At 46.4% G+C, this 144,179-nt stretch overlaps 1 protein-coding gene across 1 annotated transcript; it reads left to right on the forward strand.

The window, feature by feature from the left end:
• Positions 1-26,939: 26,939 nt before the first annotated feature.
• Positions 26,940-85,741, forward strand: LOC137367031 (sialic acid-binding Ig-like lectin 15). The gene is made up of 5 exons (XM_068028527.1): positions 26,940-27,090; positions 65,403-65,795; positions 67,108-67,458; positions 81,227-81,326; positions 84,690-85,741. Exons 1-5 carry the CDS (start codon positions 26,940-26,942, stop codon positions 84,703-84,705), a joined length of 1,011 nt encoding a protein of 336 aa, XP_067884628.1. The 3' UTR covers positions 84,706-85,741.
• The last annotated feature ends 58,438 nt before the right edge of the window (positions 85,742-144,179 follow it).

Below are 144,179 nucleotides of genomic sequence, written 5' to 3' on the forward strand. Positions count from 1 at the left end.
GCGCAGGCTTGGAGGGCCGAATAGCCTGTTCCTGTGCTGTACTGTTCTTTTTTTTTAGAGATACAGCACTGAAACAGGCCCTTCGGCCCACCGAGTCTGTGCCGACCATCAACCACCCATTTTATACTAATGCTACACTAATCCCATATTCCTACCACATCCCCACCTGTCCCTATATTTCCCTACCACCTACCTATACTAGGGGCAATTTATAATGGCCAATTTACCTACCAACCTGCAAGTCTTTTGGCTGTGGGAGGAAACCGGAGCACCCGGAGAAAACCCACGCAGACACAGGGAGAACTTGCAAACTCCACACAGGCAGTACCCAGAATTGAACCCAGGTCGCTGGAGCTGTGAGGCTGCGGTGCTAACCACTGTGCCACTGTGCCGCCGCTCTTTGTACCCTTGAGAAGGTGGTGGTGGGTCATGTGGGTTCTCTTGTTGAATCACTGCAGGCTGTGTGGTGATGGTCCTCCCACAATGCTGTCAGGGTAGGAGTTTGAGGAGTTTGACCCAGAGACAATGAAGGAACAACGTTTGGATGGAGTGTGACTTAGAGGAGAACGTGGAAGTGATGGTGTTTCCATGTACCTCCTGCCCTGGTTCTTCTAGCTCGTGGCTTTGGAAGGTGCTGCTGAAGAAGCTTTGGTGAGTTGTCCATTCGATATTACACGTTGTAGCTACAATTTGCCAGTGATGGAGGGAGTGAATGTTTAACGAATGTAATTGAGATAAATTTATATCCCATCAGGTCAGTATTTGATAGGACTGTGTAGAAGGAGCGCTACTCTCTATCGAACCCGTGCAGTACCTGCTGTGATGTTTGATGGGACAGAGTACAGGAAGCTAGCTGTTCCGTGCAGTGCTAGCGACGGATGTGGGTTAATCGTCATCCCCACACCCAATCTCCCCATGAATTAATTTAAAGTTTGCTGGACATTCTGATAACAATACTGAAAGCTAATGCAGCATGTTTCATTCTCACGTGATGCTGTGGTTTGCGCCTCTTGTTTGCCAACAGTTATATCAATGCCACACCTCTGCTGTAAGGCCTATCTGGAACCTCTGTTGCTGCGTTTCTTGGAAAGCCTACCCAAACTGATCTTCAACATTGTCTAGAAAGAACTGTTCTGGGAAGATCCCAGTGACAGCTGTCTGGATGCATTTGGGACTCCAAAACAAAGGACATCTTTCCATATCTTCTCTTTTTTTAATTCATTCATTGGATGTGGTGTCAAGCTTCCTGAGTGTTGTTGGAGCTGCACTCATCCAGGCAAATGGAGAGTATTCCATCACACTCCTGACTTGTGCCTTGTAGTTGGTGGACAAGCTTTGGGGAGTCAGGAGGATTCCGAGCCTCTGATCTGCTCTTTTAGCCATGGTAGTTATATGGCCACTCCTGTTCAGTTTCTGGTCAATGATAACCCCAGATTGTTGATAGTGCGGGATTCAGCAATCGTAATGCCATTGAATGTCAACGGGAGATGTTGGAGGTCTCTCTTTTTGGAGATTGTAATTGCCTGGCGTTTGTGTGGTGGGAATGTTACTTGCCACTTATCAGCCCAAGCTTGGATATTGTCCAGGTTTTGCTGCATTTCTACACAGACTGCTTCAGTATCCGAGGAATCGCGAATGGTGCTGAACATTGTGCATTCATCAGCAAGCATCCCAACTTCTGACCTTATGACTGAAGGAAGGTCATTGATGAAGCTGCTGAAGGTGGTTGGGCCTAGGACATTACCCTGCAGAACACATGCAGTGCTGTCCTGGGACTGAGATGCTTGACCTCCAACAACCGCAACCATCTTCCTTTGTGCTCGGTAGGACTCCAGCTAGTGGAGAGTTCTCCCTCTGATTCCCATTGACCTCAGTTTTGCTAGGGCTCCTTGATGCCATACCTGGTCAAATGCTGCCTTGATGTCAAGAGCAGTCACTCTCACCTCACCTCTGTAGTTCAGCTCTTTTGCCCATTTTTGAACCAAAAGGTCAGGAACTGAGTGACTCTGGCAGAACCTAAACTGAGCATCAGTGAGCAGGTTATTGCGAAACAAGTGCCAATTGATAACACTGTCGACGACACCTTCCATTACTTTACTGATGATTAAGAGTAGACTGATAGGGTGGTAATTAGCCGGGTTGGATTTGTCCTGATTTTCCTGTACAGGACATATCTGGGAAATTTTCCACATTGCAGGGTCGATGCCAGTGTTGAAGCTGTACTGGAACAGTTTGGCTCGGGGCACGGCAAGTTCTGGAGCACAGGTCTTCAGTACTTTTGCCAGAATGTTGTCAGGTCCCGTAGCCTTTGCAGTATCCAGTGCCTTCAGTTGTTACTTGATATCACCTGGAGTGAATCAAATTGGCTGAAGACTGGCACCTATGATGCTGGGGACCTCAGGAAAAGGCTGAGATGTCTTTAGACTTATCTTTTGCACTGATGTGTTGGGCTCCCCCATCATTGAGGATGGGATATTTGTGGAGCTACCTCCTCCACTTAGTTGTTTAATTGTCTGCCACCATTATTCACGACTTGATGTGGCAGGACTGCAGAGCTTAGATCTGTTCTGTTGGTTGTGGGATTGCCTAGCTCTGTCTATCACATGCTGCTTACACTGTTTGGCACACGTAGTCCTGTAGTCCTGTGTTGTAGCTTCACCAGGTTGACACCTCATTTTGAGGTATGCCTGGCTCTCCACTCTACTTTGAACTTGCTATATGTGCATGCTAACTTTCTGCATTCCTTGTGCAAGTACATCCAAGTCTCTCTGAACATCAACATTTCAAAATTTCTCACCTTTAACAAAATATTCTGCATTTCAGTTCTTACTACCAAAGTGAATAACCTCACCCTTCCCCACTTTGTACTCCATCTGCCACCTTGTTGCCCACTCACTTTACCTGTCCATATCTCTTTGCGGCCTCATCCTCACAGCTTGCATTGCCAGCTAGCTTTGTACCATCACCAAACTTAGATACATTGCTCTCAGTCTCGTAATCTAAGTCATTAATATAAATTGTAAATAGCTGAGGCCCTAGCACTGATCCTTTTGGCACTCCACTAGTTACAGTCTGCCAACTTGAAACTGCCCTGTTGATCCCTGCTCTCTGCTTTCTGTCTGTTAACCAATCATCTGCCATGCTAATATTACCCCCAACTCCATGCAGCTTTATCTCATGTATTAGCTCTTTGTGTGGCAACTTATTGAATGCCTTTTGGAAATACAAGAATACTACACCTACCATCTAACCCCGATAATCTTCGATTCCCTTGCCTAACAAGAATCTATCTACCCCCGCCTTAAACTTATTCAATGACCCTGCCTCTACCACCTTCTGAGGCAGAGAGTTCCAAAGTCGCACAACCCTCAGAGAAAATATTTCTCCTCATCTCTGTCCTAAAAGGGTGACTCCTAAATTTAAAACAGTTCCCCCCTAGTTCTGGACACAAGAGGAAACATCCTTTCTACACCCACCTTGTCAAGATCATTCTGGATCTTATATACTTCAATCACGTCTCCCCTCACTCTTCTAAACTCCATTGAAAACAAGCCCAGTCTGTCCAACCTTTCCTCATAAGACAACCTACTCATTCCAGATATCTATTTTGTAAATCTCCTCTGAACCACCTCCAACGCATTCACATCCTTCCTTAAATAAGGAGACCAAAACTGCATACAGTTTTCTCGATATGGTCTCACCAATGCCCTGTGTAACTGAAGCGTAACATCCTTACTTTTATTTTCAATTTCTCTCGTAATAAAGGATAGCATTTCATTAGCCTTCTTTATTACTTGCTGTACCTGTGTACTAACGTTTTGTGATTCATGCACGAGAATACTGTCAGGCAAACCCCACCTGCCCCTCCACCCTCACCTGCCAAGACTGAGGCACACATTATTCTGCCACATGAACATTAAAACTTAAAATTGCAAGCTCCTGACTGGAAAGACATTTGCACGATAACAGATAGTGTTGGAACAAGAGACAAAGGACCATGCCCTGACCCATTCAACCAACAATGGACTTTTGATTACCAGATGTTGATGGTGAGGGGAGCTCGCATTCCAGGTGCTAAGATAGCAGAATCCACAAATGCAGAAGTGGTCAGACCAGTTTTAGTCACATGATTAGCTGGCTGTTGAAATTTGAACTTCCAACAAAGGATTTGAACTCTGAAGGCTGTTAGCTCCTGGACTAAAAAGACATGTCTGCCTGTCCATCTCCTTCCCATGGAACTGAATCTTGTGAAAACATGTGAACCACAAACTTTTCTTCTCTTTTCTGCCCCTATCTGCATGTGTATGTCGCATGTGCATGCTAGCCTGGGCGCATCGTATATCCATAGGCGTGAACTTTATTAGAGATTAAGTAAGTTTAATAAATTTCACTTTTCTTCTTTAAGCCAAAGAAAGCCTGTTTGTGCTCATTTCTTTGCCTTATAATTGGAAAGCTGTGAACAAGGATTCACAAAAAGGGAGCTCAAAACAGAGTGTGTTTAAAATTCAACCCTGTTACAATAAGACCAGGTGAAGATAGTAACAGACCTCTAGACATCTTTCTCACCTGGTCGTAACAGAAATTGGGTGCTAGCATCAGGAATTTTACCCACAGACGAACGAGTGAAATTGGAAGTGAGAAGCCAAATTTTTCCCAATCAAAACGAGCAAAGATCAATACAGGTTTTCTTGTGATTGTGTGCTATTGAATATTAACATGTCTGCAACTGAAGTGAGTAGCTCTCCAAGCCAGGGTAAAGTAATTTGCGATAGGTTAAAAGCACTGTCTATGAAGGAGTTGAGGAAAATGGCCGAGCAGTGTGGAATCACAGTAGGTGGCAAGGATAGGAAGCCTGAACTCCTAAGGCTAGTGGCCCACCATTTTTCTCTCGAATTAGGAGATGCAGAAGCAGTGTTAGAAACAGAATCTGACAGGGTATTGTTTGCAAAGATACAATTGTTTAGTTTAGTTTAGAGATACAGCACTGAAACAGGCCCTTCGGCCCACCGAGTCTGTGCCGACCATCAACGACCCATTTAAACTAATCCTATTCCTACCACATCCTCACCTGTCCCTATGCTTCCCTACCACCTACCTATACTGGGTAGCAAACTGGCAAGCAATTTATAATGGCCAATTTACCTATCAACCTGCAAGTCTTTGGCATGTGGGAGGAAACCGGAGCACCCGGAGGAAACCCACGCAGACACAGGGAGAACTTGCAAACTCCACACAGGCAGTACCCAGAATTGAACCCGGGTCACTGGAGCTGTGAGGCTGCGGTGCTAACCACTGCACCACTAACCACTGCGCCACTGTGCCGCCCTTGGACCAGAGGAGACTTGAATTTGAGGAAAGGGAGAGAAAGAAAGAGAGAGCCTTTCAGAAGGAATGTGAAGAAATAGAGAGAGAGGCAAGAGAGAAAGAAAGACAGGAGAAGAAATGAGGAAGAGAGAGAGAGAGAGCGAGAGAGAAAGAATATTCCGGAAAGAATCCGAAGAAAGAGAGTTGAAGCGGCTTGAGTGATGGAGTAACCCCAGTGAAAGAATGGCCAATATGGAGGAGCATATTTCAGGGCTGGGTACAGGATTGCTAAAACGCATTCAGTTAATTCCACAATTCAATGAGGAAGATGTGGAAGTATTTTTTGTGTCGTTTGAGAAACTGGCAAGTGAACTAAAATGGCCATCTGAGACCTGGTCTCTCTTATCGCAAAGCAAACTAACTGGAAAAGCCCATGAGGTTTATTCCTTGTTGCCAGATGAGAGTTCATTAAATTATGAAGTGACCAAAAATGCTATCCTCTGGTCATATGAATTAGTACCCGAAGCCTTTCGCCAAAAGTTTAGAACCCTCAAAAAGCAAGCCAATCAAACTTATCTGGAGTTTGAAAGAAGCAAGCAGCTGGCTTTTGACCAATGGCTGAGTTCTTTAAAAATCCAGCTCAGCTATGAGACTCTCAGAGAAGTAATCCAGTTAGAGGAATTTAAAAACTCTCTCCCATTCTCAATAAAGACCCATGTAGAGGAGCAGTGGGTTCAGAGAGCCCGGCAAGCGGCCGTTCTGACCGATGAGTTTGCTTTAATTTATAAGTCGGTTTCCCAGGGAGAACCTTTCTTAATCACCCCCACAAATCCGAAAAGGACAAAGGGTGGGAAGGTGATAGAAGCCCAGACAGTCCTGGGAGAGAAAGGAAAGCAGGAGACACAGGGGGCCCTCCTCCAGCAAAAAAGGAAGGTGCAGTGAGCAAGAGTGAGACCCGAAGATCTGTGTGCTTCCATTGTAATAAAGCAGGGCATTTAAACGCTGACTGCTGGAAACTAAAGGGGAAACCGGGAGGGTTAATCAGGGCACATCCACTCAATGACCTGATGCAAAGCACAGCAGAACAAGCTGTGGCTTTTACGAAAGACCAACCCCCGCATAAGACAGCAGTTTGACTGGCCAAAACTCCACAAAGAGGTGGTGGAGTACTGCAAGAATTGCCACATGTTCCAGGTTGAGGGGAAACCCCAAGCTACAGTGAAACCTGCAGCCCTAAATCCTGTACTGGTGTTAGGAGGACCCACCAGCAGAGGGCTGGTGAACTGTAAGGGACCCCAAATGAGAACAAAAGGAGGCAGGAAGGCACACGGCTGGCAAAAGTTTAGAAAGAGAAAGGGAAAAAGTGACCAACAGGGCAGGTTAAAGGAAGTCCAGGAAGAATCCTGGATGAAAACCTCTGCTGTCTGGTCAACCAACCCCGATAAATGTGAATGACTAGACCCCACAACCTCCTATGTAAATGTAGATTCCAGAAGCACCCCACCAGCACTGCTAACAGCATTTACAGGAACCTGTAGAGACCAAAAGACCTCTAGGGGGCACAGAAACCGTGAGGGTGATGCCTCATCTCGTCGAAGTGACACAGGCGAGTGCAGTTAAGTCTGCAGAAATACCTGCAGGTAGGAGTGTCCCCAGAGAACAAAGGAGAGAGTAACAAAGGCTCCTCCCCCACAGTCAGAGGAAAAGGGAACCACCCATCCCCTGAAGTCAAAAGTCTTTGCAAGACTCAGATAATTCAGGATTGACCCGCCCACAACTAACTCTCCTGAGAAAAAAAGGGGGAAATTAAAACAGCCCTGGCATCCAGTAAAGACCATTTTTATTAGTCATAGAGTCTTACAGCATAGAAACAGGCTCTTAGGCCCACCGCGTCCATGCCGACCATAATGCCTATCTATACTAATCCCACCTGCCTGCATTAATTCCATATCACTCTATGCCTCGCTCATTCAAGTACCTGTCCAGATGCCTCTTAAATGTCGCTACTGTTCCTGCCTCCACCACCTCCTCAGGCAGCTCATTCCAGATACCCACTATTCTTTGTGTGAAATATTTACCCCTTTGATCCCCTTTAAACCTCCTCCCTCTCACCTTAAATCTATGCCCTCCAGTTGTCAGTCACCCCTACCATGGGAAACAGACTCTGGCTATCTACCCTATCTATGCCTCTCATAATTTTATATACCTCTATCATGTTCCCTCTCAGCCTCCTTCGCTCCAGGGAAAACAGACACAGCCTGTCCAATCTCTCTTTATAATTCAAGCCCTCCAAACTTGGCAACATCTTTGTGAATCTTTTCTGCACCCTCTCTAGCTGAATCACATCTTTCCTGTAGTGCGGCGACCAGAACTGCACACAGTACTCCAAATGCGGCCTAACCAACGTTATGTACAACTGTAACATGACGTCCCAACTCTTGTACTCAATGCCTCGGCCGATGAAGGCAAGCATGCCATACGCCTTCTTCACCACCCTGTCTACCTGTGTTGCCACTTTCAGGGAACTATGTACTTGCACCCCAAGGTCTCTCTGCTCAACAACACTCCTCAGGGCCCTGCCATTCACTGTATATGTCCTGCCCTGGTTTAACTTCCCAAAATACATCACTTCACACTTGTCTGCATTAAATTCCATTTGCCACTCCCTTGCCCTCTTTCCCAGTTGGTCTATATCCTGTTGTAACCTTAGACAACCTTCTTCACTGTCCACTACTCACCAATTTTGGTGTCATCTGCAAACTTACTAATCATGCCCCCTACATTCACATCCAAATCATTAATATATATGACAAACAACAGAGGGCCCCGCACCGATCCTTGCGGCACACCACTGGTCATCGGCCTCCAATGTGAAAAACAACCCTCCACTACCACCCTCTGCCTCCTATCACTAAGCCAATTTTGTATCCAATTTGCTAGCTCACCCTGGATCCCATGCGGGACCTTGTCAAAGGCCTTGCTAAAGTCCATGTGGATAACGTCCATCGCCCTGCCCTCGTCAATCCTCTTGGTCACCTCCTTGAAAAACTCAATCAAATTCGTGAGACATGATTTCCCACACACAAAGCCATGCTGACTATCCCTAATCAGACCATGCCTTTCCAGATGCATATAAATCCTGTCTCTCAGAATCCCTTCCAATAACTTTCCCACCACTGATGTAAGGCTCACCGGCCTGTAGTTCCCTGGTTTATCCCTGCTGCCCTTCTTAAATAAAGGCACAACATTAGCTATCCTAATAGCCTAATTAACTATCCTAATTGACTATCCTATTAACTATAGGCTTTAAGAAGGGATATGAATGAGAGAAATGCATGGTTTTTCTTTCTGTATCTTATATTTCTCTCAAACCCTGCCATTTTTGTTCAAATCACACTTCATTCCCCTGGATGTGGAGGTGTCAGGCAAGCCCACCCACCACCTCCCCCACCCCCCCCCCCCCACCCCCACCCCATCCTCCCCGCCCACCTGCAAGAATGAGGAAAATTAATTCTGCCACATGAACATTGATTTTAAACTATTGCTGGTGAATCAAGTGCAGGGGGCAGCGTACCATCCTGGAATCACGTCTGCGACTACAGAAACGCCTGTTTGTTCCCCTAACTATAGAATCCCCAGTTGCTATTGCTTTTCTGATCTTCCTCCCCACCCCTGTACAGATGAGCCACCCTTTGGGCCATGGTCTTGGTACTGGCTGTACTTCCCCGATGGACCATTGGCCTCACCAGTATTCGGAACTGGACACTGGTTGGAGATCAAGATGCTCTCAGCAGATTCGTGCAATACCTGCTGCATCCTCCTTGTCCATCTGGCTGTTGCCCAATCGTTGCTACCTTCTCTCTCCTAAGCTGTGGGGCGACTGCATCCAGAAACGTGCTTTCCTCAAAACTCACAGTCTAGCAAAACAGCACGCTGACGGGAGCTGCTTTTCCAGCTCTGAAATTCAGAGCTCGAGCTCCTCCAGCTGATGACCCTTGCTGCACATGTGATTGTCCAGGACAGGAGAAGAGTCCTGCAGTTCCCACATGGAACAGGATGAGCATTTCATGGGACTGAGGTGCACTACCATGTCTTTCTTTATTGTACTATTAACTAACTTATCAGAAATAAATATAAGACCAAAAGAAATAGTCACCAGCTACTCACTGATCAGCTTATTCTCTTATGCTGATGTTGCTTTAGGTTTTTTGTAACTCGCTCCCAGACACTCACTCTCCCCAGAGTGGGAGCATTATATATTTGGGCAGTGGCTGAACCCGAGACACTACACATGTAGTGTCTCCCACCCGCCCTCCTCCTCTAACCAAAAAAAAAGGACTCTGGTGTGTTGATAAGGTAAGCTTTTTTATTTCTTCTGTATTGTGTGATTGGTTAAAAATCTACTTTCTTTTTTTGATTTATCTATTAATTGGTTATTTGAAAAAGACCATAGCAGAGAAGTATCAGAAAGTATTTAACTCATAAATTTATATAAAGTAATAAAGTAATTAACTAAGTAGAAATGGCTGGGCAGGTGATGTGCTGTAGCTGTATGATGTGGGAGCTGGCTGTCCCCATTGTGAACGGCAGGGACCACATCTGCAGCAAGTGTTGGTTGCTGGAAGAACTCCGGCTCAGAGTTGATGATCTGGAATCTGAGCTTCAAACACTACGGCACATCCGGGAGGGGGAGAGTTACCTGGACGTTTTGTTTCAGGAGGCAGTCACACCTGGTAGATTAAGTAATTCAAATTCAGTTAGTGATCAGGGACAACAGGGTGTGATTGCAAGTGAGGCAGGTAGGGGGATCCTGAGTTCAGGAGTGGAGGAGCCTCAGCCTTTGACCTTATCCAACAGGTACGAGATACTTGCTCCCTGTCTGGATGAGGAAAAGGGCTGCGGGGAGGATGAGCCAACTGACCATGGCACCATGGTGCAGAAGGCCATTCAAGAGGGGGGAGCAAAAAGACAAGTGGTAGTTTTTGGAGATTCTATAATTAGGGGGATAGATAGTATCCTTTGCAAGCCGGATCGGGAGTCCCGCATGGTGTGTTGCCTGCCCGGTGCCAGGGTGCAGGACATCTCTGACCGGCTTGAAAGGATATTGGAGCGGGAGGGGGAGGATCCAGTTGTTGTGGTCCACATTGGGACTAACAACATAGGCAAGGCTAGGATGGAGGACCTGTTTGGGGATTATAAAGCACTAGGAGCGAAATTAAGGAACAGGTCCTCGAGGGTCATAATTTCCGGATTACTGCCCGAGCCACGTGCAAATTGGCTTAGGGATAAGAATACTAGGGAAGTAAACAGGTGGCTAAGGGAGTGGTGTGGGAAAGAGGGGTTCCATTTCATGGGGCATTGGCATCAGTTTTGGAACCGGGGGGGATCTGTACCGATGGGACGGTCTCCACTTGAACTGATCTGGAACCAGTGTTCTAGTGAAACGGATAAATAGGGTGGTCTCTAGGACTTTAAACTAGTGACTCAGGGGGCAGGGAAAGGGAAAACGACAGGGAGTATGATGGTAAATAAAAAGGTAAGCAGCAGGTTAACGTGTGCAGGAGGGTTTAAGTTCAAGGCAGACTATGAAAGAAGCAGAAAGGAAGGATAACTCAGGAGTTATTATTAGAGATGTTGGAAATCATGAGGGTAAGAAAGCTAGCATAAAGGCACTTTACCTGAATGCTCGTAGCATTCGTAACAAGGTTGATGAGTTAACGGCACAAATCATCACGAATAAATATGATTTGGTAGCCATTACGGAGACATGGTTACAGGTTGGTCACGACTGGGAGTTAAATATCCAGGCGTACCAGACTATTCGGAAGGACAGACAGGAAGGTAAGGGAGGTGGTGTAGCTCTGATATTCAAGGACGACATCAGGGCAGTGCTGAGAGATGATATAGGTTCTATGGAGAATGAGGTTGAATCAATTTGGGTGGAAATTAGAAACTCTAAGAAGAAAAAGTCATTGATAGGCGTAGTCTATAGGCCACCAAATAATATCACATTGGGGCGGGCAATAAACAAAGAAATAACTAATGCCTGTAAAAATGGTACGGCAATTATCATGGGGGATTTTAATCTACATGTAGATTGGTCGAACCAGCTCAGTCAGGGTAGCCTTGAGGAGGAATTCGTTGAGTGTATCCGTGATAGTTTTCTTGAACAGTATGTAATGGAACCGACGAGGGAGCAAGCTATCCTAGATCTAGTCCTGTGTGATGAGACAGGAATAATTAATGACCTCATAGTTAGGGATCCTCTTGGAAGGAGTGATCACAGTATGGTTGAATTTAGAATACAAATGGAGAGTGTGAAGATAAAATCCAATACCAGGGTCCTGCGCTTGAACAAGGGGGACTACAATAGAATGAGGGAGGACTTGGCTAAAGTAGACTGGAAACAAAGATTTTATGGTGGGACAGTTGACGAGCAGTGGAGGACTTTCAAAGCAATTTTTCAAAGTGCTCAGCTAAAGTATATTCCAGTGAAAAGGAAGGACTGGAAGAAAAGGGGTAATATGCCATGGGTGTCTAAGGAAATAAGGGAGGCTATCAAATTGAAAGAGAAGGCATACAAAGTGGCCAAAAGCAGCTTGAAACTAGAAGATTGGGAAAACTTTAAAGGTCAACAGAAAGCCACAAAAAGAGCTATAAAGAAAAGTAAGATAGAACATGAGAAAAAACTAGCACAGAATATAAAGACAGATAGCAAAAGTTTCTATAAATATATAAAACGAAAAAGAGTGGCTAAAGTAAACGTTGGTCCTTTAGAGGATGAGAAGGGGAATTTAGTTATGGGATATGATGAAATGGCCGAGGCATTAAACAGGTATTTTGTATCGGTCTTCACAGTGGAGGACATTAATAACATGCCAGTAATTGACAAAGAGACGAACGTAGGTGAGGACCTGGAAACAATCATTATTACGGAAGAGGTAGTGTTGGGCCAGCTAATGGAGCTAAGGATTGATAAGTCTCCTGGCCCTAATGGAATGTCCCAGCTGATTGGAAAACAGCAGATGTGACGCCACTGTTTAAAAAGGGAGGTAGACAAAAGATGGGGAATTATAGACCGGTTAGCTTAACCTCTGCAGTGGGGAAGATGCTTGAGTCTATTATCAAGGAAGAAATAGCAGGGCATCTCGATAGAAATTGTCCCGTTGGGCAGACGCAGCATGGGTTCATGAAGGGCAGGTCATGCTTGACAAATCTTTTGGAATTCTATGATGACATTACGAGCAAGGTGGACAATGGGGACCCAGTGGATGTGGTGTACCTAGATTTCCAAAAGGCCTTAGACAAGGTGCCGCACAAGAGGCTGCTGCATAAGATAATGATGCATGGCGTCAGGGGTAAAGTATTAGCATGGATAGAGGATTGGTTGACTAACAGGAAGCAGAGAGTGGGGATAAATGAGTGCTATTCTGGTTGGCAATCAGTCACTAGTGGTGTGCCTCAGGGATCGGTGTTGGGACCGCAATTATTTACAATTTATATAGATGATTTGGAGTTGGGGACCACGTGTAGGGTGTCAAAGTTTGCAGATGACACTAAGATGAGTGGCAGAGCAAAGTATGCAGATGACTGTGAAACTTTGCAGAGGAACATAGATACATTGAGTGAGTGGGCAAAGGTCTGGCAGACGGAATACAATGTTAATAAATGTGAAGTCATTCATTTCGGTAGGAGTAACAGTAAAAACGATTATTACTTGAATGGTAAAAAGTTGCAGCATGCTACTATGCAGAGGGACCTGGGTGTCCTTGTGCATGAATCGCAGAAGGTTGGTCTGCAGGTACAGCAAGTAATTAGGAAGGCAAATGGAATTTTGTCCTTCATTGCTAAAGGGATTGAGTTTAAAAGCAGAGAGGTTATGTTGCAGCTGTATAAGGTACTGGTGAGGCCGCACCTGGAGTACTGTGTGCAGTTTTGGTCTCCTTACTTGAGAAAGGATATACTGGCACTGGAGAGGGTGCAGAGGAGGTTCACTAGGTTGATTCCAGAGTTGAGGGGGTTGGCTTATGAGGAGAGACTGAGTAGATTGGGATTATATTCATTGGAATTCAGAAGAATGAGGGGGGATCTTACAGAAACATATAAAATCATGAAGGGAATAGATAAGATACAAGTAGAGAGGATGTTTCCACTGGCAGGTGAAGCTAGGACAAGAGGGCATAGCCTCAAGATTAGAGGGAGCAGATTTAGGACTGAATTAAGAAGGAACTTCTTCACCCAGAGGGTTGCTAATCTGTGGAATTCCTTGCCCAGTGAAGTAGTTGACGCTTCTCCAGTAAACGTTTTTAAAGCTAAGGTAAATATCTTTTTGAACAATAAAGGAATTAAGGGATACGGTGGGAGCGCGGGTAAGTGGATCTGAGTCCACGAAAAGATCAGCCATGATCTTATTGAATCGCGGAGCAGGCTTAAGTGGCCGGACGGCCTACTCCTGCTCCTAGTTCTGATGATCTTATGATCTTATTACTCTGTATCTTGCCCGTTTTTTTCATCTCTATTTTTATAATATGGCCTTTTTGCCCCAGGACCCTTTTATATATTTTATGTCGAGGTGGCCTTTATTTTTCTGGCCCCCTTTATATACATTTTATAAAAATAACTTTATTAAAAAAAGATAAATAAAACAAAACTCAAATTAAAATGCCATTCTCGGCATCAATTATGCACTCCAGCCCCGACAGTGCTCACCGGTCGTGGAAGGCCTCAAGCGTACCGGCGGACGCCGCATGCTCCTTCTCCGGGGACAACTGGGCACGAACGTAACTGCGGAAGAGGGGCAGGCAATCAGGGAGGACGGACCCCCCGATGACCCGCAGCCTGGAAATGTGAATTGCCACCTTGGCCAGGCCCAGGAGCAGACCAATGAGGAGATCCTCCTCCCGGCCCACGCCCCTCCGCATCGGGTGCCCAAAGATCAGGAGCGTGGGGCTGAAGTGCAACCAAAACCTGAGGAGCAGCCCCTTCAAATACTCAAACAGGGGCTGCAACCTCGCACACTCCATATACACGTGGAAAACGGACTCATCCGGACCGCAGAATTTACAGGCGGCCTGGGAGTCCGTGAACCTACTTAAAAGTCTATAGCACGGGACTGCCCTGTGCAACACCCTCCACCCGAGGCCCCCAATGTAAAGGAGGATTCCCGCATAGAGAGACCTCCATCGGGGTTTCCCCTTGCTGCCAGATGGCAACACGGACTGCCAGGGCGTGTCTGACCAGCTGATGAGGGCGAGGAAGTGGAGAGTGAGCAGGAGCAGCCCGCACAGGAAACCCCTCCCCCCCAATTGGAATGACCCGGAGGGCATTTCCGATGAGCAGTTCCGGCCAAGCCCCCTCGTCACCCGCAGTGAGGGGCGTCCTGGGGGCTTCAGCTACTTATTCGGCCGTCGGTCCATCCCTGGGGCCGGCCCACCAGACAGCCAGTTTTTAAGCAGGCGGAGATCGCCCCTCTTCGGCAGCAGGACGATGACCACCCTGCGCCACGAGACGGGCATCTCCCCGGTCGCCAGGCTTTCCCCCAGGACCTGCGCGTAATCATCCCTCAGGATGTCCCAGAATGCCCTGAGGAACTCCACGGTCAGCCCGTCCAGCCCTGGGAATTTGCCCCTCGAGAGCTGGTGGAGGGCGCCAGTCAGCTCCGCCAACGTGAGCGGAGCCTCCAATCCTTTGGCGCCCTCCGGGCTGACCTGCGGCTGGTCCTCCCACAAAACTCTGCGCGCGTCCTCGCTGGACGGATCCGGAGAGAACAACACACTGTAATAAGTACGGACCAGGAGGTCCATTCCCTCTGGATCTGTGACGGAGGATCCGTTGTCAGCCAGCAGCTCAGCGAGCTGCTTACGGACATCCCGCCATTTTTCCAGCGAGTAGAAGAAGGGTGAGGCGTTGTCCAAATCTTCCAGGATCTGGATCCTCGACCTCACGTATGCGCCTCGGGACCCTATGTGCTGCAGGTCCTCAGCGCGCCCTTCTCTTTGTACGCCTACCACAGGGCCAGGTCCGCGACGGCATGACCGAGGCGGGACTCCAAGTCGAGCACCTCCCTCTCTAGGTGCCTGATCTCGGCTTCCCGCCTCTTGGTCGACCCCTTCGCGTACTCCTGACTGAAGACGCGGATGTGAGTCTTGCCCACATCCCACCATAGCCTCAAGGAGGGGAAGCCCCCCTGCTTCCTTCTCCAGTCAGCCCAGAATCGACGGAATGAGTCCCGGAATCGCTCATCTTCCAGCAGCCGGTTGTTAAAGTGCCAGTACGCGGACCCCGTGTGAGGAGCGGAATGAACTCTGCCCACACCAGGTGGTGGTCCAAGCACTGCACCAGCTGCATGGAGGCTGCCGAGACGCGGGAGACGAGCGCCTGCAAAAAGTAGAGGCAGCCGATTCGGGACCCTCCTCCTCCAGACCTCCAGGTGAAGGCGCTGGAGTTGGGATGGAGATTCCGCCAGACGTCCACCAAGTTAAGGGAGCTGATCAGTTCCCTCAACTTCTCCACCGACGCTTCGCCGCGCTGGGGACCGCAGCGATCCTCCACCTCGAGGGTGCAGATAAAATCCCCCCCAAGGATGATGCACTTGCCGCTATCGATGGAGCTCAAGAGAGCGGACACTTCTTCAAAGAAGCGTGTGGGTTTCCTGCAGAAAATTCACCGCATATCTCCCTTCCCTGAGGACTGAGAGATTGTGAAATCTGCGGTGAGACCCCCTGCTGCCCTTGATGTTGAGGCTGGCTATGGTTATCTTCATGTCAAAGGTACTTAAAACCCGTCACCAACACCTCACTGTGAGGAGGGAACGGAAGTTCACCTGGCCCTCCACTCCCCCAGCAACCCATCGAGGAATGCATTAAAACGGCACCTCTCAACCAGTTTCGTGCCCTCACCCTTGCCCGCTTTCTTGAGGGCGGCATGGACAGACTGGATGATCAGCTCCAGACTCGACCAACGGCCGAGGGCCAGCTGAACTTTATCGCGGCAACCCCTGCAAGCCGCGAGGAAATCCCGGAGTTCCGCCGTGGGGATGAGAGGAGACTCGGTGGGAGGCACGAGGGACTCTACCACCTCACTGGCAATGGAATCAAGGTTGTCCTCCATGCCCCAAACCGAGTCCCCATCCTCCTCCTGGTTGTCACTGCCAGCGGTCGACACACCCACCACACACTGTGGGCGGACGTCCCGGCCGCGCCAGCTGGTCCCGCCTCCGTCACGATCCCACCCACAGGATCGATGGCGGAGGAGTCCCCTCTGGGTTCTAAGATGGAACTGGAGCCTGTGGGCACCAGCGGTTCAGGACCCTGCTCCACCTCCGTCCCCAGGCCAATGAGCAGTCCAGGGGAGACGGAAGTTCCCGACTCCGGAAATCCAGCCGGTGCTGAGACCGGAGGTGAAGAGAGGAGGCCATCTCCCGCTCCGCCAGCACCCACAGGCCCAGCAGATGGGGCAGCATTTTCAGTTATAACCAGGTCTGGTGTCTCCTGGTTGTCAGTGGATTCTGGCTGGGAGGGCCGACCCTTTGGGGACTCGCCCTCCCCTCCACGCAGGCCACCGGACCCAGTGGCAGAACGGGAGGCTTCTCCAGAAGCGTCCCCAGACTCCCCCACCACAAGTAGGGCTTCAATTGCTCCCACAGGAGGGGCTGCATGTAGCGGGGCCTCCCCCTCCCCTCCATCCTGAAGAATAGGGAGCTCCTACCCAGACTTTGCAGTCTTGATGTTGGTGGTGGTAGGGGGAACCTGGGGACCCGAAACAGGAGACAGCTCCCCTCCAACAGATGGGCCCTGCACCTCAGGGCCCTGTGTTACCTCTGTGGAGGGGTGCCTTCTCCTCTTTTTCCCACTGGGGCACAGAGGCTCAGAGACCTCCATGTCATCAGAGGCCTCCGCCTCCGCACCCTTTTTTTTTTAGTTACTCTGGGCCTGAGCCCAGCCTTGGGACAGGTGGATTCCCTGGGAGCGGGCCTTGGGCTGAGCCCAGACTCAGATTGTGTCACGGCGTCCAGGGAATGAGCCTCTCAGTGTTTACTTTTCCTCCACGCCTTCCTTCCACTCGGACGGGCACTCCCCTCCCCGCCGGAGGCTGTGAAAACCACAGCCTCCGGAACCGACTAAGCGGTGTCTGTTGGATGTGTGGGGTGAGTGGGAGGAGGTGCAGTGTCGCCACCCTGGGCCGCCGAAGTGGAACTGGCGGCCGGGAGGTTGGGGCAGTTCTTATGAACATGCCCCACCCCCTTGCAGACGTGGCACCACACCCCGTCTAAGGTCCAAAAGACGTGGTAGACCGTCCCTGGAACTCCACACTGAAGTGGTCCTCCAAGACCTCCTCCCACGCCAGCTGCATAAATAGCTGGCGGCGGAAGGAGTAGACATGTCGGAGGCTGTGCTCCCGAAGACTAAGCCGGACTGGGGTGATCCCCAACCTCACCTCCCCCAGATGGTGCAGGTGGGGAAGGAGGAGCTCACTGGGAATAAAGGGCGGCACATTTGATAACATTATCCGCTGCGCAGTGGCCCCTAGAGGGTTCACCGGCAGGAAAGTCCAACCCACAGTGAGCCCTTTATTCAGGGCCAGGGGCACGGCCCGCTCGGTCTTCAGGAAGAACACAGCCTGCCCGTACATTTTTGAGGCTGCCACAATGGCTGAGGGGCCGACAACCTCGGCCATTGCCTTTACGCAGGCCTCTATAGACATTGGGGTGGGGATAGCTCTTTACCCCATGGCTCGAAGTAATGAATTTAAAAGGTGACGGGGTCACACGGGCGGCCACAGAGGCTACAGCCGCATAGGTATGAGAAGGCCCCGCCACCAGTGATGATGGGCTTGCCATGGTTCAAGAGCCAAACCCATCCCCAAATTGCAGGCAAACAAGCAAAAACAAAGAAACCAACTAGTAGGTTTGGGGAGAGGCTGAGGGAATACAGGAAAGGGGAAAGACAGGTTGCAAGCGATGACTTTGTTTTTTTTTTCTCCTTGAAGGGTGGTACTCAGAGCACTGTAAACACTCCTGGTCTTCCGGTTTTCTGGTTGTGGGAGGGGTCTTTTCCTGGGTCAGCCGAAAGCTGCCCAGGCACTAGTTAGATCCTTCTGTCTCTATAGCCAGGCAGCTTCAGCTGACTCAGGCTGGGCAATTAGGGTGGGGAGGGAGCTTCCTTGTGTATTCAGTGCAATGGCACAGATCCCTGCAGAATTGTACAGCCCCCACCCCTTGTTGTTCCGGCCTCTTCCACCTCCCACAACAGTCCAAATGAATTAAAGCCTGGTGCTCGACACCCACCTCGAAATACAGCCTTATTGCCAAAGTCTTTCCTCCTCTGCAGCAAAAGTTGTTCAAAATTTTGCAGTTCAGTCCTCAGCTCTCCCTCTACAACAGCACCTCCAGCAACTGACTGCAGCACTATCAGCTGCACCTCGTTGATGCACTCAGCACCTCCAACTGGTTAGCAGCTAACCCCGTTTTTTTTTTTCTTTTTTTTTTAGCTGCAAGACGGAGGAGTCGCTGGAGGAGGTGGAGGGTGAGAGACGCTGCCCGGAGGGGTCGGGATGGGTCGGGCGGCCCGGGATCCGGGGTAGGGAGTCACAGGGGGCGGGGGGAAGGGGATTAATGCCCCCCAACTCTTTCTGCCGCCCTCCTTTTCCCCCATTTTTTTCCCATGCGGATTCCCTATGTAAACAGGTCACGCTGCAGTTCCAGCTTACGGCCACTGGCGGCGCTGCAGTTTGAGGCCTGGATTTTTAAAAACCCACAGCCTGGGCTGAGGGGCGGCTTCAGTCTGGGAAATGCAGACCTGGTGCTGTCCCGGGCTGTATGATAGAGAATCCAGGGAGCTTTACTCTGTATCTAACCCCCGTGCTGTACCTGTCCTGGGGAGTGTTTGATGTGGACAGTGTGGAGGGAGCTTGACTCTGTATCTAACCCCCGTTTTTTTTTTTTTTCTTTTTTTTTTATATTTTATGTCGAGGGGGCCTTTATTCCTCAGGCCCCCTTTATATACACACTTATATTTTTAAAATAACTTTATTAAAACCAGATAAATAAACAAAAAAACTCAAATTAAAATGCCATTCTCGGCGTCGACGATGCACTCCAGTCCCTGCGGTGCCCACCGGTCGCGGAAGGCCTCAAGCGTACCGGCGGACACCGCATGCTCCTTTTCCAGGGACACCCAGGCGCGAACGTAACCGTGGAAGATGGGCAGGCAAACGGGGAGGACGGACCCCCCGACGGCCCGCAACCTGGACCTGTGAATTGCCACCTTGGCCAGGCCCAGGAGCAGACCGACGAGGAGATCCTCCTCCCGGCCCAAGCCCCTCCGCACCGGGTGCCCAAAGATCAGGAGCGTGGGACTGAAGTGCAGCCAGAATTTGAGGAGCAGCCCCTTCAGATACTCAAATAGGGGCTGCAACCTCGCACACTCCATATAAATGTGGAACACGGACTCGTCCAGGCCGCAGAAAGTACAGCTGGCCTGGGAGTCCGTGAACCTACTTAAAAGCCTATTGCACGGGACTGCTCTGTGCAGCACCCTCCACCCCAGGTCCCCGATGTAAAGGGGGAAGACTCCCGCGTCGAGAGACCTCCATCGGGGTTTCCCCTCGCCGCCAGATGGCAACGCGGACCGCCAGGGCGTGTCCGGCCGGCTGACGAGGGCGAGGAAGTGGAGAGTGTGCAGGAGCAGCCCGTACAGGAAACCCCTCCGCGCCGATTGGAATGGCACGGAGGGCATTTCCTAGAGGCGGCTCGGGTTGTGCGGGACCGGCTCCCGAGGAGGGTTTCGGGGCCTGGGTCCGATGAGCAGTTCCGGCCGAGCGGGGGTCAGCTCGGCCGGGATCGCTCCGCACTCCCGAGCCCCCTCGCCATCCGCAGTGAGGGGCGTCCCGGGGGTTTCGGCTACTCCTCCGCCCGCCGGACCGTCCCCGGAGTCGGCCGCCCGGACAGCCGAGGCGCTCTCCTCCGCCGGCGGGGGAGCGCCCTGACTGGAGGCGACCATGTTCCAGACTCGGAAAAGATCCCGGTAAAAGACAGGCAACTCCCTCAGAGAGGCGCGGCTAACGGACTCCACCGGGAGCTGCGTGTCGTCTTGAAGGCAGTGACACTGGCGGAAAAAATACGTCGCCAGCGCACACCATCTGGGAGGACGCTCGACGTACAGGTATCTCTGCAGGGTCCGAAGGCGGAGAGTCGCAGCCTGGGTGCGGACGCACACCAGCGACTGACCGCCCTCCTCGATCGGGAGACTCAGGACCGCGGCAGAGACCCAGTGTTTCCTCTTGCCCCAGAAGAAATCGACGAGTTTCTACTGGATCTTGGTGGCAAATACAGGGGGCGGGGCCAAAGTGACCAACCGGTACCACAGCATGGAGGCCATCAGTTGGTTTATGACCAACGCTCGGCCCCTGTAGGAAAGCACTCGGAGCAGTCCTGTCCAGCGCCCCAGCCGAGCAGTGACTTTCGCCTCCAACTCCTGCCAGTTTGCCGGCCAGGCTTCCTCAGCGGGGCTAAGGTGGACTCCCAGATAGAGGAGGTGCGTGGTGCTCCACGCAAAAGGTGTCATCTCCTCCGGCAGGGAGTCCACCCGCCACTGACCAACCAGGAGTCCGGAACATTTCTCCCAATTGATCCTCGCGGAGGACGCGGCAGAAAAGGTCTGCTGGCAGTCGCGCATCCTCCGCAAGTCAACGGGATCTGTGATTGCGAGGAGCACGTCGTCGGCGTAAGCCGAGAGGACGACCCGCATGGCCGGCTCGCGCAGAGCCAATCCCGTCAACCTCCTGCGAAGCAGGCACAGGAAGGGCTCCACGCAGATGGTATACAATTGGCCGGACATGGGGCACCCCTGACGCACTCCTCTCCCAAATCGAAGGGGCGCCGTCAAGGACCCGTTAACTTTGACTGGACACTCTGCGGCGGCGTATAAAAGTCGGACCCGGGCCACGAAATGCGGCCCGAGTCCGAAAGCGCGCAGAGTCCCGAAAAGGTAATCGTGATCCACCCTGTCGAACGCCTTCTCCTGATCGAGGGAGAGAAAGGCGACCGACTGACCAGTCCTCTGGGAAAGATGGATCAGGTCCCGGACCAGGTGGATGTTGTCCTGGATGGACCGGCCCGGGACCGTGTAGGACTGGTCGGGGTGGATCATGTGGGCCAGCACGGAGCCCAGGCGGGTAGACATAGCCCGGGCAAAGATCTTATAATCCGTGCTGAGGAGGGAGACCGGACGCCAGTTTTTAAGCAGGCGGAGATCGCCCCTCTTTGGCAGCAGGACGATGACCGCCCTGCGCCACGAGAGGGGCATCTCCCCGGTCGCCAGGCTTTCCCCCAGGACCCGCGCGTAATCGTCCCCCAGGACGTCCCAGAACGCCCTGAGGAACTTCACGGTCATCCCATCCAGCCCTGGGGATTTGCCCCTCGAGAGCTGGTGGAGGGCGCCGGTCAGCTCCGCCAACGTGAGCGGAGCCTCCAATCCTTCGGCGGCTCCGGGCTGACCTGCGGCAGGTCCTCCCACAAAACTCTGCGCGCATCCTCGCTGGACGGATCCGGAGAGAACAACGCACTGTAATACGTCCGGACCAGGAGGCCCATTCCCTCCGGATCCGTGATGGAGGATCCGTCGTCGGCCAGCAGCTCGACGAGCTGCTTACGGACCCCCCGCCATTTTTCCAGCGAGTAGAAGAAGGGTGAGGCGCGGTCCAAATCTTCCAGGATCTGGATCCGCGACCTCACGTACGTGCCTCGGGACCCTATGAGCTGCAGGTCCCTCAGTGCGCCCTTCTTCTCTTTGTACGCCTGCCACAGGGCCGGGTCCGCGACGGCATGACCGAGGCGGGATTCTAAGTCGAGCACCTCCCTCTCAAGGCGCCCGATCTCGGCTTCCCGCCTCTTGGTCGACCCCCTCGCGTACTCCTGACAGAAGACGCGGATGTGAGTCTTGCCCACATCCCACCATAGCCTCAAGGAGGGGAAGCCCCCCTGCTTCCTTCTCCAGTCGGCCCAGAATCGACAGAACGAGTCCCGAAATCGCACGTCCTCCAGCAGCCGGTTGTTAAAGTGCCAGTACGCGGACCCCGCCCGCGTGTGGAGTGGAGTGAACTCCGCCCACACCAGGCGGTGGTCCGAGCACGGCACCAGCCGCATGGAGGCCGCCGAAACGCGGGAGACGTACGCCTGCGAAATGTAGAGGTGGTCGATTCGCGACCCCCCTCCTCCAGACCTCCACGTGAAGGCGCTGGAGTCAGGATGGAGATTCCGCCAGACGTCCACCAAGTTAAGGGAGCTGATCAGTCCCCTCAACTTCTCCACCGACGCTTGGCCGCGCTGGGGACCGGAGCGATCCCCCACCTCGAGGGTGCAGTTAAAATCCCCCCCGAGGATGATGCACTCGCCGCTATCGATGGAGCTCAAGAGAGCGGACACTTCTTCAAAGAAGCGCGCTTGCAACGCGCTGGGCCTGGGCGCGTACACGTTCACAAAGTGGAGCGGCACGCTACCCAGGTGAACGGCGAGGTGGAGCAAGTGGCCCGGCACTAGCTCCTTGACCCCCAAGATCTCCGGCTGAAAAGTCGGGGCCAACAAGATAGCCACCCCACTAGAAATAGGGGTGAGGTGACTCATGTAGACCCCACCCTGCCACTCCAGGAGCCAGGTGGCTTCGTCTCCCGGAACGGTGTGGGTTTCCTGCAGAAAGCTCACCGCGTATCTCCCTTCCCTAAGGACTGAGAGATTGTGAAATCTGCGGTGAGCCCCTCTGCTGCCGTTGATGTTGAGGCTGGCTATGGTTATCTTCATGTCAAAGGTACTTAAAACCCGTCACCAACACCTCACTGTGAGGAGGGAGTGGAAGTGCACCTGGCCCTCCACTCCCCCAGCAACCCATTGAGGAACACATTAAAACGGCGCCTCTCAACCAGTTTCACGTCCGCGCGCTTGCCCGCTATCTTAAGGGCGGCACGGACGGACTGGATGATCAGCGCCAGATTCGACCAACGGTCGAGGGCCAGCTGAACTTTATTGCGGCAACCTCTGCAAGCCGCGAGGAAATCCCGGAGTTCCGCCGTGGGGATGAGAGGAGATTCGGTGGGAGGCACGAGGGACTCCACCACCTCACTGGCGATGGAATCAAGATCATCCTCCGTGCCCCGCACCGAATCCCCATCCTCCTCCGGGTCGTCACCGCCAGCGGCCGACACATCCACCACACACTGTGGGGCAGACGTCCCGGCCGCGCCAGCTGGTCCCGCCTCCGTCACGATCCCACCCCCAGGATCAATGGCGGAGGAGTCCTCTCTGGGTTCTATTGTGAAACTGGAGCCTGTAGGCACCAGCGGTTCAGGACCCCCCTCCACCTCCATCACCCAGGCCAATGAGTGGTCCAGGGGAGACAGAAGTTCCGGACTCCGGGAAACCAGCCGGAGCCAAGACTGGAGGCGGCGAGAGGAGGCCATCTCCCGCTCCGCCAGCACCCACAGGCCCAGCAGATGGGGCAGCATTCTCAGTTATAACTGGGTCGGGTGTCTCCTGGTTGGTGGTGGACTCCGGCTGGGAGGCCCGACCCTCTGGGGCCTCGCCCTCCCCTTCATTCAGGGCACCCGACCCAGTAGCAGTGGCGGAATGGGCGGTTTCCCCAGGCTCCCCCACCACAAGCAGGGCCCCACTTACTCCTTCAGGAGGGGCCTCACGTACCGGGGCCATCCCCTCCCCTCCATCCTGAGGAATAGGGAGCACCTGCCCGGACTTTGCAGCCTTGGTGGTGGCGGTAGGGGGAACCTGAGGACCAGAAACAGGAGGCAGCTCCCCTCCAACAGATGGGCCCTGCACCTCAGGGCCCTGTGTTATTTCTGTGGAGGGGTGCCTTCTCCTCTTTTTCGCATTTGGGCGCGGAGACTCAGAGACCTCCATGTCATCAGAGGCCTCCGCCTCCGCACCCTTTTTTCCCTTTTTAGTCACCCTGGGCCTGAGCCCAGCCCTGGGACAGGTGGATTCCATGGGAATGGGCTTTGGGCTGAGCTCAGGCTCGGGTTGAGTCAAAGTGGCCAGGGGACGCGCCTCACGATGTTTCTTTTTTTCCCCGCGTCTTCCTTCCGCTCGGTCGGACGCTCCCCTCCCCGCCAGAGGCTGTGAAAACCACAGCCTCCGGAACCGACTGAGCGGTGTCTGTTGGATGTGTGGGGGGAGTGGGAGGAGGTGCTGTGGAACCACTCTGGGCCGCCGGGGTGGAGCTGGCGGCCGGGAGGTTGGGGCAGTTCTTACGAACATGCCCCACCCCCTTGCAGACGTGGCACCGCGCCCCGTCCGAGGTCCAAAAGACGCGGTAGGCTGTCCCCTGGAACTCCACATTAAATTGGCCCTCTGTGTCCTCCTCCCATGCCAGCTGCATAAATAACTGGCGGCGGAAGGAGTAGACATGTTGGAGGCTGTGCTCCCGAAGACCAAGCCGGACTGGGGTGATCCCCGACCTCACCTCCCCCAGATGGTGCAGGTGAGGGAGGAGGAGCTCACTGGGAATGAAGGGTGGGACGTTGGACAACATTATCCGATGCGCAGTGGCCCCCAGAGGGTCCACTGGCAGGAAGGTCCCCCCCACAGTGAGCCCTTTACTCAGGGCCAGGGACACCGCCCGCTCGGTCTTCAAAAAGAACACAGCCTTCCCATACATCTTTGAGGCCGCAACAATGGCCGAGGGGCCGACAACCACGGCCATTGCCTTAACGCAGGCCTCAATAGACATGTTGGGGTGGGGATAGCTCTTCACCCCATGGCTGCATGTCAATAATTTAAAGGGTGACGGGGCCACGTGGGCAGCCACAGAAGCTGCAGCTGCGTAGATAGTAGAGGGCCCCGCCACCGGTGATGAAGGGCTTGCCATGGGTCTAAGAGCTAAACCCACCCCAAATTGTGGACTTGCACACTAAATAACAGCGACTCACAGAAAAATTTGAAAAGACAAACAAACAAACAACAGGTTAGTGGAGAGGCTGAGGTAAGAGAGGAGAGGCAAAGGCAGGCTGGAAGGGATGACTTGCTTTCTGGAGGTGGTGCTCACAGTACACTTAAAACAAACAGTCTTTGAAGTTGGTCTTCCGGTCCTCTGGTTGGGGGAGTCGTCTTCACCTGGGTCAGCTGAAGCTGCCCAGGCACTATCTATCCCCTTCCGTCTGTTTAGCTGGGCAGCTTCAGCTGACCCAGGCTTGGCAATTGGGGTGGGGAGGGAGCTTTCCTGTGTGCTTTTGCAGCAGCACAGATTCCTGCTGAATTGGCAGCCCCACCCCTTGTTGTTCCAGCCACTTGTTCCTCCCCCAACAGTCCAAAGTAAATTACTGGTGTTCAGCACCCACCTCCAGACAAAGCCTTGTTTCCAAAAAATGTCCCTTTCTTCTCTTTAATGGAGACTGTTGTTGGAGTTTTCCTCTGCTTGTTGGTAGCTGCTCTCCCTTGCTCAGTGCAGCTCCTCTCTCCACCTCTGCAACCTCCAACTGCCACCAGCACTCTCAGCTGCACCTCGTTGAGGCTCTCAACACTCAGGATCCCAAATCAGAGAGCAGCCAATCCCAGTGCTGTCCCTGTCCTGGAAGTGTTTGATGGGACAGTGTAGTGGGGGCTCTACTCTGTATCTAATGCGTGCTGTACCTGTGATGGGAGTGCTTAATGGGATAGAGTAGAGGAGATTTATTCTATTTTTTGATGAGGTAAGAGAGACAGTTGATGAGGTTTGTGCGATTGATGCGGTGCACGTGGATTTCCAAAAGGCATTTGCTAAAGTGCCGCATAACAAGCTTGTCAGCAATGTCAGAACCTACGGAATAAAAGGGACAGGAGCAGCATGGATACAAAATTGGCGGAGTGAGAGGAAACAGAGAGTAGTGATGAACGGTTGTTTTTTCAGACTGGAGGAAGACATTCTCAAGGGGTCAGTGTTGGAACCCCATCTTTTCCTGATATATATTAATGACATCGATGTGGGGGCACAATTTCAATATTTGTGGATGACACAAAACTTGCAATTTCTGTGCTGCAGTAATTAGAAGATGTAGTCAGCAGGGCAGCTGCTTAACTGGAACATTCTCACAGCTGTTAAGCTGGAAAAACCCTTCTCTGGCTGTTCTGCCCCTCTCACTCTCTCACCCCTTTTAAGGTAGAAACTTGTCAGGTTGGGGTGTCAGTCAGGTGACTAAGGCCTCTCTCCTCTGGGATGATTCATACTATGTTCCAGGATATGGGAAGCGTTGTTCTATGAAGGTATATAAATGTTGTCTATTCTGATGAAAAGATGTGACTTCATACCTATGGCTGCAGAGTCAGTCTGTCTACAATAATCTTTGTTACCTCCATTCCTGAAGATTGGAGGGGGTGCATGGAATGGGGTGTTTTTCAATTCAAATTCCCTAACGTTAATTCAGATGTGGATAATGGGTTTCATCTTGAACAGACAGAAATGTTTATTGACAGCGCAGGAGGGGGTCACCTGACTTCTTCAATTTTGTCTGTGGCATAAATGTGCCCATTTGTAGTTCAGATCAGCAGTTTGCTTTTATGTCATAATTCCTCCCGTTCATTTCATATTTCATCACCGTTCCCTTTGTGAGCAACACTAATGTATTCTGTGTAATTTACCATCATCTTTGCACTGGAAATGAAGAAACACTTTGATCAACTTCTGTATTTTGGAGTTAAGAGACACGAAGCAGCGAGTGAGAAGGACGAAACACCGGAGAGTTTGGTGATGAGGTTTCTCTACGTTTGGCTTTCTGCAGTCCTGCTCTCGGTCTCGGTGCGGGGTTACAGTAGGTGCTTTCCAACAACTGTTCAAATTCATTTTGTTAGCCAATTGCCATTTTTATCATTTCACTACAGGGTCGCGATTGGGAGAAAGTCCAGGGGAGCGACAGTCAGAGTCAGAGAAACGGGGAGGGGTGGAGTGAGTATCAAGTTTCCAGCTGGACACAGGGATATCATAATTAACCACTGTATGGCTCAGGGAATTAGGTGTTTTTAGAAATGATAAATGATGCCAAGGAGAAACTGCAGAAAAGACTTCCTAGAATGGTGCAAAGGATGAGGAATCAGTTAAGTGGAGTGTTACAGACAGGTGGTAAGTGGTGTGGTGGCTTCCACTTTTCACCTCTCAACTAACCGCAGTCATGTTTTGTTAAAAATGGTGCCTTAGTCCCTGAGGTTTTATTGCAGGTTAAAAATGAAGATAACGTAAAAGTTATCTCTCTGGAGAGAGAGGGGCAGAGCAGCCTGAGAAAGTCTTTTTCAGCAGAACAGCTGTGAGAATCCTTGGAATACTATACAAAACTTCACTACTCCTGTAATCAAATCCTCTTGCAATAAAGGCTAACCTACCATTAGCCTTCTTAATAAAAGCAAAATACTGCGGATGCTGGAAATCTGAAATAAAAACTAGAAATGCTGGAAATATTCAGCAGGTCTGGCAGCATCTGTGGAAAGAGAAGCAGAATTAAGGTTTCAGGTCAGTGACCCTTCATCAGAACTGGCAGATATTAGAAATGTAAACCGTTACAAGCAAGTAAAGCGGGGGTGGGGCAAGAGACAACAAAGGAGAAGGTGTAGATAGGACAAGGTCACCAAATAGCTGACCAAAAGGTCACGGAGCAAAGATTTGTTAATGGTGCATTGAAAGACAAAGCTTTAGTACAGAAAGGGTGTTAACGGACTGAAAATTGAACAGCCACAAGTACAAACATGAAAAAAAAAGTGGGTATGCAAACTGAGAAAACTAAGATGAAATAAAATAAAATAAACACAAAAGAATATATATTAAAAAAAATAAAAAATAAAAAAATAACTAAAAATAAAAGTAAAATGGAGGGCCCGTCATGCTCTGAAATTATTGAACTCAATGTTCAGTCCGGCAGCCTGTAGTGTGCCTATTCGGTAGATGAGATGCTGTTCCTCGAGCTTGCGTTGATGTTCACTGGAACACTGCAGCAATCCCAGGACAGAGATGCGAGCATGAAAGCAGGGGTATGTGTTGAAATGGCAAGCAACCAGAAGCTTGGGGTCCTGCTTGTAGACTGAGCGGAGGTGTTCTGCAAAGCGGTCACCCAGTCTGCGTTTGGTCTCCACAATGTAGAGGAGACCACATTGTGAGCAGCGAATACAGTATACTACGTTGAAAGAAGTACAAGTAAATCGCTGCTTCAACTGAAAGGAGAGTTTGGGGCGTGGGATAGTGAGGAGAGAGGAGGTAAATGGGCAGGTATTACACCTCCTGCGATTGCAGGGGAAGGTGCCGTGGAAAGAGGATGAGGGGGTGAGGGTAATGGAGGAGTGGACCAGGGTGTCACGGAGGGAACGATCCCTTCGGAATGCTGATGGGGAAGGGAGGGGAAATGCGGTTGGTAGTGGCATCACGCTGAAAGTGGCGGAAATGGGGGAGGGTGATCCTTTGGATATGGAGGCTGATGGGGTGGAAAGTGAAGACAAGGGGAACCCTGTCACGGTTCTGGGAGGGAGGGGAAGGGGTGAGGGTAGAGGTGCAGGAAATGGGCCGGACACGGTTGAGGGCCCTGTTAACCACAGTGGGGGGGATTCCTCGGTTGAGGAAAAAGGTCATATCAGTAGCACCGTCATGGAAGGTAGCATCATCAGAGCAGATGCGTCGGAGACGGAGAAACTGGGAGAATAGAATGGAGTCTTTACAGGAGGCAGGGTGTGAAGAAGTGTAGCCGAGGTAGCTGTGGGAGCTGTGGGAGCCCAGCCTCCACAAGAAGCCAAGTTTGCAGTCCAATAATGTTTTAGAAATAGTTTGTGTGTCACTTCAAAATAGTCTGGAGAAAATGTCATTAAATGGAGAGTTTTAAGCATGGGTTTATAATGGATATTAGTAGACAGCCTATCCCCAGTGATGGAGACAGAGAAGTCGAGGAAGGGAAGGGAAGTGTTGGAGATGGACCATGTAAAGGTGAGAGAAGGGTGGAAATTAGAAGCAAAGTTGATAAAGTTTTCCAGTTCGGGGCGGGAGCAGGAAACGGCACCGATACAGTCATCAATGTACTGGAAAAAGATTTGGGGAAGGAGGCCTAAATAGGACTGGAAGAAGGAATATTCGACATATCCCATAAAAAGACAGGCATAACTAGGACCCATGCGGGTACCCATAATGGTGCCCTGCTGACGACATCTTCCAACAACTTCAGAAGAGAAATTTCAAGGTGATTTTGGGATTCCCCATCAGTGAAACTAAACCAGGAATTTCCCAATTGACTTTGGATAGAGGCTTAACCAAAAGGAGCCTGCAACACTTCATCCTGTTGTTTTAAAACAGTTCCTGAAATGGTTGCAACCTTTAAACCTTTAACCGGTAAAACCCACACATTCCCAGGAAATGCATTATTTCCCTCTGAGTTTTGGGAATGGGGAAATCTACCAGGCCTTGCACTTTTCCTGCCCTTGACAACACCTGACCTTGGCCTAGAATGTGACCTAAATAGCTTACTTTAGCCTTAGTGAACTTGCTCCTTGCTAAATTGGCCTCCAGGTGAGCTGTCAGTAAACCCTTCAAGAGTTCCCTTAAATGGTTCAGGTAGTCTTCCCAAGTATCACTGTAAACTAATAGGTCATCCAATTAGATGACACAGTTGTTTAAACCAGCTACCGCCTGGTTCATGAGTCTTTGGAAAGTTGCTGGGGTGTTCTTTGTATAAGGCATCTTTGTACATTGGTATAAGGCATCGGGGTGAGAAATTCTGAAATTTCTCTTGCTTGGGTGGTCCTGGGGACTTGCCAATATCCTTTCAATAAGTCAATTTTACTAATGTAGGTGAAGCTTCCTACTCAGTTAATGCAGTCCTCAATACGGGGGATTGGATAGGAATCTGTTCTTGTTACTGATTGACTTTGCTGTAGTCATTGCAAAGTCTGGTTGATCCATCTGGTTTGGTTGCCAATACAATAGGGGAGCTCCAGCTGCTTTGGCTGAGTTCAATTAAATCCAGCATTTATTTGATTTCTGTGATGACCTGAGCCAGTTTGTCAGGGGTCAGTCTGCATGGGTTCTGTTTTATTGGTGGTGTCTCTCCTCCATCTACATCGTGTATTGTTAAAGATGTGCAACCCGGTTTGTCCCTGCAAATTTCCTCGAACTCCCTTAGCAGTGTTGCTAGGTCCTGTCTCTGCTGGTCAGAGAGATAGTTGAATATGGTGCCTAGTCTGCTTAATATTTCTGTATTTTCCAATTTTATTGTGGGGGCTTCGATTTGAGAATTTTCTGGATTTTCTTCCTCACCTAGTTTGTCTTCACTAGTGCTGTCTTTCTCTATTGCTCTTACTGTTTGGCATACACTTACTGGCCTATCTGGTTCCTGGCTGTGGTATTATTTTAGCATATTGACGTAGCAGAGTCTTTTCTTTTTTCTCTGGTCTGGGGTATTAATTAAGTAATTCATGTCACTGACCTTGTTCCTAGACTGTATGGGCCACTGAATCTGGATTTTAGAGGTTCGCCTTGCAATGGTAACAGTACCAGAAGCTGATCCCCTGGTTTAAATTCACGGGCTGCGTTTTTTTTTTGCCTGCCTGCCTTTTCATGGTCTGAGATTCTTTCAGGTGTTATTTTCTTACAGCACCGACTTTAAAAAGTCTCTCTCGAAAAGTGGACACGAAATGTAGTAGTGAGGTTTCCTCCCTATGATTCAGGAATTTTTCTTGAACCAGTTTCAGCGGGCCTCAAAACCCAATTCAAATGGGCTGAAGTCTGTGGATTCATTTGGTGGATCTTTGGTAACAATCGGCAAAAAGAAAATTTCTTTATCCCAGTCATGGGGGCAATCACAGCACAATGCCCTGATCATGGTTTTCAGGGATTGATAGTATCGTTCCAGAACCCCTGGAGACTGTGGGCGGTATGCTGAAGATTTCAACTGTTCGATACCAAGGTTGTGCACTTGGAATGTTGGGGAAATTAGTTCCTTGGCTGGACTGAATTTCTTTGGGCAAGCTGTATCATGTGAAAAATGGTGTCAGACCCTCAACTCGAGCTCTGGAAGTAATTTTTCTTAAGGGTATGTCTTCTGGGTGGCCATATCCATGATGCTTTGAAGGTATTGGTAACCTGTCCGAGTTTTAGTCAGTGGTCCCACACATTCAACCAGAAGTCTGCTGAAGGGTTCCTCAAAAGCAGGGGTAGGGATTATTAGAGTAGGTTTGATTGTGGGTTTGGTTTCCCAGCAAGTATGGCAGGTCTTGCAAAATTTAACCACCTCCTTGTGGATTTGAGGCCAGTAAAAATGTTGGGTCTTTCTGATAGCCACGTGCCCAGTGTTATGACTGAAGCGGGAGGAGTGCACTGTTAATTCAGTCCCACTTCTCCATAGGTCACAACATATATGTAAATTTTCCCACTTACCGAAGCCATCAATCAGATACTCGATGTTTCCCCTAGAATAAAGCACACCAACCAGGTTTCTTTAATAAACAACTAAATTATCTTTTTATTCTAAACCAAGTCTTAATCAATAATGAAGTAAAATGTACGCACAAATGGAAATATTAAAGCCCCTTATTTCATCCTAGCCCTCACGCACACACATACATACACAACTGGTTAACCGGCAAAAAAAAGGATTTTTGTTTACAGCTGTTACAAAGAAATAAGAGGAATAAAAAAAAAGTTTGACTGAAAAGAAGGTATGGATGTCCTTTGCTTTGGCGAGGTGTCCCAAAGGGGAATAGGCAGCTGTCAATGGAATCTTCCTGGAACAGTTTTTTCCAGGTGATATTCATGATTAGTCTGGGTAGGCATTCAAAGAGATGCAGGTACAGAAGGCTTCACATAGGTCTTGCATCAGGTGTGCAGCAACAAAGGTTTCAATTCTCACACGTTTGATGCAAAGTTCCTTTAAAGATGCAAGGTTTCTGCAAACATGCCGGATTTCTTCAAATACAGGAGGCAACACTTGACACAGGGTTTGCTTTTCAAGAGAAAGATGGGCTGCTTGATCTTCTGCTCTCCTGGCAGGTCAATAAGCAAACTCCAACTGACTGTTTTTAACAGATCAAAATGAAACTAAAACCTTTTCACAAACAAGCCTTGTGACAACCATAAATATTGAATTGTCATTTCCTTGTAAATAGCTCTTCAGGTCAAAACACAAGCCCTGCTATGTTTACTTGAAATCACATGTTTTCCAGTACTTGTTTACTCGCTGAAACCAAGAACCTTCTATTGATCTTCCTTTTTTTTAAAACAACCACAAAGTTCAGCCTCTTCAGGATTCCAGATGAATCAGTGTCCACAATCCAACTATAATTTCTTAAAATATATTGTACAAAGAAAAATAGAAGCACTCACGTAACACCAGCCATAGCGATTTCATGGACAATCCTCAGAATCTCCCTACAATGTTTAGGCGGAGTACAATTTGGTGAACCACTGTCAACCCCTCCTCTGTAGGTCACTGCGGAGGTCTCCATTTTCTTATTATTAATCCATTTTTGAAGTAATAACATTCAGGCATCTTCTCAGCCTCTGCATCAGAACAGGCTGTCTGCTCTATTCTTTTTTAACTCAGGGTCTGCCTGCTGGGCTTTAATTGAAGATTTACTGTATACTTCCTTCTCTTTCCCCAAGTCTCCAAAAATTTTCAGCCAGTCAGGCCTCAGGCCTGACTTTGTGGTTCAGCTTGCTCTGTTGGATCTTTTTTAGCCATGTACCTAGTTCCCATACAGTCAGGGAATATTCCATAGATTGGAGTAAGGGGCGCACGGAAAGAAGACTTTGCCGCGTGAGACGTAGTCAGAGTGTGAAGCTGGGAATTTGACTCGTGGGAATTCGGTGCAGAGGGGAAAAGAGGTGCTTCTTTTTCACCCTCCAGTAGCTGTCGAAGAAGCAAGTTGCTTCCCAGAAATAGAGGGGAACCTTGAGATAGCAGCGAGGGTTTGAAAAGTTACGATGGTGAGTCTGTGGGTTCAGAGCTTTCCAAAGAAAATTGGTGTATGACATTACAGCAAAGAAGGAAAGTGATTGGTTGGTGAACATTTTCTTTTTTTTTCTTATATGAACTAAGGAATTTTAATTGGGTTTAGTCTAACATTATCTTCTGAGACTCAGGTAATTTATTAGTGAGGTTTCATTAGTAGTAAGCTTTACTGGCAGTAGTAAAGCTTATCAGTAGTGGTGGGGCTTAGTAGTAGTGGGGTTTATTAATTCTAAACTAAGAAAAATAAATTACTTAACACATAATAAAGCTGGCAGGGCAAGTGATGTTCCGGCTGCAGTATGTGGGAACTGGTGGACGCTGGCGTGATCCACGGTAAACGTGTCTTCAGTAAGTATATGCAGTGTGAGGAGTTTCGGCTCAGAGTCAATGAGCTGGAGGCCGAAGGCAGTCACACACCGCTGAGGATAGCGTCTTCTGATGTCAGTGGTCAGGGACAGGAGGGACTGTGAGTGAGGCAAGTAAGGGGATCGAGAAGGCAGAAGTGGAGGAGCCTCAGCCCTTGCAATTGTCCAACAGGTTTGAGGTTCTTTCAGCTTGTATGGATGAAAGCGAGGACTGCAGATGAGCAAACTGACTATGGCACCATGGTACAGAAAGAAATTCAAGTGGAGGGAGTAAGGAGAAATGTGGCGGGAGTAGGAGATAGTGTAGTAAGGGGGATAGACAAAGTTCTCAGCGGCCAAGAGCGAGAGTCCAGAAGGCTGTGTTGCCTGCCCGGTGCCAGGGTTCGGGACATCTGCTCGGGTCTGAAGAGAAACTTGCAGTGGGAGGGGGAGGATCCAGTTGTCGTAGTCCATGGGTAACAACGACATAGATAGGACTATGAAAGAGGTTCTACCTAGGGAGTATGAGCAGCTAGGGGCTAAATTATAAAGTAGACCCTCAAAGGCAATAATCTCTGGATCATTAACTGAGCTATGAGCAAATTGTTAGAGGGTAAATTAGATTAGAGGGTTAAATGTATGATTCAGAGTTCGGTGTGGTAGATATTCGTTTTGATTCATTGGGCACTGGCACCAGTACTGGGGAAAGTGAGAGCTCTTATCATTGGGACGTTCTTCACCTGAACCATGCTGGGACCAGTGTTGTGGCGAGTCGTATAACTAGGGTGGTAGAGAGGATTTTAAACTAAATAGTGGGGGTGATGGGATCAACTGAGAGAAGATTAGATAATTTAAAGAGAGAGGAGAAGGCAAGAGAGCAAGTTAGTAATAAAGGAATTGATCATCTAAGTGTGGCAGAAAGGGACAGAGCGTAAGAGTGCACCAACAGATAAGGCCAGAGGTTGTGAATATAATAAAAAGACAGAACTAAAGGCACTCTATCTGAATGCACACAGCATTCACAACAAAGTAGATGAATTGACAGCACAAATAGAAGTAAATAGATATGATCTGATTGCCATTATGGAGACATGGCTGCAGGGTGATCAAGGCTGGGAATTGAATGTTCAAGGGTATTAGACACTTCAGAAGGATAGGCAAAAAGGAAAAGGAGGTGGGGTAGCACTGTTAATAAAGGATGAGATCAGTACGTTAATGAGAGAGGATCTTAGAGTGAAAGATCAAGATGTAGAATCAGTTTGGTGAGAGCTAACTAACAGAAGGGACAGCAAACATTGGTAGGAGCATATAATAAGAGTAATGCAGTAATCATGGGGAATTTATTCTACATACAGTTGGGGTAAACCTAATTAGCATTAATGTTATGAAGGACAAAATCCTGGAATGTATATGAGATGGTTTTTTAGAACAGTATGTTGAGGAACGAACTAGAAGACGGGCTATTTTGGATCTCAATGTGCAATGAGAAAGCGTTGATTAATAATCTCATTATAAATGAATTCTAGGAAAGAGTGACCATAATATCGTAGAATTTTACTTTAAGTTTGAAAGTGATGTCGTTCAACCGAAATTAGGGTTAAATCTAAACAAAGGAAACTACAAAGGTATGAGGGGCATGTTGGTTGGGAAGATACATTAAAAGGTATGATGGTAGACGGACAATGGGTAGCATTTAAAGAATTAATACATGGTTTACAACAAATTTACATTCCTTTGAGACAAAAAAAGCCCAACAGGAAAGGTGATCCAACAATGCATAAATAGAGGAGTTAAATATTATGTTACGTCAAAGGAAGAGGCTTACAAAGTTGCCAAAAAAGTAGTAAGCCTGAGGATTGAGAGCAGTTTAGAATTCAGCAATGGAGGAGCAAGAAACTGATAAAGAAGTAGAAAATAAAATATGAAAGTAAACTAGTGAGAAATATAAAAACGGACTGTAAAAGCTTCTATAGGTATGTAAAAAGGAAAAGATTAGCAAAGACAAACGTGGGCCCATTACAGGCAAAGATAGGGGAATTTATAATGGGGAATAGGAAATGGCAGAGAAACTAAACAAATACTTTGTGTCTGTCTTAACAGAGAAAGATACAAAAAAATTGCCAAAAAACTAAAGAACCAAGGGACGAGCAGGAATGAGGTACTGAACAAAATTAGTATTAGTTAAAAAAAAGTAGTACCGAATAAATTAATGGGAGTGAAAATTTATAAATCCCCTAGACTTGATGATCTATATCCCAAAGTGTTGAAAGAGGTGGTTGTAGAGATAATGCGTGGTGATCATCTTCCAAAATTCTATAGATTTTGGAATGGTTTCTGGAGATTGAAAGGTAGCAAATGTAACCCCACTATTTAAGAAAGGAGGGAGAGAAAACTGGGGAACTACAGACCTGTAAGTCTGACATCAGTAGTAGGGGAAATGCTAAAATCTACTTTAAAGGATGTCACAACTGGACACTTAGAAAATGATGGTAGGATTGAGCAGAGTCAACATGGATTTATGAAAGGGAAATCATGTTTGACCAACCTGTTAGAGTTTTTTGAGGATATAACTTGCAGAATAGATAAGGGGAAACCAGTGGATGTGATATATTTGGATTTTCAGAAGGCATTCAATAAGGTCCCACATAGGAGATTCGTAAGCAAAATTAGAACACATGGGATTAGGGGTAATATACTGGCATAGATTGAAAATTGATTAATGGACTGAAAATGGAGAGTAGGAATAAACAGGCCATGACTAGCTGGGTACTGCAAGAATCATCACAATATATATCAATGATTTGGACATGGGCACCAAATATAATATTTTCAAGTTTGCTGATGGCACAAAACTAGTTGCTGTTTTGATCCTGTTGTTTTTTGGGGGGAAAATATGTGGTGTGCCTTTGAGATGACAAAAGATCTGAACTGCTTTAAGAACAAGCAAGCCTCAGGAGTTACCAAGAAGGTGCATTTTGGTTGCCCGTGGATACAACCATGTGGAGAGAGAGCCAACCAGGTTCCAAGGGTGCATCCTGGTTGCCTTGGATATAACCACTCGGAGATTGAGGGTCGGTATACAATGCTACGATTGACTTTTAAAGTGGCTTTTTATTTGAGACAGATTGTTCTAACCGACAGACAGCTGGGCCAGCATGAACTGACCAGAGATCTCTGTTAATTTAAACTGAAGAAAGTAAATTTAGACTATTTTACCCCCCCCCCCCCCACCCCCTCAAAATTCTAAAAGTTAAGCCACATTGATTTCTTTGAAAGTGGTAGCAAACTGTTGCTGTGTTCATCGCTGGACAAGAAGAACAACACTTCAACTGCTGAACTAGACTAGTGATTGTCCTACTGTTGGAGAACCTTCCGCCCCACCATCCCCCATCAGACAACTGCGAAGACTTCGAGCAACATTGGATAGTTTCTACATTGGGAAGATTCCATTTCGACAGGAGTGTAAATCTGCAAGGACTTTGTTACTTCTATTTTTAACTGTTGTTTTATCTTAATAGTGTTTAAGAATTTAGTTTTTCTAATAAACAGTTAATTTGTTGATCTAAAGACACCTGGTTTAGTTCATACCATTCAGGGGTTAATAGATGGTTCAATTCGCCTGTGATTTTCCTTAGTTTGGAAAGTTTAAAGTTAGGCAATCTGTGGAGTGACAGGTCTCAATTGACAGTGCATTGCTCCCACCGCAATTAGAATTGTATATTTTTATTAGGGGCTTTGTCTTGAGCGGTCATGTCGTAACATATTAATTGGGGGATCGCTCATGATTGAATCTTATTTTAATTAAATGGCTCACATCTGGGGTCAGAATGAGACTAATTTGGAGGGTTTGCAATTGGAATCATATTAATTACTCATTTCTGGGATAACATATTTAAATTGGGGTCAATTGGAAACTCAATTGTTGGGATCTAATGTAACGCCAATTACAAAGAAATAAAGAACCAGATCTCTTGTATAATAAGGTAAAGTCTATACCATTATAATGGCATTAATGGTTGCAGCAGAGGTTTTGGGAAAGCAGAATGTTTCCCTGAGTGACTTGATAACTTTAACTCAGAATAAATTAAAAGAATTGGCAGCAAAATTGGGGTTAGAATTGAAATTAGGTGCCAAAAAAGCAGAGATAATTGACATAATAGTCCAACATCTGGAATTAGGAGAAGAAGATGATGAAGGAGAATATGAGGAACAAGAAAGCAATAGTTCAGAGAGTGATGCAGTGGTATTGGCTAGGATTCAGTTAGAAATGAAAAAACTTGAGGATGAAAGGGAATTAAGAAAACTTGAATTGTAAAAAGAGGAAAGAGAAAAAGAAAAAGCAATAGTAATAAGTAAACTTGAACAAGAGAAAGAAACAACAAAAGACTTAAGCTTGAATTCCAGAAAGAGGATGGGAGAAAGAGTGGGAATTTAAATTAAAAGAGATGGAACTAAAACAAAGGGATGGTCTTGAATCCAGAGAAAGTTCAGGTCAGGAAGAATCCGAATTTAGCTCAGGACCCAGCGAAAAGCTGTTTAAATTTATACAGTCTCTTCCTACATTTGAGGAAAGGGACGTAGAGGCAGTTTTCATATCTTTCGTAAAAATAGCCAAACAGATGAAATGTCCGAAAGAAAGCTGGACACTGCTTATGCAGGGCAGGTTGGTAGGCAGAGCTCATTAAGTTTATGCCATGCTTCCTGAAGAGGCTTCTGCAGATTATGAGATGGCAAAAAAGGCTATTCTCACTGTGTATGAGTTAGTCCCTGATGCTTACGGTCAGAAGTTTAGGAACTTACGGAGATTGACTGGGCAGACATATTGAGAATTTGAGAGGGTGAAGCAAATTATTTTTGACCATTGGATACAGGCATTAAAGATAGAAACCACATATGAGAACCTTTGAGAATTGATTCTCTTAGAAGACTTTAAAAACGCCATTCCTTCAGTAGTGGGAACTCATATAGATAACCTGAAAGTTTTGAAAGCTAGGCAAGCAGCAGAGATTGCTGATGATTTTGAGCTTGTGAATAAGCCAACCTCTTTTGTCCGTCACCCCCATAAACCTGAGAAGGATAGAAATTGGGAGAGTGAAAGGAAAGCAAGTAGCCGGGGACAAGAAGGAACAGCTGGGAATGCCTCAGGATCACCTCCTCAGGTCAGAAAGGAAGGTGCTGAGGATAGAAGTGAGGTTCGCAAGCCAAAGTGTTATCATTGTAACAAAACGGGCCATGTTCGTTCAGAGTGCTGGAAATAGTGAGGTAAACCCATAGGATCTGTTGGGGTATGCAAAGTTAATGCAGAGGAAAAGACTGAGAGTATAGCAGACCAGGCTATAGCTTTGATGACAGCTATGAAACCAGATACTAGAACTAAAAGAGTGTAGAGGTTAAGAATAAAATACCTGAGAGTTACAATGAATTTCTGTCAAAGGGGTGAGTAACTCCTGTAAGTGAGACAGGAAAACCTATCATTATACTCAGCGACACAGGAGCAACCTAATCGCTCTTGCTAGAGAAAGATATAAGGGTTCCACCAGAGAGTGCCTTGAACCCTAAAGTTTTACTTAATGGAATTGGCGGGGTGTATATACGCATATCTTTGTATAAAGTATGCCTAGAGAGTGACTTAATATCTGAGATAGTTACTGTAGGTGTTGTCCATAGTTTACCAGTGAAGGGAACTGATCTACTCCGAGGAAATGATTTCTGGATCAAAAGTATCAGTGTCTCCTAAAGTTACAGAGAAACCAAGTGAAATTAAGGAAATGGAGCAATTACTGGAACAATTTTTCGTGGATATTTCCTGCGTGTATAGTTACCCGAGCAATGGCTAAACAGGATCCATTGTTGGAGGTAAAAGGGGCACCACAAATAGATAGCCAAGTATCTGAAACCCTTATTTGGGGATTTAGATAATCCAAATGAGTTGTTTAACAGATCGTCTATCATTGCAGCACAGCAAGCTGATCCAGAGATATACCGAATAGCACAGAGAGTTCTGTCAGAAGCTGAGGAGACAGGAGTCCCAGAAGGCTGTTATATGGCAAACGGGGTTTTGAGGAGGAAATGGAGACCGCCTCATAGGCCTGCAGACAAAGGCTGGACAGTTGTTGAACAGATAGTGGAACGACCTAAATATCGCCAAGGATTATTAAGGTTAGCACACGACATTCCTTTTGCAGGACATAGGGGAATTTGAAAGACCAAATCACACATAAGCCTGGTCAGGTTTTACAAAGGATGTGAGACAATTTTGTAGGACATGCCATACCTGTCAAATGGTGGGAAAACCACAACCTACCATAAAACCAGCACCGCTAGTTCCCACATCAGTGATTGAGGAACCATTTAGCAGCGTGTTAGTAGATTGTGTAGGAACCTTGCCAAAAACAAAAGCAGGGCATCAATACATACTTAATATCATGGATATGGTAACAGTGGGAATGTGAGTTGTGAGGGGATGCAAAGAAGCATCAAGGGGATTACTCTCAATCATCAGTAAAGTGATGGAAGGTGTCATCAACAGTGCCATCAAGCGGCACTTGCTTAGCAATAAGCTGCTCAGTGACGCTCAGTTTGGGTTCTGCCACAGCGACTCAGCTCCTGACCTCATTACAGCCTTGGTTCAAACGTGGACAAAAGAGCTGAACTCAAGGTGTGAGGTGAGAGTGACTGCCCTTGACATCAAGACAGCATTTGACCGAGTATGGCATCAAGGAGCCCAAGCAAAACTGAGGTCAATGGGAATCAGGGGGAAAGTCCTCTGCTGGTTGGAGTCATAACTAGCGCAAGGTAAGATGGTTGTGGTTGTTGGAGGTCAATCACCTGAGCTCCAGGACATCACTGCAGGAGTTCCTGAGGGTAGTGTCCTCGGCCCAACCATCATCAGCTGCTTCATCAATGACCTTCCTTCAATCATAAGGTCAGAATTGGGGATGTTCGCTGATGATTGCACAATGTTCAGTAGCATTTGTGACTCATCAGATACTGAAGCAGTCTGTGTGGAAATGCAGCAAGACCTGGACAATATCCAGGCTTGGGCTGATAAGTGGCAAGTAACATTTGCGCCACACAAGTGCCAGGCAACGACCATCTCCAACAAGAGAGAATCTAACCATCTCCCCTTGACATTCAATGGCATTACCATCGTTGAATCCCCCACTATCAACATCCTAGGGCTACCATTGACCAGAAACTGAACTGGAGTAGCCATATAAATACTGTGGTTACAAGAGCAGGTCAGAGGTAGGGAATTCTGAGGCGAGTAACTCACCTCCTGACTCCCCAAAGCCTGTCCACAATCTACAAGGCACAAGTCAGGAGTGTGATGGGATACTCTCCACTTGTCTGGATGGGTGCAGCTCCAACAACACTCAAGAAGTTCGACAACAGGACAAAGCAGCCCACTTGATTGGCACCCCATCTACAAACATTCACTCCCTCCACCACCGACGCACAGTGGCAGCTGTGTGTACCATCTACAAGATGCACTGCAGCAACGCACCAAGGCTCCTTAGACAGCACCTTCCAAACCCGTGAGTTCTACCAACTAGAAGGACAAGGGCAGCAAATGCATGGGAACACCACCACCTGCAAGTTCGCTTCCAAGTCACACACCATCCTGACTTGGAACTATGTCGCCGTTCCTTCACTGTCGTTGGGTCAAAATCCTGGAACTCCCTTCCTAACAGCACTGTGGGTGTACCTAGCCCACATGGACTGCAGCGGTTCAAGAAGGCAGCTCACCACCACCTTCTCAAGGGCAATTAGGGATGGGCAATAAATGCTGGCCTGGCCAGTGACGCCCACATCCCATGAATGAATTAAAGAAAAGACAGGCCAAGTGAGTTGGCAGGAACATGGCAGATGGAATATAACGTGGAAAAATGTGGGCCGGAATTTGAGGTTGGGTGGGAGGCTCCACCCACCATCCATAACGTCAGGGGCAAGCCCGCCTTCGCCAGGCCTGGGAGCAACACCAAGATCATATGTCCCCCAGGCCCTAAGTTGGCCTTAGGTGGGACTTCTGCCAATCAGTGGGCCAGCAGCTCTCAGTACCAGCAGCGCTACTGCTGGAACTCCACCAAGATTCGGCAGCAAGAGGGACGCCGGTCCCGGATAAAGGTTTGTGAGGCTTCACCAGGGACAATTGTCTTGGCCGTTTCACGCCGCCACTGCCCCTGGTAAATTTGTAGTGGAGTCGGCAAGGCGTCGGGAATGGCACAGCGTGCCTCCCACTCAATTTTACAACTCCCCCCCCACCCATGCCACTAGCCCACTCCTGTAGGAGGTGTAAAATTCCAGCTGTGAAGTTATTCACTTTGCTGGGAAGAACAGAAATGCAGAGTATTTCTTAAATGGTGAGAGATTGGGAAGTGTTGATGTCCAAAGGGACCTGGGTGTCCTTGTTCATAAGTCACTGAAAGCTAACCTGCAGGTGCAGCAAGCAATTAGGAAGGCAAATGCTATGTTGGACTTTATTGTAAGAGGATGTGAGTAGAGGAGTAAAGGAGTCTTGCTGCAATTGTGTAGAGCCTTGGTGAGACTGCACCTGGAGTATTGTGTATAGTTTTGGTCTCCTTACCTAAGGAAGGATATACTTTCCATACAGGGAGTGTAATAGCGGTTTGCCAGACTGATCCTTGGGATGGTCGGATTGTACTACGAGGAGAGATTGAGGAGACTGGGCCTATATTCTCTAGAATTTAGAAGAATGAGTGGTGATCTCACTGAAGCATACAAAATTCTTACAGGGCTCGACAGGGTTCTTGCAGGTAAGATGTTTCCCCTGGCTTGAGGCGTCTAGAACCAGGGGACACAGACTCAGAATAAGAGATAGGCCATTTAGGACTGAGATGAGAAGGAATTTCTTCATGCAGAGTCTGGTGTATCTGTTGAATTCTCTACCACAGAGGGCTATTGAGGCTCAGTCATTGAGTATGTCCAAGGAAAAGACTGATAGATTTCTAGACATTAAAGATGTCAAGGGATATGGGGATAGTGCAGGAAAATGGTGTTGAAGTGGAAGATCAGCCATGATCAAGTTGATTAGTGGAACAGGCTCAAGGGGCTGAATGGCCTACTCCTGCTCCTAGTTCTTATGATCCTATGTTTCCAAGTTCCTATGTTCTTTCTGTATTTGTTCTTTCTCTTTGGCCTCATTTGGCTGGTTTAAGACCACTGGGGCTGCTATCACTTTACCTCCAGCCAACACATCGCCGAGCTGCAAATCTATTCCGGCCACAGGCAGACAATGAATAATCCCTATTGTAACTGGTCCAGATACTAGTGTAGGTGGATCCAATACAAGAGCACTGACATGTATCCATCTTCAGTGCCTCTTACCAGAACCTTTGCCTTGATTGAGCTGTCTGGTGGAACGGTCATCCTTTTACCCAGCATTAAGGAGTGAGTGGCCAATGAATCTCAGAGCAGAACAATGGATTTTCCTGTCTCATTAGAGGGATATGGGACACCTTTCCCTTTCAAACAAAATCCTGATAACCTTCAGGAATCTTTTCTACTTCTGCTACATCTGGGACAGTATTCTTTGAGGAGTGTATTACAGTGGTTCGGGTCACAGGCTTGTCTGCCTTGTTGCCTACTTGGGCTCCTTTTCCAACTCAGCTCTGTGAACTCCTACAAAATTTACTGTCTCCCCTTTAAATTCCAGCTTTCACATGCCACGTTTTACTGCAATGGAAACACACAGGTCTGTGGAAAACATTCCTGCCCTTTGCACTTTATTTCCTTACTGGTGCAGGTCTTCTTGCATTCTCACTTTTGGTTCCCTTTTCACCAGCACCCCATCTTTTATTATTATTAATCCACTTTCTGTCCTTCCCAGAACTCTTGCGATTATTATAGATGGGTTTTCCATGAAAAAGGATTTTTGAGTAAGCACATAATCATCTGCCATTTCAGCAGCTTCTCTTACCCTTGTAATTCTTTGCTCCTCCATATGAGTCTTTATGTTGAGGGGGATGCTATTTTTAAATCCTTCTCGTACAATTATTTCTCTCAAATTTCCATTTGAGATTCTAACTTGAGAGATCGGATCCTGTGAACGAAAGCCATGAGTTTAATTCTTTCAAATTCAATAAAGGTTTGGGCAGGTTTTTTCCTAGCATTTCAAACCTGCGGCTGATAGGCACGTATGCATTTAAGATCGCAGTTTTAGTCTGTTCTTAATCAGAGGAGCTTTCTTCTGATAACATGGAATGAACTTCACAAGCTCTACCCACCAATTCATCTTGTACGAGGAGGGTCCAATATTCTTTTGGCCATCCTAGTCTGTATCTATTTTTTCAAAGGAGATAAAATGGAGCTCGACCTCTTCCTTATTACATTTTGGCACAAATTGTGAGTATCTTAAAACAGCAAAGTTACTTTGCGAATTGTGGATCTAGTTTGAGTGGCTGGTTGCATTCTCACCTTGTACTTGCAGCCTTTCTAACTCAAACTTTCTCACCGCTTCCTGCCTTTCCTTTTGAAGTTGAAACTCTTCTTCCTCTTTTTCCTTTTGAAGTTGAAACCCTTTCCTCTTTTCTCAAGTGCAACTCCTCCCTCTCTTTCTGAATTCTAGCTAGGGCCCTGTTTTCAGTATCAGATCCCATGGTTGCTTCTCCTGGTTCTGGGTTAAAATTAAAATGGCTCACTAGATTCTTCAACATTTTAGGTTTCTTTGTTTTTTGTTTGAAAGTGACTCCCACCTGGGCAGCTCAGGTTGTTACGACCAGGCGAGGAAGGGATCTCAGGCTCCTCTTTCGCCTCTTCTCTGGGTTGACCACAACAGGGTTTATCTTTTTTTAACACAGTGATTTAACTGACCACCTCAGTGAACAATTGCTCCAGTTTTCCTAATATAATTGCAAATGAACCAACAAGACAGGTATTTTTGAGTGTAAACAAGAAAGATGTAAGTTTATTAACCTTATCACTCTAAACCGGTTAATATTACTAAAATACACTGCGCCTCCATGCCCATATTCACACAAGAGCCACACACACACACACACACACAAATAAATTACAGAGGGAAAAGCAAATTTTGGGAGGTTGGAGTAGAATCCTTAATAAATGCAGTTTAAATACTGAATCTCAGTCCCAGAGTCTTTAGTTGAAATTGTAGTCCTGAAGTCTTCACTGGGCCATATGCACGGGTCGGGCTGGCTTCTCAGGTTCTGGAAGGCAGGAGAGGGACTTTATCCTTGTCCCCTGGTTGCTGACTGTAAGGATCTGTAAACTTGTCTTCCACCAGCGTCAGCTTGAGGCTTCTCAGGATCTGTACTGGAGAGAGAGAGAGAGAGATGCTGTTCCCTAGCTAGATCCCAGTTACTGTCTGGCTTCTGAGTCACCACTCACAAATCTCCTGAGTGGGCCAAGCAGTCATGTGATGTGACCACCTCTTTGTGTTTGAATCAGCATCTTCCGGAATGATCTTTGAAATTTTCCCCCGAGCTGTTCAGACATACTTGATAGTGGGAGGTTTGGCTCTTTCAATGTCAATGGATGTCGATGGCTTTTGACGACCCCCATTGATAAGGTTATCCCAGATAAATGAATCGGAGAGCATCCCATTGACCTGGCTCGACTGAGTAATCACATCTGTCTCCGGCCCGATTCTTTGGTGTTTTCATATGCAAATTGTGCGTGGCCAGCTTGGCTGCCAGCTGTTGCGTTTTCAAAAGTTATTTGTAACAATGTCCAGTACAAGTCTCAGGCAAAGTTCCATATGATGAAATTAATATTTCCATTTGGCATGTGGGGCTTCCGTCACACCTCTGGACCACGCCAAATGAAATGTGACAATGGATGCATTTCATTATAGGAGTTAAAAAAAAGAGAAAACACTGGAAAACACACATGCATTTTTTCATTCACTCTCATCCACTCTGTCATCCACTCAGAAATCTTAATATTGTTGCAGCTTGTCCTTTTTCCCTCTGAAGCAGCAGTGTTGATTTCACAGAATCACAGAATCGTTACAGTGCAGAAGGAGGCCATTGTCTCCGCACTGGCTCTCTGAAAGAGCAATTTCCTCAGTTCCATTCCCCTGCCTTCTCTCCATAACCTTGCACATTCTTCCTTTTCATATAACTGTCTAATTCCCTTTTGAATGCTTCAATTGAACCTGCCTCCACCACATTCTCAGGCAGTGCATTCCAGACCTTAACCACTTGCTGCAGGAAAAAGTTTTTCCTCATGTCACTTTTGCTTCTCTTACCAAATACTTTAAATCTGTGCCTTCTCATTCTCAATCCTTTCATGAGTGGGAACAGTTTTTCTCTAGCTACTCTTTCCAGACCCTTCATGATTATGAATACCTCTATCAAATCACCTCTCAGCCTTCTCTTCTCCAAGGAAAACAGTCCTAACTTCTCCAATCTATCTTCATAACTGAAATTCCTCATCCCTGGAACCATTCTGGTGAATCTTTTCTGTACTCTCTCCAATGCCCTCACATCTTTCCTCAAGTGCGGTGCCCAGAATTCAACGCAATACTCCAGCTGAGGACAATCTAGTGTCTTATACAAGTTCAACAAAACTTTCTTGCTCTTGTACTCTATGCCCTTATTAATAAAGCCCCAGACTCTCAATGACTTATGCACGTATATACCTAGGTCCCTCTGCTCTTGCACCCCCTTTAGAATTGTACTCTTTATTCTATATTGCCTCTCCATGTTCTTCCTACCAAAATGAATCACTTCACATTTCTCAGCATTGAACTTCATCTGCCACCTGTCTTCCCCTTCCACCAACTTGTCTATGTCCTTTTGTAGTTCTACACTATCCTCCTCACAGTTCACAATGTTTTGTATCATCTGCAAACTTTGAAATTGTGCCCTGTACACCAAGGTCTAGGTCATTAATATATATCAGGAAAAGCAAGGGTCCCAACACTGATCCCTGGGGAACTCCACTACAAACATTCCTGCAGTCCGAAAAACATCCATTAACCACTGCTCTTTGTTTCCTGTCACTCAGCCAATTCCGTATCCATGTTGTTACTGTCCTGCTTATTCCATGAGCTACAGGTTTGTTCACAAGTCTGTTATGTGGCACTGTATCAAACGCATTTTGAAAGTCCATGTACACTACATCAACAGCATTGCCCTCATCAACCCTCTCTGTTACCTCCTCAAAAAACTCTAGCAAATTAGTTAAACATGATTTTCCATTAAGAAATCCATGCTGGTTTTCCTTAATTAACTCGTATTTGTCCATGTGACTATTGATTTTGTCCCAAATTATTTTTCCTAGAAGTTTTCCCACCGCTGAAGTCAAACTGGCTGGCCTGTAGTTGCTGGGCTTATCTTTACACCCTTTTTTGAACAAGGGAGTAATGTTTGCAATTCTCCAGACCTCTGGCACCACCCTCGAGTATAAGGAAGACTGAAAAATTATGGCCAGTGCCTCTGCGATTTCCACTGTCACTTCCCTCAATATCCTTGGATGCATCTCATCTGGTCCTGGTGCTTTATCCTCTTTAAGTACAGACAGCCTATCTAATACTTCCTCATTGTCAATTTTAAACCCTCTAATGTCTGACTTGCCTCCTCTTTCAACAATGCTTAGGTTGCATCTTCGTCCTTGGTAATGACAGATGCAAATTTAATACCTCAGCTATGCCCTTTAACTCCATGTGTAAATCCCCTTTCTGGTCCCTAATAGTCCCCACTCCTCCTTTTACCACCCTTTTACTATTTATATTCCTATAGAAAACTTTGGGATTCCCTTTAATGCTAGTTGCCAGTCTCTTTTCATGCTCTCTCTTTGCTTCTCTTATTTGATTTTTCACTTCCCCTCTGGACATTTTATATTTAGCCTGGTTCTCAATAGTATTTTCTACCTGGCATCTGTCACAAGCACACTTTTTCTTCTTTATATTAATCTTTACCTCTTTTGTCATCCAGGGAGCTCTGGATTTGTTTGCCCTACTTTTCCCCATTGTCATCGACCGGTTTTCCTGCCAGCTTTTAACTCTAATTTATTCGCCCAACTCCATTCTTCTCCCATTGAAGTTGATTATTCTTACTCTGGATTGCTCTTTGTCCTTTTCCATAGTCAGCCTAAACCTTATGATACAATGATCACTATCCCCTAAATGCTCTCCTACTGATACTTGATCCAATCGGCCCACCTCATTCCCAAGAACCAGGTCTAGCAGTGCCTCCTTTCTTGTTGGACTAGCAACATACTGTTGTAAAACATTTTCGTGAACACACTCTAGGAACTCTTGCCCGTCACTGACCTTTACACTCCTATTATCCCAGTCTATGTTTGGATAATTAAAGACCCCCATTATAACTACCCGATAATTTTTGCAGCTCACTGGAATTTTCTTGCAAATTTGTTCCTCCACGTCCTTCCCACTAGCTGGTGGCCTGTAGATAACACTGAGCAATGTAACTGTATCTTTTTTCTTCCTTAGCTCTAGCCAAATTGATTTTGTCCTCGACCCCTCTGGGACATCCTTTTTCTCCAGCACTGCAACAGTTTCCTTCAACAATACCGCCACTCCTCCCCCTTTTTCCCTTTCTTACCTTTCCTGAACACCTTGTATCCAGGAATATTCAACACCCAGTCCAGCCCTTCTTTGAGCCTGGTCTCTGTTCAAGCCTCAACATCACATTTCCACAAGGCAATCTGCACCTGTACCTCACTGGTCTTATTACCCACAGTCCATGCACTCACATACATGCACATTAACCCTGATTCAGACTTTATTACTTTCTCCCTTACGCTGACCCCACCTAATAATTTACTATTCCCGACTCCGAGTCGTGGATAGTGATGAGGATTGTCAGAGGATACAGCAGGATAGAGATCGGTTGGAGACTTGAGCGGAGAAATGGCAGATGGAGTTTAATCCGGACAAATGTGAGGTAATGCATTTTGGAAGATCTGATACAGGTGGGAAGTATACAGTAAATGGCAGAACCCTCAGGAGTATTGACAGGCAAAGAGATCTGGGCGTACAGGTCCACAGATCACTGAAAGTAGCAACGCAGGTGGATAAGGTAATCAAGAAGGCATACGGCATGCTTGCTTTCATCGGTCGGGGCATAGAGTATAAAAATTGGCAAGTCATGCTGCAGCTGTACAGAACCTTAGTTAGGCCACACTAGGAATATTGCGTACAATTCTGGTCACCACACTACCAGAAGGAAGTGGAGGCTTTGGAGATGGTACAGAAGAGGTTTACCAGGATGTTGCCTGGTCTGGAGGGCATTAGCTATGAGGAGAGGCTGGATAAACACGGATTGTTTTCACTGGAATGACGGAGGTGGAGGGGCGACATGATAGAGGTTTACAAAGTTATGAGTGGCATGGACAGAGTGGATAGTCAGAAGCATTTTCCCAGGGTGGAAGAGTCAGTTACTAGGGGACATAGGTTTAAGGTGCGAGGTGCAAAGTTTAGAGGGAATGTGCGAGGCAAGTTCTTTACACAGAGGGTGGTGAGTGCCTGGAACTTGCTGCCAGGGGAGGTGGTGGAAGCAGATACGATAGCGACGTTTAAGAGGCGTCTTGACAAATGCATAAATAGGATAGGAATAGAGGGATACGGTCCCCGGAAGAGCAGAAGGTTTTAGTTTAGGCAGGCATCAAGATCAGCGCAGGCTTGGAGGGCCGAATGGCCTGTTCCTGTGCTGTACTGTTCTTTGTTTTTTGCACTCTTGTTCTATCTATCTCCCCCAGTATTCTGTGCTCCTTGGTTTTCCTCTCTGATACTTGCTCCTGGTTCACACACCCCTGACAAGTTACCAGTTTTGCTTCCCTGCAATCTGAGCTCCCTCTCAGGTTCCCACCCCCTGACAATTTAGTTTAAACCTTCCCCCAACAGCACTGGCAAATCTCCCTGCAAGGATATTCGTCCGTCTTGCTCAGATGCAACCCGTCCATCTTGTACAGGTCCCACCTGCCCCAGAACAGGTCCCAATGCCTCAGAAATCTGATGCGTTCCCTTCTACACCAGTTCTTCAGCCACATGTTCAATTGCTCAATTCTACTATTCCTCTGCTCACTTGCATATGGGACTGGGAGTAATCCTGAGATTACTGCTTTTGAGGTCCTGCTTTTTAGTCTCCTTCCTAGCTCCCTAAAATCTGCTTTCAGGACCTCATCCCCCTTCTTAACTATGTCATTGGTACCAATGTGGACCACGGCCTCTGGCTGTTCACCCTCCCCCAGAAGAATGTCCTGCAGCCGCTCCGTGACATCCTTGACCCTAACACCAGGGGAGGCAACACACCACCCTGGAGTCATGTTTACTGCCATAGAAACGCCTCTCTGTTCCCCTAACTAATGAATCCCCTATCACTACTGCTCTTCCACTCTTCGTCCCCCCATTCTATGCAGCTGAGCCACCTGTGATGCCACAAACTTGGATCTGACTGCCACTCCTCTGAGGAATCATCACCCTCACTAGTATCCAAAATGGAAAACCGATTAGCGAGTGAGATCATATCAGGGGACTCCTGCACTACCTGCCTGGTTCTCTTAGATTGCCTGGCGGTCACTCATTCTTTGGGGTATGGGGTTACTCTCCCTTTGGACACAATATCCTGATAACATTCAGGGATCTCGTTACATTTTCCTGTACCCAGAGCAGACTGTTTCCTGGGACTTACTGCTGTTGCAATTAAAGCCACAGCCTGCTCTGCTGTGCTTTCCATCAGGGTCCCTTTTCCAGCACTGGGCAGGTGTGCCCTGATTAACCTTATAGGCTTTCCCCTAAGCTGCAACTGGACTCGCTCTGTGCACTTTTTGTTCCTCCACATGGGTCTTTATAGAAAGAGGGAGAGAGTTTTTCAATTCCTCAAGTAGAATCAACTCTCTGAGGTTTTCATACGTGGGCTGCACTTTAAGGGCCCTTAACCACTGGCCAAAAAACAGCTCCTTACTGCTTTCAAACTCGAGGTAAGTTTGATCAGCTTGTTACCGGAGGGTTCGGAATTTCTGGCAGTACGCTTCTGGTACTAGCTCATATGCCCCAATGATAGCATTTTTAGTCAATTCATAATTTAATGAACCAGCAACAGTGAATAAACCTTTTCCTGTTAGCTTGCTTTGTCGCTGGAGGATCCAGCTCTTTGCCGGCCATTTCAACTGTCTCGCAAGCTTTTCAAAAGTTACAAAAATGCTTCCACATCCCCCTCATTGAAACTTGGGATCAATTGGGAGAACTTTATGAGCTCAGCACATGGTCCTGAGTTAAGTGCAGTCTCCATATTGGCCATGCTTTCACTGGCCCCACACTGCCCCACCCCACCCCACCCCCAGCTAATTCAAGCCGCCGTAACTCCCTATCTTGCTGCTCCTTCTGGAAAATTCTCTCTCTTTCTTCCTGTCTTCCAATTCATGTTTCCTTTGTTCGAATTGTGTCCTAGCTAACATTACCTTGTCTGAGTCTGACTCCAACCCTGTCTCCGAATCTTCAGGTTCGAGTGAAAAATGGTTGGCCACAAGTCTTAGGATGTCGGATTTCTTACCTCTTGCACGGAAAGTAATCCCAAACTGCCCAGCCACATTTTTCAACTTTTCCACTTATAGGGCCTTTATCTTATCCCAAGTTACTTCATCCTGGCTTGGGAAAGTACTGGCCTCGGATGCGGAGATGTTAGTATTCTAGCAACACAAACCACAAGAAAACCTGTATTGATTTTTTTTTTGTTGGGATCAATTTGGTTTCTCACTTCCAATTTCTCGTTTGTCTGTGTACAATGCCAGACTAGAGCCCCCAAATTTCTGTTACGACCAGGTGAGGAAGGGGTCTCAGACTCCCCTTTTGCCCCTTCTCTGGGTTGACCACAGCAGGGTTTATCTTTTTTAACAGAGATTTAACTTACCACCTCAGTGAGCGCTTACTCCTGTTCCTCTAATATATTTGCAAATGAACCAATCAGACAGGTTTTCTTTCTTGAGTTTAAACAAGAAAGATGTAAGTTTATTAACCTTATCACTCTAAACCGGTTAAAATTACTAAAATACGCTATGCATCCATACCCACATTCACACAAGAGCCACACGCACGCACGCAAACACACACACACACACACACATACACACACACATACACACACATACACATACACACACACACATACACATACACACACACATACATATACACACACACACACACACACACACACACACACACACACACAAATAGATTACAGAGGGAAAAGCAGAGTTGGGAGGTTGGAATCGAGTCCTTTATAAATGGAATGTAAATACTGAGTCTCAGTCCCAGAGTTTTTAGTTGAAATTGCAGTCCTGAAGATCTCGCTGGGCCATGTGCACGGGTCAGGCTGGTTACTCAGGTTCTGGAAGGCAGGAGAGAGACTTTATCCTTGTCCCCCGGTTGCTGACTGTAAGGATCTGTAGACTTGTCTTCCACCAGACGCAGATTGAGGCTTCTCAGGATCTCTACTAGAGAGAGAGAGAGAGAGAGACAGAGACAGAGATGCTGTTCCCTTGCTGGATCCCAGTGACTGTCTGACTTCTGAGTCACCAATCACAAATCTCTTGAGTGGGCCAAGCAGTCATGTGATGTGACCACCACTTTATGTCTGAATCAGCATCTTCCGGAATGATCTTTGAAATTCAGGGCTCTCCTCCTAGCTGTTCAGACATACTTGGCAGGGGAGATTTGACTCTTTCAATGTCAATGGGTGTCGATGGCTTTTGATGACCCCTCATTGATAAGGTCATCCCAGATAAGTGAATCAGAGAGCACCCCATTGTTCTGACTAGCTGAGTAATCATATCTGTCTCCAGACTGATTCTTTGGTATTTCATATGCAAATTGTGCTTGGCCATCTGGGCTGCTAGCTGTTCAGTTTTTAAAAGTTATTTGTAACAATGTCCAGTACAAGTCTCAGGCCAAGTTCCATGCGATAAAACTAATATTTCCATTTGGCATGTGGGATTTCCATCACAGGGTTTTCAAATCTTCAATACTTAATCAATTTAACTTATCATGTGACATGTCTCCTGCTCTTCTGCATGAAATGCGTCCTTTTGTTTCTCGCACCCGAGAAAAGAAATGAATGATATGAGAAAACCTGTTTGTTCAATTTTCACAGTTTTAGAGATCCATTTTCCTCCCATTTCCAAATATTTTATTTAAGCAGTTCAGAATCCCAGCTTTGAGCCCCCATTTTGGTATGGACAGGTGGTAACTTGTGTGGGTGGCTTCCAATTTTCACCTCCCAACTGATTGCGATTGTGTTTTGTTAAAAATGGTGCATTTTTAGGGCCAAATAAACTGACAAACGATAGTTTTCTTGTAGGTTAAAAAAACACCTATTTTCTTTGGAACAATTCCTGAAATGGTCGCAACCTTCACCCACTCGCACATTCACACATACACAAGAATAGATAGAGAGAAAAAGGTCGGATGCATTTAAAGTCCAAGGTAATATAAAACTTTGTGGATTACAGAATGCTGTTGAATCATCTGGGGAGAAAAGTCTTCTTTTAAAGGTACAGGCCTGGTTGTCTGCTTGCTCTTTATTTATTTATTTAGAGATACAGCACTGAAACAGGCCCTTCGACCCACCGAGTCTGTGCTGACCGACAACCACCCATTTTATACTAATCCTACATTATCCCCATATTCCCTACCACATCCCCACCATTCTCCTACCACCTACCTACACTAGGGGCAATTTACCTATCAACCTGCAAGTCTTTGGCTGCGAGAGGAAACCGGAGCACCCGGCGGAAACCCACAGGGAGAACTTGCAAACTCCGCACAGGCAGTACCCAGAACTGAACCTGGGTCGCTGGAGCTGTGAGGCTGCGGTGCTAACCACTGCACCACCCTAAATGAACTTAATTCAATTAATTAATTAATTGAATTTAAATTCCACCAGCTGCCATGTTGGGATTTGAACCCATGTCCCCAGGACATTAGCCTGGACCTCTGGATTGCTAGTCCAGTGACATTACCACTACGCCACCATCTCTCCATTTTTTCTCTCCATCTTGCTGAGGTGTTGTACAGTTCTATTGGTTAAAACTCAGCCCAAGGTTGGTGGTGTGAATTTGGTTTACCTTCACAGATGGAGAGTCTTAAAGTCACTTTGTAATTTCTCTGCTGTAATGGTTGTTCAGTTCTTGCTCAGCAGGGTTCTGCTTAGCTGGATCTCTCTCTCAGCCTCTGGCTGGAAACTGGCTTTCGGTGGTCTTGTCTGGATCTTCCTCTCTCTCCAGAGGGCTACCAATTAAGGTCAAAATCCATCACATTTGACTTTCTGTTAGGTGGTGCATGGCCCTGTTCCCTGGTGTGAGCACACAATGGACCAGGATGTAGAAACCATGGCTATCTATTGACGTCTGAATGGGAATCATTCTGTTATAATGATGCTACTTAACTCATTCATTTTGGTTTGGGCTGTGAGTCAGTCTGTCTTCTGAACCTTTTGTTAGTTCATGCAGGTAGATAGGAGTCATCAATATGCAATGGGTTCTCCCAGAGCTATTTCAGATGAAGTTAACAAGTTTAACCCTCCACAGACGGAACTGTGTATTGTCAACACAAGAGGGGGTTCACGTGATCACTACTCCATATTGTCTGTGCAATAATTGTCCTTGTTCTTGTGGTTCAGTGTAAAAGTTGACTTTTTATTTTCATAATTCCTCCAATTCATTGTTTATTTCAACACAGCTCCTTCCAAGCATGTGAGGAGAGACTGAAGAAGCTGGCATTGTCCCCTTAGAGCAGAGAAGGTTGAGGGAGATTTAGTCGAGGGGTTTAAAAACATTGAGGAGTTTTGATAGCGTAAATCATGAGAAACTGTTTCCATTGGCAGGAGGGTGATATTTTCTTACAGAGTGAGTTCAGATGATCTGGAATGCAGTGACTGAAAGGCTGGTGGAAACAGATTCAATACCAACCATCAAAAGGGAATTGGATAAATACTTGAAGGGTAAATATTGCAGAACCATGGAGAAAGAGTAAAGGTGTGGGACGAATTAGATATCTCTCTCAAAGAACCAGCACAGGCATGATGGGGGAATGGCCTCCTGTGCTGTTTGATTTTATTTATAAAATAATGGATAGCTGGAAGTGAATTACAGCCTAGAATCTAATCGAGAGTTCTGGGGATTGAAAATCCTGTCCTGTTACACTGACAGTGGGATATTGCTCATCAGACACAGCGCTCTCTGATGACCTCAGGATTTAATACAGGATCAGCTCATTTACATACGGAACAACAAATAATATAATGGAGGTGTTTTAGATGATGGAAGTATTTAACAATTTCCTCTGGTGGGGGAATTACAGAACAAGGGAGCATAACCTTAGATTTATAGTTAGGCTGTTCAAGGGTTATGTCAGTAAGAACTTCACACAAAGGGTGACGAGACATTTCCTGCGACACTTGCTGAGACATTTGTTAATAAGACCTGCCTGTTTGAAGTCTGTGCCATGAAATTTATTCATGTAGTGTTGCCTCTTGTGGTGCTCTGCAGGCTGCCCTTGCTTCCCGGAGACAGGCAGTCCCACAGGTCACTACCTGTGTGACCCCATGCCCCGTTCTTCATTGATATGTGCGTAAGCAGCAGCATCCCCTGCCAGGGCCTGAACACGTTGAATTGGCACCATCCTGAAGACAACTGGCTGATGTAACGTCAGGATTCCAAATTTGAACAGCCCAGATCCTGGTAACGCTGAATTGTCCACTCCTGAGCAAAGAAGCAAGATGGACTCTACAGCAGCTCCCCTGCTCTGCTTCAAGTAGTGCAGTGGGATCTTTTACATCCACCTGAGAGCAGACAGGGCCTCGAGTTAACGTCTCACCCGAAAGACAGGACCTCCAACAGTGTAGCACTGCCTGAGTACTGGACTGGAGTGATTTTGTGCTGAAGCCTCTGGAATGGGCATTGAACAGACAGCTTTCTGATTGCAAAGTGAGAGTGCTACACACTAAGCCACAGCTCTCACTATAAAGGGTTAGCATAACTTCCCTGCTTTTGTAATCTATGTCACTATTTATAAAGCCCAGGATCCCATATAATTTTTAAAGACCATTATCCACTTCTCCTGCCACTAAGACAGATTTTTATATAGAAATGCCCAAGTCTCTTGTCCGAGCTGGAAGTGAATTACAGCCTAGAATCTAATCGAGAGTTTTGGGGACTGAAAATCCTGTCCTGTTGCACTGACAGTGGGACATTGCTGTTCAGACACAGCGCTCTCTACAGCCTCTTTAAAATTGTATTTTTTGTTATATTGCCTCTCCTCATTCTTCCTTCCAAAATGCATTATTGCACACTTCTCGGAATTAAATTTCATCTGCCATGTGTCTACCCATTTTACCAGTCTGTTTATGTCCTCCTGAATTCTTTACCATTCCCCTCATTTCTTTGTTTCGTGTCATCTGCAAACTTTGAAATTATGCCTTGTATACCAAAGTCCAGGTTATTACTTCATCAAAGAACTCAATCAAGTTGTCAGAAATTATTTGCCTTTAACAGATCTGTGCTGGCTGACATTTGTTAACCCATATTTTTCTAAGTGACAACTAGTTTTGTCTTAGATTATTGTCTGGAATAGTTTCTCCCCCACCCCACAGCCCCCAATCTACCCACTGACATTAGGCTGACTGGCCTGTAGTTATTAGGTTTATCCCTCTCCTCCTTTTTGAACAGGGGTGTAACATTTACAACCTGCCAGCCCTCTGGCATCACTCCCATATTGAAAGAGGATTGGACGATTGTAGCCACAGCTTCTGCTATTTCCATCCTTATCCCTCAGGAATCTAGGATGCTTCCCACATCTGGTCTGGGTGACTTTCCTACTTTGGACACTGCTAACCTTTCAAGTACTTCCTCTTTATCTCGTTTCTCCGAGTCAATTTCTCTACTACCTCCTCCATTACTGTGACACCGGCAGCTTCCTCCTATTTTGGGGAGAAATGTTCATTCAGTACCTCAGCCATGCCCTCTGCCTCCATACCATTTATTTTCTGGTCCCTAATCACCAGAACCTTTCCGCTGACTATCCATCTACTATGTTTAGAAAGGACTTTAGTGTTCCAGATGTTTATGCTTGTTGGAGGCCAATCATCTCAGGCCCAGATGCAGGAGATCCTCAGAGTAGTGTACCAGGTCCAACCATCTTCAGCTGCTTCATCAATGACCTTCTCTCCATCATAAGCTCTGAAGTGGGGATGATCCCTGATGATTGTGCAATGTTCAGCACCTTTTGTGACTCCTCAGAATCTGAAGCAGTTCAAGCCTGCATGTAGCAAGACATGGACAACATTCAGGCTTGGGCTGATAAGTGGAAAGTAACATTCGCACCACAGAATTGCCAGGCAATGACCATCTCCAACAAGAGAGAATCTAACCATCAGCCCTTGACATTCTACAGCATTACCATCGTTGAATACTCCACCATCAACATCCTGGAGGGATTCAGAAGAAACTTAACTGGACCAGCCATATAAATACTATGGCTACAAGAATAGATCAGAGATTGAGGGTGACAGTGGTTCAGTGGTGCTGTCACTGATGTAATAATCTAGAAGCCCAGGCTAATTCCCCTGGGGCATGTGTTCAAATCCCACCATAGCAGCTGGTGGAATTTAATTTCAAATAATTGAAAAGAATCTCAAAATAATTGCCACTTTCAAGAATGGTGCCATAAAACTATTATCACTTGCCATTAACAAAAACATTTGGTTCACTAATGTCCTTGTCTGGCCTATAGGTGACTGCAAACCCACAGCAATGTGGTTGACTCTGAACTGCCCTCTGAAATAGCCCAGCAAGTCACTCAATTGTCTGGGGCAATTAGGGATGGGGAACAAATGCTGGCCTTGCCAGTGATGCCCACAGGAATTTAAAAAAAACTTTATGTTACCCACTTATATTTTCTCATACATTCTCTTTGTCTTCTTTCCTTTTTCAGGTCTCCCAAACACTTTCAGTACTGACTCTCTATGTATAATGAATCAGACATTGATCATAAACCTTCTTTTCCTGTCCCATTTTAAACTCAATATCTTTATTCATCCAAGAAGCTGTAGTATTGGATGTTCTTCTTCCTTTCGCCATCCTAGGAATGTTTTTAGCCTGTACCTGAAATATCTCCTCATTAAAGGCCCCCATTGCTCACATTCTGTTTCACCTGTCTATCTTGGTTTTGAACCCATCAACTATAAACCATCTGAACCCGTCTGTTATATTCCAGCCTGTAACTCACTGTTATTTATCCATTATTTAATGTATAAACTACCCAAACCCCTCTGTTATATTCCAGCTTGTAACTCACTGTTATTTATCCATTATTCTATGTATAAACTACCCAAACCCCTCTGTTATATTCCAGCCTGTAACTCACTGTTATTTATCCATTATTCTATGTATAAACTACCCAAACCCCTCTGTTATATTCCAGCCTGTAACTCACTGTTATTTATCCATTATTCTATGTATAAACTACCCAAACCCCTTTGTTATATTCCAGCTTGTAACTCACTGTTATTTATCCATTATTCTATGTATAAACTACCCAAACCCCTCTGTTATATTCCAGCCTGTAACTCACTGTTATTTATCCATTATTCTATGTATAAACTACCCAAACCCCTCTGTTATATTCCAGCTTGTAACTCACTGTTATTTATCCATTATTCTATGTATAAACTACCCAAACCCCTCTGTTATATTCCAGCCTGTAACTCACTGTTATTTATCCATTATTCTATGTATAAACTACCCAAACCCCTCTGTTATATTCCAGCCTGTAACTCACTGTTATTTATCCATTATTTAATGTATAAACTACCCAAACCCCTCTGTTATATTCCAGCCTGTAACTCACTGTTATTTATCCATTATTTAATGTATAAACTACCCAAACCCCTCTGTTATATTCCAGCCTGTAACTCACTGTTATTTATCCATTATTCTATGTATAAACTACCCAAATCCCTCTGTTATATTCCAGCCTGTAACTCACTGTTATTTATCCATTATTTAATGTATAAACTACCCAAACCCCTCTGTTATATTCCAGCCTGTAACTCACTGTTATTTATCCATTATTCTATGTATAAACTACCCAAATCCCTCTGTTATATTCCAGCCTGTAACTCACTGTTATTTATCCATTATTTAATGTATAAACTACCCAAACCCCTCTGTTATATTCCAGCCTGTAACTCACCGTTATTTATCCATTATTCTATAAATTACCCAAATCCCTCTGTTATATTCCGGCCTGTAACTCACTGTTATTTATCCATTATTCTATGTATAAACTACCCAAATCCCTCTGTTATATTCCAGCCTGTAACTCACTGTTATTTATCCATTATTCTATGTATAAACTACCCAAACCCCTCTGTTATATTCCAGCCTGTAACTCACCGTTATTTATCCATTATTCTATAAATTACCCAAATCCCTCTGTTATATTCCGGCCTGTAACTCACTGTTATTTATCCATTATTCTATGTATAAACTACCCAAACCCCTCTGTTATATTCCAGCCTGTAACTCACTGTTATTTATCCATTATTCTATAAATTACCCAAATCCCTCTGTTATATTCCGGCCTGTAACTCACTGTTATTTATCCATTATTCTATGTATAAACTACCCAAACCCCTCTGTTATATTCCAGCCTGTAACTCACTGTTATTTATCCATTATTCTATGTATAAACTACCCAAACCCCTCTGTTATATTCCAGCCTGTAACTCACTGTTATTTATCCATTATTCTATGTATAAACTACCCAAATCCCTCTGTTATATTCCAGCCTGTAACTCACTGTTATTTATCCATTATTCTATGTATAAACTACCCAAATCCCTCTGTTATATTCCAGCCTGTAACTCACCGTTATTTATCCATTATTCTATGTATAAACTACCCAAATCCCTCTGTTATATTCCAGCCTGTAACTCACTGTTATTTATCCATTATTCTATGTATAAACTACCCAAACCCCTCTGTTATATTCCAGCCTGTAACTCACTGTTATTTATCCATTATTCTATGTATAAACTACCCAAACCCCTCTGTTATATTCCAGCCTGTAACTCACTGTTATTTATCCATTATTCTATGTATAAACTACCCAAACCCCTCTGTTATATTCCAGCCTGTAACTCACTGTTATTTATCCATTATTCTATGTATAAACTACCCAAACCCCTCTGTTATATTCCAGCCTGTAACTCACTGTTATTTATCCATTATTCTATGTATAAACTACCCAAACCCCTCTGTTATATTCCAGCCTGTAACTCACTGTTATTTATCCATTATTCTATGTATAAACTACCCAAACCCCTCTGTTATATTCCAGCCTGTAACTCACTGTTATTTATCCATTATTCTATGTATAAACTACCCAAACCCCTCTGTTATATTCCAGCCTGTAACTCACTGTTATTTATCCATTATTCTATGTATAAACTACCCAAACCCCTCTGTTATATTCCAGCCTGTAACTCACTGTTATTTATCCATTATTCTATGTATAAACTACCCAAACCCCTCTGTTATATTCCAGCCTGTAACTCACTGTTATTTATCCATTATTCTATGTATAAACTACCCAAATCCCTCTGTTATATTCCAGCCTGTAACTCACTGTTATTTATCCATTATTCTATAAACTACCCAAATCCCTCTGTTATATTCCAGCCTGTAACTCACCGTTATTTATCCATTATTCTATAAATTACCCAAACCCCTCTGTTATATTCCAGCCTGTAACTCACCGTTATTTATCCATTATTCTATAAATTACCCAAATCCCTCTGTTATATTCCGGCCTGTAACTCACCGTTATTTATCCATTATTCTATAAATTACCCAAATCCCTCTGTTATATTCCAGCCTGTAACTCACCGTTATTTATCCATTATTCTATAAATTACCCAAATCCCTCTGTTATATTCCGGCCTGTAACTCACTGTTATTTATCCATTATTCTATAAATTACCCAAATCCCTCTGTTATATTCCAGCCTGTAACTCACCGTTATTTATCCATTATTCTATAAATTACCCAAATCCCTCTGTTATATTCCGGCCTGTAACTCTGTTATTTATCCATTATTCTATAAACTACCCAAATCCCTCTGTTATATTCCAGCCTGTAACTCACTGTTATTTATCCATTATTCTATAAATTACCCAAATCCCTCTGTTATATTCCAGCCTGTAACTCACCGTTATTTATCCATTATTCTATAAATTACCCAAATCCCTCTGTTATATTCCAGCCTGTAACTCACTGTTATTTATCCATTATTCTATAAATTACCCAAATCCCTCTGTTATATTCCAGCCTGTAACTCACTGTTATTTATCCATTATTCTATAAATTACCCAAATCCCTCTGTTATATTCCAGCCTGTAACTCACTGTTATTTATCCATTATTCTATAAATTACCCAAATCCCTCTGTTATATTCCGGCCTGTAACTCACCGTTATTTATCCATTATTCTATAAATTACCCAAATCCCTCTGTTATATTCCAGCCTGTAACTCACCGTTATTTATCCATTATTCTATAAATTACCCAAATCCCTCTGTTATATTCCAGCCTGTAACTCACCGTTATTTATCCATTATTCTATAAACTACCCAAATCCCTCTGTTATATTCCAGCCTGTAACTCACTGTTATTTATCCATTATTCTATAAACTACCCAAATCCCTCTGTTATATTCCAGCCTGTAACTCACTGTTATTTATCCATTATTCTATAAATTACCCAAATCCCTCTGTTATATTCCAGCCTGTAACTCACTGTTATTTATCCATTATTCTATAAACTACCCAAATCCCTCTGTTATATTCCAGCCTGTAACTCACTGTTATTTATCCATTATTCTATAAACTACCCAAATCCCTCTGTTATATTCCAGCCTCTAACTCACTGTTATTTATCCATTATTCTATAAACTACCCAAATCCCTCTGTTATATTCCAGCCTGTAACTCACTGTTATTTATCCATTATTCTATAAACTACCCAAATCCCTCTGTTATATTACAGCCTGTAACTCACTGTTATTTATCCATTATTCTATAAATTACCCAAATCCCTCTGTTATATTCCAGCCTGTAACTCACTGTTATTTATCCATTATTCTATAAACTACCCAAATCCCTCTGTTATATTCCAGCCTGTAACTCACTGTTATTTATCCATTATTCTATAAATTACCCAAATCCCTCTGTTATATTCCAGCCTGTAACTCACTGTTATTTATCCATTATTCTATAAATTACCCAAATCCCTCTGTTATATTCCAGCCTGTAACTCACTGTTATTTATCCATTATTCTATAAACTACCCAAATCCCTCTGTTATATTCCAGCCTGTAACTCACTGTTATTTATCCATTATTCTATAAATTACCCAAATCCCTCTGTTATATTCCAGCCTGTAACTCACCGTTATTTATCCATTATTCTATAAATTACCCAAATCCCTCTGTTATATTACAGCCTGTAACTCACTGTTATTTATCCATTATTCTATAAATTACCCAAATCCCTCTGTTATATTCCGGCCTGTAACTCACCGTTATTTATCCATTATTCTATAAATTACCCAAATCCCTCTGTTATATTCCGGCCTGTAACTCACCGTTATTTATCCATTATTCTATAAACTACCCAAATCCCTCTGTTATATTACAGCCTGTAACTCACTGTTATTTATCCATTATTCTATAAATTACCCAAATCCCTCTGTTATATTCCAGCCTGTAACTCACTGTTATTTATCCATTATTCTATAAACTACCCAAATCCCTCTGTTATATTCCAGCCTGTAACTCACTGTTATTTATCCATTATTCTATAAATTACCCAAATCCCTCTGTTATATTCCAGCCTGTAACTCACCGTTATTTATCCATTATTCTATAAATTACCCAAATCCCTCTGTTATATTACAGCCTGTAACTCACTGTTATTTATCCATTATTCTATAAATTACCCAAATCCCTCTGTTATATTCCGGCCTGTAACTCACCGTTATTTATCCATTATTCTATAAATTACCCAAATCCCTCTGTTATATTCCGGCCTGTAACTCACCGTTATTTATCCATTATTCTATAAACTACCCAAATCCCTCTGTTATATTCCGGCCTGTAACTCACTGTTATTTATCCATTATTCTATAAATTACCCAAATCCCTCTGTTATATTCCGGCCTGTAACTCACCGTTATTTATCCATTATTCTATAAACTACCCAAATCCCTCTGTTATATTCCGGCCTGTAACTCACTGTTATTTATCCATTATTCTATAAACTACCCAAATCCCTCTGTTATATTCCAGCCTGTAACTCACTGTTATTTATCCATTATTCTATAAACTACCCAAATCCCTCTGTTATATTCCGGCCTGTAACTCACTGTTATTTATCCATTATTCTATAAACTACCCAAATCCCTCTGTTATATTCCGGCCTGTAACTCACTGTTATTTATCCATTATTCTATAAATTACCCAAATCCCTCTGTTATATTCCGGCCTGTAACTCACCGTTATTTATCCATTATTCTATAAATTACCCAAATCCCTCTGTTATATTCCGGCCTGTAACTCACCGTTATTTATCCATTATTCTATAAACTACCCAAATCCCTCTGTTATATTCCGGCCTGTAACTCACTGTTATTTATCCATTATTCTATAAACTACCCAAATCCCTCTGTTATATTCCGGCCTGTAACTCACTGTTATTTATCCATTATTCTATAAATTACCCAAATCCCTCTGTTATATTCCGGCCTGTAACTCACCGTTATTTATCCATTATTCTATAAACTACCCAAATCCCTCTGTTATATTCCAGCCTGTAACTCACTGTTATTTATCCATTATTCTATAAATTACCCAAATCCCTCTGTTATATTCCGGCCTGTAACTCACCGTTATTTATCCATTATTCTATAAACTACCCAAATCCCTCTGTTATATTCCAGCCTGTAACTCACTGTTATTTATCCATTATTCTATAAACTACCCAAATCCCTCTGTTATATTCCGGCCTGTAACTCACCGTTATTTATCCATTATTCTATAAACTACCCAAATCCCTCTGTTATATTACAGCCTGTAACTCACTGTTATTTATCCATTATTCTATAAATTACCCAAATCCCTCTGTTATATTCCGGCCTGTAACTCACCGTTATTTATCCATTATTCTATAAACTACCCAAATCCCTCTGTTATATTCCAGCCTGTAACTCACTGTTATTTATCCATTATTCTATAAATTACCCAAATCCCTCTGTTATATTCCAGCCTGTAACTCACTGTTATTTATCCATTATTCTATAAATTACCCAAATCCCTCTGTTATATTCCAGCCTGTAACTCACCGTTATTTATCCATTATTCTATAAACTACCCAAATCCCTCTGTTATATTCCAGCCTGTAACTCACTGTTATTTATCCATTATTCTATGTATAAACTACCCAAATCCCTCTGTTATATTCCAGCCTGTAACTCACTGTTATTTATCCATTATTCTATAAATTACCCAAATCCCTCTGTTATATTCCAGCCTGTAACTCACTGTTATTTATCCATTATTCTATAAACTACCCAAATCCCTCTGTTATATTCCAGCCTGTAACTCACTGTTATTTATCCATTATTCTATAAACTACCCAAATCCCTCTGTTATATTCCAGCCTGTAACTCACTGTTATTTATCCATTATTCTATAAACTACCCAAATCCCTCTGTTATATTCCAGCCTGTAACTCACTGTTATTTATCCATTATTCTATAAACTACCCAAATCCCTCTGTTATATTACAGCCTGTAACTCACTGTTATTTATCCATTATTCTATAAATTACCCAAATCCCTCTGTTATATTCCAGCCTGTAACTCACTGTTATTTATCCATTATTCTATAAACTACCCAAATCCCTCTGTTATATTCCAGCCTGTAACTCACTGTTATTTATCCATTATTCTATAAATTACCCAAATCCCTCTGTTATATTACAGCCTGTAACTCACTGTTATTTATCCATTATTCTATAAATTACCCAAATCCCTCTGTTATATTCCGGCCTGTAACTCACCGTTATTTATCCATTATTCTATAAATTACCCAAATCCCTCTGTTATATTCCGGCCTGTAACTCACCGTTATTTATCCATTATTCTATAAACTACCCAAATCCCTCTGTTATATTCCGGCCTGTAACTCACTGTTATTTATCCATTATTCTATAAATTACCCAAATCCCTCTGTTATATTCCAGCCTGTAACTCACCGTTATTTATCCATTATTCTATAAATTACCCAAATCCCTCTGTTATATTCCAGCCTGTAACTCACCGTTATTTATCCATTATTCTATAAATTACCCAAATCCCTCTGTTATATTCCGGCCTGTAACTCACCGTTATTTATCCATTATTCTATAAACTACCCAAATCCCTCTGTTATATTCCGGCCTGTAACTCACTGTTATTTATCCATTATTCTATAAATTACCCAAATCCCTCTGTTATATTCCAGCCTGTAACTCACTGTTATTTATCCATTATTCTATGTATAAACTACCCAAACCCCTCTGTTATATTCTAGCCTGTAACTCACTCGTGTCTGATGTCTGTGTATAAACCATCCCAATCTGACCATATGATGTTATATCTGCTGTCACTAGATCACAATCAGTATATTGTCTCACAGTTTGATTTTGAAACAGTATTCTCTGTCCCTGTGCTGTTTTAATATTCTCGCTCTCTCTCTCTCTCCACAGAGGTTTCTGCTAATGGTTGGACAATGAGCACTGCGGATGATGTGAGTGTTGAGGAAGGAGGGTCCGCTGTCTTGCCGTGTACTTTCACCCACCCACACCCTGATCAGACGGTCACCGGCTCTGTGACATGGTACAACCGCGATTCATGGGATTACAATGTTATTTTTAAGTGTACATATTCTGGTCCAGGCCATTCACAGAGTGAGCTGTGTGAGAATGTGAAACAGCAGGACGGCGGGAATCGATTCAGATTCGTGGGGAACTTCAGTAACAAAGATGTCTCAATAATGATGGAGCGGCTGATCCGGGCGGACAGCGGTTATTATCGGTGTCGTGTGGAGCTCAATATTGGAAATATTAATGTACTGAAACTAACGAGTCTGAGAGTGGAAGGTGAGGAACAATGTTCAGGGGCTGCAGCTGCCCCGATAGCTCAATGGCTAAAGACTCCACCTGGTCTGGTCCTGAACCACATGGGTAAATAAACTCTCAGCAATCCCGGGCTTTGAAAGGGGAATATTGCCCGGGATTCCTGCTCCTGATCACTCTCCAGACACTCCTGCTGGAAGGTGTCTTATTGGACATTGAATAAGACAATGGGCCAGCATGTGATGCTCTCCACAGTCAAATAGTCCATTGCCACTCATTGACCAGGCTTGTGCTGTAAGGAAGGCCATCTGGGTGAGATCAGTAATAATATTTTAGGATAATGAGCTATTTCAGTTTGGACATTGGGTAAGTGCAGCATGTCCATCTCAGTCTCAGTGCTGTAGGCCTGCAGTGTCCAGCTCAAAGCTGATTGGACCTGTTCCACCACTTCATATATTCTCAGTGGAGAATTGGCGGGTGGATCACAGGGAGACGATGTCAATTGGGTCATTGCTGCTCAGCTCACACTTCAGGGCAGTACCGAGGGAGTGCTGCACTGGCTGAGGTGCCATTAGCTGCACTTTAACCTTCCTCCGATGTTGCCCCGCACGTCGATTGAATCTTCTGGGCATTTCTGGGACCAATGGGAAATGATATTTAACCGAGACAAATGCAGTGTGATGCGGGTAGGTAGGATCAACACGGAATTCACTGAACATTTACAGGGAATAATACAGAAAGTGGCTGAGAGAGAAAAGGATCGAGACTGTTAATGTACACACATCACTCAAAATTCACAACCAATGCAGTGAAGCCATTGACAAAACAAACAGGGCATTGGGTTGTATTAACAAAACCATTCAGTACAAGTCAAACCACTTCCCACTTTCTGCTAGTCTGAGAAACGTCCCTGACCTCTTACCCTCTGTTTCCTGTTTTGTCACCATCTTTCAATCTGTTCTGCTACCCGGCCCCCTGAGCCCACAATCCCTGGGATCTCCACTGGCTGAGTACTACACTGGGCAATGCCTCTACCTACTGGACCACAGGGAGAGCTCAGAACTGAAATAAATTAAAGTTCTCATCAAGACCTGGATTTTGCTGCCTCACTGTGTGGTGGAGGGAGGTTCAATTGAAACATTTAAAAGGGAATTAGATTGAAATAAAGGAAGAATGTGCAGGGTTTTGGGGAGAAGGCGGGGGGAATAGCAGGAAGTGAATTGCTCTTTCGGTGAGCCGGTGCAGACATGTTGGGCTGAATGGTCTCCTTCTGCAGTGTAACAATTCTGTGATCTGTGAAGACACTGATCCATTCTAATGTCTGTCCTTTCCTCAGCTGCTAGTGGAAATGTCTCAGTGGTGACTGGGACCGAGGGAGCTTCAGTTACATTGCCCTGTATGTTCACACCCAGGAGTTACCGCACCCTGTCCACTGTTACATGGATGAAGAAGGAGCCCTACCAACACATAGTCACATTTAGAAACCAATCAAATGGATCTTGGACAACTGCAAATGGTGGAAATCGGTACGAGCTCATCGGGAATCCAAAGGAGGGAAACGCCTCAACCAGGATAAACCAGCTGAGTGTGAATGACAATCACACTTACCTGTGTCTGGTGGAATACACATCATTGGACAATTATCAACATCTGATCCAGACTGAGACACAGCTGCAGGTTGTACATGGTAAGAAACCATTCCCACATTCTCCAGTGTATAGGGGTTGTACAAGAGGGTGAGCAGTGTAATATAAAACACTCATCAGCTGTGGCTCAGTGGTTATCACTCTCACCTCTGCGTCAGTCGGTTGTGGGTTCAAGACACTCCAATGCAATACTGATGGAATGTGACACTGTTTAAGGTACTGTGTATGAGAAGAGATATTAAAGTAAGGCCTTCTCTGGAAGAGTATGGGAGTTGACCTAATGTCCTGGTCAATATTTATCTCTGAACCAACATCATCAAACCATAGTCTGATAATTATCTCATTGCTGTTTATGGGATCTTGCTGTGTGCAAATTATCTGCTGTGTATCCTGCATTAAAACAGTGACTACACTTCAAAAACAAAGTTCTGTCATTCACTGACTTCCTGGCTGACCTGCATCTTAACTCCATTTAATGAACTTGTTTCTGGAACCCTTCCTACCCTTGTCGAACAAAATCTATCAATCTCAGTGTTGAAATTTTCAATACATTCCCAGCATCAATAGCTTTTCCAGGGAGAGTTTCAGATTTCCATTATCCTTTGTGTGAAGAAGTCCTTCCTGACATCACCCCAAACAGCCTAGCTCTAATTTGAAGGTTATGGCCCCTTGTTCTGGACTCTCCCACCAGAGGAAATAGTTTCTCTCTATCTGTCCGGTGCCAGGGATCGGGACATCGGCTCAGGGCTGGAGAGGAACTTGCAGTGGGAGGGGGAGGATCCAGTTGTCATCATCCCCATGGGTACCAACAACGTATTTATAGAACCAGGAAAAAGGTTCTGCAAAGCGAGTATGAGCAGCTAGAAGCTAAATTAAAAAGCAGGACCACAAAGGAAATAACCTCTGGGGTATTACCTGAGCCACGAGCATATTAGCGGAGGGTAAATAAGATTAGATAGTTAAATGCATCGCTCAAAGAGTGATGAGGGAGAACTGGGTTTTGATTTATGGGGCACTGGCACCTGTACTGGGGAATGTGGGAGCTGTACCGTTGGCACGGTCTTCATCTGAACCATGTTGGGACCAGTGTTCTGTTGAGTCATATAACTAGGGCAGTAGAGAGGGCTTTTACACTAAAAGGAAGGATGAATGAGAATGGACAGAGACTGCTTGAGTTGTGTACCTATCATAACCTCTGCATCACCAACTTGTTCTTTCACACTAAACCCTGTCACCAGGTTTCTTGGAGGCACCCAAGATCACGTCGTTGGCACCAGCTGGACCTCATCGTCACAAGGCGAGCCTCTCTAAACAGCGTTCAAATCACACGCAGCTTCCACAGTGCGGACTGCGACACCGACCACTCCCTGGTGTGCAGCAAAGTTAGACTCAAACCAAAAAAGCTGCATCACTCCAAGCAGTAGGGCCGCCCGCGCATCAACACGAGCAGAATTTCTTATCCACAGCTGTTACATAAGTTTCTAAATTCACTTGAAAAAGCCCTTCAAAACACTCCCTCAGGGGATGCAGAGACCAAGTGGGCCCACATCAGAGACACCATCTATGACTCAGCAATGACCACCTATGGCAAACGTGTGAAGCAGAATGCAGACTGGTTTCAATCTCACTTTGAAGAGCTGGAACCTGTCATAGCCGCTAAGTGCATTGCACTGCTGAACGACAAGAAAGCCCCCAGTGAGTTAACATCCGTAGCACTTAAAGCAGCCAGAAGCACTGCACAAAGAACAGTCAGGCGCTGCACAAATGACTACTGGCAACACCTATGCAGTCATATTCAGCTGGCCTCTGACACCGGAAACATCAGAGGAATGTTTGATGGCATTAAGAGAGCTTTTGGGCCAACCATCAAGAAGATCGCCCCCCCTCAAATCTAAATCAGGGGACACAATCACTGACCAAGGCAAGCAAATTGACCGCTGGGTTGAGCACTACCGAGAGCTGTACCTCCAGGGAAAATGTTGTCACTGAGACCATCCTCAATGCAGCCCAGTCTCTGCCAGTCATGGATGAGCTGGATGTACAGCCATCAAAATCGGAACTCAGTGATGCCATTGATCCTTTAGCCAACGGAAAAGCCCCTGGGAAGGACGGCATTACCCCTGAAATAATCAAGAGTGCCAAGACTGCTATACTTTCAGCACTGTACAAACTGCTTTGCCTGTGCTGGGATGAGGGAGCAGTACCACATGACATGTGCGATGCCAATATCATCAACCTCTGTAAGAACAAAGGTGACCGCGGTGAATGCAACAACTACTGTGAAATCTCCCTGCTCAGCATAGTGGGTAAAGTCTTCGCTCGAGTTGCTTTAAACAGGCTCCAGAAGCTGGCTGAGCGTGTCTACCCTGAGGCACAGTGTGGTTTTCGAGCAGAGAGATCCACCACTGACATGCTGTTCTCCCTTCGTCAGATACAGGAGAAATGCCGTGAACAACAGATGCCCCTCTACGTTGCTTTCATTGATCTCACCAAAGCCTTTGACCTCATCAGCAGACGTGGTCTCTTCAGACTACTAGAAAAGATCGGATGTCCACCAAAGCTACTAAATATCATCACCTCATTCCATGACAATATGAAAGGCACAATTCAGCATAGCGGCGCCTCATCAGACCCCTTTCCTATCCTGAGTGGCGTGAAACAGGGCTGTGTTCTCGCACCCACACTGTTTGAGATCTTCTTCTCCCTGCTGCTCTCTCATGTGTTCAAGTCTTCAGAAGAAGGAATTTTCCTCCACGCAAGATCAGATGGCAGGTTGTTCAACCTTGCCCGTCTAAGAGCGAAGACCAAAGTACAGAAAGTCCTCATCAGGGAACTCCTCTTTGCTGACGATGCTGCTTTAACATCTCACACGGAAGAGTGCCTGCAGAGTTTCATTGACAGGTTTGCGGCTGCCTGCAATGAATTTGGCCTAACCATCAGCCTCAAGAAAACGAACATCATGGGACAGGACGTCAGAAATGCTCCATCCATCAATATCAGTGACCATGCTCTGGAAGTGGTTCAAGAGTTCACCTAGCTGGGCTCAACTATCACCAGTAACCTGTCTCTGGATGCAGAAATCAACAAGCGCATGGGAAAGGCTTCCACTGCTATGTCCAGACTGGCCAAGAGAGTGTGGGAAAATGGCGCACTGACACGGAACACAAAAGTCCGAGTGTATCAAGCCTGTGTCGTCAGTACCTTGCTCTACAGCAGCGAGGCCTGGACAAAGTATGTCAGCCAAGAGCGACGTCTCAATTCATTCCATCTTCACTGCCTCCGGAGAATCCTTGGCATCAGGTGGCAGGACCGTATCTCCAACACAGAAGTGTTCGAGGCGGCCAACATCCCCAGCTTGTACACACTACTGAGTCAGCGGTACTTGAGATGGCTTGGCCATGTGAGCCGCATGGAAGATGGCAGGATCCCAAAGGACACATTGTACAGCGAGCTCGTCACTGGTATCAGACCCACCAGCCGTCCATGTCTCCGCTTTAAAGACGTCTGCAAACGCGACATGACGTCCTGTGACATTATTCACAAGTCGTGGGAGTCAGTTGCCAGTGATCGCCAGAGCTGGCGGGCAGCCATAAAGGCGGGGTAAAGCGTGGCGAGTCGAAGATACTGAGCAGTTGGCCGGAAAAAGAACAGAAGCGCAAGGAGAGAGCCAACTGTGTAACAGCCCCGACAACCAATTTTATCTGCAGCGCCTGTGGAAGAGTCTGTCACTCTAGAATTGGCCTTTATAGCCACTCCAGGCGCTGCTCCACAAACCACTGACCACCTCCAGGCGCTTACCCATTGTCTCTCGAGACAAGTAGGCCAAAGAGTGGGGGGAAGAGATCATGTGAGAGGAGATGTGGTAAATCAAATGAAAACGATAAGGTAATAGAGCAGAGTGGCGAATTAAGTAATGATAACCAGAGTGTGGCAGGAAGGAACATGGCATACAAGCTTAAGAGTGTACCAGCAGAGAAGACCAGAGATGGCAGAAATGGTATAAAGAGAGAGTTAAAGGCTCTGTATCTGAATGCACACAGCATTCGTAATGAACAGTTGCTACACTGTATGACAGAGTATACAGGAAGAAATAAATGGGGCCTGTAAGAAAGGTACTGCAATCACATGGGTGATTTTAATCTATATAGATTGGACGAATCAGATCGGCAAATGTTGCTTGAAAAATGAGTTCACAGAGTGTATTTCGGACAATTTCACAGAGCAGTACGTTCTGGAACCAACTAGGGAGCATGCTATTCTAGACCTGGTAATGTGCAATCAGACAGGATTGGTCATTAACTTCATGGTAAAGGAGCCTCTAGGTGACAGTGATTATAACATGAGAGAATTTCACATTCAGTTTGAAGGGGAGATGTGTGGGCCTAAGACTAGTGTTTAAACCTAAATAAAGGTAAATACAAGAGTATGCCAGCAAAAAATATAAAATCAGACTGTAAAAGCTTCTACAGGTACGTAAAAAGGAAAAAGACAAATGTGGGTCCATTACAGGCAGAGTCAGGACAATTTATAATGGGGAATAGAGAAATGGCAGAGAAGCTAAATAATTATTTTGTGTCTGTCTTCACTGAGGAAGATATAAGAAATTTCCCAGAATTAGAGATCCAAGGGGTTAGGGGGAATGAGGAATTGAAGGAAATTAGTATTAGTAAGAAGGTTGTATTGGAGAAATTAATGGGGCTGAAGGTTGATAAGTCCCCAGGACCTGATATTCTACATCCCAGAGTGTTTAAAAAGGTAGCTATGGAGATAGTGGATGCATTGGTGATCATCTTCCAAAATTCTATAGATTCTGGAGCAATTCCTGCAGATTGGAAGGTTGCAAATGTCATCCCACTATTTAAGAAGGGAGGGAGAGAAAACAGGGAATTACAGACCTGTTAGCCTTACATCGGTCATTGGGAAAATGCTAGAATCTATTCTAAAGGATGTGATAAATGGACACTTGGATAATAATGATCTGATTGAGCATAGTCAACATGGATTTATGAATGGGAAATCATGTTTGATGAACCTGTTGAAGTTTTTTGAGGATGTTACTAACAGAATTGATAAAGCAGAGTGGTATACCTGGATTTTCAGAAGGCTTTTGATAAAGTCCCCCACAGGAGGTTGTTTAGCAAAATTAAAGCACATGGGATAGGAGGTAATCTACTGGCATGGATTAAGGATTGGTTAACAGGCAGAAAGCAGACAGTAGGAATAAACGGGTCATTCCCGTATTGGCAGGCTGTGACTAGTGGGGTACCGCAGGGATCAGTGCTTGGGCCCCAGCTGTTCACAATATATATCAATGATTTGGATGTGGGCACCATATGTAGTATTTCCAAGTTCACGGATGACACAAAACTAGGTGGGAATGTGTGTTGTGAGGAAGATGCAAAGTGGTTTCAAGGGGATTTGAACAGATTTAGTGAGTGGGCAAGAATGTGGCAGATGGAATTCTTTTGGGCCTCCTTATCTCGAGAGACAATGGATACGCGCCTGGAGGTGGTCAGTGGTTTGTGAAGCAGCGCCTGGAGTGGCTATAAAGGCCAATTCTGGAGTAACAGGCTCTTCCACAGGTGCTGCAGAGAAATTTGTTTGTTGGGGCTGTTGCACAGTTGGCTCTCCCCTTGCGCCTCTGTCTTTTTTCCTGCCAACTACTAAGTCTCTTCGACTCGCCACAATTTAGCCCTGTCTTTATGGCTGCCCGCCAGCTCTGGCGAATGCTGGCAACTGACTCCCACGACTTGTGATCAATGTCACACGATTTCATGTCGCGTTTGCAGACGTCTTTATAACGGAGACATGGACGGCCGGTGGGTCTGATACCAGTGGCGAGCTCGCTGTACAATGTGTCTTTGGGGATCCTGCCATCTTCCATGCGGCTCACATGGCCAAGCCATCTCAAGCGCCGCTGACTCAGTAGTGTGTATAAGCTGGGGATGTTGGCCGCTTCAAGGACTTCTGTGTTGGAGATATAGTCCTACCACCTGATGCCAAGTATTCTCCGAAGGCATCGAAGATGGAATGAATTGAGACGTCGCTCTTGGCTGGCATACGTTGTCCAGGCCTCGCTGCCGTAGAGCAAGGTGCTGAGGACACAGGCCTGATACACTCGGACTTTTGTGTTCCGTGTCAGTGCGCCATTTTCCCACACTCTCTTGGCCAGTCTGAACATAGCAGTGGAAGCCTTGCCCATGCGCTTGTTGATTTCTGCATCTAGAGACAGGTTACTGGTGATAGTTGAGCCTAGGTAGGTGAACTCTTGAACCACTTCCAGAGCGTGGTCGCCAATATTGATGGATGGAGCATTTCTGACATCCTGCCCCATGATGTTCGTTTTCTTGAGGCTGATGGTTAGGCCAAATTCATTGCAGGCAGACGCAAACCTGTCGATGAGACTCTGCAGGCATTCTTCAGTGTGAGATGTTAAAGCAGCATCGTCAGCAAAGAGGAGTTCTCTGATGAGGACTTTCCGTACTTTGGACTTCGCTCTTAGACGGGCAAGGTTGAACAACCTGCCCCCTGATCTTGTGTGGAGAAAAATGTGAGGTTATCCACTTTGGTAGGAGGAATAGAGGTGCAGAGTATTTCTTAAATGTTAAGTGATTAGAAAGCAATTAGATGTGCAAAGGGACCTGGGTATCCTTGTCAATAAGTCAATGAAAGCCAACATGCAGGTTCAGCAAGCAATTAAGAAGGCTAATAAAAACAAGAAATGCTGGAACCACTCAGCAGGTCTGGCAGCATCTGTGGAAAGAGAAGCAGAGTTAACGTTTCAGGTCAGTGACCCTTCATCGGAACTGGTCACTGACCCGAAACGTTAACTCTGCTTCTCTTTCCACAGATGCTGCCAGACCTGCTGAGTGGTTCCAGCATTTCTTGTTTTTATTTCAGATTTCCAGCATCCGCAGTATTTTGCTTTTATTAAGAAGGCTAATGGTAGGTTAGCCTTTATTGCAAGAGGATTTGATTACAGGAGTAGTGAAGTTTTGTATAGAACCTTGGTTAGACCACACTTGGAATACTATGTGCAGTTTTGGTCCCCTTACCTTAGGAAAGATATTATTGCAACGAAGATTTACCAGACTAGTTCCTGGGATGGAGGGACTGTCTTATGAAGAGAGATTGGGGAAACTAGGCCTGTATTCTGAAGAGTTTCAAAGAATGAGAGGTGATCTCACACAAGTGCCAGGCATTGACCATCTCCAACAAGAAAGAATCTAACCATCTCCCCTCGATATTCAATGGCATTACTGTTGCTGAATCCCTTACTATCAACATTCTGGGGTTACAATTGATCAGAAACTGAACTGAAGTAGCCATACTGTGGCTACAAGAGCAGGTTAGAGGCTAGGAATCCTGCGGCGAGTAACTCACCTCCTGACTCCCCAAAGCCTATCCACCATCTATAAGGCACAAGTCAGGACTGTGATGGAATACTCTCCACTTGCCTGGATGGGTGCAGCTCCAACAACACTGAAGAAGCTCGACACCATCCAGGATAAAGCAGCCCGCTTGATTGGCAGCCCATCTACAAATATTCACTCCCTCCACCACCGATGCACAGTGTCAGCAGTGTGTACCATCTACAAGATGCACTGCAGCAATGCACCAAGGCTCCTTAGGCAGCAACTACCAAACCCATGACCTCTACCAACTAGAAGGACGAGGGCAGCAAATGCATGGGAACACAACCACCTGCAAGTTCTCCTCCAATTCACACACCATCCTGACTTGGAACTATATCGCCATTCATTCACTGTCACTGGGTCAAGATCCTGGAACTCCCTAACAGCACTGTGGGTGTACCTACCCCACTTGGACTGCAATGGTTCAAGAAGGCAGCTCACCACCACCTTCTCAAAGGCAATTAGGGATGAGCAATAAATGCTGGCGTGGCCAGCGACGCCCACATCCCATGAAAGAATAGAAAAAAACTAATTGAAACCTACAAAATACTTAAAGGGATAGACAGAGTAGATGCAGCCATGATGTTTCCCCTGGGTGGGGAGTCTCGAACCAGGGAACACAATTTCAAAATAAGCGGGAAGCCACTTAGGACAGAAATGAGGAGAGATTTCTTTACTCAGAGGGTTGTGAATCGTTGGAATTCTCTACCCCAGAGGGCTGTGGAAGCTCAGTCATTGAGTGTGTTTAAAGCAGAGATTGACAGATTTCTAAATACCAATGACATAAGGGGATATGGGGATAATGTGGGAAAAATGCATTGAAGTGGATGATCAGCCATGATCATCTTGAATGGCAGGGCAGGCTGGATGGGCTGAATGGCCTACTCCTGCTCCTATGTTCCTATGAAGGCAGAGTTATCTAAAGTGAACTGGGAAACTAGGTTAAAAGGTAGGACAGTAGAGATGCAGTGGCAGACTTTTAGGGAGATATTTAATAACTCTCAGCAAAGATTTATTCCAGTGGAAAGAATGATTCTTTGAGAAACATGCATCATCCGTGGTTAAATAAGCAAGTTGAGGATAGTATCAAATGAAAGAAACACTGTATAAATCTGCAAAGGTTAGTGCTGTGTCAGAAGCTTGGACAGTCTGAGAGAGAACTAGCTGGTGATATAAAAACAGATTGTAAGGGTTTCTACATGTATTTAAATAAGAAAAAAGTAACTAAAGCTAGAATTGGTTCTCTAGAGTGTGAGTCTGGGTAATTGATCATGGTAAACAAGGAAATAGCGGAGGTGTTGAACAGGTATTTTGTATCTGTTTTCACTGCAGAAGACTGAGAAAACCTGCCAAAGATACTTGAAAATCAGGAGGTGAAAGGGAGGGAGAAATTTAAAACAATCACCATCACCAGGGAAAAGCTGCTGGGAAAACTATTAGGCCCAAAGGTTGACAACTCCCCAGGATCAGATGGTCTGCATCCTAGGGTCTTAAAAGAAGTGGCTGCAGACAGAGTAGAGGCTTTGTTTATAATCTTCCAAAATTCATAGATTCTGGAAGGGTCTGAGCGGATTGCAAAATAGCAAATGTAAAATCTTCATTCAAGAAAGGAGGGAGACAGGAAGCAGGAAACTATAGGCCAGTTCGTCTAACATATATCATAGGGAAATTGCTAGAATCCATTATTAAGGAGTTTATAGAAGGATACTTCGAAAATCATAATGGGATCTGACAGACTCAACATGGTTTTGTAAAAGGGAAATCATGTTTAACTAATTTATTAAAGTTCTTTGAGGAATTCACAAGCGAGGTGGATAAAGGGGAATCTGTAGTTGTGGTGTATTTGGACTTCCAAAAGGTATTTGATAAGGTGTCACATAAAAGGTTACTACACAAGATAAGAGCACATGGTGTAGGAAGTAACATATTAGCATGAATAAAAGACTAGTTAGTTAACATGAAGCAGAGAGTAGGGATAAATGGGTCTTTTTCAGGTTGACAAGATGTAACAAGTGGAGTGCCACAGGGTTCAGTGCGGGTGCCTCAACTATTTTAAATTTATGTCAATGAATTGGGGCGGCACAGTGGTTAGCACCGCAACTTCACAGCTCCAGGGACCCGGGTTCGATTCTGGGTACTGCCTGTGTGGAGTTTGCAAGTTCTCCCTGTGACCGCGTGGGTTTTCGCCGGGTGCTCCGGTTTCCTCCCACAGGTGATAGGTAAATTGGCCATTGTAAATTGCTCCTAGTGTAGGCAGGTGGTAGGGAATATGGGATTACTGTAGGGTTAGTCGGGACAGACTCAGTGGGCCAAAGGGCCTGTTTCAGTGCTGTATCGCTAAATAAAATATAAATAAAAAGAGACCAAATGTATGGTTGCTAAATTTGCCCAGGACACCAAGATAGGAAGTAAGCTGTCAAGAGGACATAAAGAGTTTACAAAAGGATATAAATAGATTAAGTGAGTGGGTAAAAATTTAGCAGATGGAGTATAATGTGGGAAAATGTGAACTTGTCCACTTTGACAGGAAGCTTAGAAAAGCGGTATACTATTTAAATGGAGAGAGATTGCAGAACCCGGTGGTACAGAGGGATCTGGGTGTCCTGGTACATGAATCACAAAAGGTTAATATGCAGGTACAGCAAGTGATTAGGAAGGTAAATGGAACATTGATGTTTATTGCAAGGGAAATTGTGTGTCAAAGTGGGTAAGTTTTACTGCAGCTGGACAGGGCCTTGTGAGACCACATCTGGAGAACTGTGTGCAGTTTTGGTCTCCTTATTTGAAAAGGATATAATTGTGTTAGAAGCAGTTCAGAGACGGATCACTCGACTAATTCTGGGGATGGAGAGCTTATCTTATGAAGAAAGGTTGAACAGGTTGGGCCGAGACTTGTTGGAGGTTAGAACAATGAGAGGTGATCTTACTGAAACATATAGGTTCCTGAGGGGACGTGATAGAGTGTATACTGGGAGGGTGTTTTCTCTTGTGGGGGAGACGAGAACTAGGGGACACAGTTTAAGAATAAGAGCTCTCCCTTTTAAGATGGCGATGAGGAGAATTTCTTTTTCTCGAACGGTCATTAGTCTGTGGAATTCTGTTCCCCAGAAAGCAGTGGAGGCAGGGTCAATGAGTTTATTCAAAGCTGAGTTAGATGGATTTTTGATAGACAAGGGAGTCAAGGGTTATGGGGGGGGGCAGACAGGAAAGTGGAGTTAGGATCACAACCAGATCAGGAATAATCTTATCGAAAGGCGGAGCAGGCTCACAAGAACAAAAGAAATAGCAGCAGGAATAGACCATGTGACCCGTCAAGCCTGCTCCGCCATTCAATATGATCATGGCTGATCTTGGGCTTCAATTCCACTTTCCCGCCCAGCCTCAGTCTCAGCCTTAAATATATTCAGTGATGGAGCATCCGCAACCCTCTGGGGTAGAGAATTCCAAAGATTCACAACCCCTTGAGTGAAGTAATTTCTCATCTCAGTTGTCATACTGGGCCCCCCACCTGCCAAGAATGAGGCACATTAATTTCACCACACGGACATTAAATTTCAAATTGTTGTTGGGAAGAAGAGAAGGCCTGTGACAATGGGTTACCAGGCCCCTGGCTGGAAAGATATTTTTGGAACAAAGGAGCTATCCCCTGCTCCAATACAATCCACAAACAGATGTGGTCAGACCAGTTAGTCACATGACTAACCTGCTTGGTTGGCATCTCGATTTATTTCTGATTTGTACAGTTTTGAACTGAGAATCTGCAGAAAACTGTTTACTCCCAGACTGAAGAAGACCTCCTGTCTGTCTGTCTGCCTGCTCCCATCGCTTTCTCACCAGCTTCTGAATCCATTGAAGACACATGAACCCCAAGAGAGAAAAGTCTCCTACAGTGAACAAGGTTTAAGAAGAATACTGGGCCCCAATGAAAAGCAAGATCTGCTTACAAGCAAGGACTCTGCAGTGAGTTCGAAGACCTGTAACAAAAACTCTTCAGATATTGCTGTAAGCTTTTACGCTTTATTTCTTCTGCTCTTTTCTGTCCCTATCTGCATGTGTATACCACGTATGCATGCTAGCATGGGCGCGTCGTGCATCCATAGGCATTAACTGAATTAGAGTTTAAGTTTAATAAAATTTCACTTTTCTTCTTTAAACCTAAGAAAACCTGTTTGTGCTGGTTTCATTGCCTTATAATTGGAAAGCTGTGAACAAGAGTTCACCAAGGGAGAGCTAAAAACACAGTGTATTTGAAATAAAACCCTGTTACAGTAATACCAGGTGAAGGCCGAAAGGGAATCCTAGACCTCTTTCTCACCTGATCGTAACACAGTCCTTATCCTGAGACTGTGCCCCTGTTGTTACGAGGGTTTCCATTTTTTGTTATAACTTGAGAATCTATATTTTAAAAACTGAAAAGGATTCCATGGATGCTGGAATCTTCAAGAAGCTGAACTTTGGATGTTTTTTTATGGGAAGGTCAACAGAAGGTTGACCATTAAACAAATTTTACTGAAAAACATCGGTTTGCAAATAACCCAGCAGGGTGTTTGTGCTGTGACTCTGAAAAGGATGTTTACAAGGAAATGACAAACCAAGATTTCAGGTTGTCATACAGCCTGCCTCTGGAAAAGTTTTTGTTTCATTTTGAACTCTTAAGAAAGGCCAGTGGTTGTTTGGCCAAGAACAGAAAGAAATTTGCTTCCTGACCTGCCAGAAGAAAACAGCTCTCTCTTTAAAGAATTCCTGCATCAAGTTGTATTGTTGCCTCCCTGTATTTGAAGAAATCCTGAATGTTTTCAGAAACCTTGCATCTTTGAAAGAACTTTGCATAGAATGTGCAAGAATTGAAACCTTTGTTACTGCACATCTGATGTAAGACTTATGCAATGCCTTCCGTAGCTGCATCTCTTGAAAACCTACCTAGACTGTTCATCAACATTGTTGGAAAGAACTGTTCTAGGACGATTCCCAGTGGCAGCCACCTATTCGCCTTTGGGACACCTCGCCAACACAGAGGACTTCCATACCTTCTCTTCAGTCTCAGTTTTTTATTCCTTCCAACTGTAACAGTTGTAAACAAAAATCATTTTTTCTCCCGGTTAACCGGTTGTTTATGTGAGTGTGTGAGGGCGAGGATAAAAATAAAGGGTTTTAATATTTCAATTCGTGCATATGTTTACTTCATTATTGGTTAAGACTTAGTTTATAATAAATGGATAATTTTGTTGTTTATTAAAAAATATCTGGTTGGTGTGCTTTATTCTGGAGTAAAATAGATTGGCTGTTTCAGTAAGTGGGAAAATTTAAATACATGTTGTGACCTGTGGAGAAGTGGGACTGAATTAACAGTGCACTCCTCCTGCCTCGGTTATAACATCTTGTTTTAGATTCCCCGCATGGCGGAAACAATCTCTCAGTGTCTACCCGATCCAGAACTTTCAGAATCATGTACATTTCAATGAGATGCCTCACATTTTTCGAAACTCCAGAGAATGTAGTCCCAATTTACACAGCCTTTCATCATAGGACAACCCCCTCATCCCAGGGACCAATTTAGTGAACCTTCGCTGCAACCCCTCCAATGCAAGTATATCCTTTTTTAAATGTGGAGACCAAAAATGCACACAGTATTCCAGATGTGGTCTCACCAAATCCCTGTACAATTATAGCAAGACTTCATTATTCCTGTACTCCAATCCCCTTGCAATAAAGGCCAACATGCCATTTGCCTTCCTAACTGCTTGCTGTACCTGCATGCTATCTTTTTATGCTCGAAGGGTGACAGTATTAAACCTTTTCATTGTAAATACAACAGTATTAACTTGTCACTGTAAATACTACTGTATTAATCCCTGTCACTGTAAGTTTTTTTATTAGAGTCATAGAAAGATACAGCACCGAAACAGGCCCTTCGGCCCACCGAGTCAGCACCGACCATCAACCACCCATTTATACTTATCCTACATTAACCCCATATTCCCTCTCACATCCCTACCTTCCCTCAATTCTCCTACCATCTACCTACACTGGAGGCAATTTTACAATGGCCAATTTACCTATCAACCCTCAAGTCTTTGGCTGTGGGAGGAAACCGGAGCACCCGGAGGAAGCCCACACGGTCACAGGGAGAACTTGCAAACTCCGCACAGGCAGTACCCAGAATTGAATTTCTACAGGATTAATCCCTGTCAGTGTAAGGAACTATATTATTCATACACTCCAATTGCCATTTTCATTCACAGTCCATACTCTTCGCTTAATTGAGGTCCATCACGATATTTCTGTCCTGCAATCGAGATTCACAATTATCCACAGACTTTGATTAATTGTCTCTGCATTGTTGGTCTCTCACCTTTGCTTGTCTCTAATTTGATTTCTTTCTCTTTCTGTTCAGCTGCAGAGACTTTCCCCATTGCGATATTGTGCATTCCACTTGGAGTGAAACTCCTCGCCCTTATAGTGATGTGGATTATTTTATTGAGGGATAAATCCAGGTATGTAATATTGCTGGGAGACTCTTGTCTTTAAATGCCTGAAGCTTGATTCATGGGTGAGCTTTGGTGGTGATTCAAACACTTGAGCCATTCTGGTCGATGAACAACCACACAGTGCATGTCCAGCAGAGGTCGCTGGATCCCAGCAGGATCAGGAACCCTGGGCAATGTTTCCTTTCCCTATCCCAGTAGCTCTTGGACCAATTGGAGAGCCCCGACTGCAGCCCAGCTGGGATTGGCTAACTCAGCCCAGACATGGGATGGAAACTGGCCCCTTTCTGGTCTGTACGATTCAGCTCCTCACAGCAGGAACTTGCTGAGCTATCGGGGACCTGATTAAATCTCCCAGACCACCTGTATTCACTATTGTCTATTTTAATCTGCAAGGTTAAGCCCTCAGGGCATATTATGATGCAAAACTGATTGAATTGAATTTGATTGCAGTGCTGGGTTATTGACAGTCAGATTCCTGTTCACTTTCCAACCTCAGTCTTTCCCCAAGGCTTTCTGGAAAACACCAACCACTCACCTCAAGACCCGGAAAAAGAATAAAACACTCTGGGGATTGGCTGCTGTTCAGATGATGAGAATGATGGTTATCACAGTGTTGAAAATGATTTGCAGTTCCCTTTGACTCAGTTTTTGGTCACCTGTCCTCATATCTCCTCATGTGACTCGGTGTTCCATTTTGCCTGATTGTGTTCCTGTGAAGCACATGTTAAAAGTGCTATATAAATGCAAGTTTTTGTTCTTGCTATATAAACAAAGTGACTCCTGACATCGCAGCGGTCTGCTGACATAATCAGAGCGCTCCAAGCTGTGAACATGTGCAAACGGTCGCCTGCGCTGAGATGCTGCACATACTCAGCCTACGTCTTGCCAGGACTAACTGGTGCATGCGAAGGAAAACATTCTCCCCCCTCGCCCACTCACTCCCCACTCCTCGCTTCCAGCCACCCTGCTCTCCAGCTGCTCACTCCCCTCTTCCGCCCACCATCCTGCTCTCCAGCTGCTCACTCCCCTCTTCCGCCCACCATCCTGCTCTCCAGCTGCTCACTCCCCTCTTCCGCCCACCATCCTGCTCTCCAGCTGCTCACTCCCCTCTTCCGCCCACCATCCTGCTCTCCGGCCGCTCACTCCCCTCTTCCGCCCACCATCCTGCTCTCCAGCTGCTCACTCCCCTCTTCCGCCCACCATCCTGCTCTCCAGCTGCTCACTCCCCTCTTCCGCCCACCATCCTGCTCTCCAGCTGCTCACTCCCCTCTTCCGCCCACCATCCTGCTCTCCAGCTGCTCACTCCCCTCTTCCGCCCACCATCCTGCTCTCCAGCTGCTCACTCCCCTCTTCCGCCCACCATCCTGCTCTCCAGCTGCTCACTCCCCTCTTCCGCCCACCATCCTGCTCTCCAGCTGCTCACTCCCCTCTTCCGCCCACCATCCTGCTCTCCAGCTGCTCACTCCCCTCTTCCGCCCACCATCCTGCTCTCCAGCTGCTCACTCCCCTCTTCCGCCCACCATCCTGCTCTCCAGCTGCTCACTCCCCTCTTCCGCCCACCATCCTGCTCTCCAGCTGCTCACTCCCCTCTTCCGCCCACCATCCTGCTCTCCAGCTGCTCACTCCCCTCTTCCGCCCACCATCCTGCTCTCCAGCTGCTCACTCCCCTCTTCCGCCCACCATCCTGCTCTCCGGCCGCTCACACCTCGCTTTCGTCCTCCCCCATCCTGCTCTCCGGCTTCTCAGTCCCCTCTTCCTCCCACCATCCCACTCTCCGGCCGCTCACTCCCCGCTTTCCCCGGCCCATCCCGCTCTCCGCCGCTCATTACCCGCTTTCCCCTCACCATCCCGCTCTCTGGCCACTCACCCCCCCCACTTTCCCCACCCCCCCATCCCTCCAGATGCTAGCTCCAAGGCCCGCTGCTTCCTTCCTCTCGGCTACTCGATCCCACATTCGATCGTTCCTCACCGCACTGCCCAGAGAAGCCAGGTGGGCCTGGAGGGGTGATGGAACGATATAGGAGTGAGTGGCCGAGAGGATGGAAGCGGCGCGGCCTGGAGCTAGTGTCTGGAGGGATGGTGGGGTAAGCGGGAAGTGAGCAACCGGAGAGTAGGAACCGGGGGAAGCGGGGAGTGAGCAGACGGAGAGTGGGATGGGGGGGGAAGTGGGGAGTGAGCGGCTGGAAAGTGGGATGGGGGTGGAAGCGGGGAGTGAGCGGCCGGAGAGTGGGATGGGGGGGGAAGCGGGGAGTGAGCGGCCGGAGAGTAAGATGGCGGGGGGGATACGGGGAGTGAGCGGCCAGAGAGTGAGATGGGCGGGAAAGCGGGGAGTCAGCGGCCGGAGAGTGGAATGGGGGGGGGAAGGGGGAGTGAGCGGCCGGAGAGTGGGATGGGGGTAGAAACGGGAAGTGAGCGGCTGGAGAGTGGGATGGGGGGGAAGCGGGGAGTGAGGGGCCGGAGAGTAGGATTTGGGGGAAGCGGGGAGTGAGCAGCCGGAGAGCTTGATCGGGTGTGGGGGCGAAGCAGGGATTGAGCGGCCGGAGAGCTTGATCCGGTGTGGGGGGGAAGCAGGGAGTGAGCAGCCGGAGAGCAGGATGGGTGGGGGGGGGGGAAGTGGGGAGTGTGCAGCCGGAGAGTGGGATGGGGGGGGGGAGCGGGGAGTGAGCGGCCGGAGAGCAGGATGGGGGGTGAAGCGGGAAGTGAGTGAGCGGACAGCGGGATGGCACTGAAACCTCACTGAATTACGGAGGGTGTGCAGCACTGTCAGAGGTGCTGTCCTTCTGAGAAAGTTTAAACAGTGCAACGTTCTCCGAGTATCAACCAAAACATGTCCATTGTCTGCTGTCATGTTTGCTTATGAAATGACAGTCACTGCTCCTAAAGTAATTCACTTTAGGTGAATTAAGATGACTAGCTACTAAATAACTGGCGCATGCGCAGGAGGGAGGGGAGACTGTTGGGGGTGGGATGGCGGTGGCAGCATGACAATATTTGAGTGGATCTTTGGGTTGAAGTTGTTTATCTGTGATAAACAGATAAACCATCATTAATCCTGGCAGCTGCCTGAACGTCGCAGACACTGATGTTACAGTGGAACAGGCTGCATTTTCGCATGTGCTAGTACTGCGCCACCTGATGGTTGCGTTGTCAGCAAACGTCGCCCTTTATAAATGCAAGTTGTTGTTCTTGCTGAAAACAGGAACAACAATCAGACCCATTGTGTCAGTGTTTAACACTGATAATCTAATCTGTTTTTAAATACATGGGGAATCCTATGTAAACAGCTGCAGGTTGTATATGGCGGTTCTGAAAATGCTCTTATTTTACTGTTAATATGGCTCATTTTATTTAATCTTGTTTTGTCCCCAGAAAGGAGCAGGACTGATCCATCGCAGGAGGCTGAGAAACTGAATGTTCAAACCGCAATATAAACCTGTTCCACTCGCCCTGCACTGAATCTCATCCAGCAATTTAAACTGGACTTGCTTTGGTCATCATTCACTGTGTGATCCTGGGTACTGAGTACAAAATTCGTCCTGTTAATCAGCTATTCAGCAAGGTTCTGCATCACACTGTGATGATCATTTAGACTTAGTGGGACAGTGTAACATGGGTGATAGCGAATCAACAGCCCGATTTAAATCCCTGCCATTGGCTGGAATGGAAATAAAAATGGGGAGAGATATAAAGCAGGCTGCTGATTGGCCGTTTTACACTATCACACAAAGTCCAGATGACCCCGTTACTCTGAATGGAATCTGAATGTGAACATTCTCAATATCAGTCTGTCTAAATGGCCAGGCTTTATTTATGGTGTAAACAGTGGGAGAGCTCATGGGGCAGAGGTGACTGTGAGTAGGACAGGTTTGAAACCCCAATTATTCCAGCTGCTTTGCTCAGGGAACTGGCTGCTGTTTCTAGCTCCTCGGCTGTGACGGGAGATTCTGCTGGAGGTCAGTCAGCTGGGCGGCACAGTGGCGCAGTGGTTAGCACTGCAGCCTCACAGCTCCAGGGATCCGGGTTCGATTCTGGGTACTGCCTGTGTGGAGTTTGCAAGTTCTCTCTGTGTCTGCGTGGGTTTTCTCCGGGTGCTCCGGTTTCCTCCCACAAGCCAAAAGACTTGCAGTTTGGTAGGTAAATTGGCCGTTATAAATTGTCACTAGTGTAGGTAGGTGGTAGGGAAATATAGGGACAGGTGGGGATGTTTGGTAGGAATATGGGATTAGTGTAGGATTAGTATAAATGGGTGGTTGATGTTCGGCACAGACTCGGTGGGCCGAAGGGCCTGTTTCAGTGCTGTAGCTCTAATCTAATCTAATCTAATAACTGATCTCAGAGTGAATCTGTGCTTTTACTGTCAGTCGATCAAAGTTACATGATGGAGCTGCAATGATTGTGAACAGTGCAATAAATAATTCTTTGTGTATGTACTTTGGCTCCTCCTTAGCATCGCCTTTTACTACATTTCATAGAATCATACAGCACAGAAGGAGGCCATTCGGCCAATTGTGCCTGTACTACCTCCTTGAAAGAGAGTTCCAATTAGTTCGACTCAACTGCTCTTTCCCCATAACCCTGCAAAGTCTTCCCTTTCAAATATTTATCCAATTCCCTTTTGAAAGTTACTATTGAATCAGGCAGAACATTCCAGATCAGAACTCACTGTGTAAAAAATGTCTCCTCTTGTCACAGATCAGGCAGCATCTGTGGAGTGAGAAACAGAGTTAACATTAGTATTGAATCCGCTTCCACTGCCCTTTCAGGCAGTGCATTCCAGATCACAACAACTCGCTGTGTAAAATAACTGTCTCCTCATCTCACTTCTGCTTCTGGTTCTTTCTTAGCTCTGTGTCCTTTGGTCACTGAACACTTGAGAACCAATTTTGGGATGTGGTAGCCCTGGTGAGGCCAGCATTTATTGCCCATTCTAATATGAATAGGAAGGGAATAGAGGGATATGGGCCCCGGAAGTGCAGAAGGTGTTAGTTTTGGCAGGCATCAAGATCGGCGCAGGCTTGGAGGGCCGAATAGCCTGTTCCTGTGCTGTACTGTTCTTTTTTTTTAGAGATACAGCACTGAAACAGGCCCTTCGGCCCACCGAGTCTGTGCCGACCATCAACCACCCATTTTATACTAATGCTACACTAATCCCATATTCCTACCACATCCCCACCTGTCCCTATATTTCCCTACCACCTACCTATACTAGGGGCAATTTATAATGGCCAATTTACCTACCAACCTGCAAGTCTTTTGGCTGTGGGAGGAAACCGGAGCACCCGGAGAAAACCCACGCAGACACAGGGAGAACTTGCAAACTCCACACAGGCAGTACCCAGAATTGAACCCAGGTCGCTGGAGCTGTGAGGCTGCGGTACTAACCACTGTGCCACTGTGCCGCCGCTCTTTGTACCCTTGAGAAGGTGGTGGTGGGTCATGTGGGTTCTCTTGTTGAATCACTGCAGGCTGTGTGGTGATGGTCCTCCCACAATGCTGTCAGGGTAGGAGTTTGAGGAGTTTGACCCAGAGACAATGAAGGAACAACGTTTGGATGGAGTGTGACTTAGAGGAGAACGTGGAAGTGATGGTGTTTCCATGTACCTCCTGCCCTGGTTCTTCTAGCTCGTGGCTTTGGAAGGTGCTGCTGAAGAAGCTTTGGTGAGTTGTCCATTCGATATTACACGTTGTAGCTACAATTTGCCAGTGATGGAGGGAGTGAATGTTTAACGAATGTAATTGAGATAAATTTATATCCCATCAGGTCAGTATTTGATAGGACTGTGTAGAAGGAGCGCTACTCTCTATCGAACCCGTGCAGTACCTGCTGTGATGTTTGATGGGACAGAGTACAGGAAGCTAGCTGTTCCGTGCAGTGCTAGCGACGGATGTGGGTTAATCGTCATCCCCACACCCAATCTCCCCATGAATTAATTTAAAGTTTGCTGGACATTCTGATAACAATACTGAAAGCTAATGCAGCATGTTTCATTCTCACGTGATGCTGTGGTTTGCGCCTCTTGTTTGCCAACAGTTATATCAATGCCACACCTCTGCTGTAAGGCCTATCTGGAACCTCTGTTGCTGCGTTTCTTGGAAAGCCTACCCAAACTGATCTTCAACATTGTCTAGAAAGAACTGTTCTGGGAAGATCCCAGTGACAGCTGTCTGGATGCATTTGGGACTCCAAAACAAAGGACATCTTTCCATATCTTCTCTTTTTTTAATTCATTCATTGGATGTGGTGTCAAGCTTCCTGAGTGTTGTTGGAGCTGCACTCATCCAGGCAAATGGAGAGTATTCCATCACACTCCTGACTTGTGCCTTGTAGTTGGTGGACAAGCTTTGGGGAGTCAGGAGGATTCCGAGCCTCTGATCTGCTCTTTTAGCCATGGTAGTTATATGGCCACTCCTGTTCAGTTTCTGGTCAATGATAACCCCAGATTGTTGATAGTGCGGGATTCAGCAATCGTAATGCCATTGAATGTCAACGGGAGATGTTGGAGGTCTCTCTTTTTGGAGATTGTAATTGCCTGGCGTTTGTGTGGTGGGAATGTTACTTGCCACTTATCAGCCCAAGCTTGGATATTGTCCAGGTTTTGCTGCATTTATACACAGACTGCTTCAGTATCCGAGGAATCGCGAATGGTGCTGAACATTGTGCATTCATCAGCAAGCATCCCAACTTCTGACCTTATGACTGAAGGAAGGTCATTGATGAAGCTGCTGAAGGTGGTTGGGCCTAGGACATTACCCTGCAGAACACATGCAGTGCTGTCCTGGGACTGAGATGCTTGACCTCCAACAACCGCAACCATCTTCCTTTGTGCTCGGTAGGACTCCAGCTAGTGGAGAGTTCTCCCTCTGATTCCCATTGACCTCAGTTTTGCTAGGGCTCCTTGATGCCATACCTGGTCAAATGCTGCCTTGATGTCAAGAGCAATCACTCTCACCTCACCTCTGTAGTTCAGCTCTTTTGCCCATTTTTGAACCAAAAGGTCAGGAACTGAGTGACTCTGGCAGAACCTAAACTGAGCATCAGTGAGCAGGTTATTGCGAAACAAGTGCCAATTGATAACACTGTCGACGACACCTTCCATTACTTTACTGATGATTAAGAGTAGACTGATAGGGTGGTAATTAGCCGGGTTGGATTTGTCCTGATTTTCCTGTACAGGACATATCTGGGAAATTTTCCACATTGCAGGGTCGATGCCAGTGTTGAAGCTGTACTGGAACAGTTTGGCTCGGGGCACGGCAAGTTCTGGAGCACAGGTCTTCAGTACTTTTGCCAGAATGTTGTCAGGTCCCGTAGCCTTTGCAGTATCCAGTGCCTTCAGTTGTTACTTGATATCACCTGGAGTGAATCAAATTGGCTGAAGACTGGCACCTATGATGCTGGGGACCTCAGGAAAAGGCTGAGATGTCTTTAGACTTATCTTTTGCACTGATGTGTTGGGCTCCCCCATCATTGAGGATGGGATATTTGTGGAGCTACCTCCTCCACTTAGTTGTTTAATTGTCTGCCACCATTATTCACGACTTGATGTGGCAGGACTGCAGAGCTTAGATCTGTTCTGTTGGTTGTGGGATTGCCTAGCTCTGTCTATCACATGCTGCTTACACTGTTTGGCACACGTAGTCCTGTAGTCCTGTGTTGTAGCTTCACCAGGTTGACACCTCATTTTGAGGTATGCCTGGCTCTCCACTCTACTTTGAACTTGCTATATGTGCATGCTAACTTTCTGCATTCCTTGTGCAAGTACATCCAAGTCTCTCTGAACATCAACATTTCAAAATTTCTCACCTTTAACAAAATATTCTGCATTTCAGTTCTTACTACCAAAGTGAATAACCTCACCCTTCCCCACTTTGTACTCCATCTGCCACCTTGTTGCCCACTCACTTTACCTGTCCATATCTCTTTGCGGCCTCATCCTCACAGCTTGCATTGCCAGCTAGCTTTGTACCATCACCAAACTTAGATACATTGCTCTCAGTCTCGTAATCTAAGTCATTAATATAAATTGTAAATAGCTGAGGCCCTAGCACTGATCCTTTTGGCACTCCACTAGTTACAGTCTGCCAACTTGAAACTGCCCTGTTGATCCCTGCTCTCTGCTTTCTGTCTGTTAACCAATCATCTGCCATGCTAATATTACCCCCAACTCCATGCAGCTTTATCTCATGTATTAGCTCTTTGTGTGGCAACTTATTGAATGCCTTTTGGAAATACAAGAATACTACACCTACCATCTAACCCCGATAATCTTCGATTCCCTTGCCTAACAAGAATCTATCTACCCCCGCCTTAAACTTATTCAATGACCCTGCCTCTACCACCTTCTGAGGCAGAGAGTTCCAAAGTCGCACAACCCTCAGAGAAAATATTTCTCCTCATCTCTGTCCTAAAAGGGTGACTCCTAAATTTAAAACAGTTCCCCCCTAGTTCTGGACACAAGAGGAAACATCCTTTCTACACCCACCTTGTCAAGATCATTCTGGATCTTATATACTTCAATCACGTCTCCCCTCACTCTTCTAAACTCCATTGAAAACAAGCCCAGTCTGTCCAACCTTTCCTCATAAGACAACCTACTCATTCCAGATATCTATTTTGTAAATCTCCTCTGAACCACCTCCAACGCATTCACATCCTTCCTTAAATAAGGAGACCAAAACTGCATACAGTTTTCTCGATATGGTCTCACCAATGCCCTGTGTAACTGAAGCGTAACATCCTTACTTTTATTTTCAATTTCTCTCGTAATAAAGGATAGCATTTCATTAGCCTTCTTTATTACTTGCTGTACCTGTGTACTAACGTTTTGTGATTCATGCACGAGAATACTGTCAGGCAAACCCCACCTGCCCCTCCACCCTCACCTGCCAAGACTGAGGCACACATTATTCTGCCACATGAACATTAAAACTTAAAATTGCAAGCTCCTGACTGGAAAGACATTTGCACGATAACAGATAGTGTTGGAACAAGAGACAAAGGACCATGCCCTGACCCATTCAACCAACAATGGACTTTTGATTACCAGATGTTGATGGTGAGGGGAGCTCGCATTCCAGGTGCTAAGATAGCAGAATCCACAAATGCAGAAGTGGTCAGACCAGTTTTAGTCACATGATTAGCTGGCTGTTGAAATTTGAACTTCCAACAAAGGATTTGAACTCTGAAGGCTGTTAGCTCCTGGACTAAAAAGACATGTCTGCCTGTCCATCTCCTTCCCATGGAACTGAATCTTGTGAAAACATGTGAACCACAAACTTTTCTTCTCTTTTCTGCCCCTATCTGCATGTGTATGTCGCATGTGCATGCTAGCCTGGGCGCATCGTATATCCATAGGCGTGAACTTTATTAGAGATTAAGTAAGTTTAATAAATTTCACTTTTCTTCTTTAAGCCAAAGAAAGCCTGTTTGTGCTCATTTCTTTGCCTTATAATTGGAAAGCTGTGAACAAGGATTCACAAAAAGGGAGCTCAAAACAGAGTGTGTTTAAAATTCAACCCTGTTACAATAAGACCAGGTGAAGATAGTAACAGACCTCTAGACATCTTTCTCACCTGGTCGTAACAGAAATTGGGTGCTAGCATCAGGAATTTTACCCACAGACGAACGAGTGAAATTGGAAGTGAGAAGCCAAATTTTTCCCAATCAAAACGAGCAAAGATCAATACAGGTTTTCTTGTGATTGTGTGCTATTGAATATTAACATGTCTGCAACTGAAGTGAGTAGCTCTCCAAGCCAGGGTAAAGTAATTTGCGATAGGTTAAAAGCACTGTCTATGAAGGAGTTGAGGAAAATGGCCGAGCAGTGTGGAATCACAGTAGGTGGCAAGGATAGGAAGCCTGAACTCCTAAGGCTAGTGGCCCACCATTTTTCTCTCGAATTAGGAGATGCAGAAGCAGTGTTAGAAACAGAATCTGACAGGGTATTGTTTGCAAAGATACAATTGTTTAGTTTAGTTTAGAGATACAGCACTGAAACAGGCCCTTCGGCCCACCGAGTCTGTGCCGACCATCAACGACCCATTTAAACTAATCCTATTCCTACCACATCCTCACCTGTCCCTATGCTTCCCTACCACCTACCTATACTGGGTAGCAAACTGGCAAGCAATTTATAATGGCCAATTTACCTATCAACCTGCAAGTCTTTGGCATGTGGGAGGAAACCGGAGCACCCGGAGGAAACCCACGCAGACACAGGGAGAACTTGCAAACTCCACACAGGCAGTACCCAGAATTGAACCCGGGTCACTGGAGCTGTGAGGCTGCGGTGCTAACCACTGCACCACTAACCACTGCGCCACTGTGCCGCCCTTGGACCAGAGGAGACTTGAATTTGAGGAAAGGGAGAGAAAGAAAGAGAGAGCCTTTCAGAAGGAATGTGAAGAAATAGAGAGAGAGGCAAGAGAGAAAGAAAGACAGGAGAAGAAATGAGGAAGAGAGAGAGAGAGAGCGAGAGAGAAAGAATATTCCGGAAAGAATCCGAAGAAAGAGAGTTGAAGCGGCTTGAGTGATGGAGTAACCCCAGTGAAAGAATGGCCAATATGGAGGAGCATATTTCAGGGCTGGGTACAGGATTGCTAAAACGCATTCAGTTAATTCCACAATTCAATGAGGAAGATGTGGAAGTATTTTTTGTGTCGTTTGAGAAACTGGCAAGTGAACTAAAATGGCCATCTGAGACCTGGTCTCTCTTATCGCAAAGCAAACTAACTGGAAAAGCCCATGAGGTTTATTCCTTGTTGCCAGATGAGAGTTCATTAAATTATGAAGTGACCAAAAATGCTATCCTCTGGTCATATGAATTAGTACCCGAAGCCTTTCGCCAAAAGTTTAGAACCCTCAAAAAGCAAGCCAATCAAACTTATCTGGAGTTTGAAAGAAGCAAGCAGCTGGCTTTTGACCAATGGCTGAGTTCTTTAAAAATCCAGCTCAGCTATGAGACTCTCAGAGAAGTAATCCAGTTAGAGGAATTTAAAAACTCTCTCCCATTCTCAATAAAGACCCATGTAGAGGAGCAGTGGGTTCAGAGAGCCCGGCAAGCGGCCGTTCTGACCGATGAGTTTGCTTTAATTTATAAGTCGGTTTCCCAGGGAGAACCTTTCTTAATCACCCCCACAAATCCGAAAAGGACAAAGGGTGGGAAGGTGATAGAAGCCCAGACAGTCCTGGGAGAGAAAGGAAAGCAGGAGACACAGGGGGCCCTCCTCCAGCAAAAAAGGAAGGTGCAGTGAGCAAGAGTGAGACCCGAAGATCTGTGTGCTTCCATTGTAATAAAGCAGGGCATTTAAACGCTGACTGCTGGAAACTAAAGGGGAAACCGGGAGGGTTAATCAGGGCACATCCACTCAATGACCTGATGCAAAGCACAGCAGAACAAGCTGTGGCTTTTACGAAAGACCAACCCCCGCATAAGACAGCAGTTTGACTGGCCAAAACTCCACAAAGAGGTGGTGGAGTACTGCAAGAATTGCCACATGTTCCAGGTTGAGGGGAAACCCCAAGCTACAGTGAAACCTGCAGCCCTAAATCCTGTACTGGTGTTAGGAGGACCCACCAGCAGAGGGCTGGTGAACTGTAAGGGACCCCAAATGAGAACAAAAGGAGGCAGGAAGGCACACGGCTGGCAAAAGTTTAGAAAGAGAAAGGGAAAAAGTGACCAACAGGGCAGGTTAAAGGAAGTCCAGGAAGAATCCTGGATGAAAACCTCTGCTGTCTGGTCAACCAACCCCGATAAATGTGAATGACTAGACCCCACAACCTCCTATGTAAATGTAGATTCCAGAAGCACCCCACCAGCACTGCTAACAGCATTTACAGGAACCTGTAGAGACCAAAAGACCTCTAGGGGGCACAGAAACCGTGAGGGTGATGCCTCATCTCGTCGAAGTGACACAGGCGAGTGCAGTTAAGTCTGCAGAAATACCTGCAGGTAGGAGTGTCCCCAGAGAACAAAGGAGAGAGTAACAAAGGCTCCTCCCCCACAGTCAGAGGAAAAGGGAACCACCCATCCCCTGAAGTCAAAAGTCTTTGCAAGACTCAGATAATTCAGGATTGACCCGCCCACAACTAACTCTCCTGAGAAAAAAAGGGGGAAATTAAAACAGCCCTGGCATCCAGTAAAGACCATTTTTATTAGTCATAGAGTCTTACAGCATAGAAACAGGCTCTTAGGCCCACCGCGTCCATGCCGACCATAATGCCTATCTATACTAATCCCACCTGCCTGCATTAATTCCATATCACTCTATGCCTCGCTCATTCAAGTACCTGTCCAGATGCCTCTTAAATGTCGCTACTGTTCCTGCCTCCACCACCTCCTCAGGCAGCTCATTCCAGATACCCACTATTCTTTGTGTGAAATATTTACCCCTTTGATCCCCTTTAAACCTCCTCCCTCTCACCTTAAATCTATGCCCTCCAGTTGTCAGTCACCCCTACCATGGGAAACAGACTCTGGCTATCTACCCTATCTATGCCTCTCATAATTTTATATACCTCTATCATGTTCCCTCTCAGCCTCCTTCGCTCCAGGGAAAACAGACACAGCCTGTCCAATCTCTCTTTATAATTCAAGCCCTCCAAACTTGGCAACATCTTTGTGAATCTTTTCTGCACCCTCTCTAGCTGAATCACATCTTTCCTGTAGTGCGGCGACCAGAACTGCACACAGTACTCCAAATGCGGCCTAACCAACGTTATGTACAACTGTAACATGACGTCCCAACTCTTGTACTCAATGCCTCGGCCGATGAAGGCAAGCATGCCATACGCCTTCTTCACCACCCTGTCTACCTGTGTTGCCACTTTCAGGGAACTATGTACTTGCACCCCAAGGTCTCTCTGCTCAACAACACTCCTCAGGGCCCTGCCATTCACTGTATATGTCCTGCCCTGGTTTAACTTCCCAAAATACATCACTTCACACTTGTCTGCATTAAATTCCATTTGCCACTCCCTTGCCCTCTTTCCCAGTTGGTCTATATCCTGTTGTAACCTTAGACAACCTTCTTCACTGTCCACTACTCACCAATTTTGGTGTCATCTGCAAACTTACTAATCATGCCCCCTACATTCACATCCAAATCATTAATATATATGACAAACAACAGAGGGCCCCGCACCGATCCTTGCGGCACACCACTGGTCATCGGCCTCCAATGTGAAAAACAACCCTCCACTACCACCCTCTGCCTCCTATCACTAAGCCAATTTTGTATCCAATTTGCTAGCTCACCCTGGATCCCATGCGGGACCTTGTCAAAGGCCTTGCTAAAGTCCATGTGGATAACGTCCATCGCCCTGCCCTCGTCAATCCTCTTGGTCACCTCCTTGAAAAACTCAATCAAATTCGTGAGACATGATTTCCCACACACAAAGCCATGCTGACTATCCCTAATCAGACCATGCCTTTCCAGATGCATATAAATCCTGTCTCTCAGAATCCCTTCCAATAACTTTCCCACCACTGATGTAAGGCTCACCGGCCTGTAGTTCCCTGGTTTATCCCTGCTGCCCTTCTTAAATAAAGGCACAACATTAGCTATCCTAATAGCCTAATTAACTATCCTAATTGACTATCCTATTAACTATAGGCTTTAAGAAGGGATATGAATGAGAGAAATGCATGGTTTTTCTTTCTGTATCTTATATTTCTCTCAAACCCTGCCATTTTTGTTCAAATCACACTTCATTCCCCTGGATGTGGAGGTGTCAGGCAAGCCCACCCACCACCTCCCCCACCCCCCCCCCCCCACCCCCACCCCATCCTCCCCGCCCACCTGCAAGAATGAGGAAAATTAATTCTGCCACATGAACATTGATTTTAAACTATTGCTGGTGAATCAAGTGCAGGGGGCAGCGTACCATCCTGGAATCACGTCTGCGACTACAGAAACGCCTGTTTGTTCCCCTAACTATAGAATCCCCAGTTGCTATTGCTTTTCTGATCTTCCTCCCCACCCCTGTACAGATGAGCCACCCTTTGGGCCATGGTCTTGGTACTGGCTGTACTTCCCCGATGGACCATTGGCCTCACCAGTATTCGGAACTGGACACTGGTTGGAGATCAAGATGCTCTCAGCAGATTCGTGCAATACCTGCTGCATCCTCCTTGTCCATCTGGCTGTTGCCCAATCGTTGCTACCTTCTCTCTCCTAAGCTGTGGGGCGACTGCATCCAGAAACGTGCTTTCCTCAAAACTCACAGTCTAGCAAAACAGCACGCTGACGGGAGCTGCTTTTCCAGCTCTGAAATTCAGAGCTCGAGCTCCTCCAGCTGATGACCCTTGCTGCACATGTGATTGTCCAGGACAGGAGAAGAGTCCTGCAGTTCCCACATGGAACAGGATGAGCATTTCATGGGACTGAGGTGCACTACCATGTCTTTCTTTATTGTACTATTAACTAACTTATCAGAAATAAATATAAGACCAAAAGAAATAGTCACCAGCTACTCACTGATCAGCTTATTCTCTTATGCTGATGTTGCTTTAGGTTTTTTGTAACTCGCTCCCAGACACTCACTCTCCCCAGAGTGGGAGCATTATATATTTGGGCAGTGGCTGAACCCGAGACACTACACATGTAGTGTCTCCCACCCGCCCTCCTCCTCTAACCAAAAAAAAAGGACTCTGGTGTGTTGATAAGGTAAGCTTTTTTATTTCTTCTGTATTGTGTGATTGGTTAAAAATCTACTTTCTTTTTTTGATTTATCTATTAATTGGTTATTTGAAAAAGACCATAGCAGAGAAGTATCAGAAAGTATTTAACTCATAAATTTATATAAAGTAATAAAGTAATTAACTAAGTAGAAATGGCTGGGCAGGTGATGTGCTGTAGCTGTATGATGTGGGAGCTGGCTGTCCCCATTGTGAACGGCAGGGACCACATCTGCAGCAAGTGTTGGTTGCTGGAAGAACTCCGGCTCAGAGTTGATGATCTGGAATCTGAGCTTCAAACACTACGGCACATCCGGGAGGGGGAGAGTTACCTGGACGTTTTGTTTCAGGAGGCAGTCACACCTGGTAGATTAAGTAATTCAAATTCAGTTAGTGATCAGGGACAACAGGGTGTGATTGCAAGTGAGGCAGGTAGGGGGATCCTGAGTTCAGGAGTGGAGGAGCCTCAGCCTTTGACCTTATCCAACAGGTACGAGATACTTGCTCCCTGTCTGGATGAGGAAAAGGGCTGCGGGGAGGATGAGCCAACTGACCATGGCACCATGGTGCAGAAGGCCATTCAAGAGGGGGGAGCAAAAAGACAAGTGGTAGTTTTTGGAGATTCTATAATTAGGGGGATAGATAGTATCCTTTGCAAGCCGGATCGGGAGTCCCGCATGGTGTGTTGCCTGCCCGGTGCCAGGGTGCAGGACATCTCTGACCGGCTTGAAAGGATATTGGAGCGGGAGGGGGAGGATCCAGTTGTTGTGGTCCACATTGGGACTAACAACATAGGCAAGGCTAGGATGGAGGACCTGTTTGGGGATTATAAAGCACTAGGAGCGAAATTAAGGAACAGGTCCTCGAGGGTCATAATTTCCGGATTACTGCCCGAGCCACGTGCAAATTGGCTTAGGGATAAGAATACTAGGGAAGTAAACAGGTGGCTAAGGGAGTGGTGTGGGAAAGAGGGGTTCCATTTCATGGGGCATTGGCATCAGTTTTGGAACCGGGGGGATCTGTACCGATGGGACGGTCTCCACTTGAACTGATCTGGAACCAGTGTTCTAGTGAAACGGATAAATAGGGTGGTCTCTAGGACTTTAAACTAGTGACTCAGGGGGCAGGGAAAGGGAAAACGACAGGGAGTATGATGGTAAATAAAAAGGTAAGCAGCAGGTTAACGTGTGCAGGAGGGTTTAAGTTCAAGGCAGACTATGAAAGAAGCAGAAAGGAAGGATAACTCAGGAGTTATTATTAGAGATGTTGGAAATCATGAGGGTAAGAAAGCTAGCATAAAGGCACTTTACCTGAATGCTCGTAGCATTCGTAACAAGGTTGATGAGTTAACGGCACAAATCATCACGAATAAATATGATTTGGTAGCCATTACGGAGACATGGTTACAGGTTGGTCACGACTGGGAGTTAAATATCCAGGCGTACCAGACTATTCGGAAGGACAGACAGGAAGGTAAGGGAGGTGGTGTAGCTCTGATATTCAAGGACGACATCAGGGCAGTGCTGAGAGATGATATAGGTTCTATGGAGAATGAGGTTGAATCAATTTGGGTGGAAATTAGAAACTCTAAGAAGAAAAAGTCATTGATAGGCGTAGTCTATAGGCCACCAAATAATATCACATTGGGGCGGGCAATAAACAAAGAAATAACTAATGCCTGTAAAAATGGTACGGCAATTATCATGGGGGATTTTAATCTACATGTAGATTGGTCGAACCAGCTCAGTCAGGGTAGCCTTGAGGAGGAATTCGTTGAGTGTATCCGTGATAGTTTTCTTGAACAGTATGTAATGGAACCGACGAGGGAGCAAGCTATCCTAGATCTAGTCCTGTGTGATGAGACAGGAATAATTAATGACCTCATAGTTAGGGATCCTCTTGGAAGGAGTGATCACAGTATGGTTGAATTTAGAATACAAATGGAGAGTGTGAAGATAAAATCCAATACCAGGGTCCTGCGCTTGAACAAGGGGGACTACAATAGAATGAGGGAGGACTTGGCTAAAGTAGACTGGAAACAAAGATTTTATGGTGGGACAGTTGACGAGCAGTGGAGGACTTTCAAAGCAATTTTTCAAAGTGCTCAGCTAAAGTATATTCCAGTGAAAAGGAAGGACTGGAAGAAAAGGGGTAATATGCCATGGGTGTCTAAGGAAATAAGGGAGGCTATCAAATTGAAAGAGAAGGCATACAAAGTGGCCAAAAGCAGCTTGAAACTAGAAGATTGGGAAAACTTTAAAGGTCAACAGAAAGCCACAAAAAGAGCTATAAAGAAAAGTAAGATAGAACATGAGAAAAAACTAGCACAGAATATAAAGACAGATAGCAAAAGTTTCTATAAATATATAAAACGAAAAAGAGTGGCTAAAGTAAACGTTGGTCCTTTAGAGGATGAGAAGGGGAATTTAGTTATGGGATATGATGAAATGGCCGAGGCATTGAACAGGTATTTTGTATCGGTCTTCACAGTGGAGGACATTAATAACATGCCAGTAATTGACAAAGAGACGAACGTAGGTGAGGACCTGGAAACAATCATTATTACGGAAGAGGTAGTGTTGGGCCAGCTAATGGAGCTAAGGATTGATAAGTCTCCTGGCCCTAATGGAATGTCCCAGCTGATTGGAAAACAGCAGATGTGACGCCACTGTTTAAAAAGGGAGGTAGACAAAAGATGGGGAATTATAGACCGGTTAGCTTAACCTCTGCAGTGGGGAAGATGCTTGAGTCTATTATCAAGGAAGAAATAGCAGGGCATCTCGATAGAAATTGTCCCGTTGGGCAGACGCAGCATGGGTTCATGAAGGGCAGGTCATGCTTGACAAATCTTTTGGAATTCTATGATGACATTACGAGCAAGGTGGACAATGGGGACCCAGTGGATGTGGTGTACCTAGATTTCCAAAAGGCCTTAGACAAGGTGCCGCACAAGAGGCTGCTGCATAAGATAATGATGCATGGCGTCAGGGGTAAAGTATTAGCATGGATAGAGGATTGGTTGACTAACAGGAAGCAGAGAGTGGGGATAAATGAGTGCTATTCTGGTTGGCAATCAGTCACTAGTGGTGTGCCTCAGGGATCGGTGTTGGGACCGCAATTATTTACAATTTATATAGATGATTTGGAGTTGGGGACCACGTGTAGGGTGTCAAAGTTTGCAGATGACACTAAGATGAGTGGCAGAGCAAAGTATGCAGATGACTGTGAAACTTTGCAGAGGAACATAGATACATTGAGTGAGTGGGCAAAGGTCTGGCAGACGGAATACAATGTTAATAAATGTGAAGTCATTCATTTCGGTAGGAGTAACAGTAAAAACGATTATTACTTGAATGGTAAAAAGTTGCAGCATGCTACTATGCAGAGGGACCTGGGTGTCCTTGTGCATGAATCGCAGAAGGTTGGTCTGCAGGTACAGCAAGTAATTAGGAAGGCAAATGGAATTTTGTCCTTCATTGCTAAAGGGATTGAGTTTAAAAGCAGAGAGGTTATGTTGCAGCTGTATAAGGTACTGGTGAGGCCGCACCTGGAGTACTGTGTGCAGTTTTGGTCTCCTTACTTGAGAAAGGATATACTGGCACTGGAGAGGGTGCAGAGGAGGTTCACTAGGTTGATTCCAGAGTTGAGGGGGTTGGCTTATGAGGAGAGACTGAGTAGATTGGGATTATATTCATTGGAATTCAGAAGAATGAGGGGGGATCTTACAGAAACATATAAAATCATGAAGGGAATAGATAAGATACAAGTAGAGAGGATGTTTCCACTGGCAGGTGAAGCTAGGACAAGAGGGCATAGCCTCAAGATTAGAGGGAGCAGATTTAGGACTGAATTAAGAAGGAACTTCTTCACCCAGAGGGTTGCTAATCTGTGGAATTCCTTGCCCAGTGAAGTAGTTGACGCTTCTCCAGTAAACGTTTTTAAAGCTAAGGTAAATATCTTTTTGAACAATAAAGGAATTAAGGGATACGGTGGGAGCGCGGGTAAGTGGATCTGAGTCCACGAAAAGATCAGCCATGATCTTATTGAATCGCGGAGCAGGCTTAAGTGGCCGGACGGCCTACTCCTGCTCCTAGTTCTGATGATCTTATGATCTTATTACTCTGTATCTTGCCCGTTTTTTTCATCTCTATTTTTATAATATGGCCTTTTTGCCCCAGGACCCTTTTATATATTTTATGTCGAGGTGGCCTTTATTTTTCTGGCCCCCTTTATATACATTTTATAAAAATAACTTTATTAAAAAAAGATAAATAAAACAAAACTCAAATTAAAATGCCATTCTCGGCATCAATTATGCACTCCAGCCCCGACAGTGCTCACCGGTCGTGGAAGGCCTCAAGCGTACCGGCGGACGCCGCATGCTCCTTCTCCGGGGACAACTGGGCACGAACGTAACTGCGGAAGAGGGGCAGGCAATCAGGGAGGACGGACCCCCCGATGACCCGCAGCCTGGAAATGTGAATTGCCACCTTGGCCAGGCCCAGGAGCAGACCAATGAGGAGATCCTCCTCCCGGCCCACGCCCCTCCGCATCGGGTGCCCAAAGATCAGGAGCGTGGGGCTGAAGTGCAACCAAAACCTGAGGAGCAGCCCCTTCAAATACTCAAACAGGGGCTGCAACCTCGCACACTCCATATACACGTGGAAAACGGACTCATCCGGACCGCAGAATTTACAGGCGGCCTGGGAGTCCGTGAACCTACTTAAAAGTCTATAGCACGGGACTGCCCTGTGCAACACCCTCCACCCGAGGCCCCCAATGTAAAGGAGGATTCCCGCATAGAGAGACCTCCATCGGGGTTTCCCCTTGCTGCCAGATGGCAACACGGACTGCCAGGGCGTGTCTGACCAGCTGATGAGGGCGAGGAAGTGGAGAGTGAGCAGGAGCAGCCCGCACAGGAAACCCCTCCCCCCCAATTGGAATGACCCGGAGGGCATTTCCGATGAGCAGTTCCGGCCAAGCCCCCTCGTCACCCGCAGTGAGGGGCGTCCTGGGGGCTTCAGCTACTTATTCGGCCGTCGGTCCATCCCTGGGGCCGGCCCACCAGACAGCCAGTTTTTAAGCAGGCGGAGATCGCCCCTCTTCGGCAGCAGGACGATGACCACCCTGCGCCACGAGACGGGCATCTCCCCGGTCGCCAGGCTTTCCCCCAGGACCTGCGCGTAATCATCCCTCAGGATGTCCCAGAATGCCCTGAGGAACTCCACGGTCAGCCCGTCCAGCCCTGGGAATTTGCCCCTCGAGAGCTGGTGGAGGGCGCCAGTCAGCTCCGCCAACGTGAGCGGAGCCTCCAATCCTTTGGCGCCCTCCGGGCTGACCTGCGGCTGGTCCTCCCACAAAACTCTGCGCGCGTCCTCGCTGGACGGATCCGGAGAGAACAACACACTGTAATAAGTACGGACCAGGAGGTCCATTCCCTCTGGATCTGTGACGGAGGATCCGTTGTCAGCCAGCAGCTCAGCGAGCTGCTTACGGACATCCCGCCATTTTTCCAGCGAGTAGAAGAAGGGTGAGGCGTTGTCCAAATCTTCCAGGATCTGGATCCTCGACCTCACGTATGCGCCTCGGGACCCTATGTGCTGCAGGTCCTCAGCGCGCCCTTCTCTTTGTACGCCTACCACAGGGCCAGGTCCGCGACGGCATGACCGAGGCGGGACTCCAAGTCGAGCACCTCCCTCTCTAGGTGCCTGATCTCGGCTTCCCGCCTCTTGGTCGACCCCTTCGCGTACTCCTGACTGAAGACGCGGATGTGAGTCTTGCCCACATCCCACCATAGCCTCAAGGAGGGGAAGCCCCCCTGCTTCCTTCTCCAGTCAGCCCAGAATCGACGGAATGAGTCCCGGAATCGCTCATCTTCCAGCAGCCGGTTGTTAAAGTGCCAGTACGCGGACCCCGTGTGAGGAGCGGAATGAACTCTGCCCACACCAGGTGGTGGTCCAAGCACTGCACCAGCCGCATGGAGGCTGCCGAGACGCGGGAGACGAGCGCCTGCAAAAAGTAGAGGCAGCCGATTCGGGACCCTCCTCCTCCAGACCTCCAGGTGAAGGCGCTGGAGTTGGGATGGAGATTCCGCCAGACGTCCACCAAGTTAAGGGAGCTGATCAGTTCCCTCAACTTCTCCACCGACGCTTCGCCGCGCTGGGGACCGCAGCGATCCTCCACCTCGAGGGTGCAGATAAAATCCCCCCCAAGGATGATGCACTTGCCGCTATCGATGGAGCTCAAGAGAGCGGACACTTCTTCAAAGAAGCGTGTGGGTTTCCTGCAGAAAATTCACCGCATATCTCCCTTCCCTGAGGACTGAGAGATTGTGAAATCTGCGGTGAGACCCCCTGCTGCCCTTGATGTTGAGGCTGGCTATGGTTATCTTCATGTCAAAGGTACTTAAAACCCGTCACCAACACCTCACTGTGAGGAGGGAACGGAAGTTCACCTGGCCCTCCACTCCCCCAGCAACCCATCGAGGAATGCATTAAAACGGCACCTCTCAACCAGTTTCGTGCCCTCACCCTTGCCCGCTTTCTTGAGGGCGGCATGGACAGACTGGATGATCAGCTCCAGACTCGACCAACGGCCGAGGGCCAGCTGAACTTTATCGCGGCAACCCCTGCAAGCCGCGAGGAAATCCCGGAGTTCCGCCGTGGGGATGAGAGGAGACTCGGTGGGAGGCACGAGGGACTCTACCACCTCACTGGCAATGGAATCAAGGTTGTCCTCCATGCCCCAAACCGAGTCCCCATCCTCCTCCTGGTTGTCACTGCCAGCGGTCGACACACCCACCACACACTGTGGGCGGACGTCCCGGCCGCGCCAGCTGGTCCCGCCTCCGTCACGATCCCACCCACAGGATCGATGGCGGAGGAGTCCCCTCTGGGTTCTAAGATGGAACTGGAGCCTGTGGGCACCAGCGGTTCAGGACCCTGCTCCACCTCCGTCCCCAGGCCAATGAGCAGTCCAGGGGAGACGGAAGTTCCCGACTCCGGAAATCCAGCCGGTGCTGAGACCGGAGGTGAAGAGAGGAGGCCATCTCCCGCTCCGCCAGCACCCACAGGCCCAGCAGATGGGGCAGCATTTTCAGTTATAACCAGGTCTGGTGTCTCCTGGTTGTCAGTGGATTCTGGCTGGGAGGGCCGACCCTTTGGGGACTCGCCCTCCCCTCCACGCAGGCCACCGGACCCAGTGGCAGAACGGGAGGCTTCTCCAGAAGCGTCCCCAGACTCCCCCACCACAAGTAGGGCTTCAATTGCTCCCACAGGAGGGGCTGCATGTAGCGGGGCCTCCCCCTCCCCTCCATCCTGAAGAATAGGGAGCTCCTACCCAGACTTTGCAGTCTTGATGTTGGTGGTGGTAGGGGGAACCTGGGGACCCGAAACAGGAGACAGCTCCCCTCCAACAGATGGGCCCTGCACCTCAGGGCCCTGTGTTACCTCTGTGGAGGGGTGCCTTCTCCTCTTTTTCCCACTGGGGCACAGAGGCTCAGAGACCTCCATGTCATCAGAGGCCTCCGCCTCCGCACCCTTTTTTTTTTAGTTACTCTGGGCCTGAGCCCAGCCTTGGGACAGGTGGATTCCCTGGGAGCGGGCCTTGGGCTGAGCCCAGACTCAGATTGTGTCACGGCGTCCAGGGAATGAGCCTCTCAGTGTTTACTTTTCCTCCACGCCTTCCTTCCACTCGGACGGGCACTCCCCTCCCCGCCGGAGGCTGTGAAAACCACAGCCTCCGGAACCGACTAAGCGGTGTCTGTTGGATGTGTGGGGTGAGTGGGAGGAGGTGCAGTGTCGCCACCCTGGGCCGCCGAAGTGGAACTGGCGGCCGGGAGGTTGGGGCAGTTCTTATGAACATGCCCCACCCCCTTGCAGACGTGGCACCACACCCCGTCTAAGGTCCAAAAGACGTGGTAGACCGTCCCTGGAACTCCACACTGAAGTGGTCCTCCAAGACCTCCTCCCACGCCAGCTGCATAAATAGCTGGCGGCGGAAGGAGTAGACATGTCGGAGGCTGTGCTCCCGAAGACTAAGCCGGACTGGGGTGATCCCCGACCTCACCTCCCCCAGATGGTGCAGGTGGGGAAGGAGGAGCTCACTGGGAATAAAGGGCGGCACATTTGATAACATTATCCGCTGCGCAGTGGCCCCTAGAGGGTTCACCGGCAGGAAAGTCCAACCCACAGTGAGCCCTTTATTCAGGGCCAGGGGCACGGCCCGCTCGGTCTTCAGGAAGAACACAGCCTGCCCGTACATTTTTGAGGCTGCCACAATGGCTGAGGGGCCGACAACCTCGGCCATTGCCTTTACGCAGGCCTCTATAGACATTGGGGTGGGGATAGCTCTTTACCCCATGGCTCGAAGTAATGAATTTAAAAGGTGACGGGGTCACACGGGCGGCCACAGAGGCTACAGCCGCATAGGTATGAGAAGGCCCCGCCACCAGTGATGATGGGCTTGCCATGGTTCAAGAGCCAAACCCATCCCCAAATTGCAGGCAAACAAGCAAAAACAAAGAAACCAACTAGTAGGTTTGGGGAGAGGCTGAGGGAATACAGGAAAGGGGAAAGACAGGTTGCAAGCGATGACTTTGTTTTTTTTTTCTCCTTGAAGGGTGGTACTCAGAGCACTGTAAACACTCCTGGTCTTCCGGTTTTCTGGTTGTGGGAGGGGTCTTTTCCTGGGTCAGCCGAAAGCTGCCCAGGCACTAGTTAGATCCTTCTGTCTCTATAGCCAGGCAGCTTCAGCTGACTCAGGCTGGGCAATTAGGGTGGGGAGGGAGCTTCCTTGTGTATTCAGTGCAATGGCACAGATCCCTGCAGAATTGTACAGCCCCCACCCCTTGTTGTTCCGGCCTCTTCCACCTCCCACAACAGTCCAAATGAATTAAAGCCTGGTGCTCGACACCCACCTCGAAATACAGCCTTATTGCCAAAGTCTTTCCTCCTCTGCAGCAAAAGTTGTTCAAAATTTTGCAGTTCAGTCCTCAGCTCTCCCTCTACAACAGCACCTCCAGCAACTGACTGCAGCACTATCAGCTGCACCTCGTTGATGCACTCAGCACCTCCAACTGGTTAGCAGCTAACCCCGTTTTTTTTTTTCTTTTTTTTTTAGCTGCAAGACGGAGGAGTCGCTGGAGGAGGTGGAGGGTGAGAGACGCTGCCCGGAGGGGTCGGGATGGGTCGGGCGGCCCGGGATCCGGGGTAGGGAGTCACAGGGGGCGGGGGGAAGGGGATTAATGCCCCCCAACTCTTTCTGCCGCCCTCCTTTTCCCCCATTTTTTTCCCATGCGGATTCCCTATGTAAACAGGTCACGCTGCAGTTCCAGCTTACGGCCACTGGCGGCGCTGCAGTTTGAGGCCTGGATTTTTAAAAACCCACAGCCTGGGCTGAGGGGCGGCTTCAGTCTGGGAAATGCAGACCTGGTGCTGTCCCGGGCTGTATGATAGAGAATCCAGGGAGCTTTACTCTGTATCTAACCCCCGTGCTGTACCTGTCCTGGGGAGTGTTTGATGTGGACAGTGTGGAGGGAGCTTGACTCTGTATCTAACCCCCGTTTTTTTTTTTTTTCTTTTTTTTTTATATTTTATGTCGAGGGGGCCTTTATTCCTCAGGCCCCCTTTATATACACACTTATATTTTTAAAATAACTTTATTAAAACCAGATAAATAAACAAAAAAACTCAAATTAAAATGCCATTCTCGGCGTCGACGATGCACTCCAGTCCCTGCGGTGCCCACCGGTCGCGGAAGGCCTCAAGCGTACCGGCGGACACCGCATGCTCCTTTTCCAGGGACACCCAGGCGCGAACGTAACCGTGGAAGATGGGCAGGCAAACGGGGAGGACGGACCCCCCGACGGCCCGCAACCTGGACCTGTGAATTGCCACCTTGGCCAGGCCCAGGAGCAGACCGACGAGGAGATCCTCCTCCCGGCCCAAGCCCCTCCGCACCGGGTGCCCAAAGATCAGGAGCGTGGGACTGAAGTGCAGCCAGAATTTGAGGAGCAGCCCCTTCAGATACTCAAATAGGGGCTGCAACCTCGCACACTCCATATAAATGTGGAACACGGACTCGTCCAGGCCGCAGAAAGTACAGCTGGCCTGGGAGTCCGTGAACCTACTTAAAAGCCTATTGCACGGGACTGCTCTGTGCAGCACCCTCCACCCCAGGTCCCCGATGTAAAGGGGGAAGACTCCCGCGTCGAGAGACCTCCATCGGGGTTTCCCCTCGCCGCCAGATGGCAACGCGGACCGCCAGGGCGTGTCCGGCCGGCTGACGAGGGCGAGGAAGTGGAGAGTGTGCAGGAGCAGCCCGTACAGGAAACCCCTCCGCGCCGATTGGAATGGCACGGAGGGCATTTCCTAGAGGCGGCTCGGGTTGTGCGGGACCGGCTCCCGAGGAGGGTTTCGGGGCCTGGGTCCGATGAGCAGTTCCGGCCGAGCGGGGGTCAGCTCGGCCGGGATCGCTCCGCACTCCCGAGCCCCCTCGCCATCCGCAGTGAGGGGCGTCCCGGGGGTTTCGGCTACTCCTCCGCCCGCCGGACCGTCCCCGGAGTCGGCCGCCCGGACAGCCGAGGCGCTCTCCTCCGCCGGCGGGGGAGCGCCCTGACTGGAGGCGACCATGTTCCAGACTCGGAAAAGATCCCGGTAAAAGACAGGCAACTCCCTCAGAGAGGCGCGGCTAACGGACTCCACCGGGAGCTGCGTGTCGTCTTGAAGGCAGTGACACTGGCGGAAAAAATACGTCGCCAGCGCACACCATCTGGGAGGACGCTCGACGTACAGGTATCTCTGCAGGGTCCGAAGGCGGAGAGTCGCAGCCTGGGTGCGGACGCACACCAGCGACTGACCGCCCTCCTCGATCGGGAGACTCAGGACCGCGGCAGAGACCCAGTGTTTCCTCTTGCCCCAGAAGAAATCGACGAGTTTCTACTGGATCTTGGTGGCAAATACAGGGGGCGGGGCCAAAGTGACCAACCGGTACCACAGCATGGAGGCCATCAGTTGGTTTATGACCAACGCTCGGCCCCTGTAGGAAAGCACTCGGAGCAGTCCTGTCCAGCGCCCCAGCCGAGCAGTGACTTTCGCCTCCAACTCCTGCCAGTTTGCCGGCCAGGCTTCCTCAGCGGGGCTAAGGTGGACTCCCAGATAGAGGAGGTGCGTGGTGCTCCACGCAAAAGGTGTCATCTCCTCCGGCAGGGAGTCCACCCGCCACTGACCAACCAGGAGTCCGGAACATTTCTCCCAATTGATCCTCGCGGAGGACGCGGCAGAAAAGGTCTGCTGGCAGTCGCGCATCCTCCGCAAGTCAACGGGATCTGTGATTGCGAGGAGCACGTCGTCGGCGTAAGCCGAGAGGACGACCCGCATGGCCGGCTCGCGCAGAGCCAATCCCGTCAACCTCCTGCGAAGCAGGCACAGGAAGGGCTCCACGCAGATGGTATACAATTGGCCGGACATGGGGCACCCCTGACGCACTCCTCTCCCAAATCGAAGGGGCGCCGTCAAGGACCCGTTAACTTTGACTGGACACTCTGCGGCGGCGTATAAAAGTCGGACCCGGGCCACGAAATGCGGCCCGAGTCCGAAAGCGCGCAGAGTCCCGAAAAGGTAATCGTGATCCACCCTGTCGAACGCCTTCTCCTGATCGAGGGAGAGAAAGGCGACCGACTGACCAGTCCTCTGGGAAAGATGGATCAGGTCCCGGACCAGGTGGATGTTGTCCTGGATGGACCGGCCCGGGACCGTGTAGGACTGGTCGGGGTGTATCATGTGGGCCAGCACGGAGCCCAGGCGGGTAGACATAGCCCGGGCAAAGATCTTATAATCCGTGCTGAGGAGGGAGACCGGACGCCAGTTTTTAAGCAGGCGGAGATCGCCCCTCTTTGGCAGCAGGACGATGACCGCCCTGCGCCACGAGAGGGGCATCTCCCCGGTCGCCAGGCTTTCCCCCAGGACCCGCGCGTAATCGTCCCCCAGGACGTCCCAGAACGCCCTGAGGAACTTCACGGTCATCCCATCCAGCCCTGGGGATTTGCCCCTCGAGAGCTGGTGGAGGGCGCCGGTCAGCTCCGCCAACGTGAGCGGAGCCTCCAATCCTTCGGCGGCTCCGGGCTGACCTGCGGCAGGTCCTCCCACAAAACTCTGCGCGCATCCTCGCTGGACGGATCCGGAGAGAACAACGCACTGTAATACGTCCGGACCAGGAGGCCCATTCCCTCCGGATCCGTGATGGAGGATCCGTCGTCGGCCAGCAGCTCGACGAGCTGCTTACGGACCCCCCGCCATTTTTCCAGCGAGTAGAAGAAGGGTGAGGCGCGGTCCAAATCTTCCAGGATCTGGATCCGCGACCTCACGTACGTGCCTCGGGACCCTATGAGCTGCAGGTCCCTCAGTGCGCCCTTCTTCTCTTTGTACGCCTGCCACAGGGCCGGGTCCGCGACGGCATGACCGAGGCGGGATTCTAAGTCGAGCACCTCCCTCTCAAGGCGCCCGATCTCGGCTTCCCGCCTCTTGGTCGACCCCCTCGCGTACTCCTGACAGAAGACGCGGATGTGAGTCTTGCCCACATCCCACCATAGCCTCAAGGAGGGGAAGCCCCCCTGCTTCCTTCTCCAGTCGGCCCAGAATCGACAGAACGAGTCCCGAAATCGCACGTCCTCCAGCAGCCGGTTGTTAAAGTGCCAGTACGCGGACCCCGCCCGCGTGTGGAGTGGAGTGAACTCCGCCCACACCAGGCGGTGGTCCGAGCACGGCACCAGCCGCATGGAGGCCGCCGAAACGCGGGAGACGTACGCCTGCGAAATGTAGAGGTGGTCGATTCGCGACCCCCCTCCTCCAGACCTCCACGTGAAGGCGCTGGAGTCAGGATGGAGATTCCGCCAGACGTCCACCAAGTTAAGGGAGCTGATCAGTCCCCTCAACTTCTCCACCGACGCTTGGCCGCGCTGGGGACCGGAGCGATCCCCCACCTCGAGGGTGCAGTTAAAATCCCCCCCGAGGATGATGCACTCGCCGCTATCGATGGAGCTCAAGAGAGCGGACACTTCTTCAAAGAAGCGCGCTTGCAACGCGCTGGGCCTGGGCGCGTACACGTTCACAAAGTGGAGCGGCACGCTACCCAGGTGAACGGCGAGGTGGAGCAAGTGGCCCGGCACTAGCTCCTTGACCCCCAAGATCTCCGGCTGAAAAGTCGGGGCCAACAAGATAGCCACCCCACTAGAAATAGGGGTGAGGTGACTCATGTAGACCCCACCCTGCCACTCCAGGAGCCAGGTGGCTTCGTCTCCCGGAACGGTGTGGGTTTCCTGCAGAAAGCTCACCGCGTATCTCCCTTCCCTAAGGACTGAGAGATTGTGAAATCTGCGGTGAGCCCCTCTGCTGCCGTTGATGTTGAGGCTGGCTATGGTTATCTTCATGTCAAAGGTACTTAAAACCCGTCACCAACACCTCACTGTGAGGAGGGAGTGGAAGTGCACCTGGCCCTCCACTCCCCCAGCAACCCATTGAGGAACACATTAAAACGGCGCCTCTCAACCAGTTTCACGTCCGCGCGCTTGCCCGCTATCTTAAGGGCGGCACGGACGGACTGGATGATCAGCGCCAGATTCGACCAACGGTCGAGGGCCAGCTGAACTTTATTGCGGCAACCTCTGCAAGCCGCGAGGAAATCCCGGAGTTCCGCCGTGGGGATGAGAGGAGATTCGGTGGGAGGCACGAGGGACTCCACCACCTCACTGGCGATGGAATCAAGATCATCCTCCGTGCCCCGCACCGAATCCCCATCCTCCTCCGGGTCGTCACCGCCAGCGGCCGACACATCCACCACACACTGTGGGGCAGACGTCCCGGCCGCGCCAGCTGGTCCCGCCTCCGTCACGATCCCACCCCCAGGATCAATGGCGGAGGAGTCCTCTCTGGGTTCTATTGTGAAACTGGAGCCTGTAGGCACCAGCGGTTCAGGACCCCCCTCCACCTCCATCACCCAGGCCAATGAGTGGTCCAGGGGAGACAGAAGTTCCGGACTCCGGGAAACCAGCCGGAGCCAAGACTGGAGGCGGCGAGAGGAGGCCATCTCCCGCTCCGCCAGCACCCACAGGCCCAGCAGATGGGGCAGCATTCTCAGTTATAACTGGGTCGGGTGTCTCCTGGTTGGTGGTGGACTCCGGCTGGGAGGCCCGACCCTCTGGGGCCTCGCCCTCCCCTTCATTCAGGGCACCCGACCCAGTAGCAGTGGCGGAATGGGCGGTTTCCCCAGGCTCCCCCACCACAAGCAGGGCCCCACTTACTCCTTCAGGAGGGGCCTCACGTACCGGGGCCATCCCCTCCCCTCCATCCTGAGGAATAGGGAGCACCTGCCCGGACTTTGCAGCCTTGGTGGTGGCGGTAGGGGGAACCTAAGGACCAGAAACAGGAGGCAGCTCCCCTCCAACAGATGGGCCCTGCACCTCAGGGCCCTGTGTTATTTCTGTGGAGGGGTGCCTTCTCCTCTTTTTCGCATTTGGGCGCGGAGACTCAGAGACCTCCATGTCATCAGAGGCCTCCGCCTCCGCACCCTTTTTTCCCTTTTTAGTCACCCTGGGCCTGAGCCCAGCCCTGGGACAGGTGGATTCCATGGGAATGGGCTTTGGGCTGAGCTCAGGCTCGGGTTGAGTCAAAGTGGCCAGGGGACGCGCCTCACGATGTTTCTTTTTTTCCCCGCGTCTTCCTTCCGCTCGGTCGGACGCTCCCCTCCCCGCCAGAGGCTGTGAAAACCACAGCCTCCGGAACCGACTGAGCGGTGTCTGTTGGATGTGTGGGGGGAGTGGGAGGAGGTGCTGTGGAACCACTCTGGGCCGCCGGGGTGGAGCTGGCGGCCGGGAGGTTGGGGCAGTTCTTACGAACATGCCCCACCCCCTTGCAGACGTGGCACCGCGCCCCGTCCGAGGTCCAAAAGACGCGGTAGGCTGTCCCCTGGAACTCCACATTAAATTGGCCCTCTGTGTCCTCCTCCCATGCCAGCTGCATAAATAACTGGCGGCGGAAGGAGTAGACATGTTGGAGGCTGTGCTCCCGAAGACCAAGCCGGACTGGGGTGATCCCCGACCTCACCTCCCCCAGATGGTGCAGGTGAGGGAGGAGGAGCTCACTGGGAATGAAGGGTGGGACGTTGGACAACATTATCCGATGCGCAGTGGCCCCCAGAGGGTCCACTGGCAGGAAGGTCCCCCCCACAGTGAGCCCTTTACTCAGGGCCAGGGACACCGCCCGCTCGGTCTTCAAAAAGAACACAGCCTTCCCATACATCTTTGAGGCCGCAACAATGGCCGAGGGGCCGACAACCACGGCCATTGCCTTAACGCAGGCCTCAATAGACATGTTGGGGTGGGGATAGCTCTTCACCCCATGGCTGCATGTCAATAATTTAAAGGGTGACGGGGCCACGTGGGCAGCCACAGAAGCTGCAGCTGCGTAGATAGTAGAGGGCCCCGCCACCGGTGATGAAGGGCTTGCCATGGGTCTAAGAGCTAAACCCACCCCAAATTGTGGACTTGCACACTAAATAACAGCGACTCACAGAAAAATTTGAAAAGACAAACAAACAAACAACAGGTTAGTGGAGAGGCTGAGGTAAGAGAGGAGAGGCAAAGGCAGGCTGGAAGGGATGACTTGCTTTCTGGAGGTGGTGCTCACAGTACACTTAAAACAAACAGTCTTTGAAGTTGGTCTTCCGGTCCTCTGGTTGGGGGAGTCGTCTTCACCTGGGTCAGCTGAAGCTGCCCAGGCACTATCTATCCCCTTCCGTCTGTTTAGCTGGGCAGCTTCAGCTGACCCAGGCTTGGCAATTGGGGTGGGGAGGGAGCTTTCCTGTGTGCTTTTGCAGCAGCACAGATTCCTGCTGAATTGGCAGCCCCACCCCTTGTTGTTCCAGCCACTTGTTCCTCCCCCAACAGTCCAAAGTAAATTACTGGTGTTCAGCACCCACCTCCAGACAAAGCCTTGTTTCCAAAAAATGTCCCTTTCTTCTCTTTAATGGAGACTGTTGTTGGAGTTTTCCTCTGCTTGTTGGTAGCTGCTCTCCCTTGCTCAGTGCAGCTCCTCTCTCCACCTCTGCAACCTCCAACTGCCACCAGCACTCTCAGCTGCACCTCGTTGAGGCTCTCAACACTCAGGATCCCAAATCAGAGAGCAGCCAATCCCAGTGCTGTCCCTGTCCTGGAAGTGTTTGATGGGACAGTGTAGTGGGGGCTCTACTCTGTATCTAATGCGTGCTGTACCTGTGATGGGAGTGCTTAATGGGATAGAGTAGAGGAGATTTATTCTATTTTTTGATGAGGTAAGAGAGACAGTTGATGAGGTTTGTGCGATTGATGCGGTGCACGTGGATTTCCAAAAGGCATTTGCTAAAGTGCCGCATAACAAGCTTGTCAGCAATGTCAGAACCTACGGAATAAAAGGGACAGGAGCAGCATGGATACAAAATTGGCGGAGTGAGAGGAAACAGAGAGTAGTGATGAACGGTTGTTTTTTCAGACTGGAGGAAGACATTCTCAAGGGGTCAGTGTTGGAACCCCATCTTTTCCTGATATATATTAATGACATCGATGTGGGGGCACAATTTCAATATTTGTGGATGACACAAAACTTGCAATTTCTGTGCTGCAGTAATTAGAAGATGTAGTCAGCAGGGCAGCTGCTTAACTGGAACATTCTCACAGCTGTTAAGCTGGAAAAACCCTTCTCTGGCTGTTCTGCCCCTCTCACTCTCTCACCCCTTTTAAGGTAGAAACTTGTCAGGTTGGGGTGTCAGTCAGGTGACTAAGGCCTCTCTCCTCTGGGATGATTCATACTATGTTCCAGGATATGGGAAGCGTTGTTCTATGAAGGTATATAAATGTTGTCTATTCTGATGAAAAGATGTGACTTCATACCTATGGCTGCAGAGTCAGTCTGTCTACAATAATCTTTGTTACCTCCATTCCTGAAGATTGGAGGGGGTGCATGGAATGGGGTGTTTTTCAATTCAAATTCCCTAACGTTAATTCAGATGTGGATAATGGGTTTCATCTTGAACAGACAGAAATGTTTATTGACAGCGCAGGAGGGGGTCACCTGACTTCTTCAATTTTGTCTGTGGCATAAATGTGCCCATTTGTAGTTCAGATCAGCAGTTTGCTTTTATGTCATAATTCCTCCCGTTCATTTCATATTTCATCACCGTTCCCTTTGTGAGCAACACTAATGTATTCTGTGTAATTTACCATCATCTTTGCACTGGAAATGAAGAAACACTTTGATCAACTTCTGTATTTTGGAGTTAAGAGACACGAAGCAGCGAGTGAGAAGGACGAAACACCGGAGAGTTTGGTGATGAGGTTTCTCTACGTTTGGCTTTCTGCAGTCCTGCTCTCGGTCTCGGTGCGGGGTTACAGTAGGTGCTTTCCAACAACTGTTCAAATTCATTTTGTTAGCCAATTGCCATTTTTATCATTTCACTACAGGGTCGCGATTGGGAGAAAGTCCAGGGGAGCGACAGTCAGAGTCAGAGAAACGGGGAGGGGTGGAGTGAGTATCAAGTTTCCAGCTGGACACAGGGATATCATAATTAACCACTGTATGGCTCAGGGAATTAGGTGTTTTTAGAAATGATAAATGATGCCAAGGAGAAACTGCAGAAAAGACTTCCTAGAATGGGGCAAAGGATGAGGAATCAGTTAAGTGGAGTGTTACAGACAGGTGGTAAGTGGTGTGGTGGCTTCCACTTTTCACCTCTCAACTAACCGCAGTCATGTTTTGTTAAAAATGGTGCCTTAGTCCCTGAGGTTTTATTGCAGGTTAAAAATGAAGATAACGTAAAAGTTATCTCTCTGGAGAGAGAGGGGCAGAGCAGCCTGAGAAAGTCTTTTTCAGCAGAACAGCTGTGAGAATCCTTGGAATACTATACAAAACTTCACTACTCCTGTAATCAAATCCTCTTGCAATAAAGGCTAACCTACCATTAGCCTTCTTAATAAAAGCAAAATACTGCGGATGCTGGAAATCTGAAATAAAAACTAGAAATGCTGGAAATATTCAGCAGGTCTGGCAGCATCTGTGGAAAGAGAAGCAGAATTAAGGTTTCAGGTCAGTGACCCTTCATCAGAACTGGCAGATATTAGAAATGTAAACCGTTACAAGCAAGTAAAGCGGGGGTGGGGCAAGAGACAACAAAGGAGAAGGTGTAGATAGGACAAGGTCACCAAATAGCTGACCAAAAGGTCACGGAGCAAAGATTTGTTAATGGTGCATTGAAAGACAAAGCTTTAGTACAGAAAGGGTGTTAACGGACTGAAAATTGAACAGCCACAAGTACAAACATGAAAAAAAAAGTGGGTATGCAAACTGAGAAAACTAAGATGAAATAAAATAAAATAAACACAAAAGAATATATATTAAAAAAAATAAAAAATAAAAAAATAACTAAAAATAAAAGTAAAATGGAGGGCCCGTCATGCTCTGAAATTATTGAACTCAATGTTCAGTCCGGCAGCCTGTAGTGTGCCTATTCGGTAGATGAGATGCTGTTCCTCGAGCTTGCGTTGATGTTCACTGGAACACTGCAGCAATCCCAGGACAGAGATGCGAGCATGAAAGCAGGGGTATGTGTTGAAATGGCAAGCAACCAGAAGCTTGGGGTCCTGCTTGTAGACTGAGCGGAGGTGTTCTGCAAAGCGGTCACCCAGTCTGCATTTGGTCTCCACAATGTAGAGGAGACCACATTGTGAGCAGCGAATACAGTATACTACGTTGAAAGAAGTACAAGTAAATCGCTGCTTCAACTGAAAGGAGAGTTTGGGGCGTGGGATAGTGAGGAGAGAGGAGGTAAATGGGCAGGTATTACACCTCCTGCGATTGCAGGGGAAGGTGCCGTGGAAAGAGGATGAGGGGGTGAGGGTAATGGAGGAGTGGACCAGGGTGTCACGGAGGGAACGATCCCTTCGGAATGCTGATGGGGAAGGGAGGGGAAATGCGGTTGGTAGTGGCATCACGCTGAAAGTGGCGGAAATGGGGGAGGGTGATCCTTTGGATATGGAGGCTGATGGGGTGGAAAGTGAAGACAAGGGGAACCCTGTCACGGTTCTGGGAGGGAGGGGAAGGGGTGAGGGTAGAGGTGCAGGAAATGGGCCGGACACGGTTGAGGGCCCTGTTAACCACAGTGGGGGGGATTCCTCGGTTGAGGAAAAAGGTCATATCAGTAGCACCGTCATGGAAGGTAGCATCATTAGAGCAGATGCGTCGGAGACGGAGAAACTGGGAGAATAGAATGGAGTCTTTACAGGAGGCAGGGTGTGAAGAAGTGTAGTCGAGGTAGCTGTGGGAGCTGTGGGAGCCCAGCCTCCACAAGAAGCCAAGTTTGCAGTCCAATAATGTTTTAGAAATAGTTTGTGTGTCACTTCAAAATAGTCTGGAGAAAATGTCATTAAATGGAGAGTTTTAAGCATGGGTTTATAATGGATATTAGTAGACAGCCTATCCCCAGTGATGGAGACAGAGAAGTCGAGGAAGGGAAGGGAAGTGTTGGAGATGGACCATGTAAAGGTGAGAGAAGGGTGGAAATTAGAAGCAAAGTTGATAAAGTTTTCCAGTTCGGGGCGGGAGCAGGAAACGGCACCGATACAGTCATCAATGTACTGGAAAAAGATTTGGGGAAGGAGGCCTAAATAGGACTGGAAGAAGGAATATTCGACATATCCCATAAAAAGACAGGCATAACTAGGACCCATGCGGGTACCCATAATGGTGCCCTGCTGACGACATCTTCCAACAACTTCAGAAGAGAAATTTCAAGGTGATTTTGGGATTCCCCATCAGTGAAACTAAACCAGGAATTTCCCAATTGACTTTGGATAGAGGCTTAACCAAAAGGAGCCTGCAACACTTCATCCTGTTGTTTTAAAACAGTTCCTGAAATGGTTGCAACCTTTAAACCTTTAACCGGTAAAACCCACACATTCCCAGGAAATGCATTATTTCCCTCTGAGTTTTGGGAATGGGGAAATCTACCAGGCCTTGCACTTTTCCTGCCCTTGACAACACCTGACCTTGGCCTAGAATGTGACCTAAATAGCTTACTTTAGCCTTAGTGAACTTGCTCCTTGCTAAATTGGCCTCCAGGTGAGCTGTCAGTAAACCCTTCAAGAGTTCCCTTAAATGGTTCAGGTAGTCTTCCCAAGTATCACTGTAAACTAATAGGTCATCCAATTAGATGACACAGTTGTTTAAACCAGCTACCGCCTGGTTCATGAGTCTTTGGAAAGTTGCTGGGGTGTTCTTTGTATAAGGCATCTTTGTACATTGGTATAAGGCATCGGGGTGAGAAATTCTGAAATTTCTCTTGCTTGGGTGGTCCTGGGGACTTGCCAATATCCTTTCAATAAGTCAATTTTACTAATGTAGGTGAAGCTTCCTACTCAGTTAATGCAGTCCTCAATACGGGGGATTGGATAGGAATCTGTTCTTGTTACTGATTGACTTTGCTGTAGTCATTGCAAAGTCTGGTTGATCCATCTGGTTTGGTTGCCAATACAATAGGGGAGCTCCAGCTGCTTTGGCTGAGTTCAATTAAATCCAGCATTTATTTGATTTCTGTGATGACCTGAGCCAGTTTGTCAGGGGTCAGTCTGCATGGGTTCTGTTTTATTGGTGGTGTCTCTCCTCCATCTACATCGTGTATTGTTAAAGATGTGCAACCCGGTTTGTCCCTGCAAATTTCCTCGAACTCCCTTAGCAGTGTTGCTAGGTCCTGTCTCTGCTGGTCAGAGAGATAGTTGAATATGGTGCCTAGTCTGCTTAATATTTCTGTATTTTCCAATTTTATTGTGGGGGCTTCGATTTGAGAATTTTCTGGATTTTCTTCCTCACCTAGTTTGTCTTCACTAGTGCTGTCTTTCTCTATTGCTCTTACTGTTTGGCATACACTTACTGGCCTATCTGGTTCCTGGCTGTGGTATTATTTTAGCATATTGACGTAGCAGAGTCTTTTCTTTTTTCTCTGGTCTGGGGTATTAATTAAGTAATTCATGTCACTGACCTTGTTCCTAGACTGTATGGGCCACTGAATCTGGATTTTAGAGGTTCGCCTTGCAATGGTAACAGTACCAGAAGCTGATCCCCTGGTTTAAATTCACGGGCTGCGTTTTTTTTTTGCCTGCCTGCCTTTTCATGGTCTGAGATTCTTTCAGGTGTTATTTTCTTACAGCACCGACTTTAAAAAGTCTCTCTCGAAAAGTGGACACGAAATGTAGTAGTGAGGTTTCCTCCCTATGATTCAGGAATTTTTCTTGAACCAGTTTCAGCGGGCCTCAAAACCCAATTCAAATGGGCTGAAGTCTGTGGATTCATTTGGTGGATCTTTGGTAACAATCGGCAAAAAGAAAATTTCTTTATCCCAGTCATGGGGGCAATCACAGCACAATGCCCTGATCATGGTTTTCAGGGATTGATAGTATCGTTCCAGAACCCCTGGAGACTGTGGGCGGTATGCTGAAGATTTCAACTGTTCGATACCAAGGTTGTGCACTTGGAATGTTGGGGAAATTAGTTCCTTGGCTGGACTGAATTTCTTTGGGCAAGCTGTATCATGTGAAAAATGGTGTCAGACCCTCAACTCGAGCTCTGGAAGTAATTTTTCTTAAGGGTATGTCTTCTGGGTGGCCATATCCATGATGCTTTGAAGGTATTGGTAACCTGTCCAAGTTTTAGTCAGTGGTCCCACACATTCAACCAGAAGTCTGCTGAAGGGTTCCTCAAAAGCAGGGGTAGGGATTATTAGAGTAGGTTTGATTGTGGGTTTGGTTTCCCAGCAAGTATGGCAGGTCTTGCAAAATTTAACCACCTCCTTGTGGATTTGAGGCCAGTAAAAATGTTGGGTCTTTCTGATAGCCACGTGCCCAGTGTTATGACTGAAGCGGGAGGAGTGCACTGTTAATTCAGTCCCACTTCTCCATAGGTCACAACATATATGTAAATTTTCCCACTTACCGAAGCCATCAATCAGATACTCGATGTTTCCCCTAGAATAAAGCACACCAACCAGGTTTCTTTAATAAACAACTAAATTATCTTTTTATTCTAAACCAAGTCTTAATCAATAATGAAGTAAAATGTACGCACAAATGGAAATATTAAAGCCCCTTATTTCATCCTAGCCCTCACGCACACACATACATACACAACTGGTTAACCGGCAAAAAAAAGGATTTTTGTTTACAGCTGTTACAAAGAAATAAGAGGAATAAAAAAAAACTTTGACTGAAAAGAAGGTATGGATGTCCTTTGTTTTGGCGAGGTGTCCCAAAGGGGAATAGGCAGCTGTCAATGGAATCTTCCTGGAACAGTTTTTTCCAGGTGATATTCATGATTAGTCTGGGTAGGCATTCAAAGAGATGCAGCTACAGAAGGCTTCACATAGGTCTTGCATCAGGTGTGCAGCAACAAAGGTTTCAATTCTCACACGTTTGATGCAAAGTTCCTTTAAAGATGCAAGGTTTCTGCAAACATGCCGGATTTCTTCAAATACAGGAGGCAACACTTGACACAGGGTTTGCTTTTCAAGAGAAAGATGGGCTGCTTGATCTTCTGCTCTCCTGGCAGGTCAATAAGCAAACTCCAACTGACTGTTTTTAACAGATCAAAATGAAACTAAAACCTTTTCACAAACAAGCCTTGTGACAACCATAAATATTGAATTGTCATTTCCTTGTAAATAGCTCTTCAGGTCAAAACACAAGCCCTGCTATGTTTACTTGAAATCACATGTTTTCCAGTACTTGTTTACTCGCTGAAACCAAGAACCTTCTTTTGATCTTCCTTTTTTTTAAAACAACCACAAAGTTCAGCCTCTTCAGGATTCCAGATGAATCAGTGTCCACAATCCAACTATAATTTCTTAAAATATATTGTACAAAGAAAAATAGAAGCACTCACGTAACACCAGCCATAGCGATTTCATGGACAATCCTCAGAATCTCCCTACAATGTTTAGGCGGAGTACAATTTGGTGAACCACTGTCAACCCCTCCTCTGTAGGTCACTGCGGAGGTCTCCATTTTCTTATTATTAATCCATTTTTGAAGTAATAACATTCAGGCATCTTCTCAGCCTCTGCATCAGAACAGGCTGTCTGCTCTATTCTTTTTTAACTCAGGGTCTGCCTGCTGGGCTTTAATTGAAGATTTACTGTATACTTCCTTCTCTTTCCCCAAGTCTCCAAAAATTTTCAGCCAGTCAGGCCTCAGGCCTGACTTTGTGGTTCAGCTTGCTCTGTTGGATCTTTTTTAGCCATGTACCTAGTTCCCATACAGTCAGGGAATATTCCATAGATTGGAGTAAGGGGCGCACGGAAAGAAGACTTTGCCGCGTGAGACGTAGTCAGAGTGTGAAGCTGGGAATTTGACTCGTGGGAATTCGGTGCAGAGGGGAAAAGAGGTGCTTCTTTTTCACCCTCCAGTAGCTGTCGAAGAAGCAAGTTGCTTCCCAGAAATAGAGGGGAACCTTGAGATAGCAGCGAGGGTTTGAAAAGTTACGATGGTGAGTCTGTGGGTTCAGAGCTTTCCAAAGAAAATTGGTGTATGACATTACAGCAAAGAAGGAAAGTGATTGGTTGGTGAACATTTTCTTTTTTTTTCTTATATGAACTAAGGAATTTTAATTGGGTTTAGTCTAACATTATCTTCTGAGACTCAGGTAATTTATTAGTGAGGTTTCATTAGTAGTAAGCTTTACTGGCAGTAGTAAAGCTTATCAGTAGTGGTGGGGCTTAGTAGTAGTGGGGTTTATTAATTCTAAACTAAGAAAAATAAATTACTTAACACATAATAAAGCTGGCAGGGCAAGTGATGTTCCGGCTGCAGTATGTGGGAACTGGTGGACGCTGGCGTGATCCACGGTAAACGTGTCTTCAGTAAGTATATGCAGTGTGAGGAGTTTCGGCTCAGAGTCAATGAGCTGGAGGCCGAAGGCCGTCACACACCGCTGAGGATAGCGTCTTCTGATGTCAGTGGTCAGGGACAGGAGGGACTGTGAGTGAGGCAAGTAAGGGGATCGAGAAGGCAGAAGTGGAGGAGCCTCAGCCCTTGCAATTGTCCAACAGGTTTGAGGTTCTTTCAGCTTGTATGGATGAAAGCGAGGACTGCAGATGAGCAAACTGACTATGGCACCATGGTACAGAAAGAAATTCAAGTGGAGGGAGTAAGGAGAAATGTGGCGGGAGTAGGAGATAGTGTAGTAAGGGGGATAGACAAAGTTCTCAGCGGCCAAGAGCGAGAGTCCAGAAGGCTGTGTTGCCTGCCCGGTGCCAGGGTTCGGGACATCTGCTCGGGTCTGAAGAGAAACTTGCAGTGGGAGGGGGAGGATCCAGTTGTCGTAGTCCATGGGTAACAACGACATAGATAGGACTATGAAAGAGGTTCTACCTAAGGAGTATGAGCAGCTGGGGGCTAAATTATAAAGTAGACCCTCAAAGGCAATAATCTCTGGATCATTAACTGAGCTATGAGCAAATTGTTAGAGGGTAAATTAGATTAGAGGGTTAAATGTATGATTCAGAGTCCGGTGTGGTAGATATTCGTTTTGATTCATTGGGCACTGGCACCAGTACTGGGGAAAGTGAGAGCTCTTATCATTGGGACGTTCTTCACCTGAACCATGCTGGGACCAGTTTTGTGGCGAGTCGTATAACTAGGGTGGTAGAGAGGATTTTAAACTAAATAGTGGGGGTGATGGGATCAACTGAGAGAAGATTAGATAATTTAAAGAGAGAGGAGAAGGCAAGAGAGCAAGTTAGTAATAAAGGAATTGATCATCTAAGTGTGGCAGAAAGGGACAGAGCGTAAGAGTGCACCAACAGATAAGGCCAGAGGTTGTGAATATAATAAAAAGACAGAACTAAAGGCACTCTATCTGAATGCACACAGCATTCACAACAAAGTAGATGAATTGACAGCACAAATAGAAGTAAATAGATATGATCTGATTGCCATTATGGAGACATGGCTGCAGGGTGATCAAGGCTGGGAATTGAATGTTCAAGGGTATTAGACACTTCAGAAGGATAGGCAAAAAGGAAAAGGAGGTGGGGTAGCACTGTTAATAAAGGATGAGATCAGTACGTTAATGAGAGAGGATCTTAGAGTGAAAGATCAAGATGTAGAATCAGTTTGGTGAGAGCTAACTAACAGAAGGGACAGCAAACATTGGTAGGAGCATATAATAAGAGTAATGCAGTAATCATGGGGAATTTATTCTACATACTGTTGGGGTAAACCTAATTAGCATTAATGTTATGAAGGACAAAATCCTGGAATGTATATGAGATGGTTTTTTAGAACAGTATGTTGAGGAACGAACTAGAAGACGGGCTATTTTGGATCTCAATGTGCAATGAGAAAGCGTTGATTAATAATCTCATTATAAATGAATTCTAGGAAAGAGTGACCATAATATCGTAGAATTTTACTTTAAGTTTGAAAGTGATGTCGTTCAACTGAAATTAGGGTTAAATCTAAACAAAGGAAACTACAAAGGTATGAGGGGCATGTTGGTTGGGAAGATACATTAAAAGGTATGATGGTAGACAGACAATGGGCAGCATTTAAAGAATTAATACATGGTTTACAACAAATTTACATTCCTTTGAGACAAAAAAAGCCCAACAGGAAAGGTGATCCAACAATGCATAAATAGAGGAGTTAAATATTATGTTAGATCAAAGGAAGAGGCTTACAAAGTTGCCAAAAAAGTAGTAAGCCTGAGGATTGGGAGCAGTTTAGAATTCAGCAATGGAGGAGCAAGAAACTGATAAAGAAGTAGAAAATAAAATATGAAAGTAAACTAGTGAGAAATATAAAAACGGACTGTAAAAGCTTCTATAGGTATGTAAAAAGGAAAAGATTAGCAAAGACAAACGTGGGCCCATTACAGGCAAAGATAGGGGAATTTATAATGGGGAATAGGAAATGGCAGAGAAACTAAACAAATACTTTGTGTCTGTCTTAACAGAGAAAGATACAAAAAAATTGCCAAAAAACTAAAGAACCAAGGGACGAGCAGGAATGAGGTACTGAACAAAATTAGTATTAGTTAAAAAAAAGTAGTACCGAATAAATTAATGGGAGTGAAAATTTATAAATCCCCTAGACTTGATGATCTATATCCCAAAGTGTTGAAAGAGGTGGTTGTAGAGATAATGCGTGGTGATCATCTTCCAAAATTCTATAGATTTTCGAATGGTTTCTGGAGATTGAAAGGTAGCAAATGTAACCCCACTATTTAAGAAAGGAGGGAGAGAAAACTGGGGAACTACAGACCTGTAAGTCTGACATCAGTAGTAGGGGAAATGCTAAAATCTACTTTAAAGGATGTTACAACTGGACACTTAGAAAATGATGGTAGGATTGAGCAGAGTCAACATGGATTTATGAAAGGGAAATCATGTTTGACAAACCTGTTAGAGTTTTTTGAGGATATAACTTGCAGAATAGATAAGGGGAAACCAGTGGATGTGATATATTTGGATTTTCAGAAGGCATTCAATAAGGTCCCACATAGGAGATTCGTAAGCAAAATTAGAACACATGGGATTAGGGGTAATATACTGGCATAGATTGAAAATTGATTAATGGACAGAAAATGGAGAGTAGGAATAAACAGGCCATGACTAGCTGGGTACTGCAAGAATCATCACAATATATATCAATGATTTGGACATGGGCACCAAATATAATATTTTCAAGTTTGCTGATGGCACAAAACTAGTTGCTCTTATGATCCTGTTGTTTTTTGGGGGGAAAATATGTGGTGTGCCTTTGAGATGCCAAAAGATCTGAACTGCTTTAAGAACAAGCAAGCCTCAGGAGTTACCAAGAAGGTGCATTTTGGTTGCCCGTGGATACAACCATGTGGAGAGAGAGCCAACCAGGTTCCAAGGGTGCATCCTGGTTGCCTTGGATATAACCACTCGGAGATTGAGGGTCGGTATACAATGCTACGATTGACTTTTAAAGTGGCTTTTTATTTGAGACAGATTGTTCTAACCGACAGACAGCTGGGCCAGCATGAACTGACCAGAGATCTCTGTTAATTTAAACTGAAGAAAGTAAATTTAGACTATTTTACCCCCCCCCCACCCCCTCAAAATTCTAAAAGTTAAGCCACATTGATTTCTTTGAAAGTGGTAGCAAACTGTTGCTGTGTTCATCGCTGGACAAGAAGAACAACACTTCAACTGCTGAACTAGACTAGTGATTGTCCTACTGTTGGAGAACCTTCCCCCCCACCATCCCCCATCAGACAACTGCGAAGACTTCGAGCAACATTGGATAGTTTCTACATTGGGAAGATTCCATTTCGACAGGAGTGTAAATCTGCAAGGACTTTGTTACTTCTATTTTTAACTGTTGTTTTATCTTAATAGTGTTTAAGAATTTAGTTTTTCTAATAAACAGTTAATTTGTTGATCTAAAGACACCTGGTTTAGTTCATACCATTCAGGGGTTAATAGATGGTTCAATTCGCCTGTGATTTTCTTTAGTTTGGAAAGTTTAAAGTTAGGCAATCTGTGGAGTGACAGGTCTCAATTGACAGTGCATTGCTCCCACCGCAATTAGAATTGTATATTTTTATTAGGGGCTTTGTCTTGAGCGGTCATGTCGTAACATATTAATTGGGGGCTCGCTCATGATTGAATCTTATTTTAATTAAATGGCTCACATCTGGGGTCAGAATGAGACTAATTTGGAGGGTTTGCAATTGGAATCATATTAATTACTCATTTCTGGGATAACATATTTAAATTGGGGTCAATTGGAAACTCAATTGTTGGGATCTAATGTAACGCCAATTACAAAGAAATAAAGAACCAGATCTCTTGTATAATAAGGTAAAGTCTATACCATTATAATTGCATTAATGGTTGCAGCAGAGTTTTTGGGAAAGCAGAATGTTTCCCTGAGTGACTTGATAACTTTAACTCAGAATAAATTAAAAGAATTGGCAGCAAAATTGGGGTTAGAATTGAAATTAGGTGCCAAAAAAGCAGAGATAATTGACATAATAGTCCAACATCTGGAATTAGGAGAAGAAGATGATGAAGGAGAATATGAGGAACAAGAAAGCAATAGTTCAGAGAGTGATGCAGTGGTATTGGCTAGGATTCAGTTAGAAATGAAAAAACTTGAGGATGAAAGGGAATTAAGAAAACTTGAATTGTAAAAAGAGGAAAGAGAAAAAGAAAAAGCAATAGTAATAAGTAAACTTGAACAAGAGAAAGAAACAACAAAAGACTTAAGCTTGAATTCCAGAAAGAGGATGGGAGAAAGAGTGGGAATTTAAATTAAAAGAGATGGAACTAAAACAAAGGGATGGTCTTGAATCCAGAGAAAGTTCAGGTCAGGAAGAATCTGAATTTAGCTCAGGACCCAGCGAAAAGCTGTTTAAATTTATACAGTCTCTTCCTACATTTGAGGAAAGGGATGTAGAGGCAGTTTTCATATCTTTCGTAAAAATAGCCAAACAGATGAAATGTCCGAAAGAAAGCTGGACACTGCTTATGCAGGGCAGGTTGGTAGGCAGAGCTCATGAAGTTTATGCCATGCTTCCTGAAGAGGCTTCTGCAGATTATGAGATGGCAAAAAAGGCTATTCTCACTTGTGTATGAGTTAGTCCCTGATGCTTACGGTCAGAAGTTTAGGAACTTACGGAGATTGACTGGGCAGACATATTTAGAATTTGAGAGGATGAAGCAAATTATTTTTGACCATTGGATACAGGCATTAAAGATAGAAACCACATATGAGAACCTTTGAGAATTGATTCTCTTAGAAGACTTTAAAAATGCCATTCCTTCAGTAGTGGGAACTCATATAGATAACCTGAAAGTTTTGAAAGTTAGGCAAGCAGCAGAAATTGCTGATGATTTTGAGCTTGTGAATAAGCCAACCTCTTTTGTCCGTCACCCCCATAAACCTGAGAAGGATAGAAATTGGGAGAGTGAAAGGAAAGCAAGTAGCCGGGGACAAGAAGGAACAGCTGGGAATGCCTCAGGATCACCTCCTCAGGTCAGAAAGGAAGGTGCTGAGGATAGAAGTGAGGTTCGCAAGCCAATGTGTTATCATTGTAACAAAACGGGCCATGTTCGTTCAGAGTGCTGGAAATAGTGAGGTAAACCCATAGGATCTGTTGGGGTATGCAAAGTTAGTGCACAGGAAAAGACTCCGACTGAGAGTATAGCAGACCAGGCTATAGCTTTGATGACAGCTATGAAACCAGATACTAGAACTAAAAGAGTGTAGAGGTTAAGAATAAAATGCCTGAGAGTTACAATGAATTTCTGTCAAAGGGGTGAGTAACTCCTGTAAGTGAGACAGGAAAACCTATCATTATACTCAGCGACACAGGAGCAACCTAATCGCTCTTGCTAGAGAAAGATATAAGGGTTCCACCAGAGAGTGCCTTGAACCCTAAAGTTTTACTTAATGGAATTGGCGGGGTGTATATACGCATATCTTTGTATAAAGTATGCCTAGAGAGTGACTTAATATCTGAGATAGTTACTGTAGGTGTTGTCCATAGTTTACCAGTGAAGGGAACTGATCTACTCCGAGGAAATGATTTCTGGATCAACAGTATCAGTGTCTCCTAAAGTTACAGAGAAACCAAGTGAAATTAAGGAAATGGAGCAATTACTGGAACAATTTTTCGTGGATATTTCCTGCGTGTATAGTTACCCGAGCAATGGCTAAACAGGATCCATTGTTGGAGGTAAAAGGGGCACCACAAATAGATAGCCAAGTATCTGAAACCCTTATTTGGGGATTTAGATAATCCAAATGAGTTGTTTAACAGATCGTCTATCATTGCAGCACAGCAAGCTGATCCAGAGATATACCGAATAGCACAGAGAGTTCTGTCAGAAGCTGAGGAGACAGGAGTCCCAGAAGGCTGTTATATGGCAAACGGGGTTTTGAGGAGGAAATGGAGACCGCCTCATAGGCCTGCAGACAAAGGCTGGACAGTTGTTGAACAGATAGTAGTACGACCTAAATATCGCCAAGGATTATTAAGGTTAGCACACGACATTCCTTTTGCAGGACATAGGGGAATTTGAAAGACCAAATCACACATAAGCCTGGTCAGGTTTTACAAAGGATGTGAGACAATTTTGTAGGACATGCCATACCTGTCAAATGGTGGGAAAACCACAACCTACCATAAAACCAGCACCGCTAGTTCCCACATCAGTGATTGAGGAACCATTTAGCAGCGTGTTAGTAGATTGTGTAGGAACCTTGCCAAAAACAAAAGCAGGGCATCAATACATACTTAATATCATGGATATGGTAACAGTGGGAATGTGAGTTGTGAGGGGATGCAAAGAAGCATCAAGGGGATTACTCTCAATCATCAGTAAAGTGATGGAAGGTGTCATCAACAGTGCCATCAAGCGGCACTTGCTTAGCAATAAGCTGCTCAGTGACGCTCAGTTTGGGTTCTGCCACAGCGACTCAGCTCCTGACCTCATTACAGCCTTGGTTCAAACGTGGACAAAAGAGCTGAACTCAAGGTGTGAGGTGAGAGTGACTGCCCTTGACATCAAGACAGCATTTGACCGAGTATGGCATCAAGGAGCCCAAGCAAAACTGAGGTCAATGGGAATCAGGGGGAAAGTCCTCTGCTGGTTGGAGTCATAACTAGCGCAAGGTAAGATGGTTGTGGTTGTTGGAGGTCAATGACCTGAGCTCCAGGACATCACTGCAGGAGTTCCTCAGGGTAGTGTCCTCGGCCCAACCATCATCAGCTGCTTCATCAATGACCTTCCTTCAATCATAAGGTCAGAATTGGGGATGTTCGCTGATGATTGCACAATGTTCAGTAGCATTTGTGACTCATCAGATACTGAAGCAGTCTGTGTGGAAATGCAGCAAGACCTGGACAATATCCAGGCTTGGGCTGATAAGTGGCAAGTAACATTTGCGCCACACAAGTGCCAGGCAACGACCATCTCCAACAAGAGAGAATCTAACCATCTCCCCTTGACATTCAATGGCATTACCATCGTTGAATCCCCCACTATCAACATCCTAGGGCTACCATTGACCAGAAACTGAACTGGAGTAGCCATATAAATACTGTGGCTACAAGAGCAGGTCAGAGGTAGGGAATTCTGAGGCGAGTAACTCACCTCCTGACTCCCCAAAGCCTGTCCACAATCTACAAGGCACAAGTCAGGAGTGTGATGGGATACTCTCCACTTGTCTGGATGGGTGCAGCTCCAACAACACTCAAGAAGTTCGACAACAGGACAAAGCAGCCCACTTGATTGGCACCCCATCTACAAACATTCACTCCCTCCACCACCGACGCACAGTGGCAGCTGTGTGTACCATCTACAAGATGCACTGCAGCAACGCACCAAGGCTCCTTAGACAGCACCTTCCAAACCCATGAGTTCTACCAACTAGAAGGACAAGGGCAGCAAATGCATGGGAACACCACCACCTGCAAGTTCGTTTCCAAGTCACACACCATCCTGACTTGGAACTATGTCGCCGTTCCTTCACTGTCGTTGGGTCAAAATCCTGGAACTCCCTTCCTAACAGCACTGTGGGTGTACCTAGCCCACATGGACTGCAGCGGTTCAAGAAGGCAGCTCACCACCACCTTCTCAAGGGCAATTAGGGATGGGCAATAAATGCTGGCCTGGCCAGTGACGCCCACATCCCATGAATGAATTAAAGAAAAGACAGGCCAAGTGAGTTGGCAGGAACATGGCAGATGGAATATAACGTGGAAAAATGTGGGCCGGAATTTGAGGTTGGGTGGGAGGCTCCACCCACCATCCATAACGTCAGGGGCAAGCCCGCCTTCGCCAGGCCTGGGAGCAACACCAAGATCATATGTCCCCCAGGCCCTAAGTTGGCCTTAGGTGGGACTTCTGCCAATCAGTGGGCCAGCAGCTCTCAGTACCAGCAGCGCTACTGCTGGAACTCCACCAAGATTCGGCAGCAAGAGGGACGCGGGTCCCGGATAAAGGTTTGTGAGGCTTCACCAGGGACAATTGTCTTGGCCGTTTCACGCCGCCACTGCCCCTGGTAAATTTGTAGTGGAGTCGGCAAGGCGTCGGGAATGGCACAGCGTGCCTCCCACTCAATTTTACAACTCCCCCCCACCCATGCCACTAGCCCACTCCTGTAGGAGGTGTAAAATTCCAGCTGTGAAGTTATTCACTTTGCTGGGAAGAACAGAAATGCAGAGTATTTCTTAAATGGTGAGAGATTGGGAAGTGTTGATGTCCAAAGGGACCTGGGTGTCCTTGTTCATAAGTCACTGAAAGCTAACCTGCAGGTGCAGCAAGCAATTAGGAAGGCAAATGCTATGTTGGACTTTATTGTAAGAGGATGTGAGTAGAGGAGTAAAGGAGTCTTGCTGCAATTGTATAGAGCCTTGGTGAGACTGCACCTGGAGTATTGTGTATAGTTTTGGTCTCCTTACCTAAGGAAGGATATACTTTCCATACAGGGAGTGTAATAGCGGTTTGCCAGACTGATCCTTGGGATGGTCGGATTGTACTACGAGGAGAGATTGAGGAGACTGGGCCTATATTCTCTAGAATTTAGAAGAATGAGTGGTGATCTCACTGAAGCATACAAAATTCTTACAGGGCTCGACAGGGTTCTTGCAGGTAAGATGTTTCCCCTGGCTTGAGGCGTCTAGAACCAGGGGACACAGACTCAGAATAAGAGATAGGCCATTTAGGACTGAGATGAGAAGGAATTTCTTCATGCAGAGTCTGGTGTATCTGTTGAATTCTCTACCACAGAGGGCTATTGAGGCTCAGTCATTGAGTATGTCCAAGGAAAAGACTGATAGATTTCTAGACATTAAAGATGTCAAGGGATATGGGGATAGTGCAGGAAAATGGTGTTGAAGTGGAAGATCAGCCATGATCAAGTTGATTAGTGGAACAGGCTCAAGGGGCTGAATGGCCGACTCCTGCTCCTAGTTCTTATGATCCTATGTTTCCAAGTTCCTATGTTCTTTCTGTATTTGTTCTTTCTCTTTGGCCTCATTTGGCTGGTTTAAGACCACTGGGGCTGCTATCACTTTACCTCCAGCCAAATCATCGCCGAGCTGCAAATCTATTCCGGCCACAGGCAGACAATGAATAATCCCTATTGTAACTGGTCCAGATACTAGTGTAGGTGGATCCAATACAAGAGCACTGACATGTATCCATCTTCAGTGCCTCTTACCAGAACCTTTGCCTTGATTGAGCTGTCTGGTGGAACGGTCATCCTTTTACCCAGCATTAAGGAGTGAGTGGCCAATGAATCTCAGAGCAGAACAATGGATTTTCCTGTCTCATTAGAGGGATATGGGACACCTTTCCCTTTCAAACAAAATCCTGATAACCTTCAGGAATCTTTTCTACTTCTGCTACATCTGGGACAGTATTCTTTGAGGAGTGTATTACAGTGGTTCGGGTCACAGGCTTGTCTGCCTTGTTGCCTACTTGGGCTCCTTTTCCAACTCAGCTCTGTGAACTCCTACAAAATTTACTGTCTCCCCTTTAAATTCCAGCTTTCACATGCCACGTTTTACTGCAATGGAAACACACAGGTCTGTGGAAAACATTCCTGCCCTTTGCACTTTATTTCCTTACTGGTGCAGGTCTTCTTGCATTCTCACTTTTGGTTCCCTTTTCACCAGCACCCCATCTTTTATTATTATTAATCCACTTTCTGTCCTTCCCAGAACTCTTGCGATTATTATAGATGGGTTTTCCATGAAAAAGGATTTTTGAGTAAGCACATAATCATCTGCCATTTCAGCAGCTTCTCTTACCCTTGTAATTCTTTGCTCCTCCATATGAGTCTTTATGTTGAGGGGGATGCTATTTTTAAATCCTTCTCGTACAATTATTTCTCTCAAATTTCCATTTGAGATTCTAACTTGAGAGATCGGATCCTGTGAACGAAAGCCATGAGTTTAATTCTTTCAAATTCAATAAAGGTTTGGGCAGGTTTTTTCCTAGCATTTCAAACCTGCGGCTGATAGGCACGTATGCATTTAAGATCGCAGTTTTAGTCTGTTCTTAATCAGAGGAGCTTTCTTCTGATAACATGGAATGAACTTCACAAGCTCTACCCACCAATTCATCTTGTACGAGGAGGGTCCAATATTCTTTTGGCCATCCTAGTCTGTATCTATTTTTTCAAAGGAGATAAAATGGAGCTCGACCTCTTCCTTATTACATTTTGGCACAAATTGTGAGTATCTTAAAACAGCAAAGTTACTTTGCGAATTGTGGATCTAGTTTGAGTGGCTGGTTGCATTCTCACCTTGTACTTGCAGCCTTTCTAACTCAAACTTTCTCACCGCTTCCTGCCTTTCCTTTTGAAGTTGAAACTCTTCTTCCTCTTTTTCCTTTTGAAGTTGAAACCCTTTCCTCTTTTCTCAAGTGCAACTCCTCCCTCTCTTTCTGAATTCTAGCTAGGGCCCTGTTTTCAGTATCAGATCCCATGGTTGCTTCTCCTGGTTCTGGGTTAAAATTAAAATGGCTCACTAGATTCTTCAACATTTTAGGTTTCTTTGTTTTTTGTTTGAAAGTGACTCCCACCTGGGCAGCTCAGGTTGTTACGACCAGGCGAGGAAGGGATCTCAGGCTCCTCTTTCGCCTCTTCTCTGGGTTGACCACAACAGGGTTTATCTTTTTTTAACACAGTGATTTAACTGACCACCTCAGTGAACAATTGCTCCAGTTTTCCTAATATAATTGCAAATGAACCAACAAGACAGGTATTTTTGAGTGTAAACAAGAAAGATGTAAGTTTATTAACCTTATCACTCTAAACCGGTTAATATTACTAAAATACACTGCGCCTCCATGCCCATATTCACACAAGAGCCACACACACACACACACACACACACAAATAAATTACAGAGGGAAAAGCAAATTTTGGGAGGTTGGAGTAGAATCCTTAATAAATGCAGTTTAAATACTGAATCTCAGTCCCAGAGTCTTTAGTTGAAATTGTAGTCCTGAAGTCTTCGCTGGGCCATATGCACGGGTCGGGCTGGCTTCTCAGGTTCTGGAAGGCAGGAGAGGGACTTTATCCTTGTCCCCTGGTTGCTGACTGTAAGGATCTGTAAACTTGTCTTCCACCAGCGTCAGCTTGAGGCTTCTCAGGATCTGTACTGGAGAGAGAGAGAGAGAGATGCTGTTCCCTAGCTAGATCCCAGTTACTGTCTGGCTTCTGAGTCACCACTCACAAATCTCCTGAGTGGGCCAAGCAGTCATGTGATGTGACCACCTCTTTGTGTTTGAATCAGCATCTTCCGGAATGATCTTTGAAATTTTCCCCCGAGCTGTTCAGACATACTTGATAGTGGGAGGTTTGGCTCTTTCAATGTCAATGGATGTCGATGGCTTTTGACGACCCCCATTGATAAGGTTATCCCAGATAAATGAATCGGAGAGCATCCCATTGACCTGGCTCGACTGAGTAATCACATCTGTCTCCGGCCCGATTCTTTGGTGTTTTCATATGCAAATTGTGCGTGGCCAGCTTGGCTGCCAGCTGTTGCGTTTTCAAAAGTTATTTGTAACAATGTCCAGTACAAGTCTCAGGCAAAGTTCCATATGATGAAATTAATATTTCCATTTGGCATGTGGGGCTTCCGTCACACCTCTGGACCACGCCAAATGAAATGTGACAATGGATGCATTTCATTATAGGAGTTAAAAAAAAGAGAAAACACTGGAAAACACACATGCATTTTTTCATTCACTCTCATCCACTCTGTCATCCACTCAGAAATCTTAATATTGTTGCAGCTTGTCCTTTTTCCCTCTGAAGCAGCAGTGTTGATTTCACAGAATCACAGAATCGTTACAGTGCAGAAGGAGGCCATTGTCTCCGCACTGGCTCTCTGAAAGAGCAATTTCCTCAGTTCCATTCCCCTGCCTTCTCTCCATAACCTTGCACATTCTTCCTTTTCATATAACTGTCTAATTCCCTTTTGAATGCTTCAATTGAACCTGCCTCCACCACATTCTCAGGCAGTGCATTCCAGACCTTAACCACTTGCTGCAGGAAAAAGTTTTTCCTCATGTCACTTTTGCTTCTCTTACCAAATACTTTAAATCTGTGCCTTCTCATTCTCAATCCTTTCATGAGTGGGAACAGTTTTTCTCTAGCTACTCTTTCCAGACCCTTCATGATTATGAATACCTCTATCAAATCACCTCTCAGCCTTCTCTTCTCCAAGGAAAACAGTCCTAACTTCTCCAATCTATCTTCATAACTGAAATTCCTCATCCCTGGAACCATTCTGGTGAATCTTTTCTGTACTCTCTCCAATGCCCTCACATCTTTCCTCAAGTGCGGTGCCCAGAATTCAACGCAATACTCCAGCTGAGGACAATCTAGTGTCTTATACAAGTTCAACAAAACTTTCTTGCTCTTGTACTCTATGCCCTTATTAATAAAGCCCCAGACTCTCAATGACTTATGCACGTATATACCTAGGTCCCTCTGCTCTTGCACCCCCTTTAGAATTGTACTCTTTATTCTATATTGCCTCTCCATGTTCTTCCTACCAAAATGAATCACTTCACATTTCTCAGCATTGAACTTCATCTGCCACCTGTCTTCCCCTTCCACCAACTTGTCTATGTCCTTTTGTAGTTCTACACTATCCTCCTCACAGTTCACAATGTTTTGTATCATCTGCAAACTTTGAAATTGTGCCCTGTACACCAAGGTCTAGGTCATTAATATATATCAGGAAAAGCAAGGGTCCCAACACTGATCCCTGGGGAACTCCACTACAAACATTCCTGCAGTCCGAAAAACATCCATTAACCACTGCTCTTTGTTTCCTGTCACTCAGCCAATTCCGTATCCATGTTGTTACTGTCCTGCTTATTCCATGAGCTACAGGTTTGTTCACAAGTCTGTTATGTGGCACTGTATCAAACGCATTTTGAAAGTCCATGTACACTACATCAACAGCATTGCCCTCATCAACCCTCTCTGTTACCTCCTCAAAAAACTCTAGCAAATTAGTTAAACATGATTTTCCATTAAGAAATCCATGCTGGTTTTCCTTAATTAACTCGTATTTGTCCATGTGACTATTGATTTTGTCCCAAATTATTTTTCCTAGAAGTTTTCCCACCGCTGAAGTCAAACTGGCTGGCCTGTAGTTGCTGGGCTTATCTTTACACCCTTTTTTGAACAAGGGAGTAATGTTTGCAATTCTCCAGACCTCTGGCACCACCCTCGAGTATAAGGAAGACTGAAAAATTATGGCCAGTGCCTCTGCGATTTCCACTGTCACTTCCCTCAATATCCTTGGATGCATCTCATCTGGTCCTGGTGCTTTATCCTCTTTAAGTACAGACAGCCTATCTAATACTTCCTCATTGTCAATTTTAAACCCTCTAATGTCTGACTTGCCTCCTCTTTCAACAATGCTTAGGTTGCATCTTCGTCCTTGGTAATGACAGATGCAAATTTAATACCTCAGCTATGCCCTTTAACTCCATGTGTAAATCCCCTTTCTGGTCCCTAATAGTCCCCACTCCTCCTTTTACCACCCTTTTACTATTTATATTCCTATAGAAAACTTTGGGATTCCCTTTAATGCTAGTTGCCAGTCTCTTTTCATGCTCTCTCTTTGCTTCTCTTATTTGATTTTTCACTTCCCCTCTGGACATTTTATATTTAGCCTGGTTCTCAATAGTATTTTCTACCTGGCATCTGTCACAAGCACACTTTTTCTTCTTTATATTAATCTTTACCTCTTTTGTCATCCAGGGAGCTCTGGATTTGTTTGCCCTACTTTTCCCCATTGTCATCGACCGGTTTTCCTGCCAGCTTTTAACTCTAATTTATTCGCCCAACTCCATTCTTCTCCCATTGAAGTTGATTATTCTTACTCTGGATTGCTCTTTGTCCTTTTCCATAGTCAGCCTAAACCTTATGATACAATGATCACTATCCCCTAAATGCTCTCCTACTGATACTTGATCCAATCGGCCCACCTCATTCCCAAGAACCAGGTCTAGCAGTGCCTCCTTTCTTGTTGGACTAGCAACATACTGTTGTAAAACATTTTCGTGAACACACTCTAGGAACTCTTGCCCGTCACTGACCTTTACACTCCTATTATCCCAGTCTATGTTTGGATAATTAAAGACCCCCATTATAACTACCCGATAATTTTTGCAGCTCACTGGAATTTTCTTGCAAATTTGTTCCTCCACGTCCTTCCCACTAGCTGGTGGCCTGTAGATAACACTGAGCAATGTAACTGTATCTTTTTTCTTCCTTAGCTCTAGCCAAATTGATTTTGTCCTCGACCCCTCTGGGACATCCTTTTTCTCCAGCACTGCAACAGTTTCCTTCAACAATACCGCCACTCCTCCCCCTTTTTCCCTTTCTTACCTTTCCTGAACACCTTGTATCCAGGAATATTCAACACCCAGTCCAGCCCTTCTTTGAGCCTGGTCTCTGTTCAAGCCTCAACATCACATTTCCACAAGGCAATCTGCACCTGTACCTCACTGGTCTTATTACCCACAGTCCATGCATTCACATACATGCACATTAACCCTGATTCAGACTTTATTACTTTCTCCCTTACGCTGACCCCACCTAATAATTTACTATTCCCGACTCCGAGTCGTGGATAGTGATGAGGATTGTCAGAGGATACAGCAGGATAGAGATCGGTTGGAGACTTGGGCGGAGAAATGGCAGATGGAGTTTAATCCGGACAAATGTGAGGTAATGCATTTTGGAAGATCTGATACAGGTGGGAAGTATACAGTAAATGGCAGAACCCTCAGGAGTATTGACAGGCAGAGAGATCTGGGCGTACAGGTCCACAGATCACTGAAAGTAGCAACGCAGGTGGATAAGGTAATCAAGAAGGCATACGGCATGCTTGCTTTCATCGGTCGGGGCATAGAGTATAAAAATTGGCAAGTCATGCTGCAGCTGTACAGAACCTTAGTTAGGCCACACTAGGAATATTGCGTACAATTCTGGTCACCACACTACCAGAAGGAAGTGGAGGCTTTGGAGATGGTACAGAAGAGGTTTACCAGGATGTTGCCTGGTCTGGAGGGCATTAGCTATGAGGAGAGGCTGGATAAACACGGATTGTTTTCACTGGAATGACGGAGGTGGAGGGGCGACATGATAGAGGTTTACAAAGTTATGAGTGGCATGGACAGAGTGGATAGTCAGAAGCATTTTCCCAGGGTGGAAGAGTCAGTTACTAGGGGACATAGGTTTAAGGTGCGAGGTGCAAAGTTTAGAGGGAATGTGCGAGGCAAGTTCTTTACACAGAGGGTGGTGAGTGCCTGGAACTTGCTGCCAGGGGAGGTGGTGGAAGCAGATACGATAGCGACGTTTAAGAGGCGTCTTGACAAATGCATAAATAGGATAGGAATAGAGGGATACGGTCCCCGGAAGAGCAGAAGGTTTTAGTTTAGGCAGGCATCAAGATCAGCGCAGGCTTGGAGGGCCGAATGGCCTGTTCCTGTGCTGTACTGTTCTTTGTTTTTTGCACTCTTGTTCTATCTATCTCCCCCAGTATTCTGTGCTCCTTGGTTTTCCTCTCTGATACTTGCTCCTGGTTCACACACCCCTGACAAGTTACCAGTTTTGCTTCCCTGCAATCTGAGCTCCCTCTCAGGTTCCCACCCCCTGACAATTTAGTTTAAACCTTCCCCCAACAGCACTGGCAAATCTCCCTGCAAGGATATTCGTCCGTCTTGCTCAGATGCAACCCGTCCATCTTGTACAGGTCCCACCTGCCCCAGAACAGGTCCCAATGCCTCAGAAATCTGATGCGTTCCCTTCTACACCAGTTCTTCAGCCACATGTTCAATTGCTCAATTCTACTATTCCTCTGCTCACTTGCATATGGGACTGGGAGTAATCCTGAGATTACTGCTTTTGAGGTCCTGCTTTTTAGTCTCCTTCCTAGCTCCCTAAAATCTGCTTTCAGGACCTCATCCCCCTTCTTAACTATGTCATTGGTACCAATGTGGACCACGGCCTCTGGCTGTTCACCCTCCCCCAGAAGAATGTCCTGCAGCCGCTCCGTGACATCCTTGACCCTAACACCAGGGGAGGCAACACACCACCCTGGAGTCATGTTTACTGCCATAGAAACGCCTCTCTGTTCCCCTAACTAATGAATCCCCTATCACTACTGCTCTTCCACTCTTCGTCCCCCCATTCTATGCAGCTGAGCCACCTGTGATGCCACAAACTTGGATCTGACTGCCACTCCTCTGAGGAATCATCACCCTCACTAGTATCCAAAATGGAAAACCGATTAGCGAGTGAGATCATATCAGGGGACTCCTGCACTACCTGCCTGGTTCTCTTAGATTGCCTGGCGGTCACTCATTCTTTGGGGTATGGGGTTACTCTCCCTTTGGACACAATATCCTGATAACATTCAGGGATCTCGTTACATTTTCCTGTACCCAGAGCAGACTGTTTCCTGGGACTTACTGCTGTTGCAATTAAAGCCACAGCCTGCTCTGCTGTGCTTTCCATCAGGGTCCCTTTTCCAGCACTGGGCAGGTGTGCCCTGATTAACCTTATAGGCTTTCCCCTAAGCTGCAACTGGACTCGCTCTGTGCACTTTTTGTTCCTCCACATGGGTCTTTATAGAAAGAGGGAGAGAGTTTTTCAATTCCTCAAGTAGAATCAACTCTCTGAGGTTTTCATACGTGGGCTGCACTTTAAGGGCCCTTAACCACTGGCCAAAAAACAGCTCCTTACTGCTTTCAAACTCGAGGTAAGTTTGATCAGCTTGTTACCGGAGGGTTCGGAATTTCTGGCAGTACGCTTCTGGTACTAGCTCATATGCCCCAATGATAGCATTTTTAGTCAATTCATAATTTAATGAACCAGCAACAGTGAATAAACCTTTTCCTGTTAGCTTGCTTTGTCGCTGGAGGATCCAGCTCTTTGCCGGCCATTTCAACTGTCTCGCAAGCTTTTCAAAAGTTACAAAAATGCTTCCACATCCCCCTCATTGAAACTTGGGATCAATTGGGAGAACTTTATGAGCTCAGCACATGGTCCTGAGTTAAGTGCAGTCTCCATATTGGCCATGCTTTCACTGGCCCCACACTGCCCCACCCCACCCCACCCCCAGCTAATTCAAGCCGCCGTAACTCCCTATCTTGCTGCTCCTTCTGGAAAATTCTCTCTCTTTCTTCCTGTCTTCCAATTCATGTTTCCTTTGTTCGAATTGTGTCCTAGCTAACATTACCTTGTCTGAGTCTGACTCCAACCCTGTCTCCGAATCTTCAGGTTCGAGTGAAAAATGGTTGGCCACAAGTCTTAGGATGTCGGATTTCTTACCTCTTGCACGGAAAGTAATCCCAAACTGCCCAGCCACATTTTTCAACTTTTCCACTTATAGGGCCTTTATCTTATCCCAAGTTACTTCATCCTGGCTTGGGAAAGTACTGGCCTCGGATGCGGAGATGTTAGTATTCTAGCAACACAAACCACAAGAAAACCTGTATTGATTTTTTTTTTGTTGGGATCAATTTGGTTTCTCACTTCCAATTTCTCGTTTGTCTGTGTACAATGCCAGACTAGAGCCCCCAAATTTCTGTTACGACCAGGTGAGGAAGGGGTCTCAGACTCCCCTTTTGCCCCTTCTCTGGGTTGACCACAGCAGGGTTTATCTTTTTTAACAGAGATTTAACTTACCACCTCAGTGAGCGCTTACTCCTGTTCCTCTAATATATTTGCAAATGAACCAATCAGACAGGTTTTCTTTCTTGAGTTTAAACAAGAAAGATGTAAGTTTATTAACCTTATCACTCTAAACCGGTTAAAATTACTAAAATACGCTATGCATCCATACCCACATTCACACAAGAGCCACACGCACGCACGCAAACACACACACACACACATACACACACATACACATACACACACACACATACACATACACACACACATACATATACACACACACACACACACACACACACACACACACACATAGATTACAGAGGGAAAAGCAGAGTTGGGAGGTTGGAATCGAGTCCTTTATAAATGGAATGTAAATACTGAGTCTCAGTCCCAGAGTTTTTAGTTGAAATTGCAGTCCTGAAGATCTCGCTGGGCCATGTGCACGGGTCAGGCTGGTTACTCAGGTTCTGGAAGGCAGGAGAGAGACTTTATCCTTGTCCCCCGGTTGCTGACTGTAAGGATCTGTAGACTTGTCTTCCACCAGACGCAGATTGAGGCTTCTCAGGATCTCTACTAGAGAGAGAGAGAGAGAGAGACAGAGACAGAGATGCTGTTCCCTTGCTGGATCCCAGTGACTGTCTGACTTCTGAGTCACCAATCACAAATCTCTTGAGTGGGCCAAGCAGTCATGTGATGTGACCACCACTTTATGTCTGAATCAGCATCTTCCGGAATGATCTTTGAAATTCAGGGCTCTCCTCCTAGCTGTTCAGACATACTTGGCAGGGGAGATTTGACTCTTTCAATGTCAATGGGTGTCGATGGCTTTTGATGACCCCTCATTGATAAGGTCATCCCAGATAAGTGAATCAGAGAGCACCCCATTGTTCTGACTAGCTGAGTAATCATATCTGTCTCCAGACTGATTCTTTGGTATTTCATATGCAAATTGTGCTTGGCCATCTGGGCTGCTAGCTGTTCAGTTTTTAAAAGTTATTTGTAACAATGTCCAGTACAAGTCTCAGGCCAAGTTCCATGCGATAAAACTAATATTTCCATTTGGCATGTGGGATTTCCATCACAGGGTTTTCAAATCTTCAATACTTAATCAATTTAACTTATCATGTGACATGTCTCCTGCTCTTCTGCATGAAATGCGTCCTTTTGTTTCTCGCACCCGAGAAAAGAAATGAATGATATGAGAAAACCTGTTTGTTCAATTTTCACAGTTTTAGAGATCCATTTTCCTCCCATTTCCAAATATTTTATTTAAGCAGTTCAGAATCCCAGCTTTGAGCCCCCATTTTGGTATGGACAGGTGGTAACTTGTGTGGGTGGCTTCCAATTTTCACCTCCCAACTGATTGCGATTGTGTTTTGTTAAAAATGGTGCATTTTTAGGGCCAAATAAACTGACAAACGATAGTTTTCTTGTAGGTTAAAAAAACACCTATTTTCTTTGGAACAATTCCTGAAATGGTCGCAACCTTCACCCACTCGCACATTCACACATACACAAGAATAGATAGAGAGAAAAAGGTCGGATGCATTTAAAGTCCAAGGTAATATAAAACTTTGTGGATTACAGAATGCTGTTGAATCATCTGGGGAGAAAAGTCTTCTTTTAAAGGTACAGGCCTGGTTGTCTGCTTGCTCTTTATTTATTTATTTAGAGATACAGCACTGAAACAGGCCCTTCGACCCACCGAGTCTGTGCTGACCGACAACCACCCATTTTATACTAATCCTACATTATCCCCATATTCCCTACCACATCCCCACCATTCTCCTACCACCTACCTACACTAGGGGCAATTTACCTATCAACCTGCAAGTCTTTGGCTGCGAGAGGAAACCGGAGCACCCGGCGGAAACCCACAGGGAGAACTTGCAAACTCCGCACAGGCAGTACCCAGAACTGAACCTGGGTCGCTGGAGCTGTGAGGCTGCGGTGCTAACCACTGCACCACCCTAAATGAACTTAATTCAATTAATTAATTAATTGAATTTAAATTCCACCAGCTGCCATGTTGGGATTTGAACCCATGTCCCCAGGACATTAGCCTGGACCTCTGGATTGCTAGTCCAGTGACATTACCACTACGCCACCATCTCTCCATTTTTTCTCTCCATCTTGCTGAGGTGTTGTACAGTTCTATTGGTTAAAACTCAGCCCAAGGTTGGTGGTGTGAATTTGGTTTACCTTCACAGATGGAGAGTCTTAAAGTCACTTTGTAATTTCTCTGCTGTAATGGTTGTTCAGTTCTTGCTCAGCAGGGTTCTGCTTAGCTGGATCTCTCTCTCAGCCTCTGGCTGGAAACTGGCTTTCGGTGGTCTTGTCTGGATCTTCCTCTCTCTCCAGAGGGCTACCAATTAAGGTCAAAATCCATCACATTTGACTTTCTGTTAGGTGGTGCATGGCCCTGTTCCCTGGTGTGAGCACACAATGGACCAGGATGTAGAAACCATGGCTATCTATTGACGTCTGAATGGGAATCATTCTGTTATAATGATGCTACTTAACTCATTCATTTTGGTTTGGGCTGTGAGTCAGTCTGTCTTCTGAACCTTTTGTTAGTTCATGCAGGTAGATAGGAGTCATCAATATGCAATGGGTTCTCCCAGAGCTATTTCAGATGAAGTTAACAAGTTTAACCCTCCACAGACGGAACTGTGTATTGTCAACACAAGAGGGGGTTCACGTGATCACTACTCCATATTGTCTGTGCAATAATTGTCCTTGTTCTTGTGGTTCAGTGTAAAAGTTGACTTTTTATTTTCATAATTCCTCCAATTCATTGTTTATTTCAACACAGCTCCTTCCAAGCATGTGAGGAGAGACTGAAGAAGCTGGCATTGTCCCCTTAGAGCAGAGAAGGTTGAGGGAGATTTAGTCGAGGGGTTTAAAAACATTGAGGAGTTTTGATAGCGTAAATCATGAGAAACTGTTTCCATTGGCAGGAGGGTGATATTTTCTTACAGAGTGAGTTCAGATGATCTGGAATGCAGTGACTGAAAGGCTGGTGGAAACAGATTCAATACCAACCATCAAAAGGGAATTGGATAAATACTTGAAGGGTAAATATTGCAGAACCATGGAGAAAGAGTAAAGGTGTGGGACGAATTAGATATCTCTCTCAAAGAACCAGCACAGGCATGATGGGGGAATGGCCTCCTGTGCTGTTTGATTTTATTTATAAAATAATGGATAGCTGGAAGTGAATTACAGCCTAGAATCTAATCGAGAGTTCTGGGGATTGAAAATCCTGTCCTGTTACACTGACAGTGGGATATTGCTCATCAGACACAGCGCTCTCTGATGACCTCAGGATTTAATACAGGATCAGCTCATTTACATACGGAACAACAAATAATATAATGGAGGTGTTTTAGATGATGGAAGTATTTAACAATTTCCTCTGGTGGGGGAATTACAGAACAAGGGAGCATAACCTTAGATTTATAGTTAGGCTGTTCAAGGGTTATGTCAGTAAGAACTTCACACAAAGGGTGACGAGACATTTCCTGCGACACTTGCTGAGACATTTGTTAATAAGACCTGCCTGTTTGAAGTCTGTGCCATGAAATTTATTCATGTAGTGTTGCCTCTTGTGGTGCTCTGCAGGCTGCCCTTGCTTCCCGGAGACAGGCAGTCCCACAGGTCACTACCTGTGTGACCCCATGCCCCGTTCTTCATTGATATGTGCGCAAGCAGCAGCATCCCCTGCCAGGGCCTGAACACGTTGAATTGGCACCATCCTGAAGACAACTGGCTGATGTAACGTCAGGATTCCAAATTTGAACAGCCCAGATCCTGGTAACGCTGAATTGTCCACTCCTGAGCAAAGAAGCAAGATGGACTCTACAGCAGCTCCCCTGCTCTGCTTCAAGTAGTGCAGTGGGATCTTTTACATCCACCTGAGAGCAGACAGGGCCTCGAGTTAACGTCTCACCCGAAAGACAGGACCTCCAACAGTGTAGCACTGCCTGAGTACTGGACTGGAGTGATTTTGTGCTGAAGCCTCTGGAATGGGCATTGAACAGACAGCTTTCTGATTGCAAAGTGAGAGTGCTACACACTAAGCCACAGCTCTCACTATAAAGGGTTAGCATAACTTCCCTGCTTTTGTAATCTATGTCACTATTTATAAAGCCCAGGATCCCATATAATTTTTAAAGACCATTATCCACTTCTCCTGCCACTAAGACAGATTTTTATATAGAAATGCCCAAGTCTCTTGTCCGAGCTGGAAGTGAATTACAGCCTAGAATCTAATCGAGAGTTTTGGGGACTGAAAATCCTGTCCTGTTGCACTGACAGTGGGACATTGCTGTTCAGACACAGCGCTCTCTACAGCCTCTTTAAAATTGTATTTTTTGTTATATTGCCTCTCCTCATTCTTCCTTCCAAAATGCATTATTGCACACTTCTCGGAATTAAATTTCATCTGCCATGTGTCTACCCATTTTACCAGTCTGTTTATGTCCTCCTGAATTCTTTACCATTCCCCTCATTTCTTTGTTTCGTGTCATCTGCAAACTTTGAAATTATGCCTTGTATACCAAAGTCCAGGTTATTACTTCATCAAAGAACTCAATCAAGTTGTCAGAAATTATTTGCCTTTAACAGATCTGTGCTGGCTGACATTTGTTAACCCATATTTTTCTAAGTGACAACTAGTTTTGTCTTAGATTATTGTCTGGAATAGTTTCTCCCCCACCCCACAGCCCCCAATCTACCCACTGACATTAGGCTGACTGGCCTGTAGTTATTAGGTTTATCCCTCTCCTCCTTTTTGAACAGGGGTGTAACATTTACAACCTGCCAGCCCTCTGGCATCACTCCCATATTGAAAGAGGATTGGACGATTGTAGCCACAGCTTCTGCTATTTCCATCCTTATCCCTCAGGAATCTAGGATGCTTCCCACATCTGGTCTGGGTGACTTTCCTACTTTGGACACTGCTAACCTTTCAAGTACTTCCTCTTTATCTCGTTTCTCCGAGTCAATTTCTCTACTACCTCCTCCATTACTGTGACACCGGCAGCTTCCTCCTATTTTGGGGAGAAATGTTCATTCAGTACCTCAGCCATGCCCTCTGCCTCCACACCATTTATTTTCTGGTCCCTAATCACCAGAACCTTTCCGCTGACTATCCATCTACTATGTTTAGAAAGGACTTTAGTGTTCCAGATGTTTATGCTTGTTGGAGGCCAATCATCTCAGGCCCAGATGCAGGAGATCCTCAGAGTAGTGTACCAGGTCCAACCATCTTCAGCTGCTTCATCAATGACCTTCTCTCCATCATAAGCTCTGAAGTGGGGATGATCCCTGATGATTGTGCAATGTTCAGCACCTTTTGTGACTCCTCAGAATCTGAAGCAGTTCAAGCCTGCATGTAGCAAGACATGGACAACATTCAGGCTTGGGCTGATAAGTGGAAAGTAACATTCGCACCACAGAATTGCCAGGCAATGACCATCTCCAACAAGAGAGAATCTAACCATCAGCCCTTGACATTCTACAGCATTACCATCGTTGAATACTCCACCATCAACATCCTGGAGGGATTCAGAAGAAACTTAACTGGACCAGCCATATAAATACTATGGCTACAAGAATAGATCAGAGATTGAGGGTGACAGTGGTTCAGTGGTGCTGTCACTGATGTAATAATCTAGAAGCCCAGGCTAATTCCCCTGGGGCATGTGTTCAAATCCCACCATAGCAGCTGGTGGAATTTAATTTCAAATAATTGAAAAGAATCTCAAAATAATTGCCACTTTCAAGAATGGTGCCATAAAACTATTATCACTTGCCATTAACAAAAACATTTGGTTCACTAATGTCCTTGTCTGGCCTATAGGTGACTGCAAACCCACAGCAATGTGGTTGACTCTGAACTGCCCTCTGAAATAGCCCAGCAAGTCACTCAATTGTCTGGGGCAATTAGGGATGGGGAACAAATGCTGGCCTTGCCAGTGATGCCCACAGGAATTTAAAAAAAACTTTATGTTACCCACTTATATTTTCTCATACATTCTCTTTGTCTTCTTTCCTTTTTCAGGTCTCCCAAACACTTTCAGTACTGACTCTCTATGTATAATGAATCAGACATTGATCATAAACCTTCTTTTCCTGTCCCATTTTAAACTCAATATCTTTATTCATCCAAGAAGCTGTAGTATTGGATGTTCTTCTTCCTTTCGCCATCCTAGGAATGTTTTTAGCCTGTACCTGAAATATCTCCTCATTAAAGGCCCCCATTGCTCACATTCTGTTTCACCTGTCTATCTTGGTTTTGAACCCATCAACTATAAACCATCTGAACCCGTCTGTTATATTCCAGCCTGTAACTCACTGTTATTTATCCATTATTTAATGTATAAACTACCCAAACCCCTC

The sequence above is a fragment of the Heterodontus francisci genome, unplaced genomic scaffold (genome assembly GCF_036365525.1).
Source record: "Heterodontus francisci isolate sHetFra1 unplaced genomic scaffold, sHetFra1.hap1 HAP1_SCAFFOLD_736, whole genome shotgun sequence".
Lineage (NCBI taxonomy): Eukaryota > Metazoa > Chordata > Chondrichthyes > Heterodontiformes > Heterodontidae > Heterodontus > Heterodontus francisci.

Bases quoted from the DNA above. Each gene is read 5' to 3' on its own strand.
- LOC137367031 (XM_068028527.1), top strand. From the start codon at position 26,940: ATGAAGAAACACTTTGATCAACTTCTGTATTTTGGAGTTAAGAGACAC. The intron at 27,091-65,402 runs GTAGGTGCTTTC...CTCTCTCCACAG, and splicing joins GGTCTCGGTGCGGGGTTACA to AGGTTTCTGCTAATGGTTGG. The intron at 65,796-67,107 runs GTGAGGAACAAT...TCCTTTCCTCAG, and splicing joins AACGAGTCTGAGAGTGGAAG to CTGCTAGTGGAAATGTCTCA.